The sequence below is a fragment of the Dendrobates tinctorius genome, unplaced genomic scaffold (genome assembly GCF_039654945.1).
Source record: "Dendrobates tinctorius isolate UK_male_01 unplaced genomic scaffold, ASM3965494v1 ptg000305l, whole genome shotgun sequence".
Lineage (NCBI taxonomy): Eukaryota > Metazoa > Chordata > Amphibia > Anura > Dendrobatidae > Dendrobates > Dendrobates tinctorius.
Genome location: NW_027361972.1, coordinates 635,532 through 779,710, shown reverse-complemented (window position 1 = coordinate 779,710; position 144,179 = coordinate 635,532). Strand labels below are relative to the sequence as shown.

General features: G+C 46.2%; 2 protein-coding genes across 2 annotated transcripts; one reads left to right on the top strand and one right to left on the bottom strand.

The window, feature by feature from the left end:
- Positions 1-31,173: 31,173 nt before the first annotated feature.
- On the bottom strand, positions 31,174-97,268 carry LOC141073526 (uncharacterized). Its single transcript, XM_073560791.1, has 7 exons — positions 97,170-97,268; positions 69,974-70,123; positions 69,665-69,844; positions 69,458-69,581; positions 69,277-69,374; positions 68,988-69,078; positions 31,174-36,368 (listed from the first exon to the last, which is right to left on the bottom strand). Exons 2-7 carry the CDS (start codon positions 70,049-70,051, stop codon positions 35,011-35,013), a joined length of 1,929 nt encoding a protein of 642 aa, XP_073416892.1. The 5' UTR covers positions 70,052-70,123; positions 97,170-97,268; the 3' UTR covers positions 31,174-35,010.
- Positions 97,269-127,094: 29,826 nt separating this feature from the next.
- LOC141073539 (oocyte zinc finger protein XlCOF29-like) lies at positions 127,095-138,259 on the top strand. The gene is made up of 3 exons (XM_073560807.1): positions 127,095-128,342; positions 137,756-137,905; positions 138,035-138,259. The coding sequence occupies exons 1-3, from the start codon at positions 128,328-128,330 to the stop codon at positions 138,257-138,259; spliced, it is 390 nt and encodes a 129-aa protein (XP_073416908.1). The 5' UTR covers positions 127,095-128,327.
- The last annotated feature ends 5,920 nt before the right edge of the window (positions 138,260-144,179 follow it).

Here is a 144,179-nt window from a genome sequence, read left to right as displayed (position 1 = left end):
TTCTCACCTTGAATTTATTCTATAAAACTCCCATATAATATTCTCACCTTGAATTTATCCTATAAAACTCCCATATAATATTCTCACCTTGAATGTATCCTATAAAACTCCCATATAATATTCTCACCTTGAATTCATCCTACAAAACTCCCATATAATACTCTCACCTTGAATTTATCCTATAAAACTTCCATATAATATTCTCACCTTGAATTTATTCTATAAAACTCCCATATAATATTCTCACCTTGAATTCATCCTATAAAACTTCCATATAATATTCTCACCTTGAATTTATTCTATAAAACTCCCGTATAATATTCTCACCTTGAATTCATCCTATAAAACTCCCATATAATATTCTCACCTTGAATTTATTCTATAAAACTCCCATATAATACTCTCACCTTGAATTTATCCTATAAAACTCCCATATAATATTCTCACCTAGAATTTATCCTATAATACTTCCATATAATATTCTCACCTTGAATTTATCCTATAAAACTCCCGTATAATATTCTCACCTTGAATTTATCCTATAAAACTCCCATATAATATTCTCACCTTGAATTTATCCTATAAAACTCCTATATAATATTCTCACCTTGAATTTATCATATAAAACTCCCATATAATATTCTCACCTTGAATTTATCCTATAAAACTCCCATATAATATTCTCACCTTGAATTTATTCTATAAAACTCCCATATAATATTCTCACCTAGAATTTATCCTATAAAACTCCCATATAATATTCTCACCTTGAATTTATTCTATAAAGCTCCCATATAATATTCTCACCTTGAATTCATCCTATAAAACTCCCATATAATATTCTCACCTTGAATTTATTCTATAAAACTCCCATATAATATTCTCACCTTGAATTTATTCTATAAAACTGCCATATAATATTCTCACCTTGAATTTAATCTATAAAACTCCCATATAATATTCTCACCTTGAATTTATCCTATAAAACTCCCATATAATACTCTCACCTTGAATTTATCCTATAAAACTTCTATATAATATTCTCACCTTGAATTTATTCTATAAAACTCCCATATAATATTCTCACCTTGAATTTATCCTATAAAACTCCCATATAATATTCTCACCTTGAATTTATTCTATAAAACTCCCATATAATATTCTCACCTTGAATTCATCCTATAAAACTCCCATATAATATTCTCACCTTGAATTCATCCTATAAAACTCCCATATAATATTCTCACCTTGAATTTATTCTATAAAACTCCCATATAATATTCTCACGTTGAATTTATCCTATAAAACTCCCATATAATACTCTCACCTTGAATTTATCCTATAAAACTTCCATATAATATTCTCACCTTGAATTTATTCTATAAAACTCCCATATAATATTCTCACCTTGAATTCATCCTATAAAACTCCCATATAATATTCTCACATTGAATTTATTCTATAAAACTCCCATATAATACTCTCACCTTGAATTTATCCTATAAAACTCCTATATAATATTCTCACCTTGAATTTATCATATAAAACTTCCATATAATATTCTCACCTAGAATTTATCCTATAAAACTTCCATATAATATTCTCACCTTGAATTTATCCTATAAAACTCCTATATAATATTCTCACCTTGAATTTATCATATAAAACTCCCATATAATATTCTCACCTAGAATTTATTCTATAAAACTCCCATATAATATTCTCACCTTGAATTTATCCTATAAAACTCCCATATAATATTCTCACCTAGAATTTATTCTATAAAACTCCCATATAATACTCTCACCTTGAATTTATCCTATAAAACTCCTATATAATATTCTCACCTTGAATTTATCATATAAAACTTCCATATAATATTCTCACCTAGAATTTATCCTATAAAACTTCCATATAATATTCTCACCTTGAATTTATCCTATAAAACTCCTATATAATATTCTCACCTTGAATTTATCATATAAAACTCCCATATAATATTCTCACCTAGAATTTATTCTATAAAACTCCCATATAATATTCTCACCTTGAATTTATCCTATAAAACTCCTATATAATATTCTCACCTTGAATTTATCATATAAAACTCCCATATAATATTCTCACCTTGAATTTATCCTATAAAACTCCTATATAATATTCTCACCTTGAATTCATCCTATAAAACTCCCATATAATATTCTCACCTAGAATTTATCCTATAAAACTTCCATATAATATTCTCACCTTGAATTTATCCTATAAAACTCCTATATAATATTCTCACCTTGAATTCATCCTATAAAACTCCCATATAATATTCTCACCTAGAATTTATTCTATAAAACTCCCATATAATATTCTCACCTTGAATTTATCCTATAAAACTCCTATATAATATTCTCACCTTGAATTTATCATATAAAACTCCCATATAATATTCTCACCTTGAATTTATCCTATAAAACTCCTATATAATATTCTCACCTTGAATTCATCCTATAAAACTCCCATATAATATTCTCACCTAGAATTTATCCTATAAAACTTCCATATAATATTCTCACCTTGAATTTATCCTATAAAACTCCCATATAATATTCTCACCTTGAATTTATCCTATAAAACTCCCATATAATATTCTCACCATGAATTTATCCTATAAAACTCCCATATAATATTCTCACCTTGAATTTATTCTATAAAACTCCCATATAATACTCTCACCTTGAATTTATCCTATAAAACTCCTATATAATATTCTCACCTTGAATTTATCATATAAAACTCCCATATAATATTCTCACCTAGAATTTATCCTATAAAACTTCCATATAATATTCTCACCTTGAATTTATCCTATAAAACTCCTATATAATATTCTCACCTTGAATTTATCATATAAAACTCCCATATAATATTCTCACCTTGAATTTATTCTATAAAACTCCCATATATTATTCTCACCTTGAATTTATCCTATAAAACTCCTATATAATATTCTCACCTTGAATTTATCCTATAAAACTCCCATATAATATTCTCACCTTGAATTTATCCTATAAAACTCCCATATAATATTCTCACCTTGAATTTATTCTATAAAACTCCCATATAATACTCTCACCTTGAATTTATCCTATAAAACTCCTATATAAGATTCTCACCTTGAGTTTATCATATAAAACTCCCATATAATATTCTCACCTAGAATTTATCCTATAAAACTTCCATATAATATTCTCACCTTGAATTTATCCTATAAAACTCCTATATAATATTCTCACCTTGAATTTATCATATAAAACTCCCATATAATATTCTCACCTTGAATTTATTCTATAAAACTCCCATATAATATTCTCACCTTGAATTTATCCTATAAAACTCCTATATAATATTCTCACCTTGAATTTATCATATAAAACTCCCATATAATATTCTCACCTTGAATTTATTCTATAAAACTCCCATATAATATTCTCACCTTGAATTTATCCTATAAAACTGCCATATAATATTCTCACCTTGAATTTATTCTATAAAGCTCCCATATAATATTCACACCTTGAATTCATCCTATAAAACTCCCATATAATATTCTCACCTTGAATTTATTCTATAAAACTCCCATATAATATTCTCACCTTGAATTTATCCTATAAAACTGCCATATAATATTCTCACCTTGAATTTATTCTTTAAAACTCCCATATAATATTCTCACCTTGAATTTATCCTATAAAACTCCCATATAATACTCTCACCTTGAATTTATCCTATAAAACTTCCATATAATATTCTCACCTTGAATTTATTCTATAAAACTCGCATATAATATTCTCACCTTGAATTTATCCTATAAAACTGCCATATAATATTCTCACCTTGAATTTATCCTATAAAACTCCTATATAATATTCTCACCTTGAATTTATTCTATAAAACTCCCATATAATATTCTCACCTTGAATTCATCCTATAAAACTCCCATATAATATTCTCACCTTGAATTCATCCTATAAAACTCCCATATAATATTCTCACCTTGAATTTATCCTATAAAACTTCCATATAATATTCTCACCTAGAATTTATCCTATAAAACTCCCATATAATACTCTCACCTTGAATTTATCCTATAAAACTGCCATATAATATTCTCACCTTGAATTTATCCTATAAAACTCCCATATAATATTCTCACCTTGAATTCATCCTATAAAACTCCCATATAATATTCTCACCTTGAATTTATTCTATAAAACTACCAAATAATATTCTCACCTTGAATTTATTCTATAAAACTCCCATATAATACTCTCACCTTGAATTTATTCTATAAAACTCCCATATAATATTCTCACCTTGAATTCATCCTATAAAACTCCCATATAATTATCTCACCTTGAATTTATTCTATAAAACTCCCATATAATATTCTCACCTTGAATTCATCCTATAAAACTCCCATATAATATTCTCACCTTGAATTTATCCTATAAAACTCCCATATAATATGCTCACCTTGAATTTATTCTATAAAACTCCCATATAATATTCTCACCTTGAATTTATCCTATAAAACTGCCATATAATATTCTCACCTTGAATTTATCCTATAAAACTCCCATATAATATTCTCACCTTGAATTTATTCTATAAAACTCCCATATAATATTCTCACCTTGAATTCATCCTATAAAACTCCCATATAATATTCTCACCTTGAATTTATCCTATAAAACTCCCATATATTACTCTCACCTTGAATTTATCCTATAAAACTTCCATATAATATTCTCACCTTGAATTTATTCTATAAAACTCCCATATAATATTCTCACCTTGAATTCATCCTATAAAACTCCCATATAATATTCTCACCTTGAATTTATCCTATAAAACTCCCATATAATACTCTCACCTTGAATTTATCCTATAAAACTTCCATATAATATTCTCACCTTGAATTTATCCTATAAAACTGCCTTATAATATTCTCACCTTGAATGTATCCTATAAAACTCCCATATAATATTCTCACCTTGAATTTATTCTATAAAACTCCCATATAATATTCTCACCTTGAATTCATCCTATAAAACTCCCATATAATATTCTCACCTTGAATTTATCCTATAAAACTCCCATATAATACTCTCACCTTGAATTTATCCTATAAAACTTCCATATAATATTCTCACCTTGAATTTATTCTATAAAACTTCCATATAATATTCTCACCTTGAATTTATTCTATAAAACTCCCATATAATATTCTCACCTTGAATTCATCCTATAAAACTTCCATATAATATTCTCACCTTGAATTTATCCTATAAAACTCCCATATAATATTCTCACCTTGAATTTATTCTATAAAACTCCCATATAATACTCTCACCTTGAATTTATCCTATAAAACTCCTATATAATATTCTCACCTAGAATTTATCCTATTAAACTTCCATATAATATTCTCACCTTGAATTTATCCTATAAAACTCCTATATAATATTCTCACCTAGAATTTATCCTATAAAACTTCCATATAATATTCTCACCTTGAATTTATCCTACAAAACTCCCATATAATATTCTCACCTTGAATTTATCCTATAAAGCTCCCATATAATATTCTCACCTTGAATTCATCCTATAAAACTCCCATATAATATTCTCACCTTGAATTTATTCTATAAAACTCCCATATAATATTCTCACCTTGAATTTATTCTATAAAACTCCCATATAATATTCTCACCTTGAATTTATTCTATAAAACTCCCATATAATATTCTCACCTTGAATTTATCCTATAAAACTCCCATATAATATTCTCACCTTGAATTTATCCTATAAAACTCCCATATAATATTCTCACCTTGAATTTATTCTATAAAGCTCCCATATAATATTCTCACCTTGAATTCATCCTATAAAACTCCCATATAATATTCTCACCTTGAATTTATTCTATAAAACTCCCATATAATATTCTCACCTTGAATTTATTCTATAAAACTCCCATATAATATTCTCACCTTGAATTTATTCTATAAAACTCCCATATAATATTCTCACCTTGAATTTATTCTATAGAATCATAGAATCATAGAATCGTAGAGTTGGAAGGGACCTCCTGGGCCATCTGGTCCAACCCCCTGCTCAAAGCAGGATTCGCTAAATCATCCCAGTCAGATGTCTGTCTAGCCTCTGTTTGAAGACTTCCATTGAAGGAGAACTCACCACTTCTCGTGGCAGCCTGTTCCACTCATTGATCACTCTAACTGTCAAAAAGTTTTTTCTAATATCTAATCTGTGTCTCCTCCCATTCAGCTTCATCCCATTGCTTCTAGTCTTTCCTTGTGCAAATGAGAATAAAGTTGATCCTTCTACAATGTGACATCCCTTTAGATATTTGTAGACAGCTATTAAGTCTCCTCTCAGTCTTCTCTTTTGCAAACTAAACATTCCCAAATCCTGCAACCTTTCCTCATAAGACAGGGTTTGCAGACCGGTCACCATTCTGGTCGCTCTTTTCTGAACTTGCTCCAGTTTGTTGATGTCTTTTTTAAAATGTGGTGCCCAAAACTGGACACAATATTCCAGATGAGGTCTGACCAAAGAGTAGTAGAGGGAAATAATGACTTCACGTGATCTAGACTGTATGCTTCTGTTAATACATCCTAGAATTGCATTTGCCTTTTTTGCTGCTGCATCACACTGTTGACTCATATTCAGTCTGTGATCTATTAGTATACCCAAGTCTTTTTCACATGTGCTGTCACTTAGCCCTATTCCTTTCATTCTATATATGCTTTTTTCATTTTTATTGCCCAGATGTAGTACTTTGCATTTCTCCCTGTTAAAAACCATTCTGTTAGTTGCTGCCCACTTCTCCAGTTTATTTAAATCTTTTTGAATCCTCTCTCTCTCTTCTCTAGTATTAGCTATCCCTCCTAGCTTTGTGTCATCAGCAAATTTAATCAGTTTACCCTCAATTCCTTCATCTAAATCGTTGATAAAGATGTTGAACAATACAGGGCCCAGGACAGAGCCCTGTGGTACCCCACTTGAGACATTCTTCCAACTGGATGTGCAGCCATTTACGACCACTCTTTGGGTCCGATCACTAAGCCAGTTATGAATCCACCTAACAGTTGCCTTGTCCATTTCATACTTAGTCATTTTTTCAATAAGGATTGTATGAGAGACTTTGTCAAATGCTTTGCTGAAGTCAAGATATACTATATCTACAGCATTTCCTTGATCCACCCAATCAGTGATACCGTCATAGAAGGAAATTAAGTTAGTCTGACATGACTTATTAGTTACAAACCCATGCTGACTCTGTTTAATCACTTCATTCTTATCCAGGTATTGACATACATGTTGTTTAATAATTTGTTCAAAGATCTTTCCTGGTATAGAAGTCAGACTCACCGGCCTATAGTTGCCTGGGTCCACCTTCTTCCCCTTTTTGAAGATAGGAACAACATTTGCTCTTCTCCAGTCTTCTGGCACTTCTCCTGTTCTCCAAGAATTTTCAAAGATTATGGAGAGGGGTTCAAAAATTTCTTCTGCTATCTCCTTCAGTACTCTGGGGTGTAATTCATCTGGACCTGGAGACTTGAATTCATTTAGGTTAGCTAAGTGTTTCCTCACTATCTTTCTGTTTATAGATATCCTGGATTCTTCTATTCCCTTAATAGGACAGTGAATAACAGTTGATGTTGCATTTCCTTTCTGAGAGAAAACAGATGCAAAATAGGAATTTAAAAGTTCAGCCTTCTCAACATCCTGTCTTACCATTTCATCATTTTCATCCTGTAAAAATCCTATAGCATCTTTGACTTTTCTTTTACTTTTGACATATCCCCAAAATCCTTTATTATTGCTTTTGACATCTCTTGCAAGCCTCAGTTCATTTTCAGCTTTAGCTAATCTGATTTGTGCCCTGCAGGTTCTGCAGACAGCATTATATTCTTCTTTAGATATGCCTCCCTCTTTCCATTTTATAAACATTTTTTTCTTCCTTTTTAGCATGTGCTTAAGTTCTGTGTTCATCCATCCTGGTTTCCTTAAATGCTTCCTATTCTTCCCTCTTTTCGGAATTGTTAACAACTGTGCTTTGAGAATTTCATTTTTCAAGATTTCCCATCCTTCCTGGACATTTTTGTCTTTAAGGATATCCAGCCATTGGATCCCTCCAATTCTCTTTCTGAATCCCTTAAAATCTGCCTTTCTGAAATCTAACCTTGACGTCTGAGTCTTCACAGGTCTTCCACCTCTAGTAATCCAAAATTCTAAAATAGCATGGTCGCTACCTCCTAGGGTCCCAGCCACTTTTACCTCCTCAACCATTTCCTCCCTGTTTATAAGGATTAGATCCAAGGTAGCAGTTCCCCTTGTTTTCTCCCTTACCTTTTGGAAGATAAAGTTGTCAGCAAGAGAGGATAAGAATTTCCTTGACCTGTTAGTTTTGCCTGAGAGAGATTCCCAACAAATGTCTGGATAGTTGAAATCTCCCATGACAACTATGTCATATTTTTTGGAGAACTTGGCCATCTGATGCATAAAGAGTTCATCTATATCTTCGACTTGCACAGGCGGCCTGTAGTAAATGCCTACAATGGTGTCCTTTCCATTGTTCTGTCCTTGTATTCTTACCCAAACAGTTTCCACAGAACTCCCAGTCTCTGAAGCTTCAATCTCTGTGCAGATATACGCGTTTCTAACATACAATGCGACACCCTCTCCTCGTTTATCAAGCCTGTTTCTTGCAAATAAGTTGTATCCTTCTAGTCTTGTATTCCAATCATGTGTATTGTCCCACCAAGTTTCAGTGATTCCAATGACATCATATTTCTTTTCCTGTGTTAGTAGTTCCAATTCTCCTTGTTTGTTGCCCATGCTTTGTGCATTAGTATAGAAACATTTTAGTTTGTGATTGGTTTCTCTTTCTCCATTATTTTTATTAATTAGATTCTTTTGTCTTTGTTCTTCCTTTCCACTTCTAATAGCAGAGTTCTCAATAGCATTTGTCAGGTGTATGGCTTTTTCTGGTCTTTTGCTTCCCTTCCCATGTTGTTCTAGTTTAAAGCTCTCCTTACAAGTGTAGCAAGGCGACTTCCAAATACATGCTTTCCAGTCTTCGTAAGGTGCACCCCATCTCTAGCAAGTAGTCCATCGTATAAGTAGTTCACTCCGTGATCCAGAAATCCAAATCGTTGCTGACGGCACCATCGACGTAGCCAGTTGTTCACCTGCAGAATCTTATTCCACCTCCTTATTCCAACTCCCATATAATACTCTCACCTTGAATTTATCCTATAAAACTCCCATATAATACTCTCACCTTGAATTTATCCTATAAAACTTCCATATAATATTCTCACCTTGAATTTATTCTATAAAACTCCCATATAATATTCTCACCTTGGATTTATCCTATAAAACTGCCATATAATATTCTCACCTTGAATTTATCCTATAAAACTCCCATATAATATTCTCACCTTGAATTTATTCTATAAAACTCCCATATAATATTCTCACCTTGAATTCATCCTATAAAACTCCCATATAATATTCTCACCTTGAATTTATCCTATAAAACTCCCATATAATACTCTCACCTTGAATTTATCCTATAAAACTTCCATATAATATTCTCACCTTTAATTTATTCTATAAAACTCCCATATAATATTCTCACCTTGAATTCATCCTATAAAACTCCCATATAATATTATCACCTTGAATTTATCCTATAAAACTCCCATATAATACTCTCACCTTGAATTTATCCTATAAAACTTCCATATAATATTCTCACCTTGAATTTATTCTATAAAACTCCCATATAATATTCTCACCTTGAATTCATCCTATAAAACTTCCATATAATATTGTCACCTTGAATTTATTCTATAAAACTCCCGTATAATATTCTCACCTTGAATTCATCCTATAAAACTCCCATATAATATTCTCACCTTGAATTTATTCTATAAAACTCCCATATAATACTCTCACCTTGAATTTATCCTATAAAACTCCCATATAATATTCTCACCTAGAATTTATCCTATAAAACTTCCATATAATATTCTCACCTTGAATTTATCCTATAAAACTCCCGTATAATATTCTCACCTTTTATTTATCCTATAAAACTCCCGTATAATATTCTCACCTTGAATTTATCCTATAAAACTCCCATATAATATTCTCACCTTGAATTTATCCTATAAAACTCCTATATAATATTCTCACCTTGAATTTATTATATAAAACTCCCATATAATATTCTCACCTTGAATTTATCCTATAAAACTCCCATATAATATTCTCACCTTGAATTTATTCTATAAAACTCCCATATAATATTCTCACCTAGAATTTATCCTATAAAACTCCCATATAATATTCTCACCTTGAATTTATTCTATAAAGCTCCCATATAATATTCTCACCTTGAATTCATCCTATAAAACTCCCATATAATATTCTCACCTTGAATTTATTCTATAAAACTCCCATGTAATATTCTCACCTTGAATTTATTCTATAAAACTGCCATATAATATTCTCACCTTGAATTTATTCTATAAAACTCCCATATAATATTCTCACCTTGAATTTATCCTATAAAACTCCCATATAATACTCTCACCTTGAATTTATCCTATAAAACTTCCATATAATATTCTCACCTTGAATTTATTCTATAAAACTCCCATATAATATTCTCACCTTGAAGTTATCCTATAAAACTCCCATATAATATTCTCACCTTGAATTTATTCTATAAAACTCCCATATAATATTCTCACCTTGAATTTATCCTATAAAACTCCCATATAATACTCTCACCTTGAATTTATCCTATAAAAGTTCCATATAATATTCTCACCTTGAATTTATTCTATAAAACTCCCATATAATATTCTCACCTTGAATTTATCCTATAAAACTCCCATATAATATTCTCACCTTGAATTTATCCTATAAAACTCCCATATAATATTCTCACCTTGAATTTATTCTATAAAACTCCCATATAATATTCTCACCTTGAATTTATCCTATAAAACTCCCATATAATACTCTCACCTTGAATTTATCCTATAAAACTTCCATATAATATTCTCACCTTGAATTTATTCTATAAAACTCCCATATAATATTCTCACCTTGAATTTATTCTATAAAACTCCCATATAATACTCTCACCTTGAATTTATCCTATAAAACTCCTATATAATATTCTCACCTAGAATTTATCCTATAAAACTTCCATATAATATTCTCACCTTGAATTTATCCTATAAAACTCCTATATAATATTCTCACCTTGAATTTATCATATAAAACTCCCATATAATATTCTCACCTTGAATTTATTCTATAAAACTCCCATATAATATTCTCACCTTGAATTCATCCTATAAAACTTCCATATAATATTCTCACCTTGAATTTATCCTATAAAACTCCCATGTAATATTCTCACCTTGAATTTATTCTATAAAACTCCCATATAATATTCTCACCTTGAATTTATCCTATAAAACTCCTATATAATATTCTCACCTAGAATTTATCCTAGAAAACTTACATATAATATTCTCACCTTGAATTTATCCTATAAAACTCCCATATAATATTCTCACCTTGAATTTATTCTATAAAACTCCCATATAATATTCTCACCTAGAATTTATCCTATAAAACTCCCATATAATATTCTCACCTTGAATTTATTCTATAAAGCTCCCATATAATATTCTCACCTTGAATTCATCCTATAAAACTCCCATATAATATTCTCACCTTGAATTTATTCTATAAAACTCCCATATAATATTCTCACCTTGAATTTATTCTATAAAACTCCCATATAATATTCTCACCTTGAATTTATCCTATAAAACTCCCATATAATATTCTCACCTTGAATTTATTCTATAAAACTCCCATATAATATTCTCACCTTGAATTTATCCTATAAAACTCCCATATAATACTCTCACCTTGAATTTATCCTATAAAACTTCCATATAATATTCTCACCTTGAATTTATTCTATAAAACTCCCATATAATATTCTCACCTTGAATTTATCCTATAAAACTGCCATATAATATTCTCACCTTGAATTTATCCTATAAAACTGCCATATAATATTCTCACCTTGAATTTATCCTATAAAACTCCCATATAATACTCTCACCTTGAATTTATCCTATAAAACTTCCATATAATATTCTCACCTTGAATTTATTCTATAAAACTCCCATATAATATTCTCACCTTGAATTTATCCTATAAAACTCCCATATAATATTCTCACCTTGAATGTATCCTATAAAACTCCCATATAATATTCTCACCTTGAATTCATCCTACAAAACTCCCATATAATACTCTCACCTTGAATTTATCCTATAAAACTTCCATATAATATTCTCACCTTGAATTTATTCTATAAAACTCCCATATAATATTCTCACCTTGAATTCATCCTATAAAACTTCCATATAATATTCTCACCTTGAATTTATTCTATAAAACTCCCGTATAATATTCTCACCTTGAATTCATCCTATAAAACTCCCATATAATATTCTCACCTTGAATTTATTCTATAAAACTACCATTTAATACTCTCACCTTGAATTTATCCTATAAAACTCCCATATAATATTCTCACCTAGAATTTATCCTATAATACTTCCATATAATATTCTCACCTTGAATTTATCCTATAAAACTCCCGTATAATATTCTCACCTTGAATTTATCCTATAAAACTCCCATATAATATTCTCACCTTGAATTTATCCTATAAAACTCCTATATAATATTCTCACCTTGAATTTATCATATAAAACTCCCATATAATATTCTCACCTTGAATTTATCCTATAAAACTCCCATATAATATTCTCACCTTGAATTTATTCTATAAAACTCCCATATAATATTCTCACCTAGAATTTATCCTATAAAACTCCCATATAATATTCTCACCTTGAATTTATTCTATAAAGCTCCCATATAATATTCTCACCTTGAATTCATCCTATAAAACTCCCATATAATATTCTCACCTTGAATTTATTCTATAAAACTCCCATATAATATTCTCACCTTGAATTTATTCTATAAAACTGCCATATAATATTCTCACCTTGAATTTATTCTATAAAACTCCCATATAATATTCTCACCTTGAATTTATCCTATAAAACTCCCATATAATACTCTCACCTTGAATTTATCCTATAAAACTTCTATATAATATTCTCACCTTGAATTTATTCTATAAAACTCCCATATAATATTCTCACCTTGTATTTATCCTATAAAACTCCCATATAATATTCTCACCTTGAATTTATTCTATAAAACTCCCATATAATATTCTCACCTTGAATTCATCCTATAAAACTCCCATATAATATTCTCACCTTGAATTCATCCTATAAAACTCCCATATAATATTCTCACCTTGAATTTATTCTATAAAACTCCCATATAATATTCTCACGTTGAATTTATCCTATAAAACTCCCATATAATACTCTCACCTTGAATTTATCCTATAAAACTTCCATATAATATTCTCACCTTGAATTTATTCTATAAAACTCCCATATAATATTCTCACCTTGAATTCATCCTATAAAACTCCCATATAATATTCTCACATTGAATTTATTCTATAAAACTCCCATATAATACTCTCACCTTGAATTTATCCTATAAAACTCCTATATAATATTCTCACCTTGAATTTATCATATAAAACTTCCATATAATATTCTCACCTAGAATTTATCCTATAAAACTTCCATATAATATTCTCACCTTGAATTTATCCTATAAAACTCCTATATAATATTCTCACCTTGAATTTATCATATAAAACTCCCATATAATATTCTCACCTAGAATTTATTCTATAAAACTCCCATATAATATTCTCACCTTGAATTTATCCTATAAAACTCCCATATAATATTCTCACCTTGAATTTATTCTATAAAACTCCCATATAATACTCTCACCTTGAATTTATCCTATAAAACTCCTATATAATATTCTCACCTTGAATTTATCATATAAAACTTCCATATAATATTCTCACCTAGAATTTATCCTATAAAACTTCCATATAATATTCTCACCTTGAATTTATCCTATAAAACTCCTATATAATATTCTCACCTTGAATTTATCATATAAAACTCCCATATAATATTCTCACCTAGAATTTATTCTATAAAACTCCCATATAATATTCTCACCTTGAATTTATCCTATAAAACTCCTATATAATATTCTCACCTTGAATTTATCATATAAAACTCCCATATAATATTCTCACCTTGAATTTATCCTATAAAACTCCTATATAATATTCTCACCTTGAATTCATCCTATAAAACTCCCATATAATATTCTCACCTAGAATTTATCCTATAAAACTTCCATATAATATTCTCACCTTGAATTTATCCTATAAAACTCCTATATAATATTCTCACCTTGAATTCATCCTATAAAACTCCCATATAATATTCTCACCTAGAATTTATTCTATAAAACTCCCATATAATATTCTCACCTTGAATTTATCCTATAAAACTCCTATATAATATTCTCACCTTGAATTTATCATATAAAACTCCCATATAATATTCTCACCTTGAATTTATCCTATAAAACTCCTATATAATATTCTCACCTTGAATTCATCCTATAAAACTCCCATATAATATTCTCACCTAGAATTTATCCTATAAAACTTCCATATAATATTCTCACCTTGAATTTATCCTATAAAACTCCCATATAATATTCTCACCTTGAATTTATCCTATAAAACTCCCATATAATATTCTCACCATGAATTTATCCTATAAAACTCCCATATAATATTCTCACCTTGAATTTATTCTATAAAACTCCCATATAATACTCTCACCTTGAATTTATCCTATAAAACTCCTATATAATATTCTCACCTTGAATTTATCATATAAAACTCCCATATAATATTCTCACCTAGAATTTATCCTATAAAACTTCCATATAATATTCTCACCTTGAATTTATCCTATAAAACTCCTATATAATATTCTCACCTTGAATTTATCATATAAAACTCCCATATAATATTCTCACCTTGAATTTATTCTATAAAACTCCCATATATTATTCTCACCTTGAATTTATCCTATAAAACTCCTATATAATATTCTCACCTTGAATTTATCCTATAAAACTCCCATATAATATTCTCACCTTGAATTTATCCTATAAAACTCCCATATAATATTCTCACCTTGAATTTATTCTATAAAACTCCCATATAATACTCTCACCTTGAATTTATCCTATAAAACTCCTATATAAGATTCTCACCTTGAGTTTATCATATAAAACTCCCATATAATATTCTCACCTAGAATTTATCCTATAAAACTTCCATATAATATTCTCACCTTGAATTTATCCTATAAAACTCCTATATAATATTCTCACCTTGAATTTATCATATAAAACTCCCATATAATATTCTCACCTTGAATTTATTCTATAAAACTCCCATATAATATTCTCACCTTGAATTTATCCTATAAAACTCCTATATAATATTCTCACCTTGAATTTATCATATAAAACTCCCATATAATATTCTCACCTTGAATTTATTCTATAAAACTCCCATATAATATTCTCACCTTGAATTTATCCTATAAAACTCCTATATAATATTCTCACCTTGAATTTATCCTATTAAACTCCCATATAATATTCTCACCTTGAATTTATCCTATAAAACTCCCATATAATATTCTCACCTTGAATTTATCCTATAAAACTTCCATATAATATTCTCACCTTGAATTTATCCTATAAAACTCCCATATAATACTCTCACCTTGAATTTATCCTATAAAACTTCCATATAATATTCTCACCTTGAATTTATTCTATAAAACTCCCATATAATATTCTCACCTTGAATTTATTCTATAAAACTCCCATATAATATTCTCACCTTGAATTTATCCTATAAAACTCCCATATAATATTCTCACCTTGAATTTATCCTATAAAACTCCCATATAATACTCTCACCTTGAATTTATCCTATAAAACTTCCATATAATATTCTCACCTTGAATTTATCCTATAAAACTCCCATATAATATTCTCACCTTGAATTTATCCTATAAAACTCCCATATAATATTCTCACCTTGAATTTATTCTATAAAACTCCCATATAATTCTCTCACCTTGAATTTATCCTATAAAACTCCTATATAATATTCTCACCTTGAGTTTATCATATAAAACTCCCATATAATATTCTCACCTAGAATTTATCCTATAAAACTTCCATATAATATTCTCACCTTGAATTTATCCTATAAAACTCCTATATAATATTCTCACCTTGAATTTATCATATAAAACTCCCATATAATATTCTCACCTTGAATTTATTCTATAAAACTCCCATATAATATTCTCACCTTGAATTTATCCTATAAAACTCCCATATAATATTCTCACCTTGAATTTATTCTATAAAACTTCCATATAATATTCTCACCTTGAATTTATCCTATAAAACTCCCATATAATATTCTCACCTTGAATTTATTCTATAAAACTCCCATATAATATTCTCACCTTGAATTTATCATATAAAACTCCCATATAATATTCTCACCTTGAATTTATTCTATAAAACTCCCATATAATATTCTCACCTTGAATTTATCCTATAAAACTCCTATATAATATTCTCACCTTGAATTTATCCTATTAAACTCCCATATAATATTCTCACCTTGAATTTATCCTATAAAACTCCCATATAATATTCTCACCTTGAATTTATCCTATAAAACTTCCATATAATATTCTCACCTTGAATTTATCCTATAAAACTCCCATATAATACTCTCACCTTGAATTTATCCTATAAAACTTCCATATAATATTCTCACCTTGAATTTATTCTATAAAACTCCCATATAATATTCTCACCTTGAATTTATTCTATAAAACTCCCATATAATATTCTCACCTTGAATTTATCCTATAAAACTCCCATATAATATTCTCACCTTGAATTTATCCTATAAAACTCCCATATAATACTCTCACCTTGAATTTATCCTATAAAACTTCCATATAATATTCTCACCTTGAATTTATTCTATAAAACTCCCATATAATATTCTCACCTTGAATTTATTCTATAAAACTCCCATATAATATTCTCACCTTGAATTTATCCTATAAAACTTCCATATAATATTCTCACCTAGAATTTATCCTATAAAACTTCCATATAATATTCTCACCTTGAATTTATCCTATAAAACTCCTATATAATATTCTCACCTTGAATTTATTCTATAAAACTCCCATATAATATTCTCACCTTGAATTTATCCTATAAAACTCCCATATAATATTCTCACCTTGAATTTATCCTATAAATCTCCCATATAATATTCCATCCTTGAATTTATCCTATAAAACTCCCATATAATATTCTCACCTTGAATTTATCCTATAAAACACCCATATAATATTCTCACCTTGAATTTATTCTATAAAACTCCCATATAATATTCCATCCTTGAACGCACGCCGCGTGCATCATGTTTTTGTACAATTTGTTAATAATATATATAGGTTTTCCTCGTCTGAGTTATTTTTGATGGTCAACAAAATACGATTTTCCTGTCATTCATTTCTCACACTCTCGGTATAATAATGACTTTTCTCTGTGTGGGATTTTTGATAAAAAGGTTGACAACTAGTTGGACAACCCCTTCTCATTCCTCATGTTTGGTCCTGTTAAAATAAAAACACTTATACAAACCTCCCATGCTGGCATCATCTCAGTGGTGTCGGCACGTGAGTTCTTGGGGCTCTTTTGAGGTTTTTACGTCATGTGAGTCCTGTGCCCAATCAGCGCTGACGTCACTGTCCCCACCTTCGGACAAATCAAGTATCATGAGGCCGTCAGAGAGCAGCCGCAGCCCTGGCTTCCTGTTGAATCATAGAATGGTAGAGTTGGAAGGGACCTCCTGGGCCATCTGGTCCAACCCCCTGCTCAAAGCAGGATTTGCTAAATCATCCCAGACAGATGTCTGTCCAGCCTCTGTTTGAAGACTTCTATTGAAGGAGAACTCACCACTTCTCGTGGCAGCCTGTTCCATTCATTGATCACTCTGTCAAAAAGTTTTTTCTAATATCTAATCTGTGTCTCCTCCCATTCAGTTTCATCCCATTGCTTCTAGTCTTTCCTTGTGCAAATGAGAATAAAGTTGATCCTTCTACAATGTGACAGCCCTTTAGATATTTGTAGAAAGCTATTAAGTCTCCTCTCAGTCTTCTCTTCTGCAAACTAAACATTCCCAAATCCTGCAACCTTTCCTCATAAGACAGGGTTTGCAGACCGGTCACCATTCTGGTCACACTTCTCTGAACTTGCTCCAGTTTGTTGATGTCTTTTTTAAAATGTGGCGCCCAAAACTGGACACAATATTCCAGATGAGGTCTGACCAAAGAGGAGTAGAGGGAAATAATGACTTCACGTGATCTACCAGAGAATATGGGAAGCAAGATGTGCCACAGTCCGCGCTGCTGAATCCACAGCGGATTGTGGATTCAGCAGCGCGGACTGTGGCACATCTTGCTTCCCATATTCTCTGGCAGTTTTTCCACTTTGGAGTGGTCGGTGGAGGTCCTGCAGCAGCTGATACTGTGTTATGTCTTCAAGCCAGTTGTGGGTCACACAACTGGAATAGGTGAGTGGAACTGCATTACACCACTCACATCGTAGTGTCACTAGTGATAGGGCACTATTGCGCCTCTTGTTCCCCCACCCTTTTTGTATTGATTCACGTGATCTAGACTGTATGCTTCTGCTATTACATCCTAGAATTGCATTTGCCTTTTTTGCTGCTGCATCACACTGTTGACTCATATTCAGTCTGTGATCTATTAGTATACCCAGGTCTTTTTCACATGTGCTGTCACTTAGCCCTATTCCTCCCATTCTATATATGCTTTTTTCATTTTTATTGCCCAGATGTAGTACTTTGCATTTTTCCCTGTTAAAAACCATTCTGTTAGTTGCTGCCCACTTCTCCAGTTTATTTATATCTTTTTGAATCCTCTCTCTCTCTCTCTTCTCTAGTATTAGCTATCCTTCCTAGCTTTGTGTCATCAGCAAATTTTATCAGTTTACCCTCAATTCCTTCATCTAAATCGTTGATAAAGATGTTGAACAATACAGGGCCCAGGACAGAGCCCTGTGGTACCCCACTTGAGACATTCTTCCAACTGGATGTGCAGCCATTTACGACCACTCTTTGGGTCCGATCACTAAGCCAGTTATGAATCCACCTAACAGTTGCCTTGTCCATTCCATACTTAGTCATTTTTTCAATAAGGATTGTATGAGAGACTTTGTCAAATGCTTTGCTGAAGTCAAGATATACTATATCTACAGCATTTCCCTGATCCACCCAATCAGTGATTCTGTCATAGAAGGAAATTAAGTTAGTCTGACATGACTTATTAGTTACAAACCCATGCTGACTCTGTTTAATCACTTGATTCTTATCCAGGTACTGACATACATGTCGTTTAATAATTTGCTCAAAGATCTTTCCTGGTATAGAAGTCAGACTCACCGGTCTATAGTTGCCTGGGTCCTCTTTGGTCAGACCTCATCTGGAATATTGTGTCCAGTTTTGGGCGCCACATTTTAAAAAAGACATCAACAAACTGGAGCAAGTTCAGAAAAGAGCGGCCAGAATGGTGACCGGTCTGCAAACCCTGTCTTATGAGGAAAGGTTGCAGGATTTGGGAATGTTTAGTTTGCAAAAGAGAAGACGGAGAGGAGACTTAATAGCGGTCTACAAATATCTAAAGGGCTGTCACATTGTAGAAGGATCAACTTTATTCTCATTTGCACAAGGAAAGACTAGAAGCAATGGGATGAAACTGAATGGGAGGAGACACAGATTAGATATTAGAAAAAACTTTTTGACAGTTAGAGTGATCAATGAGTGGAACAAGCTGCCACGAGAAGTGGTGAGTTCTCCTTCAATGGATGTCTTCAAACAGAGGCTGGACAGACATCTGACTGGGATGATTTAGCAAATCCTGCTTTGAGCAGGGGGTTGGACCAGATGGCCCAGGAGGTCCCTTCCAACTCTGCGATTCTAAGATTCTTCCCCTTTTTGAAGATAGGAACAACATTTTCTCTTCTCCAGTCTTCTGGGACTTCTGTTCTCCAAGAATTTTCAAAGATTATGGAGAGGGGTTCGAAAATTTCTTCTGCTATCTCCTTCAGAACTCTGGGGTGTAATTCATCTGGACCTGGACACTTGAATTCATTTAGGTTAGCTAAGTGTTTCCTCACTATATTTCTGTTTATAGATATCCTGGATTCTTCTATTCCCTTAATAGGACAGTGAAGAACAATTGATGATACATTTCCTTTCTGAGAGAAAACAGATGCAAAATAGGAATTTAAAAGTTCGGCCTTCTCAACATCCTGTCTTACCATTTCATCATTTTCATCCTGTAAAAATCCTATAGCATCTTTGACTTTTCTTTTGCTTTTGACACATCCCCGAAATCCTTTATTATTGCTTTTGATGTCTCTTGTAAGCCTCAATTCATTGTCAGCTTTAGATAATCTGATTTGTGCCCTGCAGGTTCTGCAGACAGCATTATATTCTTCTTTAGATATGCCTCCCTCTTTCCATTTTATAAACATTTTTTTCTTCCTTTTTAGCATGTGCTTAAGTTCTGTGTTCATCCATCCTGGATTCCTTAAATGCTTCCTATTCTTCCCTCTTTTCGGAATTGTTAACAATTGTGCTTTGAGAATTTCATTTTTCATGATTTCCCATCCTTCCTGGACATTTTTGTCCTTAAGGATATCCAGCCATTGGATCCCTCCAATTCTCTTTCTGAATCCCTTAAAATCTGCCTTTCTGAAATCTAACCTTGACGTCTGAGTCTTCACAGGTCTTCCGCCTCTAGTTATCCAAAATTCTAAAATAGCATGGTCGCTACCTCCTAGGGTCCCAGCCACTTGTACCTCCTCAACCATTTCCTCCCTGTTTATAAGGATTAGATCCAAGGTAGCAGTTCCCCTTGTTTTCTCCCCTATCTTTTGGAAGATAAAGTTGTCAGCAAGAGAGGATAAGAATTTCCTTGACCTGTTAGTTTTGCCTGAGAGAGATTCCCAACAAATGTCTGGATAGTTTGAATCTCCCATGACAACTATGTCATTTTTTGGAGAACTTGGCCATTTGATGCATAAAGAGTTCATCCATATCTTCAGCTTGCATAGGCGGCCTGTAGTAAATGCCTACAATGGTGTCCTTTCCATTGTTCTGTCCTTGTATTCTTACCCAAACAGTTTCCACAGAACTCCCAGTCTCTGAAGCTTCAATCTCTGTGCAGATATACGCGTTTCTAACATACAATGCGACACCTCCTCCTCGTTTATCAAGTCTGTTTCTTGCAAATAAGTTGTATCCTTCTAGTCTTGTATTCCAATCATGTGTATTGTCCCACCAAGTCTCAGTGATTCCAATGACATCATATTTCTTCTCCTGTGTTAGTAGTTCCAATTCTCCTTGTTTGTTGCCCATGCTTTGTGCATTAGTATAGAAACATTTTAGTTTGTGATTGGTTTCTCTTTCTCCAATATTTTTATTATTTAGACTTTTTTGTCTTTGTTCTTTTCTTCCACTTCTAATAGCAGAGTTCTCAATAGCATTTGTCAGGTGTATGGCTTTTTCTGGCCTTTTTCTGTTGATGTTCAATACGTCCGGAGGAAGGAACAGTGAAGCTGCCGCTGATTGGGCGCAGGGCTTGTGTGATGTGACAACCTCACATAAGCCCTGGAACAGTGAGTCTCTACACCGCTGATGTGGAGCCGGCTCGCCAGCGGAGTTTGAGTGTTTTCATTTTAATGAGGCCAAACATGAGGAATGAGTTCACTGAGGAAAAAAAAAGAGATATATATATACCGTATTTTTTGGACTATAAGACGCACATAGGTTTTAGAGGAGGAAATTAGAGAAAAAATTAAAGCAAAAAATATGGTCAATTCTGTACTTAATAGCCCCTATCCTGGTATATATGGTCCCCTCACCCTATCCTGATACACAAAGCCCCCTCATCCCTACCCTGGTATACATGGATCCCTCATCCCTATCCTGGCAGGAATGATAGCCCTCATCCTGGTATGCATAGCCCCATCCTAATCCTGGTATGCCTCGTATGCAGGGCCCCACCGCTATTCTGGTATGATTGGCCCCCATCCCAGTCCTGGTATGCATGGCCCCATCAGAAAACATAAAGAAAAAAAAAATTACACTTACCTACCCGGCACTCCTTCACAGCGTCCTGCTCCGATGCCAGAAACTGTTTTATGCTTGTAAGCAGCACATGGTTAGGGACATCATGCGTTGCTCACAAGCAGAGCTCAGTTGCCGGAGTGCTCACCATGACTGTTCATCGGAGATTGCGGTGAGTATTCATTCCTCTTCAGTAGCGCGCAGTGTCAGCCACCGGCTTTCTGCTGCTGCCGGCGGTCACGTGTGCCGCTACTTAAGAGAAATGAATATTCATTTCAGCAAAGCATTTGACAAAGTATCTCACACAATCCTTATTGAAAAAATGACTAAGTATGGAATGGACAAGGCAACTGTTAGGTGGATTCATAACTGGCTTAGTGATCGGACCCAAAGAGTGGTCGTAAATGGCTGCACATCCAGTTGGAAGAATGTCTCAAGTGGGGTACCACAGGGCTCTGTCCTGGGCCCTGTATTGTTCAACATCTTTATCAACGATTTAGATGAAGGAATTGAGGGTAAACTGATTAAATTTGCTGATGACACAAAGCTAGGAGGGATAGCTAATACTAGAGAAGAGAGAGAGAGGATTCAAAAAGATATAAATAAACTGGAGAAGTGGGCAGCAACTAACAGAATGGTTTTTAACAGGGAAAAATGCAAAGTACTACATCTGGGCAATAAAAATGAAAAAAGCATATACAGAATGGGAGGAATAGGGCTAAGTGACAGCACATGTGAAAAAGACTTGGGTATACTAATAGATCACAGACTGAATATGAGTCAACAGTGTGATGCAGCAGCAAAAAAGGCAAATGCAATTCTAGGATGTATTAACAGAAGCATGCAGTCTAGAGCACGTGAAGTCATTATTTCCCTCTACTCCTCTTTGGTCAGACCTCATCTGGAATACTGTGTCCAGTTTTCGGCGCCACATTTTAAAAAGACATCAACAAACTGGAGCAAGTTCAGAAAAGAGGTACCACAATGGTGACCGGTCTGCAAACTCTGTCTTATGAGGAAAGGTGGCAGGATTTGGGAATGTTTAGCTTGCAGAAGAGAAGACTGAGAGGAGACTTAATAGCTGTCTACAAATATCTCAAGGGCTGTCACATTATAGAAGGATCAACTTTATTCTCATTTGCACAAGGAAAGACTAGAAGCAATGGGATGAAACTGAATGGGAGGAGACACAGATTAGATATTAGAAAAAACTTGACAGTTAGAGTGATCAATGAGTGGAACAGGCTGCCACGAGAAGTGGTGAGCTCTCCTTCAATAATAATTATAATTTTTATTTATATAGCGCCAACATATTCCACAGCACTTTACAATTAAGCGGGGACATGTACAGACAATAAATTCAATACAAGTTAAGACAATTTACACAGTGACATTAGGAGTGAGGTCCCTGCTCGCAAGCTTACAATCTACAAGGAAATGGGGGGACACAGTAGGTGAAAAGTGCTTATTTCAGGTCTGGCAATTATAATAGATAGGGATTTTCATATAAAGCTGCATGATCCGGTCATCAGCCCGTTTGTTTAAGTGCAATAGTCAAGTATCAAGTGCAGTTATCGTGTGCATGGAGGGTGTGGAGACAGATGAATAGTAGGGTGCAGATTCAGAATAATATTTGGAAGGAGGGAACAGGGCAAAGTTAGTTTACCGAGTAGTTGATATGGTAGGCTTGTTTGAAGAGATGGGCTTTCAAAGCGCGCTTGAATAGGTCAGGGCTAGGTATCAGACTGATCGTCTGGGGAAGTACATTCCAGACACCTGGCGAAGCACGAGAGAAGTCTTGGAGACGGAGGTGCGAGGTTCGGATTATGGGGGATGTTAGTCTTAGGTCATTTGTAGAATGGAGGGCACGTGTAGGGCGATAGACAGAAATGAGAGAGGAGATATAAGGCGGTGCAGAACAGTGGAGAGCTTTGTGGGTGAGAGAGATGAGTTTATACTAGACCCTGTAGCGAATAGATAGCCAGTGTAATGACTGGCACAAGATGGAGGCATCGGTGAAGCGACTGGTCAGAAATATGACCCTGGCTGCCGCATTCAAGATGGATTGGAGAGGAGAAAGTTTGGTAAGAGGGAGACCGATCAGAAGAGAGTTGCAGTAGTCCAGACGAGAATGAATAAGAGCGACAGTAAGAGTCTTAGCAGTTTCAAAGGTGAGAAAAGCTTGGATTCTGAAGATGTTTTTAAGATGCAGGTGACAAGAGCGAGTGAGTGATCGGATATAGGGAGTAAAGGAAAGTTTGGTGTCGAATATGACCCCCAAGACAGCGGGCATGCTGCTTGGGAGTTATGGTTGAACCCTCCAGGGTTATTTCGATGTTAGATAGAGTGAGGTTAGTAGAGGGGAGAAACACAAGAAGTTCAGTTTTGGAGAGATTTAGTTTCAGATAGAGGGAGGACATGATGTTAGAGACAGCAGATAGACAATCCCTGGTATTTTGAATTAGGGTAGGGGTGATATCAGGGGAAGAAGTGTACAGTCATGGCCAAAAGTTTTGAGAATGACACAAATATTAATTTTTACAAAGTCTACTGCTTCATTTTTTCTAATGGCAATTTGCATATACTCCACAATGTTATAAAGAGTGATCAGCTTAACATCAATTACTTGCAAAGTCAATATTTGCCTAGAAAATGAGCTTTATCCCCCAAAACACATTTCAACATCATTGCAGCCCTGCCTTAAAAGGACCAGCTAACATCGTTTCAGTGATTGCTCCATTAACACAGGTGTGGGTGTTCATGAGGACAGGGCTGGAGATCAATCTGTCATGATTAAGTAAGAATGACACCACTGGACACTTTAAAAGGAGGCTGGTGCTTGGCATCATTGTTTCTCTTCTGTTAACTATGGTTATCTCTAAAGAAACACGTGCAGTCATCATTGCACTGCACAAAAATGTCCTAACAGGGAAGAGTATCGCAGCTAGAAAGATTGCACCTCAGTCAACAATCTATCGCATCATCAAGAACTTCGAGGAGAGAGGTTCCCTTGTTGCCAAAAAGGCTCCAGGGCGCCCAAGAAAGACCAGCAAGCGCCAGGACCGTCTCTTAAAAGTGTTTCAGCTGCGGGATCGGGCTACCAGCAGTGCAGAGCTTGCTCAGGAATGGCAGCAGGCAGGTGTGAATGCATCTGCACGCACTGTGAGGCGGAGACTCTTGGAGCAAGGCCTGGTCTCAAGGAGGGCAGCAAAGAAGCCACTTCTCTCCAGGAAAAACATCATGGACAGACTGATATTCTGCAAGAGGTACAGGGAGTGGACTGCTGAGGACTGGGGAAAGTCATTTTCTCTGATGAATCCCCTTTTGGATTGTTTGGGACATCTGGGAAACGGCTTATTCGGAGAAGACCAGGTGAGTGCTACCACCAGTCTTGTCTCATGCCAACTGTCAAGCATCCTGAAACTATTCGTGTGGGGATGCTTCTCAGCCAAGGGAATGGGCTCTCTCTCAGTCTTGCCTAAAAACACAGCCACGAATAAAGAATGGTACCAGAATGTCCTCCAAGAGCAACTTCTCCCAACCGTCCAAGAGCAGTTTGGCAATCAACAATGCCTTTTTCAACATGATGGAGCACCTTGCCATAAAGCAAAGGTGATAACTAAATGGCTCAGGGAACAAAACATAGAGATTTTGGGACCATGGCCTGGAAACTCCCCAGATCTTAATCCCATTGAGAACTTGTGGTCAATCATCAAGAGACGGGTGGACAAACAAAAACCTTCAAATTCAGACAAAATAAAAGCATTGATTTTGCAAGAATGGACTGCTATCAGTCAGGATTTGATCCAGAAGTTGATTGAAAGCATGCCAGGGAGAATTGCTGAGGTCCTGAAGAAGAAGGGTCAACGCTGCAAATATTGACTTGCTGCATTAACTCATTCTAACTGTCAATATAACCTTTTGCTTCTCATAATATGATTGCAATTATATTTCTGTATGTGATAAAAACATCTGACAAACAAACATAAAAACCAGAGGGCAGCAGATCATGTGAAAATATAATATTTGTGTCATTCTCAAAACTTTTGGCCATGACTGTATAATTGGGTGTCATCAGCATAGAGAAAATACTGGAACCCAAATCTGCTGATTGCTTGTCCAATAGGGGCAGTGTATAGAGAGAAGAGGAGGGGGCCTAGGACTGAGCCCTGCGGGACCCCGATAGTAAGGGGACGAGGAGAGGAAGAGGAGCCGGCAAAAGATACAGTGAAGGAGCGGTCAGAGAGGTAAGAGAACCAGGAGAGGGCTGTGTCCTTGAGGCCTATAGAGCGGAGCATAGTGAGGAGGATCTGGTGATCCACAGTGTCAAATGCGGCAGATAGATCTAGGAGAATAAGCAGGGAGCAACGACCTTTTGATTTAGCTGTTATTAGATCATTAGAGACTTTAGTGAGGGCAGTTTCAGTGGAGTGTAAAGAGCGGAAACCGGATTGGAGAGGGTCGAGAAGAGAGTTATCAAAGAGATGGCGGATAAGACGGGAGTGGACCAAGCGTTCCAGGAGTTTAGAGATGAAGGAAAGGTTAGAGACAGGTCTGTAGTTAGCAGTGCAGTTCTGGTCCAGGGATGGCTTTTTAAGTAAAGGGGTTAAGATGGCATGTTTAAATGAGGAGGTAAATATACCTGAAGAGAGGTTAAATATTTTAGTCAGGTGAGTGGTGACCACTGGTGAGAGAGACTGCAGGAGATGTGAAGGAATGGGGTTATTCTGCCTTCAGGCACGCTGACACGATGTGCAATCCAGCATACAGCATAAAGCACAGCTGTCTTCCAAAATAAGCAGACTGTTCTCTGTAGTCTAACTTGTTTATTTGTGAAGAGTATAGAACATGCGCGGTAAAACTACAAGGAATACAAATAACATGCATAAGTATTGGGCAGATGATACACACAGTTAACACAGATACAGGAAGCATTTAGTGTGATGCAATTTACATAGAGAAAAAAACCACAGGTGTCCAATTACGTCTACTGAGCACTGACTACTATGCAACTAATAGACTCTCTGCACACACTGCATTGTAAGAAAGATTAAGCTTACCAGATATGCCTTAACCGGATAACGAATTCAAGTTGGAGAATTAAGATGGAGGACAGGTAAACACGTGCATCCTATGATGTACACAGAAGCAAAATGGCCCTTCTTCATCCCAGAATACATTGCTTCCTTCCCACAAAGCACTGCTTCAATCCCATGTGCATTGCTTCTGTTAAAGGCACAGACTATATAATGCTATCAAAGACACTGCTATAAATTCAGCCACCACTAGATGGCGATATAATTAACCCAGCACATAATACAAACATATTGTTTTATTCAGAGCACATAACACAAACAGACTGCCCTATATCAGAAGGCAGAACAGGGGTCACTATTGCAGGTTATAGGCCGAGCAGAGGCGAGGAGCTGGGAAACGTCTTCTTCTGAAACAGGCTCAAAGATGTCTAGTGAGCTCGAGGTGCGGCAGGGAAGGGGATCCAGGCATGGGGGAGATTGGGCTGAGATATCGTGATGGATGTGGTTGAATTTTTCTAGGAAATACGTGGCCAGATTCAATAGAAGCCTTAAAACAGAGGCTGGACAGACATCTGTCTGGGATGATTTAGCGAATCCTGCTTTGAGCATGGGGTTGGACCAGATGGCCCAGGAGGTCCCTTCCAACTCTACGATTCTATGATTCTATTGGATTCATTCATTCATTCGGAGACTATTTAATATTGACCTATATTCAAGTGAGACTAGACAAAAAAAAACTAAAATCATGTATCATGTTATCCGAAACAGTCAGAAAACTAGCCCCATATTGGCAGATCCCAGACCTCAAACTATATACTTCTGAAGTTTATAAGCCCCTCCAGTGTCAGGAATAGATAGTATGTGACCAGTGGCGGATTAAGTGGACTATGGGCCCGGGGCTGTTCATAAAACCTGGGCCCCTGTACCCCCCTTCCCACCTGAGCGCTGCGGTCCCCGTGCGGGAATTGACAGCCGTACGGACCGCAGCACTTGGTTTGCTGCGGGTCCATACGGAAAACCCGCCACCATTCCACCACGTGTGGACATGGCCTAAAAAGACGTTGCACATAAGCTGTAGGCCTACGGCCAATACGCACAAAATCGCCCAACGTGATCCTGGCCATAGGGGATCCACTTTAATGTCCCCACTTTAATTTGAAGTCCCCTTACTTCATCCATTGCAGTCCCCTATCACCCACTCACTTCATCTGCAGTGCTGCTTCATCATTTTCAGCCCCTTATCCCCCCCTTCCATTTCATCATGTGCAGTCCCCTTCCCCCCATCATGTGCAGTTAATTTTACCCCCACATCATGTGCAGTCCCCCTTACCCCCACTTCATGTGCAGTGCCCCTTACCCCCACTTCATCATGTGCAGTCCCCCTTACCCCCAATTCATCATGTGCAGTCCCTCTTACCCCCAATTCATCATGTTCAGTCCCACTTACCCCCACTTCATCATGTGCAGTCCCCCTTACCCCCAATTCATCATGTGCAGTCCCCCTTATCCCCCACTTCATCATGTGCAGTCCCCCTTATCCCCCACTTCATCATGTGCAGCCCCACTTACCCCTTATTTCATCATGTGCAGCCCCACTTACCCAATTCATCATGTGCAGTCCCACTTACCCCTTAATTCATCATGTGCAGTCCCTCTTACCTCTTAATTCATCATGTGCAGTCCCACTTACCCCTTAATTCATCATGTGCAGTCCCACTTACCCCTTAATTCATCATGTGCAGTCCCCCTTATCCCCCACTTCATCATGTGCAGCCCCACTTATCCCCCACTTCATCATGTTCAGCCCCACTCACCCCCCCTTCATCATATGCAGCCCCACTCACCCCCCCTTCATCATGTGCAGCCCCACTCACCCCTCTTCATCATGTGAAGCCCCCACTCATCCCCCCTTCATCCTGTGAAGCCCCCACTCACCCCCTTCATCCTGTACAACCCGTCACCCCCCTTCATCATATACAGCCCCCAGTCACCCCCCTTCATCATATACAGCCCCCAGTCACCCCCCTTCATCATATACAGCCCCCAGTCACCCCCCTTCATCATATACAGCCCCCAGTCACCCCCCTTCATCATATACAGGCCCCAATCACCCCCCTTCATCATATACAGCCCCCAGTCACCCCCCTTCATCATATACAGGCCCCAGTCACCCCCTTCATCATATACAGGCCCCAGTCACCCCCCTTCATCATATACAGGCCCCAGTCACCCCCTTCATCATATACAGGCCCCAGTCACCCCCCTTCATTGTGTACAGCCCCCAGTCACCCCCCCTTCATCATATACAGGCCCCAGTCACCCCCCCTTCATCATGTACAGCCCCAGTCACCCCCCTTCATTGTGTACAGCCCCCAGTCACCCCCCCATCATCATATACAGGCCCCAGTCACCCCCCTTCATCATGTACAGCCCCAGTCACCCCCCCTTCATTGTGTACAGCCCCCACTCACCCCATCCCCCATTTAATTCATTTTATAAATAAAAAAAAATAAAAAAGTTCCCCATACTTACCTCACAGCCGGCTCGCTCCCCAGCAGCGCCTCTGCTTTCAGCATCCTCCGGGACATGTCGGCGCGTGCACGATGACGTCATCGCGCACGCCCGACATCTGACCCGGAAGTACAGCCGGAGGGAGCCGGAGCTGAGCAGCCGTCAAGGTGACGGCCCCTCATAGAATGTGACGCGGGCGGCTGTCTGCTGCCGGCGGCGTCACAGCACAGGACACGGCTGGCCCTGTACAGGTGCTGGGGGAGCGGTCCGGGGGGCATTTGCCTCTCTGCCACCCGGCCCAGCCCGCCCCTGCCCCCCCAAAAAACCTTGGGCCCGGGGCGACCGCCCCAATTAAGATCCGCCATTGTATGTGACAATACAGTATATACCGCTCAGGGAACACTTACCTTTCAGAGATAATTTCCATATTCATACTAAATAATGGCACAGATCCCCCAGACATTATGATTGCACATATCCCTAGTCTTTATAACAATATTGCACTCATTCCCTGACAGACCGCAGCATGGCCATTAGTTAGAAGCTGCTAATGATCTTTGGAGCAGGTAAGTTTTCCCTGAGTGGTACATATTGGGCCGTCTGAAGACTGAGTTTAGTCTAGGACCATTTGTCTGCACTACTAATTAACCCCTTCATGACCCAGCCTATTTTGACCTTAATGACCGGGCCATTTTTTGCAATTTTGGCCAGTGTCCCTTTATGAGGTAATAACTCAGGAACACTTCAACGGATCCTAGCGATTCTGATAATGTTTTTTGTGACATATTTGGCTTCATGTTAGTGGTAAATTTAGGTCAATAATTTTTGCGTTTATTTGTGGAAAAATTGCAAATTTAGCGAAAATTTTGAAAATTTCGGAATTTTCAAATTTTGAATTTTTATTCTGATAAACCAGAGAGTTATGTGACACAAAATAGTTACTAAATAACATTTCCCACATGTCTACTTTACATCAGCACAATTTTGGAAACAACATTTTTTTTGTTAGGAAGTTGTAAGGGTTAAAAGTTGACCAGCGATTTCTCATTTTTACAACAAAATTTACAAAAACATTTCTTTTAGGGACCACCTCACATTTGAAGTCAGTTTGAGGGGTCTATATGACTGAAAATACCCAAAAGTGACAATTCTAAAAACTACACCCCTCAAGGTGCTCAAAAACCATATTCAAGAAGTTTATTAACCCTTCAGGTGTTTCACAACAGAAGCAACATGGAAGGAAAAAATGAACATTTAACTTTTTAGTCACAAAAATGATCTTTTAGCAATAATTTTTTTATTTTTCCAAGGGTAAAAGGAGAAAGTGGACCCCAAAAGCTGTTCTCCAATTTGTCCTGAGTACGCTGATACCCCATATGTGGGGGGAACCACTGTTTGGGCACACGGCAGGGCTCAGAAGGGAAGGAGCGCCATTTGACTTTTTAAAAGGAAAATAAGCTCCAATCGTCAACGGACACCATGCCGTGTTTTTTGGAGAGCCCCTGTGTGCCTAAACTTTGGAGCTCCCCCACAAATGACCCCATTTTGGAAACTAGACCCCCTAAGGAACTTATCTAGATGCATAGTGAGCACTTTGAACCCCCAGGTCCTTCACAAATTGATCCGTAAAAATGAAAAAGTACTTTTTTTCACCAAATTTTTTTTTTTAGCCTCAATTTTTTTAATTTTCACATGGGCAGCAGGATAAAATGAAACCTAAAATTTGTTGGACACAGGGCTCAGAAGGGAAGGCGCACCATCTGACTTTTTAAATGGAAAATTAGCTCCAATCGTTAGCGGACACCATGTCGCGTATGGAGAGCCCCTGATGTGCCTAAACATTGGAGCTCCCCCACAAGTGACCTCATTTTGGAAACTAGACCCCCCAAGGAACTTATCTAGATGTGTGGTGAGCACTTTGTACCCCCAAGTGCTTCACAGAAGTTTATAACGTAGAGCTGTAAAAATAAAAAATCTTTTTTTTTTTCACAAAAAAGCTCTTTTTCCCCATTTTTTTATTTTACCAAGGGTAGCAAGAGGAATTGGACCCCAAAAGTTGTGCAATTTGTCCTGAGTATGCTGATACCCCATATGTGTGGGGAGAACTTTTGTTTGGGTGCACGGTAGAGCTCTGAAGGGAAAGAGCGCCGTTTGACTTTTTCCACGCAGAATTGGCTGGAATTGAGATAGGACACCATGTTGCATTTGAAGAGCCCCTGATGTGCCTAAACAGTGGAAACCCCCGACAAGTGACACCATTTTGGAAACTAGACCCCCTAAGGAACTCATATAGATGTCTGGTGAGCACTTTGAACCCCCAAGTGCTTCACAAAAGTTTATAATGCAGAGCCGTGAAAATAAAAAATAAATTTTTTTTTCCACAAAAATAATTTTTTAGCCAATTTTTATTTTCCCAAGAATAACAGGAGACATTAGACCCCCAAAGCTGTTGTGCAATTTTTCCTGAGTACGCTGATACCCCTTATGTTGGGGTAAACCACTGTTTGGGCACACGTCAGGGCTCGGAAGGGAGGGAGCACTGTTTGACTTTTTGAACGCAAAATTGTCTGTACTCAATGGTGGCGCCATGTCGCGTTTGGAGACCCCCCGATGTGCCTAAATAGTGTAAACCCCCTCAATTCTAACTCAACCCTAACCTCAACACACCCCTAACCCTAATCCCAACCCTAACCATAACCCTAACCACAAGCCTAACCCTGATCCTAACCCCAACACACCCCTAATTCGAACCATACCTTTAACGGAAAAATAAAAATACCGTATACACTCGCGTATAAGCCAAGATTTTCTGCCCATTTTTTGGGCTGAAAGTCCCCCTCTTGGTTTATACGCGAGTCATATATCGGGGGGTAGGCGGGGGAGGGGGAGTGGGGGTGTCAGAGATCATACTCACCACGTCCTGGCATGTCTCTGCAGCACCCCGCTTCTCCGTAGGTCTACTGCTTCTGTGTTCAGGGTTACGTGGTATCGCTCATTAAACTCATGAATATGAGCATATTCATGAGTTTAATGAGCGGTACCACGTGACCGCTAAACGCAGGAAGACCGAGGGAGAAGCAGGGGCTGCAGAGAAGACTGTGCACCAGGAGGGGGTGAGTATGACGGGGGCAGGACAATATTCACCTGTCTTCGTTCCATCACCATGCATCGCTGTGTCTCCGGGTCCTCCTGCTGTGATGTTCAGCAGAGGGCGAGATGACGTAGTCAGTGCGCGCCCTATGCTGAACGTCATTGCAGAGACCCGGGAGACGGCCATGGAGCGCGGACCAGTAAATATCGCCAGTGCCGGGGGCCTGTGCAAGCGGCGGGCGACACCAGCACCTGGAGGTATGTCATTTTTTTTAATTGCAGCAGCGGCAATATATGGGGGGGGGATTTATGGAGCATCTTATGGGGCAGCATTAACCCTTGTGCAGCATTTTATGGGGGGGGGAAATTATCTATGGAGCATCTTCTTGGACCACCATTAACCCTTGTGCAGCACCACCCTCGGCTTATACATGAGTCAATAAGTTTTCCCAGTTTTTTGTGGCAAAATTAGGGGGGGGTCGGCTTATATGCGGGTCGGCTTAGACACGAATATATATGGTAAATATATTTTCTTTATTTTATTATATTTCCCTACATATGGGGGTGATAAACGGGGGGGTTTATTTACTTTTTTTTATTTTTATCACTGTGATAGAGTTTATCACAGTGATCAAACTGTACCTGGAATGAATGAATCTGCCAGCCGGCAGATTCGACAGGCGCACTGCGCATGCACCCGCCATTTTGGAAGATGGCGGAGCCCATGGGAGGAAGACGGAGGTACACTGGGAGGTACCGGAACTCAGGAGGTACCGGGACTCAGGAGGTACCCGGGGGGCGAGGGGGGATCGGAAGGCAGGTTGGACCGAAAGGCAGGGGAGGGGGGCAAATACTGACGGAGGCGGCAGATCGCTCCCGTCAGTCGGTGTGGTGGGGGGGTCAGCTCTCGGTCTCCAGCCATGGCCGATGCTATTGCAGCATCGGCCATGGCTGGATTGTAATATTTCACCAGATTTCATTTGTGAAATATTACAATCGCTCTGATTGGGTTTCACTTTCAACAGCCAATCAGAGCGATCGTAGCCGGGGGGGGGGGGGCAAAGCCACTCCCCTGGGGTGAAGCACAAAGCCCCCTGTACTTGGGGGTCGGGTGACTTTTCATTGACCCCAGTCACCAGACCCGCAGGAGGCTGATCAATTCATGACGCCACTTAGGTGTCATTGTTCGGATTGGCACCGACTTTCATGACGCCTACGTGGCGTCAATGGTCAGGAAGGGGTTAACAGCTGTTACAATACAAAACTAAGGCAGTCCCTATAGAAGAAAAAAAACACAAGAATTATACTGGATTTTCACATACTATCTATTCCTGACACTGGAGGGGCTTATAAACTTACACAGTATATAGTTTGAGGTCTGGGATCTGCCAATATGGGGCTAGTTTTCTGACTGTTTCGGATAACATGATTTTAGTTTTTTTTTGTCTAGTCTCACTTGAATATAGGTCAATATTAAATAGTCTCCTGATGAATCGCCTTTGGTGAGGACAATGAAACCCATAGAAATGAGAGGCTTGGAGAGTGAGTGTGTATACGTCACCTCACCCTATATACTGAGATGTGGGGTATATGTTTTTTCTATTAGTCACCTACTGACTAACCTTCAGGGGGTGAATTATGGGTATAGTTTTACATTTGGAATTAATAAAGTTTAGTTTTATCCTTTTGTCAGCAAACATGAGGAATGACATAAGACAACCCATTTAAGAAGATTCAATTTTGGTTAAAACTATTCCAACACTATGAACATAAAAAAGGCTTCTCCCCTATGTGACGTCTTTGATGTTTAACAATAGTTGATTTCAAAGTAAAACATTTCCCCCATTAAGAAAATGAAAAAGGCTTCTCCTCTGTGTGACTGCTCTGATGGCGATCAAGAGGCGCTTTCTGGTTAAAATATTTCCCACATTAACAGGAAAAAGGCTTCTCCCCTGTGTGAGTTCTCTGGTGCTTAACACAACTGGATTTCTTGCTGAAACATTTCCCACATTCTAAACATGAATATGGCTTCTCTGTTGTGTGAATTCTCTGGTGCTTAACACAATCTGATTTATTGTTAAAACATTTCCCACATTCTGAACATGAAAAAGGCTTCTCCCCTGTGTGGATTCTCTGGTGATTAACACAAGCTGATTTATTGTTAAAACATTTCCCACATTCTGAACAGGAAAAAGGCTTCTCCCCTGTGTGAGTTCTTTGATGGCTATCAAGACTTATTTTCCATTTAAAACATTTCCCACATTCTGAACATGAATATAGCTTCTCTTCTGTGTGAGTTCTCTGGTGCTTAACACAATCTGATTTACTGTTAAAACATTTCCCACATTCTGAACATGTAAAAGGCTTCTCTCCTGTGTGGATTCTCTGGTGAATAACACAGTCTGACTTATTGTTAAAACATTTCCCACATTCTGAACATGAAAAAGGCTTCTCTCCTGTGTGGATTCTCTGGTGCTTAACACAAGCTGATTTAATGTTAAAACATTTCCCACATTCTGAACAGGAAAATGGTTTCTCCCCTGTGTGGGTTCTTTGATGGCTATCAAGACTTATTTTGCATTTAAAACATTTCCCACATTCTGAACATGAATATGGCTTCTCCCCTGTGTGAGTTCTATGGTGAATAACCAAATCTGATTTCCAGTTAAAACATTTCCCACATTCTGAACATGAATATAGCTTCTCTGCTGTGTGAGTTCTCTGGTGCTTAACACAATCTGATTTATTTTTAAAACTTTTCCCACATTCTGAACATGAAAAAGGTTTCTCCCCTGTGTGAATTCTCTGGTGAATTAAACAATCTGATTTATTGTTAAAACATTTCCCACATTCTGAACATGAAAAGGGCTTCTCTCCTGTGTGGATTCTCTGGTGAATAACACAAGCTGATTTAATGTTAAAACATTTCCCACATTCTGAACAGGAAAAAGGCTTCTCCCCTGTGTGCGTTCTCTGGTGAGTAACAAAATGAGATTTCTTGTTAAAACATTTCCCACATTCTGAACATGAAAATGACTTCTTTGCTTTAGGAGCAGTGTGTTTTTTATTGCCTCTTTTGTGACTTTGATTTTCCTTAGTAGTCAGTAATGAATCAGAAGATGGGACCTGTTTCATAGGATCAGATGACAGATCTTTGCTGTGAATGGATGATGGTATATCTGGAGTAATAGCAATCACTTCAGTTGTATCTTGTAGGATCTCAAGATCATCAGATTTAAAAATTGAAGATGTCAGCTGTCCCTCTGATCTCCTGGTACAGTCATCTGCTAAGATAAAAAAAACAATTTTTTTAATAAAATATCCTTGAGTTTTATATTTTTGAACATTTCTACTTAAACTGTCCATAAAAATGGCAAGCTATGTAAAGAACTTTATTTATTTACCAAGACAATGACAGTTCACAGTCTAATAGAAAACCTTGTTGGATGAGCCAGTAGTGTGCGGTGTTCAACTGTTTGTTCATTCTGCCTCCCAAATATCAAGTATAAAGAAACCAATCAATGTTATGTAGGCGAAAATAATACCAATTCTCATCTCACAAAAAACAAGTCCCCACTCAGGTCCATCATTTGTCAATAGAAAAACAGATAAAGCAGGTTACATTTAATGCTAGTTAGGGTTAGTGTTGGGGTCAAAGTAATGGTTACTGTTAGGCTAAATTTTGGGTTAGGGTTTATTCTAAAGTTAGGGTTAGGCTAAAGAATTAGGCTTTTCTCAATTGCCTCCCCAATAATTTGGTCACATCAGTCTTGTCAAGAGTTTTCTATTTCCAGGGAAAAAAAATAAAAACGAATAAAATGACCCGTCAGTATTATAGTGCAGAGGAGGCTTATGCACTTTTATGTTCGGACAGTGAAGAAAGTGCAGTGTCAGATGGGGATGTGGATTTCGAGGGCTTTAGTAGCAGCGACAGTGATAGCTCAGAAATGAGCAGTGATTCTGGTCCATCCTCACACACAAGGACCAGTACAACAAGAAGGACAAATAGCGCTTCTGGAGAAATGTCTCCAACTCAGGGAACAATGCCCAGTACTAGCGCTGTCCCTAGTGCTCGTGAATTGGTGCACACCAATGTCTAAGAAGCTTTGCCTCTTGATGTAGCATTTCCCAGATGGGAGGCTTCGGATTCGGCTACTCCATTCATCCCTAATTTTAATGCCATTCCTGGTATAAATGTGGAGGTGGAAAATTTTGGACCAATTATTTTTTTTAATTTGTTTATGACAGATAGATTGCTAGAGCATATTGTCCTACAAATTTATATATTTATGTCGCTCCTCACCCAACCGCCTACAAGACTTCTCCTGAATAGCCCCAATACTCTGGAATTCTTTGCCCCAATATGTCCAACTATCAACCACATTCGGATCCTTCAGACGGAACCTGAAAACCAACGTCTTCAAGAAAGCTTACAGCCTGCAATGACTCCGCTACCTCCTCACCACTACCGGAGATATCGCCTCAACCAACACCGGAGGTGCTGCAACCCACCAACCTACTGTCTCCTTCCCCACCATCCTGTAGTATGTAAGCTTGAAAGAGCAGGGTCCTCTCCAAACTGTATCAGTCTGTCATTCTTAGTTTGTTTACTGTAAGTGATATCTGTAATTTGTATGTAACCCCTTCTCATGTACAGCACCATGGAATCAATGGTGCTATATAAATAAATAATAATATGCGTCCCAATTCATCTCCCAGAATCAACGATCCTATTATGCTAGGTCAAATTTATGGAACCAACTAATGTCCTAGAATGGAAAACATTTTTAGGACTTGCATTCGCTATGGGGCTTGTTAAAAAAACGAGCATTCGGTCCTATTGATCCAACCGCCCTGTTCAAGCCACCCCTATGTTTTCTGCCGTTCTTCCTAGGACCCGTTATGAGATGCTCATGAGATTTTGGCATTTTAACGACAATAGTCAATGCCTGCCCAGAACTGCCCCAGAACATGACAGACTATTCAAAATCAGACCCATCCTGGAAGACTTGACAGAAAAGTTCTTAAAGCTCTACACCCCAACAGAAAACATTTCCATTGATGAGTCCCTTGTAAAATCCAAAGGAAGACTGCACCTCAAGCAATTTATTCCTTCTAAGCGGGCAAGGTTCGGAATAAAGCTCTATAAAATGTGCGAGAGATAAACCGGATACACATCAGCTTTTGGCATATATGAGGGGAAAGACAGACAACTAAACCCACCAGGAGGCCCTACTTATCTGGGGACATCTGGAAAAATGGTTTGGGAGCTGATAACTCCATTTTTACAATAAGGCTACAATCTGTATGTTGACAACTACTACACCAGCATACCTCTATTTAAAAGTCTGGTTGAACATAGCATAGGGGCTTGTGGGACCATTCACAAAAACCGTCAGGGGTTTCCACAATCACTGGTCAACAAAAAGTTCTGAAAGGGGCAGTCAGGGGCTTTACACAATGGAGAGCTGCTTGTCCTTAAGTATAAGGATAAAAAAGATATTTTTATCCTGAGCTCGATCCCCACAGATGCCACAAGGGCCACTGCAGACCAACAGGGATCCACTACTCCAAAACCTTTGTCTGTCACTGACTACAACAAATATATGGGGGTGTGGACCTTGCAGATCAGGATCTACAGCCATACCAGGTATCAAGAAAATCATATATCTGGTATAATAAGTTAGTCATGTATTTGTTGAAGGTGGCCACATATAATTCTTTTGTGTTATACAAAAAAGCCGGAAATGCAGATACTTTCCTTGATTATCAGGAAAAAGTCACTGAAAATCTTGTTTTTGATAATTTTGTCCCCACCAATCCTTTAGAATGTGAAGATGTTAGAAGACTCACTGAGCGACATTTTATTGCACTCATCCCAGTAACTGAACCAAGAAAGAACCCCCATAGAAGATGTCGTGTATGTTCCTAGAGAGGAATGAGGCATGATCCCCGCTATTATTACCCACAATGCCCATCACTGCCAGCCTTATGCCTCCATGACGGCTTTACAATCTTCCACACAGAACCACGGTTTTCAACTGTTTTGACATTCAAGCATTTGGATTATTTAGTGACAGACACATTTGAGTAGAGCTGACTTACCAATTTCCGGGGGTAGGTGGGGAGGTCTCCAGAGACACAAGCTGGGCACAATATATTGGGCACTACAATGACATTTTTGCAATTTTTGCTCAAACTTCCACTGCGAGTTTCTGGAAATCATCCATGTAGAGAAAATGATCACTATATTCATAGATGAATTCCCAGAGGGGAGTCATTTCCAAAATGGGGTCACATCAGGAGGGATGCTGTTGTTCTGGCACTTAGCGGCTCTCCAAAGTGTCATAACAGCAGAATCCCCCCTGAAGTGACCCCATTATGGAAATGACACCCCTCTGGGAATTGGAAATGACCCCCCCTCTGTGAATTCATCTCTGGGTGTAGTGACCATTTACCTATCTACCTATTTTCCAATGTAAAATCTGGGGTTAAAACAACATTTTAGTGGTAAAAATGTAATTATTTTTTCTTCACTGCCCAATGGTATAATTTTCTATGGAGCAGCGGTGGTGTCAGTATGCTCACTGCACCACTAGAAGAATTCATTCAGGGAAGTATTTAGTAAAATGCAGTCACTCTTGGGGGCTTATGCAGTTCTGGCACCTCAGGGGCTCTGACAATGTGACATGTCACCCACAAACAATTCCAGCAAAATCTGCTCTCCAATACGGCGAGCCTTCCCTTCCAAGCTCTGCCATGCGCCCAAACAGTGAATTACCCCCACATATGGGGTGTCAGAATACTCAGGACAAATTGCAAAACAACTTTTGGGGTCCAATTTCTCCTGTTACCCTTTGGAAAGAAACATTTGAGGGCGAAAAGTTCATTTTTTGTTTAAAAAATATTTTTTAACTTTCATGGCTCTATGTAATTAACTTCTGTGAAGCATTTGTGGGGTTCAAAGTGCCCACCACATATCTAGATAAGTTCTTTGGGAGGGGGGGATTAGTTTCTAAAATGGGGTCACTTGTTGGTGGGGGGGGTCTCCACTGTTTAGACACGTCATTGTCTCTGACAATGTGACATGTCACCAACAAACAATCCCAGCACAATCTGCTCTCCAATACGGCGCTCCTTCCCTTCCATGCTCTGCCATGTGCCCAAACAGTAGTTATTCTCCCACATATGGGGTATCGGCGTGCTCAGGAGAAATTGCACAACAAATTGTATGGAGAAATTTCTCCTGTTACCCTTATGAAAATGCAAAATATTGAGCTAAAAAGATTTGGGAAAAATTGTATTTTTTTTTTATTTCCACGGCTCTACATTATAAACTTCTGTGAAGCACCTGTGGGTTCAATGTGCTCAATAGACATCTATATAAGTTCCCTTAGGGGGTCTAGTGTTATGAATGAGTCACCGGAGGAGGAGAAAACAAAAATACAAGCTAAGTCCAGAAAACTGGAGAGGTTGGTAGCTATCGGATTGTAGACCCCTGATCCTACTCACCACAACTAACAGTAGCCGTGGGGGGTTCCTACGGTGCCCTAGACCCCTCGTCACAGCCGGAGAACTACATAAGCCTAAAGAAGGAAAGGGGAATCTAAACTGCCCCAGAGCAGACCCCAAAGCAATAGACAGCCCCCAACATGTACTGTCGGTGAAAACCAGATGAAAACACAAACACAGACAGAAAGACAGGCTGAGCAAACGATGGGGCCCAACTAACTAGATAGGACAGGACAGAAAAGATGCTGGCTGCAATCCGCAAAAAACCCCACAAAAATGTCCCAACCATCTGATAGGAAAAAAGGCCCTGAAGTCGCTAGACTTCAAAATCACTATATCAGCACTCAGGTATATTCTGAAAACAGAGCAAAGAGATCAACTGATCAGAGACAAAAATGGAATTCAGCCAGTCCCAACCAGGACTGGCTGAATACAAACACTAAGGAAACCAGACAAAATCTCATGGAATAATAGCAGGGCAAAAACTTAGCTTTTAGTAGACAGGAACTAACACTGGATGCCAGAGCTCAGAGCAGAAAGGATCATCAGCAAACCCTGCAGGGCGTCGGCTGCCTTATATCCACTCAGAAATTCCAGATGTCCAATCACACTCCGCCTGTTCAGATAACAGGTTCTTCCCATCCCAATCAATTTCACTACCTCTCTTCACCAGCAGAGGGAGTTCATCAGACATCAAAGGTGAAGGGGAAAATGAACTCACGACAGTCTAGTTTCTAAAATGGGGTCACTTGTTGGGGGGTTTCACTGTTTAGGCACATCAGGGGCTCTCCAAATGCAACATGGTGTCCGCTATCGATTACTGCCAATTTTGCATTCCAAAAGTCAAATGGCGCGCCTTCCCTTTCGAGCCCTGCCGAGGGTCGAAACAGTAGTACTCTCCCACATATGGGGTATCTACGTGCTCAGGAGAAATTGCACAGAGCAATTTCTCCTGTTACCCTTTTGAAAATGCAAAATATGGAGCTAAAAAGATTTGGGAAAAATTGTATTTTTTTTTTATTTCCATGGCTCTACCTTATAAACTTCTGTGAAGCACCTGTGGGTTCAAGGTGCTCAATACACATCTGGATAAGTTCCTTGGGGGGTCTAGTTTCCAAAATGGTGTCACTTGTTGGTGGTTTCCACTGTTTAGGCACATCAGGGGCTCTAAAAACGTGACATGGCAACTGCTAATTATTCCAGCAAATTTTACATTCAAAAAGTCAAATGGCGCGCCTTCCCTTCCAAGCCCTGCCGTGTACCCAAACAGTAGATTTCCCCAAATATGGGGTATAGGCATGCTCAGGAGAAATTGCAAAACAAAATTTATAGTCCATTTTCTCCTGTTACCCTTGAGAAAGTAAAAAAAAATTGGTCTAAAGGAAAACAATTCCTTTAACCGTCAATGAGACTTCTGCACCTCTCGACAGGTATTTTGGCCACTCTCAAGAGCAACTGCTCCAGTTGTCTCGTGTGTTAAGGTTGCCTTTTCCAGACAACATGTTTCACCTCTTTTCAAAGATGCTCAATAGGATTTAGGTCAGGGCTCATAGAAGGCCACTTCAGAATAGTCCAAAGTTTTCCTCTTAGCCATTCTTGGGTGTTTTTACCTGTGTGTTTTGGGTCATTATCCTTTTGTAAGTCCCATGACATGCGACTGAGACCAAGCTTTCTGACATTGGGCAGCACATTTCTCTCTAGAATTCCTTGATAGTCTTGAGATTTTACTGTACCCTGCACAGATTCTAGGCACCCTGTGCCAGATGCAGCAAAGCAGCCCCAGAACATAACAGAGCCTCCTCCATGTTTCACAGTAGGGACAGTGTTCTTTTCTTGCTATGCTTCCTTTTTCTCTCTGTGAACATAGAGCTGATGTGCCTTGCCAAAAAGTTCCATTGTTGTCTCATCTGTCCATAGGACATTCTCCCAGCAGCTTTGTGGCTTGTCAACATGTTGTTTGGCAAATTCCAGTCTGGCTTTTTTTTTAAATTCATTTATTGAACAAAAAGGAGAACAACATACATATTGGCATATCATAGCCCTTACAAGTATACAAAAAACAGCCGGTTATACATTGTGAAGCATGTATATCAGATGATTTTCACAGGCTTTTATCATACTGTTCATGCAGATAATAAAGAACATTAGCCTTTCAAGTATACAGAAGACAGCCAACCGGTTAAACATTGTGAAGCATGCATATCAGTTGACTTTCACCAGCTGTTATCATATTATTCATTCAGATAATAAAGAACATTCCTAAACTACAACTATATCAACTGGTGTCTACTACTGCGCAGCCTAATATCTTATATCATGTTATCTCACATATGATGTCTCAATTTTGCAAAGTTTTGCAAAGTAAGGTGAGAGGAATTCCACCTCTCCCAGATTTTCTCCAACTTGCACGGGCATCCCCTATTTTGATAAAGCGTACGTTCGTATGGAACAATCGAGTTCACCAGATCAATCCACATTCTAAGTGAGTGACATGAACCCCCCCATCCACCGTAGTGCCAACACCTTCCGTGCCATAGTGTTTCACGCAGAAAAATCCCGTCATAATGACCCCAATTCTCCTCATCCCATACCCCAAACAAGCAGGCCAGTGGTACAAGAGGAACCGGGGCCTGCATCAAGGATGACAAAAGCAGGGTCACCTCTTTCCAGTAATGTAAAATAATGGGACATTGCCATATCATATCAACAAAATCCGCATCTGGTGAATGACATCGCAAACATTCTGATGATTGAAGTCAACCCATCCTGAAAAGTCGTGTCGGAGTTAAGTATGATTGATTATATACAGCTGCATCATTCTATTATTAATAGATGGTGATACTCTGATCGGAGATTCCAGGATCTCCTCCCACTCTTCTCCCTGAGCATCAGGGATGAGTCTGTCCCGTTTCCTTTTAACAGAGCTTATAGCAGATTCTGTTCCCACCGACAGCATGTACGTGTATGAAGAGGAGATGAGACCCTGGGGACCCTGCGAATTAAGGATTCCTATCAGAGGCAGAGATGAGATAGTACGGTCCACACCCCCACATCTCATATGTGATTGAAGAGCCGATCTCAGCTGTAAATAACGAAAAAAATGGGATCTCGGAATAACATGTGCGACCTGTAATAGCTCAAAAGGCACCAAGGTCCCCCTGGCCATACAAGTCTCCCGTCGAGGAAACAGGTTGCATCCAAAAAACAGTGGATGGGTGGCTCAGTAATTCTGGGAAATAATCATTATTCCACAGGGGCATTTCAGCTATAAAATCTTTAAACCCGGGGGTGTGGTATGGCGAGCGAGGATTGAGGACGCACTTGAGAGAGCTCCCGCTCCCACACTGGTGACCGACCCGAACAGAGCCCGAAATACATACCCCATATACAGATGTCGGCTAGGAGGACCAGGGGGAGCACGTCCGCAGGCCCTTCTGCACCCGATAGAGCTCCCAAAGGCATTTCCCGCTACTTTACAGGAGCGGGAAGAGGGAAGGCCGCGGGCGCCATAACAGGCGCGGAGATCGGAGCGCAGCAGGCCCCGCCGCCACCAGGAAGTAAGGTGCAGGCGGGGGGAGAACGGTCCGGAGAGACAGCAGACCGTAGGGGACCCTCTGGGAGAACTGGTGGCACGTCCGCAGGAGCCCCGCAGACAGTGAGGCGCTCTCCTCCGAATAAATCCACCGGGCCCCGGGAGACCCGTCGTTCACAGGGGAGAACCGCGGACGGACCCGCGCAACCGCAGGTCGGTGGGTCGAGCGGGAACCCCGGGGAGACGAATGCAGAACCCCCCACACCACAGGGAGGCGGCAGTGTCCCCCCAGACGCCGACATGACTACTATAGATGACTCTACAGCAATAAGGGCAGCAGACCCCATGATGAAAGATACCACAGTATCCCCTGCTCCTCAATCAGGTCTGCCATATAATACAGCTCATCGACCAGATGCACCCCTGTCACCGCAACATGGGAAGTCACCCTCTTTTGTGACAGGGCACTCCGCAGCACCCATGGGAGATGTTTTCAATCTATTATATAATAAGATAAAAGATATCCCGACGAAGCAGGATATGAAGCAGTACATTGCCAGTTTGGAATCCTCCTACAAGGCTGAACTTTCCATACTAAGAGATGATACTCAACAATGTGGTGAGAAAGTGGAATCTCATGACCAGCTTTTAGCCTCTTTGACCGAAAGAGTGGAGGCTCAGGAATCTGCCACAGCCGCACAAGCTAGACAGTTGCAAACTCTAGCAGAAATGCTGGATGATTCTAAGAACAGGGGACGCAGAAATAATATAAGAGTAAGAGGATTGCCTGAATCTATACCCCCCCAGGAGTTGAACACCACTTTGAGAGGCATTTTTAACTCGGTACTAGATAGGCCTCAGGACGCTCCACTGGAAGTGGATCGCGCCCATAGGTCCTTGGGCCCACATCCTGGCGAGCAAGACCCGCCGAGAGATGTGATATGCCGGGTTCACAAGTACCAACTTAAAGATGCGGTCATGGGAGCAGCCAGGAGAGTAAAAACCATAAACCATTCGGGATCTCGTATACGGCTCTTCGCAGACCTGTCCAGATGGACCCTACAGAGACGCAGAGCTCTTCGCCCCCTCTTGGACGAACTACGACGACACGGCCTTCCTTATACTTGGGGATTTCCATTTTGTCTTCGAGTTCGGAGGGGAGGTAGAGTGCATTGTCTGAGCCATCCTGGTTGAGTTCCGGCATTCTCGGCTGCCTTGGATATAACAGAAGTGGATATTCCTGCCATTCTTACCATCATTTTATACACTTGAGGATCTCCAAAGAGGCCAGAACCCTCAGCAGCAGCGTCGTCGTCGCAGGGGTCGGCCCAATGGTCCGGGGCACATGCATCTGGCAGAGGAAGAGGCTGACTAACATGCTTTGTCCTGAATTGCAGAATGTTCTGTGGGGTCATGTTTTGAGGGATAACTTGCTGTTTAAAAGATTATACTGGTTCTGAGTTTCAGTATGGGGTACTCATAATACTATCAGTGTTGTTGATACCGAAAATGGTTAAGAAACGGGGTATGTTTCACTCGCTTATAATTAGATAAAATATATATATTCTCTATCTGTTAAGTTCTCGATATAAAGGGAATACGATTGTTAGGTCATTACGGGGTTGGGAACTGGGGGAGACAGTGTCTCCAACTCCTCTTTTTGCTGTACACTTAACCCCTGGAGGCGCTGTTTTGCCACTGAGGCACGCAGCTGTTATAGTTTACCTCCAACAGGTTCTATTAGAGTGTGCTTACTTACATTCGCATTGTTAAAATTTCCTATACCTTTGTCTTTTTTTAACTTTTTATCTACTTTCTTTGTCTATACCCACTTCCCTTGTTAGCTTCCCCTCCCTCTTCAACAGCAGGCGTTGGACTCCGAAGCCGATCCATCTTTGTAGCCGTAACTTGCATCCTCGACCTCGCGCTACAGATACAATGTCGGGTAAGACCACTGCACAAAAGATAACACTGGGCTCTTTGAATACTAGACGCTTTAATACCCTGCAGAAGCGGTCACATATTTTATATGGCATGCACAAGAAAAGAGTAAACGTATTAATCTTACAAGAGACACATTTTAAAGTTGGACATATCCCTAATATTCACGACCGATACTACACAACCTGGTTACATAGTGCTAACCCGAACTCACAATCCCGTGGGGTATCTATAGCGCTCCATAAATCCCTCCAGCATAACATATTGGACACATTGGTTGATGCGGAAGGCAGATACGTGCTCTTGAAAATTCAGATTTTTTCAACCACATATACTATAGCGGGTTGGTACGCCCCCGGCCGAGACCAAATACGGGCTGCTAGATCTTTCTTGAAGATCGTGGCTGAATTTGCTGAGGGGGTGGTCATACTAGGAGGTGACTTCAACATGACTCTTAACCCGATTCTAGACTCCATGGCAGCAAAGTCTTACTTATCTCTTCGTCAGCTGTCCTCATTGAAAAGGGACCTCCAAGATTTACGGCTCACCGACGTCTGGAGACTTTATAGCCCCAATGAGAAAAACTATACGTTCTTTTCCACACCACATAACTCATATGGTAGGATAGATTTATTTCTCCTTAGTCACTGTGCATTGGCCTGGAACCCGAGACCTTCTATCGGGAGTTTTCTGTGGTCGGATCATGCCCCAGTGTTTCTGGACATTAGTCCTCCTGACTCAGGGTTGCGGCAGTGGACGTGGAGATTGAACGATAATCTTTTAAAAGATAATATTTGTGTGGCCGACATTAAGTCTACCATAGCAGACTTTCTACAAGACCATGATACTACTGCCATTCCTATTAAATGGGAGGCCCTTAAATGCATCCTTAGAGGGGTTCTCATTAAACATGGATCTCGCTTGAAACGAATAAAAAGTAAAGAGATTATAGACTTGACAGAAAAGATATTGACGTTAGAGATGAAGCATAAGACGAACAAGGAGGTGGAAACGTTGACTGACCTGATTAAATGCAGAGACGATCTGAAGTCCCTACTAAATGAAAAATACCGACACCACAGAAACCGCTTCAAAAGTATATTATACGGTCAAGCTAACAAATGTGGACGTCTGTTGGCTAGATTTTTGCATCCAGGTAATCAGACTACATACATTTCATCTCTCCAGCAAAACGGGGGTCGAACGACGTCAAACCCGACAGAAATTTTGGATATAATGCGGCGTTACTATCATACACTATATAACATCGGCGGAGATTGTCCCCCTCAGTCGCCCTTGGATCCTCAACCATACATAGAATCTTATATTCATGACACTGCCCTTCCTACACTGGCCACGGATTTAACTATCCTGTTAGACTCGGACTTTATGACGGAGGAGATTGTTGAAGCCATCCAAAATACTCCGGCTGGTAAAAGCCCGGGACCGGATGGGTTTTCCCCTCATTTTTATAAGATGTTTCGAGAACAACTTAGCCCCATTATGACATGGGTGTTTAACTCCATCACAGCTGAGTCTCCACAGTCTTTAGAGGCTTTTATTACAGTGATACCGAAGCCGGGGAGGGACCCTAAATTAGTAACAAACTACCGCCCAATATCTCTCATCAATGTTGACGTAAAATTATACGCAAAAATTCTAGCGAATCGACTGGCTCCTCTCTTGCCCTCAGTAATACACTCAGACCAGGTGGGGTTTGTGCGGGGAAGGGAGGCGAGAGACGGCATAAGCAAGACCCTCAACTTGACTGCATATGCTAAATCGAAATGTAAACCGTCGGTTGTGCTGTCGATGGATGCGGAGAAAGCCTTTGACCGTGTACACTGGGGCTTCATGTTCTCGGCCCTACGACAGATGGGCCTGGGAAACCGCTTTTTGCATAGGGTTGCTGCCCTATACTCTGGCCCGTCGGCAAGGGTAAAGGTAAATGGAGCAATGTCGGACTCTATGACCATTAGGAACGGGACCAGGCAAGGGTGCCCTTTGTCGCCCCTTTTATATGCGATAGTTATGGAACATTTGGCGGTGGCGATCAGGAAGAACCCCAGTGTGCACGGTCTATGGGTAGACAATGTTCATTATAAGGTCTCTCTTTATGCGGACGACCTCCTACTGTATATATCCCAGCCACATATTACCCTCCCATCATTGATGGAAGAGTTCCAAAAATACGGAGCAGTCAGTAATTTTAAGATTAACTTTCAGAAAACTGAAGCCCTTAACATATCCCTAGGACAATCAAAAAGATTTAAATAAACTGGAGAAGTGGGCAGCAACAAACAGAATGGTTTTTAACAGGGAGAAATGCAAAGTACTACATCTGGGCAATAAAAATGGAAAAAGCATATATAGAATGGGAGGAATAGGGCTAAGTGACAGCACATGTGAAAAAGACTTGGGTATACTAATAGATCACAGACTGAATATGAGTCAACAGTGTGATGCAGCAGCAAAAAAGGCAAATGCAATTCTAGGATGTATTAACAGAAGCATACAGTCTAGATCACGTGAAGTCATTATTTCCCTCTACTCCTCTTTGGTCAGACCTCATCTGGAATATTGTGTCCAGTTTTGGGCACCACATTTTAAAAAAGACATCAACAAACTGGAGCAAGTTCAGAAAAGAGCGACCAGAATGGTGACCGGTCTGCAAACCCTGTCTTATGAGGAAAGGTTGCAGGATTTGGGAATGTTTAGTTTGCAAAAGAGAAGACTGAGAGGAGACTTAATAGCTGTCTACAAATATCTAAAGGGCTGTCACATTGTAGAAGGATCAACTTTATTCTCATTTGCACAAGGAAAGACTAGAAGCAATGGGATGAAGCTGAATGGGAGGAGACACAGATTAGATATTAGAAAAAACTTTTTGACAGTTAGAGTGATCAATGAGTGGAACAGGCTGCCACGAGAAGTGGTGAGTTCTCCTTCAATGGAAGTCTTCAAACAGAGGCTGGACAGACATCTGACTGGGATGATTTAGCGAATCCTGCTTTGAGCAGGGGGTTGGACCAGATGGCCCAGGAGGTCCCTTCCAACTCTACGATTCTATGATTCTATGATTCTATGACAGACAGAACTCACAAGACTTATGGGAAATTTCCCCTTTCGGTGGAAGACTGGGGCCATTCAATATTTAGGCATTCAAATCCCTACTGACACGACTGACCTATATAAATTAAATTATGTGCCCCTGTTGGAGTCAACTCTGAAACGGTTGAGGGAATACGGACGGAAGAATATCTCATGGTTTGGCAGGATGAATTAATTTAAAATGGACATTCTTCCCAGGTTCTTATACCTATTCCAGGCGGTCCCGATTGTGCCGCCGAAGACATTCTTTCAGACCATTAGATCTGCGTTAATCCGCTTTATCTAGCAGACATCTAAAACTCGTCTTAAATATTCTATTCTAACCGCCCCGAAACCCAGAGGTGGTGCGGGCCTTCCCGACCTGGAACTCTATCATAGAGCTTCCCTACTTGCACGTCTGTTTGACTGGCAGTTCGGCCACCGTTCTAAACAATGGGTTCAATTGGAACAGACGTCTTTTGGTGTCCCATTGCGCCATCTTCCGTGGATCAGATGTACTGAACAGGTCGCAAATGACTTTAAGGGACCAACAGGTTTCTTGACTCGAGAAGTTTTACAGACCTGGAATCGAGTTAAACATAAAAAGAAACTGATCAGCACTCTGAATCCACTGTCACCAATATTTGGTAACCCGGACTTTCCTCCAGGATGTCACAGAGACCAATTTTTAGGTTGGCATAGAAGTTCTGACTTACGACTGGGACAGATACTAGTGGACGGAAATTTTCCGACGTGGGATGCTTTACGGGAAAAGTTTCCCAATAGGTCACTCTCCTGGATGGAATATAATCAGTTGAGATCGTTTATACGGGGACGTTTGGTCGACCGTACTTCTCGCCCTCCCACGACGCGGTTGGAGGCTTTCTTACAACTGTAGGACCCTCCCTCTCATCCGATTTCCTTTTTATATAAGGAACTTTATTCAGGAGACTTGGAAGTGGCTCCAAGTTACATCCGTGCATGGGAGGAGGAGATGGGTTGTAAATTTGCGGCGGAAGACCTTGACAAAGCATTTCTCTTTACACAAAATGTCTCCGGCTGGGGGCGCACAGGAGAAAAATTTTAAGATACTGACTAGGTGGTATCTGTCCCCTGTTAGATTGAAGTCCATCTTTCCGATAGTGGATGATACATGCTGGCGCTGTACAATGGAGGCACGCTATACCATATATGGTGGCAATGCCCTGCTGTACGACCCTTCTGGGAGGGGGTGTTTCGGGCCTACCAAGAGATCTCTGGAAAATTTGTCCCTCCCTCCCCACAAATTGCCATCCTATCAATTCTCCCGGGTTCCATATCCACTCAAAAGAAGAGCCTTCTCCGGTTTTGTATTACTGCGGCACGGATGGTGATCCCACGCCACTGGCGTACGACGACAAAGCCAATTGTGACAGAGTGGTTATCAGAGTTTACAGACATTTTTCGTATGGAGGAGTTGATGGCTGAATTGGAGGGAGATAACTCCCGTTTGATTCGAATATGGCAGCCTTGGATCGTGTTCAGGGAAACGCCTGGACTACTTCGATTGGTCGAAAACGCTTCTTAGAGGCCGGCTCGGAAGTCTGAAACCCGTCTCCTTTTCCCCTCCCCCCCCCTTTTCCCTTCACCCTTCTCCCCTTTCTCTCTGTACTTCCTGTGAGTCTTCTTTCTCTTTCTAATTTCTTTCTCCCTTTGGTATTTGCAATACACCTCCACAGGTTACGGGCAAACTGTTGTTGAATACGAACCATTGTTGCTGTGATCTAGTACGGCTTGGTGTATAATTGTGTATAATCTTGATTCTTATGTCTTGTATGTTATATGTCAAATTCTTTTCAATAAAACAGATTCAACATAAAATCTTTAAACCCAATCGCTTTCTTAATCTGTCTCCATACTAATCGCACCAGTCGGAGCAAGGGTAGTAGACGAGGGACATTAGTCCTCTCCAACTCAAGGAAACCTAGTGGGCAGTCAGTTCGCGCAGCATGGAGTAGGTGGCTTTCCGAATTGGGGAGGCAATTACCCGGCATCCATTTATTTAAAGCTTTAGCTTGCCCAGTCAAATAGTATAAGAAAAAATACTCTACGATTCTAAAATCTGGTAGCGCCGCCCCACCTCCCTTGGTCTCTGCAGGGTGGTCAATTTATGTTTGGGCCTAGTTTTCCCCAAGATGAAAGATATGATCTGGGAATTGAGATTTACCAAGAAGGACTTGGGTACTATTACAGCACTATGCTGAGGGGAGTAGCTGAGCTGGGGGAGTAATATTTTAATTAGGATTATACGTCCGGCCACACACAGCGGGAGTTGGCTCCAAGTTGTGAATTTCATTTTATTTAACTAGTTCCAGCAGTGGGTGAATATTGAGTTGTGAGTCAAGCGTACTATTTTAGGATAGATATATTTAACCCCTTACCTACAATTGACGTAATATTCCGTCCATGTGACCATGGACCTAATTACCATGGACGGAATATTACGTCATCGCGATCAGCGGCGCCCACGTGGTGAGCGCCGCTGATCGCGGCCGAGTGTCAGCTAATTATCATAGCTGACACCCGGCACAATGTGTCAGGGGCGGTCACGGACCGCCCCCGACACGTTAGCCCCTTGCACACCGCGATCAAACGCGATCGCGGTGTACCGGGGGTTAAAGGGAAGCATCGGCAGGGAGGGGGCTCCCTCCGTGCTTCCCTGAGCCCCCCACGGCAGCGCAATGTGCAGCGCTGCTGCGGGGGGGTCTTTCCCTACAGGCCCCCGGATCCAAGATGGCGACGGGGGCCTGCAGGGAGCTGACTTCCTCACTGCCTGCAAAGCGCAGGCATGAGGAAGTCTGCAGTAGTGCCTGTGACAGATCGCTGATCTGTCAGTGATCTGTGATGTGACAGATCAGCGATCTGTCACAGGACAGTGATGTCCCACCTGGGACAAGGTAATAAAGTAAAAAAAAAAAAAAAAAAAAAAGTGTTAAAAATAATTTTAAAAAAAATCGCTAAATAAATTAGTAAAAAAAAAAAAAAAATATTCCCCAATAAATCCATTTTTTCAAAATAAAAAAAAACAAAAACAATAAAAGTACACATATTTGGTATCGCCGCGTCCGTAATGACCTGCCCTATAAAACTGTCCCATTAGTTAACCCCTTTAGCGAACCCCTTAAAAAATAAAAATAAAAAACGAAGCAAAAAATAAGGATTTATTATCATACCACCGAACAAAAAGTGCAATAACGCGCGATCAAAAAGACGCATATAAATATCCATGGTACCGCTGAAAACGTCATCTTGTCCCGCAAAAAACGAGCCGCCATACAGCATCATCCGCAAAAAAATAAAAAAGTTATAGCTCGCAGAATAAAGCGATACAAAAATAATTATTTTTTATATAAAATTGTTTTCATTGCAAAAAACCTACAAAACATAAAAAAACGACCTAAATGAGGTATCGCTGTAACCGTACTGACCCGTAGAATAAAACCGCTTTATCAATTTTACCGCACGCGGAACGGTGTAAACGCACCCCCCAAAAGAAATTCATGAAACGCTGGTTTTTGTTCATTCTGCGTCCCAAAAATCGGAATAAAAAGCGATCAAAAAATGTCACATGCCCGAAAATGGTACCAATGAAAACGTCAACTAGTCCCGCAAAAAATAAGACCTCACATGACTCGGTGGGTCAAAATACGGAAAAATTATAGCTCACAATATGTGGTGATGCAAAAACTATTTTTACAATAAAAAGCGTCTTTTAGCGTGTGACAGCCGCCAAAAATAAAAACCCGCCATAAATAGTAAATCAAACCCCCCGTTATCACCCCCTTAGTTAGGGAAAAATAATAAAACTAAAAGAAAATGTATTTATTTCCATTTTCCCGCTAGGGTTAGGGCTAGGGTTAGGGCTAGTGCTCAGATTAGGGTTAGGGGTGTGTTGGGGTTCGGGTTGGAGTTATAATTGGGGGTTTCCACTGTTTGGGCACATCAGGTGCTCTCCAAAGGCAACATGGCGTCTGATCTCAATTCCAGCCAATTCTGCGTTGAAAAAGTCAAATGGTGCTCCTTCCCTTCCAAGCTCTGCCATGCGCCCAAACAGTGTTTTACCCCCACATGTAGGGTATCAGCCTACTCAGGACAAATTACAAAACAACTTTTGGGGTCCAATTTCTCCTGTTACCCTTAGGAAAATAAAAAATTGGGGGCAAAAATATAATTTTGCGGAAAAAAATGTTTTTTTTATTTTCACGCCCGGGCGTTATAAACTTCTGTGAAGCACTTGGGGGTTCAAAGTGCTCTCCACACATCTAGATATGCTCCGTGGGGGGTCTAGTTTCCAAAATGGGGTCACTTGTGGGGAGTTTCAATAGTTTAGGTACATCAGGGGCTCTCCAAACGCACATGACACCCGCATACCAATCCATCAAAGTCTGCATTCCAAAACGTCACTACTTCCCTTCCGAGCCCCGACGTGTGCCCATACAGTAGTTTTCTCCCACATATGAGGTATCAGCGTACTCAGGACAAATTGGACAACAACTTTTGGGGTCCAATTTCTCCTGTTACCCTTGGGAAAATAAAAAAAATGGGGACTAAAAGATGATGTTTGTTGAAAAAATACGATATTTTTATTTTCACGCCCGGACGTTATAAACTTCTGTGAAGCACTGGGGGGTTCAAAGTGCTCACCTCACATCTAGATAAGTTCATTAGGGGGTCTAGTTTCCAAAATGGGGTCACTTGTGGGGGGTTTCCACTGTTTAGGTACATCAGGGGCTCTCCAAACGCACATGACACCCGCAGACCAATCCATCAAAGTCTGAATTCCAAAACGTCACTACTTCCCTTCCGAGCCCCGACGTGTGCCCATACAGTAGTTTTCTCCCACATATGAGGTATCAGCGTACTCAGGACAAATTGGACAACTTTTGGGGTCCAATTTCTCCTGTTACCCTTGGGAAAATAAAAAAATGGGGACTAAAAGATGATGTTTGCGAAAAAATACGATTTTTTTATTTTCACGCCCGGACGTTATAAACTTCAGTGAAGCACTGGGGGGTTCAAAGTGCTCACCACACATCTAGATAAGTTCCTTGGGGGGTCTAGTTTCCAAAATGGTGTCATTTGTGGGGGGGTTTCTACTGTTTTGGTACATCAGGGGCTTTCCTAACGCGACATGGTGTCCGATCTCAATTCCAGCCAAAAACGTCAAATGGCGCTGCTTCCCTTCCGAGCTCTGCCATGCGCCCAAATAGTGGTTTACACCCACATGTGGGGTATCAGCGTACTCAGGATAAATTGCACAATATCTTTTAGGGTCCTGTTACTTTTGGAAAAATAAGAATTGAGGGTGAAAAGATCATTTTTGTGGAAAAAATATGATTTTTTAATTGTACTGCTGTACGTTATAAACTTCTGTGAAGCCCTTGGGGGTTCAATGTTCTCACCACACATCTAGATAAGTTCCTTGGGGGGGGTCTAGATTCCAAAATGGTGTCATTTGTGGGGGGTTTCCACTGTTTTGGTACATCAGGGGTTTTCCAATCGCGACATGGTGTCCGATCTCAATTCTAGCCAAAAACGTCAAATGGCGCTGCTTCCCTTCCGAGCTCTGCTATGCGCCCAAATAGTCATTTACACCCACATATGGGGTATCAGCGTACTCAGGACAAATTGCACAATAACTTTTAGGGTCCTGTTACCCTTGGAAAAATAAAAATTGGGGGTGAAAAGATCATTTTTGTGGAAAAAATATGATTTTTTAATTGTACCGCTGTACGTTATAAACTTCTGTGAAGCCCTTGTGGGTTCAAAGTTCTCACCACATATCTAGATAAGTTCCTTGGGGGGGTCTAGTTTCCAAAATGGGGTCACTTGGGGGGTTTCCACTGTTTAGGTACATCAGGGGCTCTCCAAACGCGACATGGCGTCCGATCTGAATTCCAGCCAATTTTGCATTGAAAAAGTCAAACGGCGCTCTTTCCCTACTGAGGTCTGCCATGCGCCGAAACAGTGGTTCCCCCCCACATATCAGGTATCAGCGTACTCAGGACAAATTGCACAATAACTTTTGCAGTCCAATTTCTCCTGTTACCCTTGGTAAAATAAAGAAAATGTTCATTTTTTTTTTAATATTCAAAAAATTCCTGTGACTCACCTAAAGGGTTAATAAACTTCTTGAATGTGGTTTTAAGCACCTTAAGGGGTGCAGTTTTTAGAATGGTGTCACTTTTGGGTATTTTCTATCATATAGACCCCTCAAAGTGGCTTCAAATGTGAAGTGGTCCCTAAAAATAAAATGGTGTTGCAAAAATGAGAAATCGCTGGTCAATTTTTAACCCTTATAACTTCCTAACAAAAAAAAATTTTGGTTCCAAAATTGTGCTGATGTAAAGTAAACATGTGGGAAATGTTATGTATTAAGTTTTTTGTGTGCCGTATCGCTGTGATTTAAGGGCATAAAAATTCAAAGTTGGAAAATTGCGAAATTTTCAAAATTTTCGCCAAATTTCCGTTTTTTTCACAAATAAACGCAAGTTATTTGAATGCAATTTTACCACTAACATGAAGTACAATATGTCACGAGAAAACAATGTCAGAATCACCGGGATCCATGAAAGCGTTCCAGAGTTATGACCTCATAAAGGTACAGTGGTCAGAATTGTAAAAATTGGCCCGGGTGTTAACGTGCAAACCACCCTTGGTTGTGAAGGGGTTAAAACTAGATACAATAGGCAGCAAGGAGAGAGCTTCTAACTGGGGCATTGGGGCGTGAGAAAGGGGTAGCAGAGCGGACTTCTCCCAATTTATACAGTGGGGCAAAAAAGTATTTAGTCAGTCAGCAATAGTGCAAGTTCCACCACTTAAAAAGATGAGAGGCGTCTGTAATTTACATCATAGGTAGACCTCAACTATGGGAGACAAACTGAGAAAAAAAAATCCAGAAAATCACATTGTCTGTTTTTTTTTCCTTTTATTTGCATATTATGGTGAAAAATAAGTATTTGGTCAGAAACAAGCAATCAAGATTTCTGGCTCTCACAGACCTGTAACTTCTTCTTTAAGAGTCTCCTCTTTCCTCCACTCATTACCTGTAGTAATGGCACCTGTTTAAACTTGTTATCAGTATAAAAAGACACCTGTGCACACCCTCAAACAGTCTGACTCCAAACTCCACTATGGTGAAGACCAAAGAGCTGTCAAAGGACACCAGAAACAAAATTGTAGCCCTGCACCAGGCTGGGAAGACTGAATCTGCAATAGCCAACCAGCTTGGAGTGAAGAAATCAACTGTGGGAGCAATGATTAGAAAATGGAAGACATACAAGACCACTGATAATCTCCCTCGATCTGGTGCTCCACGCAAAATCCCACCCCGTGGGGTCAGAATGATCACAAGAACGGTGAGCAAAAATCCCAGAACCACGTGGGGGGACCTAGTGAATGAACTGCAGAGAGCTGGGACCAATGTAACAAGGCCTACCATAAGTAACACACTACGCCACCATGGACTCAGATCCTGCAGTGCCAGACGTGTCCCACTGCTTAAGCCTGTACATGTCCGGGCCCGTCTGAAGTTTGCTAGAGAGCATTTGGATGATCCAGAGGAGTTTTGGGAGAATGTCCTATGGTCTGATGAAACCAAACTGGAACTGTTTGGTAGAAACACAACTTGTCGTGTTTGGAGGAAAAAGAATACTGAGTTGCATCCATCAAACATCATACCTACTGTAAAGCATGGTGGTGGAAACATCATGCTTTAGGGCTGTTTCTCTGCAAAGGGGCCAGGACGACTGATCCGGGTACATGAAAGAATGAATGGGGCCATGTATCGTGAGATTTTGAGTGCAAACCTCCTTCCATCAGCAAGGGCATTGATGATGAAACGTGGCTGGGTCTTTCAACATGACAATGATCCAAAGCACACCGCCAGGGCAACGAAGGAGTGGCTTCGTAAGAAGCATTTCAAGGTCCTGGAGTGGCCTAGCCAGTCTCCAGATCTCAACCCTATAGAAAACCTTTGGAGGGAGTTGAAAGTCCGTGTTGCCAAGCGAAAAGCCAAAAACATCACTGCTCTAGAGGAGATCTGCATGGAGGAATGGGCCAACATACCAACAACAGTGTGTGGCAACCTTGTGAAGACTTACAGAAAACGTTTGACCTCTGTCATTGCCAACAAAGGATATATCACAAAGTATTGAGATGAAATTTTGTTTCTGACCAAATACTTATTTTCCACCATAATATGCAAATAAAATGAAAAAAAAACAGACAATGTGATTTTCTGGATTTTTTTTTCTCAGTTTGTCTCCCATAGTTGAGGTCTACCTATGATGTAAATTACAGACGCCTCTCATCTTTTTAAGTGGTGGAACTTGCACTATTGCTGACTGACTAAATACTTTTTTGCCCCACTGTATATAGACCTGAGTATTTACTGAATCCATCTATAATGGCAATTACTTGTGGTAGAGTGTCCTCCGCTTCATCCATGAATATCACCATATCATCAGCATATAGACCAATGGTATTCACTTGACCCGCTATATGTATACCTTTAATATCAGGGGAAGATCTAATACGTATTGCCAATGCCTCAATCGCAAGGGCAAATAGGGCCGGGGAGAGGGGGCACCCTTGACGAGTCCCCCTATGCAATGGAAAGGACTCAGGCACGTAGTGTTCACTATAATACGGGCCTTGTGCTTCATATATAGTATTTTGATCCATTTTATAAATTTATCCCCAAAGCCATATCTTTGTAAGCACGCGGAGAGGAAAGGCCACTCAAGAGAGTCAAAAGCTTTAGCAGCATCTAGCAATGCCAGAGCCCACTTGTTGTCTGGCATTAGAGAGCTACATTGGGCTATTGACTGGACCCGTCTGATGTTAATGGAAGTGCTCTTACCAGGCATAGAACCTGTTTGATCAGAATGTATAAGGCTCAATATAATCAAATTCAGTCTGGTAGCTAGAATCTTAGTTAAAATTTTATAGTCCACATTTACTAACGAGATAGGGTGGTAGGATCCATATTCCAAAGGGTCCTTCCCCTCCTTCTTAAGCACGATATTAGGACGTAAAAGGATTCAGGCATAGATTTCCCTTCCCAAATTCCCCGAAATACTTTAACCAAAAGTGGCGTTAATATATCCCTATATTTCCTGTACAATTCAATAGGGAATCCATCCGGCCCTGGGGCCTTCCCGGAGGCCGTGTCTGTTATGGTATTTTATATCTCCTCCGCAGTAAATCCAGCGTCCATAAGGGCCCGTTGTTCAGGATCTAGTGTAGGGAATATCACATCTGACAGTCTAAACACCCCAAGCTGTCACAGTCACTTTTAGATTCATATAATGACCTGTAATAATCATAAAAACAGCCAAGTATTTCTTCGGTTGAAGATACCAATGAATCATCCGGCTTACGAATCTGTAGGATTGTATTTGAGGTGTTATGTTGGCGCACCAAATAGGCTAAGAGTTTGCTTGCCTGGTTTCCCAGCTCAAAATACGACTGTCGAGTAAAGAATAGTTTACGCTTGGACTTAGTGTCCGTATGCTGAGCATATAACCTCTGAGCAGCCAACCACTCAGTCCTGTTACCGCTAGTTTGGTTAGATATATATGCAGCCTCTGAATCTTTCAATCGCCGCTCCATCTCATCATCCTCCCTTGAGGTTACCCTTTAATATAAGAAATCGTGGAAGATAAGCAACCCCTCAGATATGCCTTAAGGACATCCCAAAAAAATTGATATCTCGAGGCTCTGGGTGGGACGAGATGAAGCAATGCAACTGATCGATCGTTCTATCTGGAGTCGCCATTAACTTTAACCAAAAAGGATTCTGCTTCCAGAACATCCTATTATTTGGCTGCCCATATTTAAGTTTAAGAATGACCGGACTATGGTCTGAAATGCCCCTACTGCCATGTTCTATGTTGTCTACCCACATCGCCAGACCGCTGGATCCGAATATATAATCTATGCGCGATAGAGATCGCTTAGTGGATGAGTGGCAGGTATACTCCCTTGATTCACGGTGACGCATTCTCCATAAATCTATCCACCCGCTACCTTCCATAAATAATGACAGTTGGGTCACATTCAGCGAAGAGACTCTACCAAGCTGGGGTACCTCTTTCAGTAACACCCCGTGTTTTCGGAGGTCCGCTCTGCGTTGGCTGGAGTTTGAATGAATGACGCTGGCTGGAATTCCTTGGTTACATGGGCGCATATAAAAGATCACTGCTTCTCCATGTATTTCCAGTCTGACAACACTTTACTCACAGGACACAGAATACAGTCATATGTAAAAGTTTGGGCACCCCTATTAATGTTAACCTTTTTTCTTTATAACAATTTTGGTTTTTGCAACAGGTATTTCAGTTTCATATATCTAATAACTGATGGACTCAGTTATATTTCTGGATTCAAATGAGGTTTATTGTACTAACAGAAAATGTGCAATCTGCATTTAAACAAAATTTCACCGGTGCAAAAGTATGGGCACCCTTATCATTTTCTTGATTTGAACACTCCTAACTACTTTTTACTGACTTCCTGAAGCACTAAATTGGTTTCGTAACCTCATTGAGCTTTGATCTTCATAGCCAGGTGTATCAAATCATGAGAAAAGGTATTTAAAGTGGCCACTTGCAAGTAGTTCTCCTATTTGATGCTCCTATGAAGAGTGGCATCATGGGCTCCTCAAAACAACTCTCAAATGATCTGAAAACAAAGATTATTCAACATAGCTTTTCAGGGGAAGGATACAAAAAGTTGTCTCAGAGATCTAACCTGTCAGTTTCCACTGTGAGGAACATAGTAAGGAAATGGAAGAACACAGGTACAGTTCTTGTTAAGCCCAGAAGTGGCAGGCCAAGAAAAATATCAGAAAGGCAGAGAAGAAGAATGGTGAGAACAGTCAAGGACAATCCACAGACCACCTCCAAAGACCGGCAGCATCATCTTGCTGCAGATGGTGTCACTGTGCATCGGTCAACAATACAGCGCACTTTGCACAAGGAGAAGCTGTATGGGAGAGTGATGCGAAAGAAGCCGTTTCTGCAAGCACGCCACAAACAGAGTCGCCTGAGGTCTGCAAAAGCACATTTGGACAAGCCAGTTACATTTTGGAAGAAGGTCCTGTGGACTGATGAAACAAAGATTGAGTTGTTTGGTCATACAAAAAGGCGTTATGCATGCGCTGTATTGTTGACCGATGCACAGTGACACCATCTGCAGCAAGATGAGGCTGCCGGTCTTTGGAGGTGGTCTGTGGATTGTCCTTGACTGTTCTCACCATTCTTCTTCTCTGCCTTTCTGATATTTTTCTTGGCCTGCCACTTCTGGGCTTAACAAGAACTGTACCTGTGTTCTTCCATTTCCTTACTATGTTCCTCACAGTGGAAACTGACAGGTTAAATCTCTGAGACAACTTTTTGTATCCTTCCCCTGAAAAGCTATGTTGAATAATCTTTGTTTTCAGATCATTTGAGAGTTGTTTTGAGGAGCCCATGATGCCACTCTTCATAGGAGAATCAAATAGGAGAACTACTTGCAAGTGGCCACTTTAAATACCTTTTCTCATGATTTGATACACCTGGCTATGAAGTTCAAAGCTCAATGAGGTTACAAAACCAATTTAGTGCTTCAGGAAGTCAGTAAAAAGTAGTTAGGAGTGTTCAAATCAAGAAAATGATAAGGGTGCCCATACTTTTGCACCGGTCAAATTTTGTTTAAATGCAGATTGCACATTTTCTGTTAGTACAATAAACCTCATTTGAATCCAGAAATATAACTGAGTCCATCAGTTATTAGATATATGAAACTGAAATAGCTGTTGCAAAAACCAAAATTGTTATAAAGAAAAAAGGTTAACATTAATAGGGGTGCCCAAACTTTTACATATGACTGTATATCACACAGATACAGAGGGCCGGCCAATAGAAAAGCGGCAGGCCAGACATACATTACAAAAGCCGCAGGTGGCCGGAGCCTGCCGATGTTTACTGTGGGAATTTCAAAGGTGGGGGGAGGGCGGACAAAAGGAGAATATCGTGTTCCCTCTGCCCAGGGGCGCAGCCTGTGGGCTGATGCATTAGGGACATGCATCTCACATAGAACCTATTATCCATACATATAACTGCACAACATATTCTGGGTGCTGAGTGGTTCTGTAGCACGGCTCCCCCTTTTCAGCGACGCGATCGGCATACACAGTCTGATCCTCAACGGATCGGTTTGGGGATGACCGAAGTTTATGGGCTTGGTACAAGTTCCGTTTGTCGACTTAGTCCATCGGCGTCACCGTTTTGTTTGCCGGGTCTGTGGTGGATGGTGAAGTCTAGAGGTTGTAGGGCTAAACTCCACCGCAGCAATCTGGTGTTGTCTCCGGAGACCCGATTAAGCCAGACTAGGGGATTATGGTCCGTTAGGAGGGAAAACTGTCGTCCATACAAATATGGTTGCAACTTCTTGAGTGCCCATACTACCGCCAGGCACTCCTTCTCGATGGCCGCATAGCTTACTTCACGGGGCAGTAGTTTCCGACTCAGGTAAGCTACCGGGTGCTCTTGGCCGTCCGGCCCGACACGGCTCAGTACTGCCCCCAATCCAAACATAGAAGCGTCTGTGTGAACAAGGAAACGTTTAGTTGGATCGGGTGCGGCCAATACAGGGGTATTGGTGAGGGCATCCTTTAGCTGGCGGAAGGCTTCCTCACACTCTGAGGTCCAGGTTACCTGGCAGGGTTGGTTCTTACGGGTCAGATCAGTGCGGGGCTTGGCTACGCTGCTGTAATTGGGAACGAATTTCCTGTAATACCCCGCTGTCCCTAGAAATGCCATGACCTGGGTTTTAGTGCGTGGGATGGGCCACTTGGCTATGGCCTCAATCTTGGCTGGTCCTGGTCGCTGTTTCCCACTTCCCACCCAATGCCCTAAATACTGAACCTCTGCTTTTCCCAAGTGACACTTGTTAAGGTTCAGGGTGATTCCGGCCTGGTGGATACTGTCCAATACTGTCTCTAGGTGATTTAGATGCTCTTCCCATGTCGCACTGTAGATGGTGAGATCGTCCAGGTAGGCACAAGCATAGTCCTGGAGACCATCCAGAAGCCAGTCAGCCAGCCTTTGGAAGGTCGCCGGGGCATTCTTCATCCCGAATGGCATAACTCGAAACTGGAATAAGCCGAACAGGGTGACAAATGCCGACTTGGGAATAGCATCAGGACTAAGGGGAATCTGCCAGTAGCCTTTGCATAGATCGATGGTGGTCAAATACTTTGCCCCCGCCAGCCGGTCTAACAACTCATCCACACGCGGCATGGGGTATGAATCCGTCATTGTTTTCTCATTGAGCCTACGATAGACTACACAAAACAGTGTAGTCCCATCCTTCTTGGGCACTAACACTACGGGGGATGCCCAGGGACTGACTCTTCAATGACCCCTAAACGCAGCATCTCTTGTCGCATCCCCTCTCGTACAGACTCAGGGACGCGGAAGGGGTTTTGTCGCAGGGGGGTCTGATCCTGGGTCTCAACCTTGTGTTGTGCCAGGCGAGTGTACCCTGGTCTCCCCGAAAACATCCTCTGTCGCTGCCTCAACAACTCCTCCGCCTGCTGTCTCTCCCGGGGGCCTAGGTCTTCACCCAAGTGTACCTGGTCCCATGTTTTTGACTGAGTCCTTTCCCCTAAGACATCCGGCAAGGGAAGTCCGGCTAAATCCTCTGCTTCAGGTGCACAGATGGCCACTACCTCTTCAGGGCGCTCCCGGAAGGGCTTCAGCATATTCACGTGGACCATGCGGATAACCCTGGGGTCGTCACAATCGGCGACATTATAGGTTGTGTCGGCTATTTTCCCCACTACCTGGTAGGGCCCCTGCCATGCAGCTTGGAACTCGTTCTGCTTAGTGGGCTCTAACACCAGGACCTTCTGTCCTATTTCCAAAGTGCGCTCTCTGGCCCTCCGATCGTACCATATGCGCTGGCGCCGCTGGGTCGCCTGCATGTTCTCACGTACAGCCTGAGTCAGCTCCTGTAGGCGGTCCCGGAATTCCAGCACATAGGGTACAATAGGTACCCCTTCTATGAGGCCCTCCCCTTCCCAGTGTTCCAGCACTAAGTCTAGGGGTCCCCTTACCAATCTCCCGTATACCAGCTCGAACGGGGAGAACCCCGTGGATTCTTGGGGCACCTCCCAATAGGTAAACAGGAGGTGTAGCAAGAATTTCTCTCAGTCCCTGTAGGTCCTGGTAAGAGTCCCAATGAGCTGTTTTAATGTCCCATTAAAGCGTTCACACAACCCATTGGTTTGCGGGTGGTACGGGGCGCTTCTAATGGACTTTACGCCGCACAGCTTCCACAGTTGGTTGGTCACCTCTGCTGTAAACTGGGTACCCTGGTCCGAGATAATCTCCCGGGGAAATCCAACCCGTGAGAAAACCTGGAGCAGGGCGACCGCCACTGCCTCTGCCAGTATGTTAGGTAACGCAACCGCCTCTGGATACCGTGTGGCATAATCTACCACTGTCAATATATACTTTTTTCCCTGACGGACTGCGTTTGGCTAACGGCAATGAGAAAAAACTTTGTCCAGCTCCACGATGTAGTGAAAAATATTCTTTATTCACTCAATAGAAATGAGGTTTAAAAGCCAGCATGAGTTACAAGGCATGCGATCGATCGCATGCCTTGTAACTCATGCTGGCTTTTAAACCTCATTTCTATTGAGTGAATAAAGAATATTTTTCACTACATCGTGGAGCTGGACAAAGTTTTTTCTCATTGCCTTGGATTGTGCGCTTTGACACAGCGGTCTCGTGCTCCGATGTTGGAATGCTATGTCTGGTGAACTGGATTTGTATCCTGATTTTTGGCTAACAGCCCTATCAGATCGACCGCTACTCGGCTAAATGGTTCCTCCACAATGGGGAGGGGGCGTAATTTGGCCTTGCATCGATCCCCCCTCTTGCCAATGCGCTGGCAACTGTCACAGGTCTGGCAGTACTGACGAACATCATAGGTTACCCCCGGCCAATAGAAGTTTTGTGTCAGACGATGCCTGGTGCGACTGACGCCGAAGTTCCCGGCTAAGGGTATGTCATGAGAGATTCGCAGTAGCTCCTGCCTATACTTCTTGGGAACTACCAGCTGTCGTTTTATAGTGGGGCTCGTCCCTGTGTGGTGCTGCTCTGTGATCCGGTAGAGGAGTCCCTGCTTCCATACAAACTGTTCCCCTTCCAGTACTCCTCTCCCCTCCTATGCCTTCCCACGATATCCCTCTAATGAAGGATCCTCAAGTAACTCCCTCTTAAATTCATCTGGGGTGGCCCAAGAAATGTGTCTGGCTATGGGAATACGTGTAGGGCTGGGATGTCTTACCTGGGCCTCCTCTGAGTGTGATTCCGTCTCCGCAGCTCGAGCTTGTCTCCGGGTGGTCACAGGATATGTCTCAGCCAGAGGGGCCACCGAGAATGCAGACAACATGGGCCCCAAGTCATTTCCCAGCAAGACGTCTGCAGGCAAATCCTCCATCAAGCCGACCTCAACAAGGCCATCCCCGACTCCCCAGTTCAGGTGAACCCTGGCAGTGGGGAGTCGATGTATGGCTCCCCCTGCTACACGGACTGCCACTGTCCGGTCCGTCTTCTCTTGGTCCCGGACGAGATGAGGCTTCACAAGGGTCAAAGTTGCTCCGGAATCTCTTAGTCCCTGCATACGCTTCCCATTAACCCACACGACCTGTCGATGCTGTTGTCGATTATCTGCCCGGGCTGCCTGCACAGGGTCTACTTCATGCAGCACTTCCTCCATCTCTTCCACCCCTTGGTTAGTCATAGCCCCCAATGCCGGGTCAGCTTCGCCTTGGTAGCAGTGTACAGCAGCAGCCCGGCTGAAGGTAGCTGTTCCCGCCTTTGGCCACTGGGTATGCTGAGCCCGGTTGGGACATTGTCTTTGCAGGTGGCCCAGCTGACGGCAGGTGTGGCATCGCGCCCCAGGGGGACTGTGGTAGGCCGGGTTTCTAGCTGGTCCCCCTACAATGTTCGGTGGTTTGGGGCCCTCCAGGTCCATGAGCGGGCCCCTAGTGACCATCTTTGATCCGGACAACTGCGGCCTCCTGGCATCATGATGTTCATCGGCCAGACGAGCGGCTTCCTCAAGAGTCGTTGGCCGCCTGTCCCGAAGCCATTCCTGTGTCTCGGGGTTTAGTCCATTACAGAATCGTTCTAACAAGAAGAGCTGGAGGACATCCTCCTTAGTGGTTGCTTGGCTCCCTTGTACCCACTGTAGGAGTGACCGCCGTAATTTACAGGCCCATTCAGCGTGGGTATTGGTTACGCGTTTTATAAGTCCGCGGAACTTTTGGCGGTAGGCCTCTGGTGTCAGCGCATACCGGGCCAAGATCACTTCTTTGATCCGCTCACAGTCCATACAGTCCTTATCAGGTACCGTGCGATAGGCGTCCGCTGCCCGGCCTGTCAGCTTGCTGGCCAGAATCTGAACCCTTTCCTCCGGCTTCACTTGATGAAGGGCACACTGCCGCTCAAAGTCCTGCAGAAAGCCATCAATGTCTACCTCTGCCTCCCCCAACTGTCGGAAGGCATTATACTGGATCTTTTTGTGGCTTACTGTTGAAGGTACCTGGCCGAAGGCCAGAGCTCCCCCTGCTCGCTGGCTCTCCTCCCTCCGCTCTGCCATCTCCATCTTGGCCAGCTCTATCCTGGTCCGCTCGGCCATCTTTTCCTTCAGATCAGTACGCACATCAGCCATCACCTCTTGTATGATCTCTACCGCAGGGTTTGGGCCATAGAACGCCAATCTGTTCTTTACCTCCCTCTGGAATTCGGTCTCCTCCACGTTCACATTGGGGGGCGCTGCACTGTCGTGTTCCATGATGGCTGTTATCAAATCCGCTTTTGTTTTGTTGCTGGCGATCAACCCTCGGGCTTCCAACAGATCTTTTAATGTAGTCCTCTTTAACTTCTGGTAGTTATTTTCCATTCATTCCTTTCCTCCTGTAGAAGGGTATCAAATCCCACCGCTGCCACCAGTGTAACGGGTCTACCAAGCTGGGGTACCTCTTTCAGTACCACCCTGTGTTTTCTGAGGTCCGCTCTGCGTGGGTGGAGTCTGAATGAATGAATGAATGAATGACGCTGGCTGGAATTCCTTGGTTACATGGGCGCATATAAAAGATCACTGCTTCTCCATGTATTTCCAGTCTGACAACACTTTACTCACAGGACACAGAATATATCACACAGATACAGAGGGCCGGCCAATAGAAAAGCGGCAGGCCAGAGAATATCGTCTCCCCTCTGCCCAGGGGCGCAGCCTGTGAACTGATGCATCAGGGACATGCATCTCACATGGAACCTATTATACATACATATTACTGCACAACATATTCTGGGTGCTGAGTGGTTCTGTAACACGTAACAGATACCATCACTGGTCTCAGTGTCCGGTATAGCTGGTAAGCTGGGTACCTGCTAGGAGAGCCCCCATTAGACCATTAAAAAAGAATTTAGGTTAGTAGTAAGTATATTAGGGTTCCTTTGCAGGGCATCTCATTTGAGACCGCAGCCACTCAGTCGCCTCCACTGGATCCGTAAAAAACACAGAGGAGCCCCCATGTACGACCCGGAGCCGGGCCGGGTAGATCATTGAGTATATAACATTTCTCTCTTTGAGCCGCTTCTTTACATCGATGAATTGTGTCCTCTGTTTCAGAAGTTCCATGGAAAAGTCCGGGAAAATCGAGATCACGGCATTGTTGAACTTGATGGGACTCTTTTGTCGTGCAAGGCGCAGAATAGTGTCTCTTACTTTACAGTTGAGGAGACGTGCCAGGAAAGGTCTAGGTGGGGCTCCTGGAGGAAGGGGTTTTGTAGGGACCCTGTGAGCCCTTTCGACGGAAAACATTGGAGAGAATTCATCTCCCAAAGAAGCCTTAAAGCCAACCTTCCAGAAATTGCTCAGGATATTGACCTTCTGAGCGTTCCGGCAGACCAATGACACGAAAATTGTTCTGACGCATTCTATTCTCCAGGTCGTCCGCTTTCTGCCTCCAGGCGTTCACAGAACCTGCCGCTTTCGTTAACTTGGCCTCCATAGGCGCGATGGTGTCCTCCACCTGGGACACTCTTGTGTCCACTGCTGTAATGCGTCCCCTCATGGTTTGCATGTCCTGTCGAAGTCGTCCCACCTCAGTATATACGTCCTCTATTTTCTCAGTCAGGGAAGTCCTAGTCAATGAGATGGCCTGCATCAACTGTGTGGACGCCTGTTTGACCAGTTTGGCTTTTTAATGATTTTTTCAACAATGTTGTCCTCCTTGGTCATCTCCCATGAAGTCCACTTTGGCTCATACAATGACGGATGGTGCGATCTGACATTGATGTTCCTTGAGCTTGAAGTTCACCTTTAATCTGTTTAGAAGTTTTTCTGGGCTCTTTTGTTGCCATTCGTATGATCTGTCTCTTTGATTTGTCATCAATTTTCCTCCTGCGGCCATGTCCAGGGAGGTCGGCTATAGTCCCATGGAGCTTAAGTTTCTGAATAATATGTGCAACTGTAGTCACAGGAACATGAAGCTGCTTGGAGATGGTCTTATAACTTTTACCTGTAACAAGTTTGTCTATAATTTTCTTTCTAATCTCCTGAGACATCTCTTTCCTTCGCTTCCTCTGGTCCATGTTGAGTGTGATACACACCATGTCACCACACAGCACAGTGAGTATCTGTAGCCTCTATACAGGCCACTCAGTGATTCCAGGATTGTAGACACCTGTGATGCTAATTAGTGGACACATCGCGATTTCACATGTCCCTTTCGTCACATTATTTTCAGGGGTTCCATCATTTCTGTCCAGGCCTATTTCATGAGTTTCATTTTTTTAAATTCTGTGGAAGCATGGCTGAAAAGCAATGTCTGACTTTCATTTGTTCATTTTCATAGATTTTTTATTTATTATTACTTTTGTCAGATTCAAGTTATTTCTGTGACCATTGTGGGTTTTTCTGTCATTAAACGAGGGGTACCAACAATTTTGACCCCGTGTGTATAGATTATAACCCTCAGTGAATTAATTTATAAAATGGAATCACTTTATGGGGATTTCGACTATTCTGGTTTTCTGGCATTTAGTTATATTAGGGCTTCTGCATATGGTGTGTCCAATCTCATCTGGGATCTGTTCCTGCTGTCCAGCTGGAGTAATCTGCTCCCTACTTCAGCCAATTGGAAAGTACCACACCCTACTAAAGCGCAAAGCACATGGCCGGAATCTGCCAGATACAGCGCTGTTCTCCTCTGGTTCAGTCCTCTGTGCTCAGCTTGCGGCTTGTGTATTTGTTTCCTGCTGTGACCGTGGCCCGTTTACTGACTACTCTTGTGTCTTCTGATTCTGTCCTTCTGGTTCTGACCCAGATACCTGACTACTTTACTCCACTTCTTTGCTCTGTCAATTGTCTCCACATCTACTCTGGGTGGACAGGGCTTCCACTTCACATGTTTGTGTGTCAGCTTGGTTACTGAGGAACAAGCCTAATACCTAAAACCAGGAAATCTTTTTCAGCTAATTCCCGGCTAACACTGCTACAATTAACGCTCTAGTGTCCTACAACTGTGTCCATTTTCACTAACTGCACTGTCCCTAACAATGCCCAATGTCATTTGAACAGTTTTGAGTGGAGGAGAATGTTGTGGTCTAGAGGCAAAATGGTGATCATGGTAATACGGCCGGACTACACCACCGATAAAGCAGCCACAGCCGGTGACTGAGAGGAATCTGTGACTTCTCTGCATTCAGTGGTCACTACTCACCTGGGTAGTCATATGTGGGAATCTCCTCTTTACACCGCTCATCACCCCTCACATATGTCTCTGTAGTGTTAATATGGGTCAGATCTTCACCCTGAAACAAATATTGTAAAGGTCACAGACAGATGGAGAAGTCCCATCTATGATCAGCTCTAATCCTGCCATCTCCACCGTTCTCATTACACAAGTATAAAACATATAATACTGGTGGATAAAACAAGACTGAGCACAAGACCTTCACAGCCGTCTACACATCATAGGGGAGATCTACTGACACCTTCTCTCCATCTACCTGATGATCCTGAGGAGCACTGGGATCTTCTTGGTTACAGTCCGGTGGAAGAAGAGGACGGGGACATCTCTCTGGTGTTGTCCTCTTACTGGATAGATCTAGAGGAAACACATACAGGGACTGAATTCATTCTCTACATACAGATAATTATAGGCCGTGTGTATTTAGTCCTGTCTATTACCTGGAGATGTGAGGGGCTGGGGAACCTCCATTATGACGTTCTTGTACAGATCTCTGTGTCCTTCTAAATACTCCCACTCCTCCATGGAGAAATAGACAGCGACATCCTGACACCTTATAGGAACCTGACACATACAATGATACCGTCATCCCCCCGATCCCTTCATAGTGTTACTGTATAATGTCCCAGCATTCCCAGCAGTGTCACCTCTCCAGTCAGCAGCTCAATCATCTTGTAGATGAGTTCTAGGATCTTCTGGTCATTGATGTCCTCATGGATCAGGGGGTGAGGTGGAGGCCCCGTGATTGGGCTCAGGGGTCTTCCCCATCCCTCAGACACAGGGTCCTGACAGCGATCACTAGAGGTCTTCTTCACCACTGTGTAATCCTGGTTATGGAGAGACACATTAATAAATATCACTATAGACATTTCCAGAGTCCTCACCTCTCCAGTTCTGTCCATCTGTTATTCCCATAGATAAGAATGATGTAATGTGACGTCATCAGAATCTCTCACCTCTCCAGTGAGACGGAAGAGGATCTCTAGGGTGAGGTGTAGTATCCTCTCCGCCATCTTGTCTCTGTCCATATCCATCCTTGATGGGTAAATCAGGAAAATGTTCTTATGTAGAAGATCTTCACTGAGAGGATCCGATATTGTAGAGACCTGAATGAGAAGAAGATGATCCGATGTAACACCATAAGAATCCTGTGTAATAATACAATTACTGGAGATAATGAGGGAAACATATGAGGAGATTTATTATCTTACAGGGTTTAGTTTTCTTCCCTGACATCTACTAATAAAACCTATATATTTAGGCCACAGACAACAAGCAGTTTCCTCCTCGGAGTCGGCAGCTGAACACGTTCCTCATAGACTCATCTTCCATAACGCTAATTCTCGTCTCATTACCGACACTGGAATCGGCATTAGCAATACTGCAGGAGAGATTCATTACACGCGACATGAGAAATAACTCCTTCATGATGAGGACGACATCTTCATCTCCTACTGCGGCTCTAGAGACAGATGTGGCCAGAGTCGGTCACTGCCTCCATCCCCACCGGCCGTCTATATGAAGGTTTCCCGTCTTCCCTGCACTGGAAGCTTCTATCACGTTAGATCTCAGCTCTGAGTCACACACAGACGTTTGAGACTTTTAGAAAAGATTTTTTGTTTCCACAAACACAACGGACAGAAATGATCTGATCCCAAAGTCTCCATGTACAGTGATTTATGGGGATTATTTCTGGCCTTAGGCTTTCCTACATGACAAGAAAAACTCCAGAAAAAGCCGATATTAAAATGTTTCTAAGGAAAATTGGCTCCAACAATTCTTGTAAGAAGAAAAAAAACAAGAAAAAAAGCAGAAGACATTTTATAATTTTTAACATGTTAAACATTTATTAAAAAGAAAGTACCGTATATACTTGTGTATAAGCCGACCCGTGTATAAGCCGACACCCCTAATTTTGCCATAAAAAACAGGGATAACTTATTGACTCGCGTATAAGCCTAGGGTGGAAAATGCAGCAGCTACTGGTAAATGTCAAAAATAAAAACCGATACCAATAAAAGTAAAATTAATTGAGACATCAGTAGGTTAAATGTTTTTGAATATCCATATTGAATCAGGAGCCCCATATAATGCTTCATACAGTTTATGATGGGCCCCATAAGATGCTCCATACAAAATACACCCCATACAATGCTGCACAAAGGTTAATAATGGCTCCATATCAAATCAAAACCTAATCAAAACCTAAAAATAATATCTAGTCAAAACCTGCGGGCACCAGCTGAGTGAGATCATTACATATCTGTTCAATATGAGCCTGAGAATGGGTATAGTACCACAACTGTGGAAATTATCGTGTGTGGTACCGGTTCTGAAGAAACCTTATCCGAAAGACCTTAATGACTATAGACCTGTAGCATTGACATCACACCTGATGAAGGTATTAGAGAGATTGGTTCTCACACGTCTCTGTCCTCTAGTGAGCTCGGATATGGACCCTCTCCAGTTTGCCTACAGGCCGGGCATTGGTGTGGATGATGCCATTATCCACCTTCTAGATAGGACTCTCTCTCACCTGGAGAAACCTGGGAACACTGTGAGAATAATGTTTTTCGATTTCTCTAGTGCCTTTAACACCATACAGCCAGGTCTACTGAGAGACAAGCTGGGCCTTGTTGGTGTGGACCTCCAACTCTCCACCTGGATCCTTAACTACCTCACGAACCGACCTCAGTTTGTAAAGGTTCGGGACAGTGTGTCAGACACGGTGATCTGCAATACAGGGGCACCTCAAGGTACAGTTCTTGCCCCTTTTCTCTTCACACTGTACACTGCGGATTTTAGGTGCAACTCATCTAGCTGCTACTTGCAGAAGTATTCTGATGACTCTGCAATAGTAGGCCTCATCACAGGAGGTGATGAAAGAGAGTACAGAGACACTAACCAAGCTTTTGTGGAGTGGTGTCAGAGGAACCACCTTAGGATTAATTCCAGGAAGACCAAGGACTTGGTGGTGGACTGTTGCAAGGGCAAAAATCCACCAGTAGTGGTGAACATTCAGGGAAATGACATTGAGATAGTCGATACCTATAAGTACCTTGGTGTGATCCTCAATAATAAGCTTGACTGGGCCCATCACTTGGATGCAGTGTACAGGAAGAGCCAAAGCAGGCTTTATCTGCTCAGAAGGCTGAGAGCCTTCGGAGTTAGGGGGGCACTCCTTGCATCCTTCTTCAGCTCAGTTGTGGCATCAGTCATCTTCTTTGGTGTGGCGTGCTGGGGTAGTGGCATATCAACCAGGGACAGGAATAGGCTGGACAAACTGACTAGAAGGGCCAGCTCTGTCCTGGGATGCCCCCTTGATCCAGTTCAGGAAGTAGGCGACAGGAGGATAATGGCCAAGGCGAGCTACATGGTGCAGAATGATTCCCATTCCATGCATGAGACCGTGACAAAGATGTGCAGTACTGTCAGTGACCGGCTACTTCATCCTAAATGTGAGAGGGAGCGCTATCGAAAGTCCTTCCTTCCTGCTGCAGTTAGGCTGTATAACCAGCACTGTCCAAAACGGAGAACGACCCAAACAGAGAACTGATAGATCCAAAGTTGTGACAGTCAGGTTACATTTTTTTTTTTTTCGCATATGTACCTACCTACTGTCAATGTAATGCCTTTATGCATCTGTATCTGTACTTGTTCCTGCCTTGCTGCTGTAATGCTCTGAATTTCCCCATGGTGGGACGATTAAAGGATGATCTTATCTTATATGCTGCTCCATAAAGGTTATGGCCCCATAAAATGCTATAATATAAAGCAGTAGGTGAAATATAAAATGTAACCTTTAATCAGTCAATTAAAAGTACTAATCATGTGTCACCCAGTGAAAATAAAAGGCAGCATACAGCTGCTTATCAAGCGTATAGACCTTCACTTGAAAAAGAGAAAAAGCCAAACCTGAATATGAGAATATAGATGGTCACCCAGAAATTTCTATATGGGTGAACAAAAGCATCTATAGGGTACAGCAATTGAGATCACTTTTCCCATAAATGCCATAAACCATTTGCATATATATATATATATATATATATATATATATAGGAATCATGCAATTTTAGCCAAAAAGGTCACAAAGGACCAAAAAATTGACAGTCAGGTGAGAATAATTAGAAAAAAAGGAACAATCTCACCAAATAGATAGATGGGTCAAGAGTCCGGGAGGATCCTCTGTTCAATCCAACTGGAGGATGCAATAGGGGGAGACCATACCCTGTCACATCCCTAACACCTGATATCGGCTAAACCCCAGACTCCTGCCCTAACAAGGGCAGTCCACAGCTGACCCTAACAACACATGCCCTGCACTTTCCCTAAGGCGATCGCCTCCTCTCTGGCCTCGTGGCTTGTGTATTGACCCTCACACAGCCCCCTGGATGCCTCAATAACATTTATTCACATGGTCTCCCCACCTCTGTGTACCCCATACCTCCTCACACAGCCCCCTGGATGCCTCAATAACATTTATTCACATGGTCTCCCCACCTCTGTGTACCCCATACCTCCTCACACAGCCCCCTGGATGCCTCAATAACATTTATTCACATGGTCTCCCCACCTCTGTGCACCCCATACCTCCTCACACAGCCCCCTGGATGCCTCAATAACATTTATTCACATGGTCTCCCCACCTCTGTGTACCCCATACCTCCTCACACAGCCCCCTGGATGCCACAATAACATTTATTCACATGGTCTCCCCACCTCTGTGCACCCCATACCTCCTCACACAGCCCCCTGGATGCCTCAATAACAATTATTCACATGGTCTCCCCACCTCTGTGTACCCCATACCTCCTCACACAGCCCCCTGGATGCCTCAATAACATTTATTCACATGGTCTCCCCACCTCTGTGTACCCCATACCTCCTCACACAGCCCCCTGGATGCCTCAATAACATTTATTCACATGGTCTCCCCACCTCTGTGTACCCCATACCTCCTCACACAGCCCCCTGGATGCCTCAATAACATTTATTCACATGGTCTCCCCACCTCTGTGTACCCCATACCTCCTCACACAGCCCCCTGGATGCCTCAATAACATTTATTCACATGGTCTCCCCACCTCTGTGTACCCCATACCTCCTCACACAGCCCCCTGGATGCCTCAATAACATTTATTCACATGGTCTCCCCACCTCTGTGTACCCCATACCTCCTCACACAGCCCCCTGGATGCCTCAATAACATTTATTCACATGGTCTCCCCACCTCTGTGTACCCCATACCTCCTCACACAGCCCCCTGCATGCCTCAATAACATTTATTCACATGGTCTCCCCACCTCTGTGTACCCCATACCTCCTCACACAGCCCCCTGGATGCCTCAATAACATTTATTCACATGGTCTCCCCACCTCTGTGCACCCCATACCTCCTCACACAGCCCCCTGGATGCCACAATAACATTTATTCACATGGTGTCCCCACCTCTGTGTACCCCATACCTCCTAACACAGCCCCCTGGATGCCTCAATAACATTTATTCACATGGTCTCCCCACCTCTGTGTACCCCATACCTCCTCACACAGCCCCCTGGATGCCTCAATAACATTTATTCACATGGTCTCCCCACCTCTGTGTACCCCATACCTCCTCACACAGCCCCCTGGATGCCTCAATAACATTTATTCACATGGTCTCCCCACCTCTGTGTACCCCATACCTCCTCACACAGCCCCCTGGATGCCACAATAACATTTATTCACATGGTCTCCCCACCTCTGTGTACCCCATACCTCCTCACACAGCCCCCTGGATGCCTCAATAACATTTATTCACATGGTCTCCCCACCTCTGTGTACCCCATACCTCCTCACACAGCCCCCTGGATGCCTCAATAACATTTATTCACATGGTCTCCTCACCTCTGTGTACCCCATACCTCCTCACACAGCCCCCTGGATGCCTCAATAACATTTATTCACATGGTCTCCCCACCTCTGTGTACCCCATACCTCCTCACACAGCCCCCTGGATGCCTCAATAACATTTATTCACATGGTCTCCCCACCTCTGTGTACCCCATACCTCCTCACACAGCCCCCTGGATGCCTCAATAACATTTATTCACATGGTCTCCCCACCTCTGTGTACCCCATACCTCCTCACACAGCCCCCTGGATGCCACAATAACATTTATTCACATGGTCTCCCCACCTCTGTGTACCCCATACCTCCTCACACAGCCCCCTGGATGCCTCAATAACATTTATTCACATGGTCTCCCCACCTCTGTGTACCCCATACCTCCTCACACAGCCCCCTGGATGCCTCAATAACATTTATTCACATGGTCTCCCCACCTCTGTGTACCCCATACCTCCTCACACAGCCCCCTGGATGCCTCAATAACATTTATTCACATGGTCTCCCCACCTCTGTGTTCCCCATACCTCCTCACACAGCCCCCTGGATGCCTCAATAACATTTATTCACATGGTCTCCCCACCTCTGTGTACCCCATACCTCCTCACACAGCCCCCTGGATGCCACAATAACATTTATTCACATGGTCTCCCCACCTCTGTGTACCCCATACCTCCTCACACAGCCCCCTGGATGCCTCAATAACATTTATTCACATGGTCTCCCCACCTCTGTGTACCCCATACCTCCTCACACAGCCCCCTGGATGCCTCAATAACATTTATTCACATGGTCTCCCCACCTCTGTGTACCCCATACCTCCTCACACAGCCCCCTGGATGCCTCAATAACATTTATTCACATGGTCTCCCCACCTCTGTGTACCCCATACCTCCTCACACAGCCCCCTGGATGCCTCAATAACATTTATTCACATGGTCTCCCCACCTCTGTGTACCCCATACCTCCTCACACAGCCCCCTGGATGCCTCAATAACATTTATTCACATGGTCTCCCCACCTCTGTGTACCCCATACCTCCTCACACAGCCCCCTGGATGCCTCAATAACATTTATTCACATGGTCTCCCCACCTCTGTGTACCCCATACCTCCTCACACAGCCCCCTGGATGCCTCAATAACATTTATTCACATGGTCTCCCCACCTCTGTGTACCCCATACCTCCTCACACAGCCCCCTGGATGCCTCAATAACATTTATTCACATGGTCTCCCCACCTCTGTGTACCCCATACCTCCTCACACAGCCCCCTGGATGCCTCAATAACATTTATTCACATGGTCTCCCCACCTCTGTGTACCCCATACCTCCTCACACAGCCCCCTGGATGCCTCAATAACATTTATTCACATGGTCTCCCCACCTCTGTGTACCCCATACCTCCTCACACAGCCCCCTGGATGCCTCAATAACATTTATTCACATGGTCTCCCCACCTCTGTGTACCCCATACCTCCTCACACAGCCCCCTGGATTCCTCAATAACATTTATTCACATGGTCTCCCCACCTCTGTGTACCCCATACCTCCTCACACAGCCCACTGGATGCCTCAATAACATTTATTCACATGGTCTCCCCACCTCTGTGTACCCCATACCTCCTCACACAGCCCCCTGGATGCCTCAATAACATTTATTCACATGGTCTCCCCACCTCTGTGTACCCCATACCTCCTCACACAGCCCCCTGGATTCCTCAATAACATTTATTCACATGGTCTCCCCACCTCTGTGTACCCCATACCTCCTCACACAGCCCCCTGGATGCCTCAATAACATTTATTCACATGGTCTCCCCACCTCTGTGTACCCCATACCTCCTCACACAGCCCCCTGGATGCCTCAATAACATTTATTCACATGGTCTCCCCACCTCTGTGTACCCCATACCTCCTCACACAGCCCCCTGGATGCCTCAATAACATTTATTCACATGGTCTCCCCACCTCTGTGTACCCCATACCTCCTCACACAGCCCCCTGGATGCCTCAATAACATTTATTCACATGGTCTCCCCACCTCTGTGTACCCCATACCTCCTCACACAGCCCCCTGGATGCCTCAATAACATTTATTCACATAGTCTCCCCACCTCTGTGTACCCCATACCTCCTCACACAGCCCCCTGGATGCCTCAATAACATTTATTCACATGGTCTCCCCACCTCTGTGTACCCCATACCTCCTCACACAGCCCCCTTGATGCCTCAATAACAATTATTCACATGGTCTCCCCACCTCTGTGTACCCCATACCTCCTCACACAGCCACCTGGATGCCTCAATAACATTTATTCACATGGTGTCCCCACCTCTGTGTACCCCATACCTCCTCACACAGCCCCCTGGATGCCTCAATAACATTTATTCACATGGTCTCCCCACCTCTGTGTACCCCATACCTCCTCACACAGCCACCTGGATGCCTCAATAACATTTATTCACATGGTCTCCTCACCTCTGTGTACCCCATACCTCATCACACAGCCCCCTGGATGCCTCAATAACATTTATTCACATGGTCTCCCCACCTCTGTGTACCCCATACCTCATCACACAGCCCCCTGGATGCCTCAATAACATTTATTCACATGGTCTCCCCACCTCTGTGTACCCCATACCTCATCACACAGCCCCCTGGATGCCACAATAACATTTATTCACATGGTCTCCCCACCTCTGTGTACCCCATACCTCCTCACACAGCCCCCTGGATGCCTCAATAACATTTATTCACATAGTCTCCCCACCTCTGTGTACCCCATACCTCATCACACAGCCCCCTGGATGCCTCAATAACATTTATTCACATGGTCTCCCCACCTCTGTGTACCCCATACCTCCTCACACAGCCCCCTGGATGCCTCAATAACATTTATTCACATGGTCTCCCCACCTCTGTGTACCCCATACCTCCTCACACAGCCCCCTGGATGCCTCAATAACATTTATTCACATGGTCTCCCCACCTCTGTGTACCCCATACCTCCTCACACAGCCCCCTGGATGCCACAATAACAATTATTCACATGGTCTCCCCACATCTGTGTACCCCATACCTCCTCACACAGCCCCCTGGATGCCACAATAACATTTATTCACATGGTCTCCCCACCTCTGTGTACCCCATACCTCCTCACACAGCCCCCTGGATGCCACAATAACATTTATTCACATGGTCTCCCCACCTCTGTGTACCCCATACCTCCTCACACAGCCCCCTGGATGCCACAATAACATTTATTCACATGGTCTCCCCACCTCTGTGTACCCCATACCTCCTCACACAGCCCCCTGGATGCCACAATAACATTTATTCACATGGTCTCCCCACCTCTGTGTACCCCATACCTCCTCACACAGCCCCCTGGATGCCTCAATAACATTTATTCACATGGTCTCCCCACCTCTGTGTACCCCATACCTCCTCACACAGCCCCCTGGATGCCTCAATAACATTTATTCACATGGTCTCCCCACCTCTGTGTACCCCATACCTCCTCACACAGCCCCCTGGATGCCTCAATAACATTTATTCACATGGTCTCCCCACCTCTGTGTACCCCATACCTCCTCACACAGCCCCCTGGATGCCTCAATAACATTTATTCAGATGGTCTCCCCACCTCTGTGTACCCCATACCTCCTCACACAGCCCCCTGGATGCCTCAATAACATTTATTCAGATGGTCTCCCCACCTCTGTGTACCCCATACCTCCTCACACAGCCCCCTGGATGCCTCAATAACATTTATTCAGATGGTCTCCCCACCTCTGTGTACCCCATACCTCCTCACACAGCCCCCTGGATGCCTCAATAACATTTATTCACATGGTCTCCCCACCTCTGTGTACCCCATACCTCCTCACACAGCCCCCTGGATGCCTCAATAACATTTATTCAGATGGTCTCCCCACCTCTGTGTACCCCATACCTCCTCACACAGCCCCCTGGATGCCAAAATAACATTTATTCACATGGTCTCCCCACCTCTGTGTACCCCATACCTCCTCACACAGCCCCCTGGATGCCACAATAACATTTATTCACATGGTCTCCCCACCTCTGTGTACCCCATACCTCCTCACACAGCCCCCTGGATGCCTCAATAACATTTATTCACATGGTCTCCCCACCTCTGTGTACCCCATACCTCCTCACACAGCCCCCTGGATGCCACAATAACATTTATTCACATGGTCTCCCCACCTCTGTGTACCCCATACCTCCTCACACAGCCCCCTGGATGCCACAATAACATTTATTCACATGGTCTCCCCACCTCTGTGTACCCCATACCTCCTCACACAGCCCCCTGGATGCCTCAATAACATTTATTCACATGGTCTCCCCACCTCTGTGTACCCCATACCTCCTCACACAGCCCCCTGGATGCCTCAATAACATTTATTCACATGGTCTCCCCACCTCTGTGTACCCCATACCTCCTCACACAGCCCCCTGGATGCCACAATAACATTTATTCACATGGTCTCCCCACCTCTGTGTACCCCATACCTCCTCACACAGCCCCCTGGATGCCTCAATAACAATTATTCACATGGTCTCCCCACCTCTGTGTACCCCATACCTCTTCACACAGCCCCCTGGATGCCTCAATAACAATTATTCACATGTTCTCCCCACCTCTGTGTACCCCATACCTCTTCACACAGCCCCCTGGATGCCTCAATAACAATTATTCACATGGTCTCCCCACCTCTGTGTACCCCATACCTCCTCACACAGCCCCCTGGATGCCTCAATAACATTTATTCACATGGTCTCCCCACCTCTGTGTACCCCATACCTCCTCACACAGCCCCCTGGATGCCTCAATAACATTTATTCACATGGTCTCCCCACCTCTGTGTACCCTATACCTCCTCACACAGCCCCCTGGATGCCTCAATAACATTTATTCACATGGTCTCCCCACCTCTGTGTACCCCATACCTCCTCACACAGCCCCCTGGATGCCTCAATAACAATTATTCACATGGTCTCCCCACCTCTGTGTACCCCATACCTCCTCACACAGCCCCCTGGATGCCTCAATAACATTTATTCACATGGTCTCCCCACCTCTGTGTACCCCATACCTCCTCACACAGCCCCCTGGATGCCTCAATAACATTTATTCACATGGTCTCCCCACCTCTGTGTACCCCATACCTCCTCACACAGCCCCCTGGATGCCTCAATAACATTTATTCACATGGTCTCCCCACCTCTGTGTACCCCATACCTCCTCACACAGCCCCCTGGATGCCTCAATAACATTTATTCACATGGTCTCCCCACCTCTGTGTACCCCATACCTCCTCACACAGCCCCCTGGATGCCACAATAACATTTATTCACATGGTCCCCCCACCTCTGTGTACCCCATACCTCCTCACACAGCCCCCTGGATGCCTCAATAACATTTATTCACATGGTCTCCCCACCTCTGTGTACCCCATACCTCCTCACACAGCCCCCTGGATGCCTCAATAACATTTATTCACATGGTCTCCCCACCTCTGTGTACCCCATACCTCCTCACACAGCCCCCTGGATGCCTCAATAACATTTATTCACATGGTCTCCCCACCTCTGTGTACCCCATACCTCCTCACACAGCCCCCTGGATGCCACAATAACATTTATTCACATGGTCTCCCCACCTCTGTGTACCCCATACCTCCTCACACAGCCCCCTGGATGCCTCAATAACATTTATTCACATGGTCTCCCCACCTCTGTGTACCCCATACCTCCTCACACAGCCCCCTGGATGCCTCAATAACATTTATTCACATGGTCTCCTCACCTCTGTGTACCCCATACCTCCTCACACAGCCCCCTGGATGCCACAATAACATTTATTCACATGGTCTCCCCACCTCTGTGTACCCCATACCTCCTCACACAGCCCCCTGGATGCCTCAATAACATTTATTCACATGGTCTCCCCACCTCTGTGTACCCCATACCTCCTCACACAGCCCCCTGGATGCCTCAATAACGTTTATTCACATGGTCTCCCCACCTCTGTGTACCCCATACCTCCTCACAAAGCCCCCTGGATGCCTCAATAACATTTATTCACATGGTCTCCCCACCTCTGTGTACCCCATACCTCCTCACACAGCCCCCTGGATGCCTCAATAACATTTATTCACATGGTCTCCCCACCTCTGTGTACCCCATACCTCCTCACACAGCCCCCTGGATGCCTCAATAACATTTATTCACATGGTCTCCCCACCTCTGTGTACCCCATACCTCCTCACACAGCCCCCTGGATGCCTCAATAACATTTATTCACATGGTCTCCCCACCTCGGTGTACCCCATACCTCCTCACACAGCCCCCTGGATGCCTCAATAACATTTATTCACATGGTCTCCCCACCTCTGTGTACCCCATACCTCCTCACACAGCCCCCTGGATGCCTCAATAACATTTATTCACATGGTCTCCCCACCTCTGTGTACCCCATACCTCCTCACACAGCCCCCTGGATGCCACAATAACATTTATTCACATGGTCGCCCCACCTCTGTGTACCCCATACCTCCTCACACAGCCCCCTGGATGCCACAATAACATTTATTCACATGGTCTCCCCACCTCTGTGTACCCCATACCTCCTCACACAGCCCCCTGGATGCCACAATAACATTTATTCACATGGTCTCCCCACCTCTGTGTACCCCATACCTCCTAACACAGCCCCCTGGATGCCTCAATAACATTTATTCACATGGTCTCCCCACCTCTGTGTACCCCATACCTCCTCACACAGCCCCCTGGATGCCTCAATAACATTTATTCACATGGTCTCCCCACCTCTGTGTACCCCATACCTCCTCACACAGCCCCCTGGATGCCTCAATAACATTTATTCACATGGTCTCCCCACCTCTGTGTACCCCATACCTCCTCACACAGCCCCCTGGATGCCTCAATAACATTTATTCACATGGTCTCCTCACCTCTGTGTACCCCATACCTCCTCACACAGCCCCCTGTATGCCACAATAACATTTATTCACATGGTCTCCCCACCTCTGTGTACCCCATACCTCCTCACACAGCCCCCTGGATGCCTCAATAACATTTATTCACATGGTCTCCCCACCTCTGTGTACCCCATACCTCCTCACACAGCCCCCTGGATGCCTCAATAACATTTATTCACATGGTCTCCCCACCTCTGTGTACCCCATACCTCCTCACACAGCCCCCTGGATGCCTCAATAACATTTATTCACATGGTCTCCCCACCTCTGTGTACCCCATACCTCCTCACACAGCCCCCTGGATGCCTCAATAACATTTATTCACATGGTCTCCCCACCTCTGTGTACCCCATACCTCCTCACACAGCCCCCTGGATGCCTCAATAACATTTATTCACACGGTCTCCTCACCTCTGTGTACCCCATACCTCCTCACACAGCCCCCTGGATGCCTCAATAACAATTATTCACATGGTCTCCCCACCTCTGTGTACCCCATACCTCCTCACACAGCCCCCTGGATGCCTCAATAACAATTATTCACATGGTCTCCCCACCTCTGTGTACCCCATACCTCCTCACACAGCCCCCTGGATGCCTCAATAACATTTATTCACATGGTCTCCCCACCTCTGTGTACCCCATACCTCCTCACACAGCCCCCTGGATGCCTCAATAACATTTATTCACATGGTCTCCTCACCTCTGTGTACCCCATACCTCATCACACAGCCCCCTGGATGCCTCAATAACATTTATTCACATGGTCTCCCCACCTCTGTGTACCCCATACCTCCTCACACAGCCCCCTGGATGCCACAATAACATTTATTCACATGGTGTCCCCACCTCTGTATACCCCATACCTCCTCACACAGCCCCCTGGATGCCTCAATAACATTTATTCACATGGTCTCCCCACCTCTGTGTACCCCATACCTCCTCACACAGCCCCCTGGATGCCTCAATAACATTTATTCACATGGTCTCCCCACCTCTGTGTACCCCATACCTCCTCACACAGCCCCCTGGATGCCTCAATAACATTTATTCACATGGTCTCCCCACCTCTGTGTACCCCATACCTCCTCACACAGCCCCCTGGATGCCACAATAACATTTATTCACATGGTGTCCCCACCTCTGTATACCCCATACCTCCTCACACAGCCCCCTGGATGCCTCAATAACATATATTCACATGGTCTCCCCACCTCTGTGTACCCCATACCTCCTCACACAGCCACCTGGATGCCTCAATAACATTTATTCACATGGTCTCCCCACCTCTGTGTACCCCATACCTCCTCACACAGCCCCCTGGATGCCTCAATAACATTTATTCACATGGTCTCCCCACCTCTGTGTACCCCATACCTCCTCACACAGCCCCCTGGATGCCTCAATAACATTTATTCACATGGTCTCCCCACCTCTGTGTACCCCATACCTCCTCACACAGCCCCCTGGATGCCACAATAACATTTATTCACATGGTGTCCCCACCTCTGTATACCCCATACCTCCTCACACAGCCCCCTGGATGCCTCAATAACATATATTCACATGGTCTCCCCACCTCTGTGTACCCCATACCTCCTCACACAGCCACCTGGATGCCTCAATAACATTTATTCACATGGTCTCCCCACCTCTGTGTACCCCATACCTCCTCACACAGCCCCCTGGATGCCACAATAACATTTATTCACATGGTGTCCCCACCTCTGTGTACCCCATACCTCCTCACACAGCCCCCTGGATGCCTCAATAACATTTATTCACATGGTCTCCCCACCTCTGTGTACCCCATACCTCCTCACACAGCCCCCTGGATGCCTCAATAACATATATTCACATGGTCTCCCCACCTCTGTGTACCCCATACCTCCTCACACAGCCACCTGGATGCCTCAATAACATTTATTCACATGGTCTCCCCACCTCTGTGTACCCCATACCTCCTCACACAGCCCCCTGGATGCCACAATAACATTTATTCACATGGTCTCCCCACCTCTGTGTACCCCATACCTCCTCACACAGCCCCCTGGATGCCTCAATAACATTTATTCACATGGTCTCCCCACCTCTGTGTACCCCATACCTCCTTACACAGCCCCCTGGATGCCTCAATAACATTTATTCACATGGTCTCCCCACCTCTGTGTACCCCATACCTCCTCACACAGCCCCCTGGATGCCTCAATAACATTTATTCACATGGTCTCCCCACCTCTGTGTACCCCATACCTCCTCACACAGCCCCCTGGATGCCTCAATAACATTTATTCACATGGTCTCCCCACCTCTGTGTACCCCATACCTCCTCACACAGCCCCCTGGATGCCTCAATAACAATTATTCACATGGTCTCCCCACCTCTGTGTACCCCATACCTCCTCACACAGCCCCCTGGATGCCACAATAACATTTATTCACATGGTCTCCCCACCTCTGTGTACCCCATACCTCCTCACACAGCCCCCTGGATGCCTCAATAACATTTATTCACATGGTCTCCCCACCTCTGTGTACCCCATACCTCCTCACACAGCCCCCTGGATGCCACAATAACATTTATTCACATGGTCTCCCCACCTCTGTGTACCCCATACCTCCTCACACAGCCCCCTGGATGCCTCAATAACATTTATTCACATGGTCTCCACACCTCTGTGTACCCCATACCTCCTCACACAGCCCCCTGGATGCCACAATAACATTTATTCACATGGTCTCCCCACCTCTGTGTACCCCATACCTCCTCACACAGCCCCCTGGATGCCTCAATAACATTTATTCACATGGTCTCCTCACCTCTGTGTACCCCATACCTCCTCACACAGCCCCCTGGATGCCTCAATAACAATTATTCACATGGTCTCCCCACCTCTGTGTACCCCATACCTCCTCACACAGCCCCCTGGATGCCTCAATAACATTTATTCACATGGTCTCCCCACATCTGTGTACACCATACCTCCTCACACAGCCCCCTGGATGCCTCAATAACATTTATTCACATGGTCTCCTCACCTCTGTGTACCCCATACCTCCTCACACAGCCCCCTGGATGCCTCAATAACAATTATTCACATGGTCTCCCCACCTCTGTGTACCCCATACCTCCTCACACAGCCCCCTGGATGCCACAATAACATTTATTCACATGGTCTCCCCACCTCTGTGTACCCCATACCTCCTCACACAGCCCCCTGGATGCCTCAATAACATTTATTCACATGGTCTCCCCACCTCTGTGTACCCCATACCTCCTCACACAGCCCCCTGGATGCCACAATAACATTTATTCACATGGTCTCCCCACCTCTGTGTACCCCATACCTCCTCACACAGCCCCCTGGATGCCTCAATAACATTTATTCACATGGTCTGCACACCTCTGTGTACCCCATACCTCCTCACACAGCCCCCTGGATGCCTCAATAACATTTATTCACATGGTCTCCTCACCTCTGTGTACCCCATACCTCCTCACACAGCCCCCTGGATGCCTCAATAACAATTATTCACATGGTCTCCCCACCTCTGTGTACCCCATACCTCCTCACACAGCCCCCTGGATGCCTCAATAACATTTATTCACATGGTCTCCACACCTCTGTGTACCCCATACCTCCTCACACAGCCCCCTGGATGCCTCAATAACATTTATTCACATGGTCTCCCCACCTCTGTGTACCCCATACCTCCTCACACAGCCCCCTGGATGCCTCAATAACATTTATTCACATGGTCTCCACACCTCTGTGTACCCCATACCTCCTCACACAGCCCCCTGGATGCCTCAATAACAATTATTCACATGGTCTCCCCACCTCTGTGTACCCCATACCTCCTCACACAGCCCCCTGGATGCCTCAATAACATTTATTCACATGGTCTCCCCACCTCTGTGTACCCCATACCTCCTCACACAGCCCCCTGGATGCCTCAATAACATTTATTCACATGGTCTCCACACCTCTGTGTACCCCATACCTCCTCACACAGCCCCCTGGATGCCTCAATAACATTTATTCACATGGTCTCCACACCTCTGTGTACCCCATACCTCCTCACACAGCCCCCTGGATGCCTCAATAACATTTATTCACATGGTCTCCACACCTCTGTGTACCCCATACCTCCTCACACAGCCCCCTGGATGCCTCAATAACAATTATTCACATGGTCTCCCCACCTCTGTGTACCCCATACCTCCTCACACAGCCCCCTGGATGCCTCAATAACATTTATTCACATGGTCTCCCCACCTCTGTGTACCCCATACCTCCTCACACAGCCCCCTGGATGCCACAATAACATTTATTCACATGGTCTCCCCACCTCTGTGTACCCCATACCTCCTCACACAGCCCCCTGGATGCCTCAATAACATTTATTCACATGGTCTCCCCACCTCTGTGTACCCCATACCTCCTCACACAGCCCCCTGGATGCCTCAATAACATTTATTCACATGGTCTCCTCACCTCTGTGTACCCCATACCTCCTCACACAGCCCCCTGGATGCCACAATAACATTTATTCACATGGTCTCCCCACCTCTGTGTACCCCATACCTCCTCACACAGCCCCCTGGATGCCTCAATAACATTTATTCACATGGTCTCCCCACCTCTGTGTACCCCATACCTCCTCACACAGCCCCCTGTATGCCACAATAACATTTATTCACATGGTCTCCCCACCTCTGTGTACCCCATACCTCCTCACACAGCCCCCAGGATGCCTCAATAACATTTATTCACATGGTCTCCCCACCTCTGTGTACCCCATACCTCCTCACACAGCCCCCTGGATGCCTCAATAACATTTATTCACATGGTCTCCCCACCTCTGTGTACCCCATACCTCCTCACACAGCCCCCTGGATGCCTCAATAACATTTATTCACATGGTCTCCTCACCTCTGTGTACCCCATACCTCCTCACACAGCCCCCTGGATGCCTCAATAACATTTATTCACATGGTCTCCCCACCTCTGTGTACCCCATACCTCCTCACACAGCCCCCTGGATGCCTCAATAACATTTATTCACATGGTCTCCCCACCTCTGTGTACCCCATACCTCCTCACACAGCCCCCTGGATGCCTCAATAACATTTATTCACATGGTCTCCCCACCTCTGTGTACCCCATACCTCTTCACACAGCCCCCTGGATGCCACAATAACATTTATTCACATGGTCTCCCCACCTCTGTGTACCCCATACCTCCTCACACAGCCCCCTGGATGCCTCAATAACATTTATTCACATGGTCTCCCCACCTCTGTGTACCCCATACCTCCTCACACAGCCCCCTGGATGCCTCAATAACATTTATTCACATGGTCTCCCCACCTCTGTGTACCCCATACCTCCTCACACAGCCCCCTGTATGCCACAATAACATTTATTCACATGGTCTCCCCACCTCTGTGTACCCCATACCTCCTCACACAGCCCCCTGGATGCCACAATAACATTTATTCACATGGTCTCCCCACCTCTGTGTACCCCATACCTCCTCACACAGCCCCCTGGATGCCTCAATAACATTTATTCACATGGTCTCCCCACCTCTGTGTACCCCATACCTCCTCACACAGCCCCCTGGATGCCTCAATAACATTTATTCACATGGTCTCCCCACCTCTGTGTACCCCATACCTCCTCACACAGCCCCCTGGATGCCTCAATAACATTTATTCACATGGTCTCCCCACCTCTGTGTACCCCATACCTCCTCACACAGCCCCCTGTATGCCACAATAACATTTATTCACATGGTCTCCCCACCTCTGTGTACCCCATACCTCCTCACACAGCCCCCTGGATGCCACAATAACATTTATTCACATGGTCTCCCCACCTCTGTGTACCCCATACCTCCTCACACAGCCCCCTGGATGCCTCAATAACATTTATTCACATGGTCTCCCCACCTCTGTGTACCCCATACCTCCTCACACAGCCCCCTGGATGCCTCAATAACATTTATTCACATGGTCTCCCCACCTCTGTGTACCCCATACCTCCTCACACAGCCCCCTGGATGCCACAATAACATTTATTCACATGGTCTCCCCACCTCTGTGTACCCCATACCTCCTCACACAGCCCCCTGGATGCCTCAATAACATTTATTCACATGGTCTCCCCACCTCTGTGTACCCCATACCTCCTCACACAGCCCCCTGGATGCCTCAATAACAATTATTCACATGGTCTCCCCACCTCTGTGTACCCCATACCTCCTCACACAGCCCCCTGGATGCCACAATAACATTTATTCACATGGTCTCCCCACCTCTGTGTACCCCATACCTCCTCACACAGCCCCCTGGATGCCTCAATAACATTTATTCACATGGTCTCCCCACCTCTGTGTACCCCATACCTCCTCACACAGCCCCCTGGATGCCTCAATAACAATTATTCACATGGTGTCCCCACCTCTGTGTACCCCATACCTCTTCACACAGCCCCCTGGATGCCTCAATAACATTTATTCACATGGTCTCCCCACCTCTGTGTACCCCATACCTCCTCACACAGCCCCCTGGATGCCACAATAACATTTATTCACATGGTCTCCCCACCTCTGTGTACCCCATACCTCCTCACACAGCCCCCTGGATGCCTCAATAACATTTATTCACATGGTCTCCCCACCTCTGTGTACCCCATACCTCCTCACACATCCCCTGTATGCCACAATAACATTTATTCACATGGTCTCCCCACCTCTGTGTACCCCATACCTCCTCACACAGCCCCCTGGATGCCTCAATAACATTTATTCACATGGTCTCCCCACCTCTGTGTACCCCATACCTCCTCACACAGCCCCCTGGATGCCTCAAAAACATTTATTCACATGGTCTCCCCACCTCTGTGTACCCCATACCTCCTCACACAGCCCCCTGGATGCCACAATAACATTTATTCACATGGTCTCCCCACCTCTGTGTACCCCATACCTCCTCACACAGCCCCCTGGATGCCTCAATAACATTTATTCACATGGTCTCCCCACCTCTGTGTACCCCATACCTCCTCACACAGCCCCCTGGATGCCACAATAAAATTTATTCACATGGTCTCCCCACCTCTGTGTACCCCATACCTCCTCACACAGCCCCCTGGATGCCTCAATAACATTTATTCACATGGTCTCCCCACCTCTGTGTACCCCATACCTCCTCACACAGCCCCCTGGATGCCTCAATAACAATTATTCACATGGTCTCCCCACCTCTGTGTACCCCATACCTCCTCACACAGCCCCCTGGATGCCTCAATAACATTTATTCACATGGTCTCCCCACCTCTGTGTACCCCATACCTCCTCACACAGCCCCCTGGATGCCACAATAACATTTATTCACATGGTCTCCCCACCTCTGTGTACCCCATACCTCATCACACAGCCCCCTGGATGCCTCAATAACATTTATTCACATAGTCTCCCCACCTCTGTGTACCCCATACCTCCTCACACAGCCCCCTGTATGCCACAATAACATTTATTCACATGGTCTCCCCACCTCTGTGTACCCCATACCTCCTCACACAGCCCCCTGGATGCCTCAATAACATTTATTCACATGGTCTCCCCACCTCTGTGTACCCCATACCTCCTCACACAGCCCCCTGGATGCCTCAATAACATTTATTCACATGGTCTCCCCACCTCTGTGTACCCCATACCTCCTCACACAGCCCCCTGGATGCCACAATAACATTTATTCACATGGTCTCCCCACCTCTGTGTACCCCATACCTCCTCACACAGCCCCCTGGATGCCTCAATAACATTTATTCACATGGTCTCCCCACCTCTGTGTACCCCATACCTCCTCACACAGCCCCCTGGATGCCTCAATAACATTTATTCACATGGTCTCCCCACCTCTGTGTACCCCATACCTCCTCACACAGCCCCCTGGATGCCTCAATAACATTTATTCACATGGTCTCCCCACCTCTGTGTACCCCATACCTCCTCACACAGCCCCCTGGATGCCTCAATAACATTTATTCACACGGTCTCCTCACCTCTGTGTACCCCATACCTCCTCACACAGCCCCCTGGATGCCTCAATAACAATTATTCACATGGTCTCCCCACCTCTGTGTACCCCATACCTCCTCACACAGCCCCCTGGATGCCTCAATAACAATTATTCACATGGTCTCCCCACCTCTGTGTACCCCATACCTCCTCACACAGCCCCCTGGATGCCTCAATAACATTTATTCACATGGTCTCCCCACCTCTGTGTACCCCATACCTCCTCACACAGCCCCCTGGATGCCTCAATAACATTTATTCACATGGTCTCCCCACCTCTGTGTACCCCATACCTCCTCACACAGCCCCCTGGATGCCTCAATAACATTTATTCACATGGTCTCCCCACCTCTGTGTACCCCATACCTCCTCACACAGCCCCTGGATGCCACAATAACATTTATTCACATGGTGTCCCCACCTCTGTATACCCCATACCTCCTCACACAGCCCCCTGGATGCCTCAATAACATATATTCACATGGTCTCCCCACCTCTGTGTACCCCATACCTCCTCACACAGCCCCCTGGATGCCTCAATAACATTTATTCACATGGTCTCCACACCTCTGTGTACCCCATACCTCCTCACACAGCCCCCTGGATGCCTCAATAACAATTATTCACATGGTCTCCCCACCTCTGTGTACCCCATACCTCCTCACACAGCCCCCTGGATGCCTCAATAACATTTATTCACATGGTCTCCCCACCTCTGTGTACCCCATACCTCCTCACACAGCCCCCTGGATGCCTCAATAACATTTATTCACATGGTCTCCACACCTCTGTGTACCCCATACCTCCTCACACAGCCCCCTGGATGCCTCAATAACATTTATTCACATGGTCTCCACACCTCTGTGTACCCCATACCTCCTCACACAGCCCCCTGGATGCCTCAATAACATTTATTCACATGGTCTCCACACCTCTGTGTACCCCATACCTCCTCACACAGCCCCCTGGATGCCTCAATAACAATTATTCACATGGTCTCCCCACCTCTGTGTACCCCATACCTCCTCACACAGCCCCCTGGATGCCTCAATAACATTTATTCACATGGTCTCCCCACCTCTGTGTACCCCATACCTCCTCACACAGCCCCCTGGATGCCACAATAACATTTATTCACATGGTCTCCCCACCTCTGTGTACCCCATACCTCCTCACACAGCCCCCTGGATGCCTCAATAACATTTATTCACATGGTCTCCCCACCTCTGTGTACCCCATACCTCCTCACACAGCCCCCTGGATGCCTCAATAACATTTATTCACATGGTCTCCTCACCTCTGTGTACCCCATACCTCCTCACACAGCCCCCTGGATGCCACAATAACATTTATTCACATGGTCTCCCCACCTCTGTGTACCCCATACCTCCTCACACAGCCCCCTGGATGCCTCAATAACATTTATTCACATGGTCTCCCCACCTCTGTGTACCCCATACCTCCTCACACAGCCCCCTGTATGCCACAATAACATTTATTCACATGGTCTCCCCACCTCTGTGTACCCCATACCTCCTCACACAGCCCCCAGGATGCCTCAATAACATTTATTCACATGGTCTCCCCACCTCTGTGTACCCCATACCTCCTCACACAGCCCCCTGGATGCCTCAATAACATTTATTCACATGGTCTCCCCACCTCTGTGTACCCCATACCTCCTCACACAGCCCCCTGGATGCCTCAATAACATTTATTCACATGGTCTCCTCACCTCTGTGTACCCCATACCTCCTCACACAGCCCCCTGGATGCCTCAATAACATTTATTCACATGGTCTCCCCACCTCTGTGTACCCCATACCTCCTCACACAGCCCCCTGGATGCCTCAATAACATTTATTCACATGGTCTCCCCACCTCTGTGTACCCCATACCTCCTCACACAGCCCCCTGGATGCCTCAATAACATTTATTCACATGGTCTCCCCACCTCTGTGTACCCCATACCTCTTCACACAGCCCCCTGGATGCCACAATAACATTTATTCACATGGTCTCCCCACCTCTGTGTACCCCATACCTCCTCACACAGCCCCCTGGATGCCTCAATAACATTTATTCACATGGTCTCCCCACCTCTGTGTACCCCATACCTCCTCACACAGCCCCCTGGATGCCTCAATAACATTTATTCACATGGTCTCCCCACCTCTGTGTACCCCATACCTCCTCACACAGCCCCCTGTATGCCACAATAACATTTATTCACATGGTCTCCCCACCTCTGTGTACCCCATACCTCCTCACACAGCCCCCTGGATGCCACAATAACATTTATTCACATGGTCTCCCCACCTCTGTGTACCCCATACCTCCTCACACAGCCCCCTGGATGCCTCAATAACATTTATTCACATGGTCTCCCCACCTCTGTGTACCCCATACCTCCTCACACAGCCCCCTGGATGCCTCAATAACATTTATTCACATGGTCTCCCCACCTCTGTGTACCCCATACCTCCTCACACAGCCCCCTGGATGCCTCAATAACATTTATTCACATGGTCTCCCCACCTCTGTGTACCCCATACCTCCTCACACAGCCCCCTGTATGCCACAATAACATTTATTCACATGGTCTCCCCACCTCTGTGTACCCCATACCTCCTCACACAGCCCCCTGGATGCCACAATAACATTTATTCACATGGTCTCCCCACCTCTGTGTACCCCATACCTCCTCACACAGCCCCCTGGATGCCTCAATAACATTTATTCACATGGTCTCCCCACCTCTGTGTACCCCATACCTCCTCACACAGCCCCCTGGATGCCTCAATAACATTTATTCACATGGTCTCCCCACCTCTGTGTACCCCATACCTCCTCACACAGCCCCCTGGATGCCACAATAACATTTATTCACATGGTCTCCCCACCTCTGTGTACCCCATACCTCCTCACACAGCCCCTGGATGCCTCAATAACATTTATTCACATGGTCTCCCCACCTCTGTGTACCCCATACCTCCTCACACAGCCCCCTGGATGCCTCAATAACAATTATTCACATGGTCTCCCCACCTCTGTGTACCCCATACCTCCTCACACAGCCCCCTGGATGCCACAATAACATTTATTCACATGGTCTCCCCACCTCTGTGTACCCCATACCTCCTCACACAGCCCCCTGGATGCCTCAATAACATTTATTCACATGGTCTCCCCACCTCTGTGTACCCCATACCTCCTCACACAGCCCCCTGGATGCCTCAATAACAATTATTCACATGGTGTCCCCACCTCTGTGTACCCCATACCTCTTCACACAGCCCCCTGGATGCCTCAATAACATTTATTCACATGGTCTCCCCACCTCTGTGTACCCCATACCTCCTCACACAGCCCCCTGGATGCCACAATAACATTTATTCACATGGTCTCCCCACCTCTGTGTACCCCATACCTCCTCACACAGCCCCCTGGATGCCACAATAACATTTATTCACATGGTCTCCCCACCTCTGTGTACCCCATACCTCCTCACACAGCCCCCTGTATGCCACAATAACATTTATTCACATGGTCTCCCCACCTCTGTGTACCCCATACCTCCTCACACAGCCCCCTGGATGCCTCAATAACATTTATTCACATGGTCTCCCCACCTCTGTGTACCCCATACCTCCTCACACAGCCCCCTGGATGCCTCAATAACATTTATTCACATGGTCTCCCCACCTCTGTGTACCCCATACCTCCTCACACAGCCCCCTGGATGCCACAATAACATTTATTCACATGGTCTCCCCACCTCTGTGTACCCCATACCTCCTCACACAGCCCCCTGGATGCCTCAATAACATTTATTCACATGGTCTCCCCACCTCTGTGTACCCCATACCTCCTCACACAGCCCCCTGGATGCCACAATAAAATTTATTCACATGGTCTCCCCACCTCTGTGTACCCCATACCTCCTCACACAGCCCCCTGGATGCCTCAATAACATTTATTCACATGGTCTCCCCACCTCTGTGTACCCCATACCTCCTCACACAGCCCCCTGGATGCCTCAATAACAATTATTCACATGGTCTCCCCACCTCTGTGTACCCCATACCTCCTCACACAGCCCCCTGGATGCCTCAATAACATTTATTCACATGGTCTCCCCACCTCTGTGTACCCCATACCTCCTCACACAGCCCCCTGGATGCCACAATAACATTTATTCACATGGTCTCCCCACCTCTGTGTACCCCATACCTCATCACACAGCCCCCTGGATGCCTCAATAACATTTATTCACATAGTCTCCCCACCTCTGTGTACCCCATACCTCCTCACACAGCCCCCTGTATGCCACAATAACATTTATTCACATGGTCTCCCCACCTCTGTGTACCCCATACCTCCTCACACAGCCCCCTGGATGCCTCAATAACATTTATTCACATGGTCTCCCCACCTCTGTGTACCCCATACCTCCTCACACAGCCCCCTGGATGCCTCAATAACATTTATTCACATGGTCTCCCCACCTCTGTGTACCCCATACCTCCTCACACAGCCCCCTGGATGCCTCAATAACATTTATTCACATGGTCTCCCCACCTCTGTGTACCCCATACCTCCTCACACAGCCCCCTGGATGCCACAATAACATTTATTCACATGGTCTCCCCACCTCTGTGTACCCCATACCTCCTCACACAGCCCCCTGGATGCCTCAATAACATTTATTCACATGGTCTCCCCACCTCTGTGTACCCCATACCTCCTCACACAGCCCCCTGGATGCCTCAATAACATTTATTCACATGGTCTCCTCACCTCTGTGTACCCCATACCTCCTCACACAGCCCCCTGGATGCCTCAATAACATTTATTCACATGGTCTCCCCACCTCTGTGTACCCCATACCTCCTCACACAGCCCCCTGGATGCCTCAATAACATTTATTCACATGGTCTCCCCACCTCTGTGTACCCCATACCTCCTCACACAGCCCCCTGGATGCCACAATAACATTTATTCACATGGTCTCCCCACCTCTGTGTACCCCATACCTCCTCACACAGCCCCCTGGATGCCTCAATAACATTTATTCACATGGTCTCCCCACCTCTGTGTACCCCATACCTCCTCACACAGCCCCCTGGATGCCTCAATAACATTTATTCACATGGTCTCCCCACCTCTGTGTACCCCATACCTCCTCACACAGCCCCCTGGATGCCTCAATAACATTTATTCACATGGTCTCCCCACCTCTGTGTACCCCATACCTCCTCACACAGCCCCCTGGATGCCACAATAACATTTATTCACATGGTCTCCCCACCTCTGTGTACCCCATACCTCCTCACACAGCCCCCTGGATGCCACAATAAAATTTATTCACATGGTCTCCCCACCTCTGTGTACCCCATACCTCCTCACACAGCCCCCTGGATGCCTCAATAACATTTATTCACATGGTCTCCCCACCTCTGTGTACCCCATACCTCCTCACACAGCCCCCTGGATGCCTCAATAACATTTATTCACATGGTCTCCTCACCTCTGTGTACCCCATACCTCCTCACACAGCCCCCTGGATGCCACAATAACATTTATTCACATGGTCTCCCCACCTCTGTGTACCCCATACCTCCTCACACAGCCCCCTGGATGCCACAATAAAATTTATTCACATGGTCTCCCCACCTCTGTGTACCCCATACCTCCTCACACAGCCCCCTGGATGCCTCAATAACATTTATTCACATGGTCTCCCCACCTCTGTGTACCCCATACCTCCTCACACAGCCCCCTGGATGCCTCAATAACAATTATTCACATGGTCTCCCCACCTCTGTGTACCCCATACCTCCTCACACAGCCCCCTGGATGCCTCAATAACATTTATTCACATGGTCTCCCCACCTCTGTGTACCCCATACCTCCTCACACAGCCCCCTGGATGCCACAATAACATTTATTCACATGGTCTCCCCACCTCTGTGTACCCCATACCTCATCACACAGCCCCCTGGATGCCTCAATAACATTTATTCACATGGTCTCCCCACCTCTGTGTACCCCATACCTCCTCACACAGCCCCCTGGATGCCACAATAACATTTATTCACATGGTCTCCCCACCTCTGTGTACCCCATACCTCATCACACAGCCCCCTGGATGCCTCAATAACATTTATTCACATGGTCTCCCCACCTCTGTGTACCCCATACCTCCTCACACAGCCCCCTGGATGCCTCAATAACATTTATTCACATGGTCTCCCCACCTCTGTGTACCCCATACCTCCTCACACAGCCCCCTGGATGCCTCAATAACATTTATTCACATGGTCTCCCCACCTCTGTGTACCCCATACCTCCTCACACAGCCCCCTGGATGCCTCAATAACATTTATTCACATGGTCTCCCCACCTCTGTGTACCCCATACCTCCTCACACAGCCCCCTGGATGCCACAATAACATTTATTCACATGGTCTCCCCACCTCTGTGTACCCCATACCTCATCACACAGCCCCCTGGATGCCTCAATAACATTTATTCACATGGTCTCCCCACCTCTGTGTACCCCATACCTCCTCACACAGCCCCCTGGATGCCTCAATAACATTTATTCACATGGTCTCCCCACCTCTGTGTACCCCATACCTCCTCACACAGCCCCCTGGATGCCTCAATAACATTTATTCACATGGTCTCCCCACCTCTGTGTACCCCATACCTCCTCACACAGCCCCCTGGATGCCTCAATAACATTTATTCACATGGTCTCCCCACCTCTGTGTACCCCATACCTCCTCACAAAGCCCCCTGGATGCCACAATAACATTTATTCACATGGTCTCCCCACCTCTGTGTACCCCATACCTCATCACACAGCCCCCTGGATGCCTCAATAACATTTATTCACACGGTCTCCCCACCTCTGTGTACCCCATACCTCCTCACACAGCCCCCTGGATGCCACAATAACATTTATTCACATGGTCTCCCCACCTCTGTGTACCCCATACCTCATCACACAGCCCCCTGGATGCCTCAATAACATTTATTCACATGGTCTCCCCACCTCTGTGTACCCCATACCTCCTCACACAGCCCCCTGGATGCCACAATAACATTTATTCACACGGTCTCCTCACCTCTGTGCAGTGAGCCCAGGATCAGCATCAGTCCTCCTGTCCCGCCCCTTCCGGTGACGTCATGAGGTAAAAAAAAAAATAACTCCTCCCCCCCACAAGAATTCAACTCTAAACTTGACGCCACCATTAAAAGCCGGAGACCGGGAACTGCAGAGACGACACTGAGGTATTTTGGGGCACAGATGAGTGGATGTTCCTGCAGGGGGCGCTGCATGTGTGAGAGTCCCACAGGGAACAGGGGGAGGTTGTATTTGGAGGGGACTGGAGTCTGAGGAGGAGGGAGCGCTGTTATATGTATGGGACGGGAGTCTGGGGAGGAGGGAGTGCTGTTATATGTATGGACTGGAGTCTGGGGAGGAGGGAGCGCTGTTATATGTATGGACTGGAGTCTGGGGAGGAGGGAGTGCTGTTATATGTATGGACTGGAGTCTGGGGAGGAGGGAGCGCTGTTATATGTATGGACTGGAGTCTGGGGAGGAGGGAGTGCTGTTATATGTATGGACTGGAGTCTGGGGAGGAGGGAGCGCTGTTATATGTATGGACTGGAGTCTGGGGAGGAGGGAGCGCTGTTATATGTATGGACTGGAGTCTGGGGAGGAGGGAGTGCTGTTATATGTATGGACTGGAGTCTAGGGAGGAGGGAGTGCTGTTATATGTATGGACTGGAGTCTGTCTGGGGAGGAGGGAGTGCTGTTATATGTATGGGACTGGAGTCTGTCTGGGGAGGAGGGAGTGCTGTTATATGTATGGACTGGAGTCTTCCTGGGAAGGAGGGAGTGCTGTTATATGTATGGACTGGTGTCTGTCTGGGGAGGAGGGAGTGCTGTTATATGTATGGACTGGAGTCTGGGGAGGGGGGAGCGCTGTTATATGTATGGACTGGAGTCTGTCTGGGGAGGAGGGAGTGCTGTTATATGTATGGGACTGGAGTCTGTCTGGGGAGGAGGGAGCGCTGTTATATGTATGGACTGGAGTCTGCCTGGGGAGGGGGGAGTGCTGTTATATGTATGGACTGGAGTCTGTCTGGGGAGGAGGGAGTGCTATTATATGTATGGACTGGAGTCTGGGGAGGGGGGAGCGCTGTTATATGTATGGACTGGAGTCTGTCTGGGGAGGAGGGAGTGCTGTTATATGTATGGGACTGGAGTCTGTCTGGGGAGGAGGGAGCGCTGTTATATGTATGGACTGGAGTCTTCCTGGGAAGGAGGGAGTGCTGTTATATGTATGGACTGGAGTCTGTCTGGGGAGGAGGGAGTGCTATTATATGTATGGACTGGAGTCTGCCTGGGGAGGAGGGAGTGCTGTTATATGTATGGACTGGAGTCTGGGGAGGAGAGAGTGCTGTTATATGTATGGACTGGATTCTGGGGAGGAGGGAGTGCTGTTATATGTATGGACTGGAGTCTGCCTGGGGAGGAGGGAGTGCTGTTATATGTATGGACTGGAGTCTGGGGAGGAGAGAGTGCTGTTATATGTATGGACTGGAGTCTGGGGAGGAGGGAGTGCTGTTATATGTATGGACTGGAGTCTGCCTGGGGAGGAGGGAGTGCTGTTATATGTATGGACTGGAGTCTGGGGAGGAGGGAGTGCTGTTATATGTATGGGACTGGATTCTGGGGAGGAGGGAGTGCTGTTATATGTATGGACTGGAGTCTGGGGAGGAGGGAGTGCTGTTATATGTATGGACTGGAGTCTGGGGAGGAGGGAGTGCTGTTATATGTATGGACTGGAGTCTGGGGAGGAGGGAGTGCTGTTATATGTATGGGCTGGAGTATGCCTGGGGAGGAGGGAGTGCTGTTATATGTATGGGACTGGATTCTGGGGAGGAGGGAGCGCTGTTATATGTATGGACTGGAGTCTGGGGAGGAGGGAGCGCTGTTATATGTATGGACTGGAGTCTGGGGAGGAGGGAGTGCTGTTATATGTATGGACTGGAGTCTGCCTGGGGAGGAGGGAGTGCTGTTATATGTATGGGACTGGAGTCTGCCTGGGGAGGAGGGAGTGCTGTTATATGTATGGGACTGGAGTCTGCCTGGGGAGGAGGGAGTGCTGTTATATGTATGGACTGGAGTCTGGGGAGGAGGGAGTGCTGTTATATGTATGGACTGGAGTCTGGGGAGGAGGGAGTGCTGTTATATGTATGGACTGGAGTCTGGGGAGGAGGGAGTGCTGTTATATGTATGGGCTGGAGTATGCCTGGGGAGGAGGGAGTGCTGTTATATGTATGGACTGGAGTATGCCTGGGGAGGAGGGAGCGCTGTTATATGTATGGACTGGAGTATGCCTGGGGAGGAGGGAGCGCTGTTATATGTATGGGACTGGAGTCTGGGGAGGAGGGAGTGCTGTTATATGTATGGGACTGGAGTCTGGGGAGGAGGGAGTGCTGTTATATGTATGGGCTGGAGTATGCCTGGGGAGGAGGGAGTGCTGTTATATGTATGGACTGGAGTATGCCTGGGGAGGAGGGAGTGCTGTTATATGTATGGACTGGAGTATGCCTGGGGAGGAGGGAGCGCTGTTATATGTATGGACTGGAGTATGCCTGGGGAGGAGGGAGCGCTGTTATATGTGTGGACTGGAGTCTGGGGAGGAGGGAGTGCTGTTATATGTATGGGCTGGAGTATGCCTGGGGAGGAGGGAGTGCTGTTATATGTATGGACTGGAGTATGCCTGGGGAGGAGGGAGTGCTGTTATATGTATGGACTGGAGTATGCCTGGGGAGGAGGGAGTGCTGTTATATGTATGGGACTGGAGTCTGCCTGGGGAGGAGGGAGTGCTGTTATATGTATGGACTGGAGTCTGGGGAGGAGGGAGTGCTGTTATATGTATGGACTGGAGTCTGGGGAGGAGGGAGTGCTGTTATATGTATGGACTGGAGTCTGGGGAGGAGGGAGTGCTGTTATATGTATGGGACTGGAGTCTGCCTGGGGAGGAGGGAGTGCTGTTATATGTATGGACTGGAGTCTGCCTGGGGAGGAGGGAGTGCTGTTATATGTATGGACTGGATTCTGGGGAGGAGGGAGTGCTGTTATATGTATGGACTGGAGTCTGCCTGGGGAGGAGGGAGCGCTGTTATATGTATGGACTGGATTCTGGGGAGGAGGGAGTGCTGTTATATGTATGGACTGGAGTCTGCCTGGGGAGGGGGGAGTGCTGTTATATGTATGGACTGGATTCTGGGGAGGAGGGAGTGCTGTTATATGTATGGACTGGAGTCTGCCTGGGGAGGAGGGAGTGCTGTTATATGTATGGACTGGAGTCTGGGGAGGAGGGAGTGCTGTTATATGTATGGGACTGGAGTCTTCCTGGGGAGGGGGGAGTGCTGTTATATGTATGGACTGGATTCTGGGGAGGAGGGAGTGCTGTTATATGTATGGACTGGAGTCTGCCTGGGGAGGAGGGAGCGCTGTTATATGTATGGACTGGATTCTGGGGAGGAGGGAGTGCTGTTATATGTATGGACTGGAGTCTGCCTGGGGAGGGGGGAGTGCTGTTATATGTATGGACTGGATTCTGGGGAGGAGGGAGTGCTGTTATATGTATGGACTGGAGTCTGCCTGGGGAGGAGGGAGTGCTGTTATATGTATGGACTGGAGTTTGGGAAGGAGGGAGTGCTGTTATATGTATGGGACTGGAGTCTGCCTGGGGAGGGGGGAGTGCTGTTATATGTATGGACTGGATTCTGGGGAGGAGGGAGTGCTGTTATATGTATGGACTGGAGTCTGCCTGGGGAGGAGGGAGTGCTGTTATATGTATGGACTGGAGTCTGCCTGGGGAGGGGGGAGTGCTGTTATATGTATGGACTGGATTCTGGGGAGGAGGGAGTGCTGTTATATGTATGGACTGGAGTCTGCCTGGGAAGGAGGGAGTGCTGTTATATGTATGGGACTGGATTCTGGGGAGGAGGGAGTGCTGTTATATGTATGGACTGGATTCTGGGGAGGAGGGAGTGCTGTTATATGTATGGACTGGAGTCTGGGGAGGAGGGAGTGCTGTTATATGTATGGACTGGAGTCTGCCTGGGGAGGGGGGAGTGCTGTTATATGTATGGACTGGATTCTGGGGAGGAGGGAGCGCTGTTATATGTATGGGACTGGAGTCTGGGAAGGAGGGAGTGCTGTTATATGTATGGACTGGAGTCTGCCTGGGGAGGAGGGAGCGCTGTTATATGTATGGGACTGGAGTCTGGGAAGGAGGGAGTGCTGTTATATGTATGGACTGGAGTCTGGGGAGGAGGGAGTGCTGTTATATGTATGGACTGGATTCTGGGGAGGAGGGAGTGCTGTTATATGTATGGACTGGAGTCTGGGGAGGAGGGAGTGCTGTTATATGTATGGACTGTAGTCTGGGGAGGAGGGAGTGCTGTTATATGTATGGACTGGAGTCTGCCTGGGGAGGAGGGAGTGCTGTTATATGTATGGACTGGAGTCTGCCTGGGGAGGAGGGAGTGCTGTTATATGTATGGACTGGAGTCTGCCTGGGGAGGAGGGAGTGCTGTTATATGTATGGACTGGAGTCTGCCTGGGGAGGAGGGAGTGCTGTTATATGTATGGACTGGAGTCTGGGGAGGAGGGAGTGCTGTTATATGTATGGACTGGAGTCTGGGGAGGAGGGAGCGCTGTTATATGTATGGACTGGAGTCTGCCTGGGGAGGAGGGAGTGCTGTTATATGTATGGGACTGGAGTCTGGGAAGGAGGGAGCGCTGTTATATGTATGGACTGGAGTCTGCCTGGGGAGGAGGGAGTGCTGTTATATGTATGGGACTGGAGTCTGGGAAGGAGGGAGCGCTGTTATATGTATGGACTGGAGTCTGCCTGGGGAGGAGGGAGTGCTGTTATATGTATGGACTGGAGTCTGCCTGGGGAGGGGGGAGCGCTGTTTTATGTATGGACTGGAGTCTGTCTGGGGAGGAGGGAGCGCTGTTATATGTATGGACTGGAGTCTGCCTGGGGAGGAGGGAGCGCTGTTATATGTATGGACTGGAGTCTACTTGGGGAGGAGGGAGTGCTGTTATATGTATGGGACTGGAGTCTGGGGAGGAGGGAGTGCTGTTATATGTATGGACTGGAGTCTACCTGGGGAGGGGGGAGTGCTGTTATATGTATGGGACTGGAGTCTGGGGAGGAGGGAGTGCTGTTATATGTATGGACTGGAGTCTGCCTGGGGAGGAGGGAGTGCTGTTATATGTATGGACTGGAGTCTACCTGGGGAGGGGGGAGTGCTGTTATATGTATGGGACTGGAGTCTGGGGAGGAGGGAGTGCTGTTATATGTATGGACTGGAGTCTGCCTGGGGAGGAGGGAGCGCTGTTATATGTATGGACTGGAGTCTACCTGGGGAGGGGGGAGTGCTGTTATATGTATGGGACTGGAGTCTGGGAAGGAGGGAGTGCTGTTATATGTATGGACTGGAGTCTGGGAAGGAGGGAGTGCTGTTATATGTATGGGACTGGAGTCTGCCTGGGGAGGAGGGAGTGCTGTTATATGTATGGACTGGAGTCTACCTGGGGAGGGGGGAGTGCTGTTATATGTATGGGACTGGAGTCTGGGAAGGAGGGAGTGCTGTTATATGTGTGGGACTGGAGTCTGCCTGGGGAGGAGGGAGTGCTGTTATATGTATGGACTGGAGTCTGCCTGGGGAGGAGGGAGCGCTGTTATATGTATGGACTGGAGTCTACCTGGGGAGGGGGGAGTGCTGTTATATGTATGGGACTGGAGTCTGGGAAGGAGGGAGTGCTGTTATATGTATGGACTGGAGTCTGGGAAGGAGGGAGTGCTGTTATATGTATGGGACTGGAGTCTGCCTGGGGAGGAGGGAGTGCTGTTATATGTATGGACTGGAGTCTACCTGGGGAGGGGGGAGTGCTGTTATATGTATGGGACTGGAGTCTGGGAAGGAGGGAGTGCTGTTATATGTATGGGACTGGAGTCTGGGAAGGAGGGAGTGCTGTTATATGTATGGACTGGAGTCTGCCTGGGGAGGAGGGAGTGCTGTTATATGTATGGGACTGGAGTCTGCCTGGGGAGGAGGGAGTGCTGTTATATGTATGGGACTGGAGTCTGCCTGGGGAGGAGGGAGTGCTGTTATATGTATGGACTGGAGTCTGCCTGGGGAGGGGGGAGTGCTGTTATATGTATGGGACTGGAGTCTGCCTGGGGAGGAGGGAGTGCTGTTTAATGTATGGACTGGTGTCTGCCTGGGGAGGAGGAAGTGCTGTTATATGTATGGGACTGGAGTCTGCCTGGGGAGGAGGGAGTGCTGTTATATGTATGGGACTGGAGTCTGTCTGGGGAGGAGGGAGTGCTGTTATATGTATGGACTGGAGTCTGCCTGGGGAGGAGGGAGTGCTGTTATATGTATGGACTGGAGTCTGTCTGGGGAGGAGGGAGTGCTGTTATATGTATGGGACTGGAGTCTGCCTGGGGAGGAGGGAGTGCTGTTATATGTATGGACTGGTGTCTGCCTGGGGAGGAGGGAGTGCTGTTATATGTATGGGACTGGAGTCTGTCTGGGGAGGAGGGAGTGCTGTTATATGTATGGGACTGGAGTCTGCCTGGGGAGGAGGGAGTGCTGTTATATGTATGGGACTGGAGTCTGTCTGGGGAGGAGGGAGTGCTGTTATATGTATGGACTGGAGTCTGCCTGGGGAGGAGGGAGTGCTGTTATATGTATGGACTGGAGTCTGTCTGGGGAGGAGGGAGTGCTGTTATATGTATGGGACTGGAGTCTGCCTGGGGAGGAGGGAGTGCTGTTATATGTATGGACTGGTGTCTGCCTGGGGAGGAGGGAGTGCTGTTATATGTATGGACTGGAGTCTGTCTGGGGAGGAGGGAGTGCTGTTATATGTATGGGACTGGAGTCTGCCTGGGGAGGAGGGAGTGCTGTTATATGTATGGACTGGTGTCTGCCTGGGGAGGAGGGAGTGCTGTTATATGTATGGGACTGGAGTCTGCCTGGGGAGGAGGGAGTGCTGTTATATGTTGTGATACAAATGGGATATGCATGAGTGAGAGACTGGTATAGATAGGCATCCAGTCAATAAGGTAGTGATTGCAGTACATTGAAACATTCATTTGGATACTATGGATTGTGACCGGAATCTGAACTTTTCCTACCATGAGGAGAGCACACACTCAGGAATGTGAGAAGCAACCACCTGCTCAGGCATTGTTGTGGGAGTTGGAAGGGAGGAATGTGAGAACCAAACCAACTCAGATAAAGGAGGAATGTGAAAAAAAACAAGTTACTGCGCATGTCAGTGCGTGATCATTCCAATTAATATTATAAAAAGTACTGACCTCCTCAGCGGGTAGGGACTTTCCAGACGATTCAAGTGGACGCACTTAGTCTGTGATGCTGACCGAGGAAAACCCCTTCCCGCTGATCGAGGTCCCCCGATGCGAAGGGTGATGCTACAATAACTCGGTAATTATTATTGATGCTGAAATCTTTCATGTCATAACTGTCATTTTTTTTTAAATCTTGAGACTATTCATGTGCTATGTAAAACAAAATGATTGCTTGCTGAAATAAAAGATTGTCAATAATCTTTGCCTGGTTGGGATGTCAGTGAGCGCTACGTAAGTTAAGGTAAATAACCTAATTTGGGAGAAAATTTAGCAAGACATAAATATGGACTGGAGTCTACCTGGGGAGGAGGGAGTGCTGTTATATGTATGGGACTGGAGGTCTGTCTGGTGAGGAGGGAGCGCTGTTATATGTATGGGACTGGAGGTCTGTCTGGGGAGGAGGGAGTGCTGTTATATGTATGGACTGGAGTCTGCCTGGGGAGGAGGGAGTGCTGTTATATGTATGGACTGGAGTCTGCCTGGGGAGGAGGGAGTGCTGTTATATGTATGGACTGGAGGTCTGTCTGGTGAGGAGGGAGCGCTGTTATATGTATGGGACTGGAGTCTGCCTGGGGAGGAGGGAGTGCTGTTATATGTATGGACTGGAGTCTGTCTGGGGAGGAGGGAGTGCTGTTATATGTATGGACTGGAGTCTGGGGAGGGGGGAGCGCTGTTATATGTATGGACTGGAGTCTGGGGAGGAGGGAGTGCTGTTATATGTATGGACTGGAGTCTGGGGAGGAGGGAGTGCTGTTATATGTATGGGACTGGAGGTCTGTCTGGGGAGGAGGGAGTGCTGTTATATGTATGGACTGGAGGTCTGTCTGGTGAGGAGGGAGTGCTGTTATATGTATGGGACTGGAGTCTGTCTGGGGAGGAGGGAGTGCTGTTATATGTATGGACTGGAGGTCTGTCTGGGGAGGAGGGAGTGCTGTTATATGTATGGACTGGAGTCTGCCTGGGGAGGAGGGAGTGCTGTTATATGTTTGGACTGGATTCTGGGGAGGAGGGAGTGCTGTTATATGTATGGGACTGGAGTCTGCCTGGGGAGGAGGGAGTGCTGTTATATGTATGGGACTGGAGGTCTGTCTGGGGAGGAGGGAGTGCTGTTATATGTATGGACTGGAGTCTGCCTGGGGAGGAGGGAGTGCTGTTATATGTTTGGACTGGATTCTGGGGAGGAGGGAGTGCTGTTATATGTATGGGACTGGAGTCTGCCTGGGGAGGAGGGAGTGCTGTTATATGTATGGGACTGGAGTCTGGGGAGGAGGGAGTGCTGTTATATGTATGGGACTGGAGTCTGCCTGGGGAGGAGGGAGTGCTGTTATATGTATGGGACTGGAGTCTGCCTGGGGAGGAGGGAGTGCTGTTATATGTATGGGACTGGAGTCTGCCTGGGGAGGAGGGAGTGCTGTTATATGTATGGACTGGAGTCTGTCTGGGGAGGAGGGAGTGCTGTTATATGTATGGACTGGAGTCTGCCTGGGGAGGAGGGAGTGCTGTTATATGTTTGGACTGGATTCTGGGGAGGAGGGAGTGCTGTTATATGTATGGGACTGGAGTCTGCCTGGGGAGGAGGGAGTGCTGTTATATGTATGGGACTGGAGTCTGGGGAGGAGGGAGTGCTGTTATATGTATGGGACTGGAGTCTGCCTGGGGAGGAGGGAGTGCTGTTATATGTATGGACTGGAGTCTGGGGAGGAGGGAGTGCTGTTATATGTATGGACTGGAGTCTGCCTGGGGAGGAGGGAGCGCTGTTTTATGTATGGGACTGGAGTCTGCCTGGGGAAGAGGGAGTGCTGTTATATGTATGGGACTGGAGTCTGCCTGGGGAGGAGGGAGTGCTGTTATATGTATGGGACTGGAGTCAGTCTGGGGACGAGGGAGCGCTGTTATATGTATGGACTGGAGTCTGCCTGGGGAGGAGGGAGTGCTGTTATATGTATGGACTGGAGTCTCTGGGGAGGAGGGAGTGCTGTTATATGTATGGACTGGAGTCTAGGGAGGAGGGAGTGCTGTTATATGTATTGGACTGGAGTCTGCCTGGGGAGGAGGGAGTGCTGTTATATGTATGGGACTGGAGTCTGCCTGGGGAGGAGGGAGTGCTGTTATATGTAGGGGACTGGAGTCTGCCTGGGGAGGAGGGAGTGCTGTTATATGTATGGACTGGAGTCTGTCTGGGGAGGAGGGAGTGCTGTTATATGTATGGACTGGAGTCTAGGGAGGAGGGAGTGCTGTTATATGTATGGACTGGAGTCTGCCTGGGGAGGAGGGAGTGCTGTTATATGTATGGACTGGAGTCTGTCTGGGGAGGAGGGAGTGCTGTTATATGTATGGACTGGAGTCTAGGGAGGAGGGAGTGCTGTTATATGTAGGGGACTGGAGTCTGCCTGGGGAGGAGGGAGTGCTGTTATATGTATGGACTGGAGTCTGTCTGGGGAGGAGGGAGTGCTGTTATATGTATGGACTGGAGTCTAGGGAGGAGGGAGTGCTGTTATATGTATGGGACTGGAGTCTGCCTGGGGAGGAGGTAGTGCTGTTATATGTATGGACTGGAGTCTGCCTGGGGAGGAGGGAGTGCTGTTATATGTATGGGACTGGAGTCTGGGAAGGAGGGAGTGCTGTTATATGTATGGACTGGAGTCTGCCTGGGGAGGAGGGAGTGCTGTTATATGTATGGGACTGGAGTCTGGGAAGGAGGGAGTGCTGTTATATGTAGGGGACTGGAGTCTGCCTGGGGAGGAGGGAGTGCTGTTATATGTATGGACTGGAGTCTGTCTGAGGAGGAGGGAGTGCTGTTATATGTATGGACTGGAGTCTGCCTGGGGAGGAGGGAGTGCTGTTATATGTATGGGACTGGAGTCTGGGAAGGAGGGAGTGCTGTTATATGTAGGGGACTGGAGTCTGCCTGGGGAGGAGGGAGTGCTGTTATATGTATGGACTGGAGTCTGTCTGAGGAGGAGGGAGTGCTGTTATATGTATGGACTGGAGTCTGCCTGGGGAGGAGGGAGTGCTGTTATATGTATGGGGCTGGAGCCTCCCTGGGGAGGAGGGAGTGCTGTTATATGTATGCACTCGAGTCTGCCTGGGGAGGAGGGAGCGCTGTTATATGTATGGGACTGGAGTCTGGGGAGGAGGGAGTGCTGTTATATGTATGGACTGGAGTCTGGGGAGGAGGGAGCGCTGTTATATGTATGGGACTGGAGTCTGCCTGGGGAGGACGAAGCGCTGTTATATGTATGGGACAGGAGTCTGCCTGAGTAGGAGGGAGTGCTGTTATATGTATGGGTCTGGAGTCTGGGGAGGAGGGAGTGCTGTGATATATATGGATTGGAGTCTGCCTGGGGAGGAGGGAGTGCTGTTATATGTATGGACTGGAGTCTGGGAAGGAGGGAGTGCTGTTATATGTATGGACTGGAGTCTGCCTGGGGAGGGGGGAGTGCTGTTATATGTATGGACTGGAGTCTGCCTGGGGAGGAAGGAGTGCTGTTATATGTATGGACTGGAGTTTGGGGAGGAGGGAGCGCTGTTATATGTATGGACTGGAGTCTGCCTGGGGAGGAGGGAGTGCTGTTATATGTATGGACTGGAGTCTGCCTGGGGAGGAGGGAGCGCTGTTATATGTATGGGACTGGAGTCTGCCTGGGGAGGAGGGAGTGCTGTTATATGTATGGACTGGAGTCTGGGGAGGAGAGAGTGCTGTTATGTGTATGGACTGGAGTCTGCCTGGGGAGGAGGGAGTGCTGTTATATGTATGGACTGGAGTCTGGGGAGGAGAGAGTGCTGTTATGTGTATGGACTGGAGTCTGCCTGGGGAGGGGGGAGTGCTGTTATATGTATGGACTGGAGTCTGCCTGGGGAGGAGGGAGCGCTGTTATATGTATGGACTGGAGTCTGGGGAGGAGGGAGCGCTGTTATATGTATGGACTGGAGTCTGCCTGGGGAGGAGGGAGCGCTGTTATATGTATGGGACTGGAGTCTGCCTGGGGAGGAGGGAGCGCTGTTATATGTATGGACTGGAGTCTGGGGAGGAGGGAGTGCTGTTATATGTAAGGACTGGAGTCTGGGGAGGAGAGAGTGCTGTTATGTGTATGGACTGGAGTCTGCCTGGGGAGGGGGGAGTGCTGTTATATGTATGGACTGGAGTCTGCCTGGGGAGGAGGGAGCGCTGTTATATGTATGGACTGGAGTCTGGGGAGGAGGGAGTGCTGTTATATGTATGGGACTGGAGTCTGCCTGGGGAGGAGGGAGCGCTGTTATATGTATGGGACTGGAGTCTGGGGAGGAGGGAGTGCTGTTATATGTATGGGACTGGAGTCTGCCTGGGGAGGAGGGAGTGCTGTTATATGTATGGACTGGAGTCTGCCTGGGGAGGAGGGAGTGCTGTTATATGTATGGGACTGGAGTCTGCCTGAGGAGGAGAGAGTGCTGTTATATGTATGGACTGGAGTCTGCCTGGGGAGGAGGGAGTGCTGTTATATGTATGGACTGGAGTCTGCCTGGGGAGGAGGGAGTGCTGTTATATGTATGGGACTGGAGTCTGCCTTAGGAGGAGGGAGTGCTGTTATATGTTTGGACTGGAGTCTGCCTGGGGAGGAGGGAGTGCTGTTATATGTATGGACTGGAGTCTGCCTGGGGAGGAGGGAGTGCTGTTATATGTATGGGACTGGAGTCTGCCTGGGGAGGAGGGAGTGCTGTTATATGTATGGACTGGAGTCTGCCTGGGGAGGAGGGAGTGCTATTATAAGTATGGGACTGGAGTCTGCCTGGGGAGGAGGGAGTGCTGTTATATGTATGGACTGGAGTCTACCTGGGGAGGAGGGAGCGCTGTTATATGTATGGGACTGGAGTCTGCCTGGGGAGGAGGGAGTGCTGTTATATGTATGGGACTGGAGTCTGCCTGAGGAGGAGGGAGTGCTGTTATATGTATGGGACTGGAGTCTGTCTGGGGAGGAGGGAGCGCTGTTATATGTATGGGACTGGAGTCTGCCTGGGGAGGAGGGAGTGCTGTTATATGTATGGGACTGGAGTCTGCCTGGGGAGGAGGGAGTGCTGTTATATGTATGGACTGGAGTCTGGGGAGGAGGGAGTGCTGTTATATGTATGGACTGGAGTCTGGGGAGGAGAGAGTGCTGTTATGTGTATGGACTGGAGTCTGCCTGGGGAGGGGGGAGTGCTGTTATATGTATGGACTGGAGTCTGCCTGGGGAGGAGGGAGCGCTGTTATATGTATGGACTGTAGTCTGGGGAGGAGGGAGTGCTGTTATATGTATGGGACTGGAGTCTGCCTGGGGAGGAGGGAGTGCTGTTATATGTATGGGACTGGAGTCTGGGGAGGAGGGAGTGCTGTTATATGTATGGGACTGGAGTCTGCCTGGGGAGGAGGGAGCGCTGTTATATGTATGGACTGGAGTCTGCCTGGGGAGGGGGGAGTGCTGTTATATGTATGGACTGGAGTCTACCTGGGGAGGAGGGAGCGCTGTTATATGTATGGACTGGAGTCTACCTGGGGAGGAGGGAGTGCTGTTATATGTATGGACTGGAGTCTGCCTGGGGAGGAAGGAGTGCTGTTATATGTATGGGACTGGAGTCTGCCTGGGGAGGGAAGAGTGCTGTTATATGTTTGGACTGGAGTCTGCCTGGGGAGGAGGGAGCGCTGTTATATGTATGGGACTGGAGTCTGGGGAGGAGGGAGTGCTGTTATATGTATGGACTGGAGTCTGGGGAGGAGGGAGTGCTGTTATATGTATGGACTGGAGTCTGCCTGGGGAGGAGGGAGTGCTGTTATATGTATGGACTTGAGTCTGCCTGGGGAGGAGGGAGTGCTGTTATATGTATGGACTGGAGTCTGGGGAGGAGGGAGTGCTGTTATATGTATGGACTGGAGTCTGCCTGGGGAGGAGGGAGTGCTGTTATATGTATGGACTGGAGTCTGCCTGGGGAGGAGGGAGTGCTGTTATATGTATGGACTGGAGTCTGCCTGGGGAGGGGGGAGTGCTGTTATATGTATGGACTGGAGTCTGCCTGGGGAGGAGGGAGTGCTGTTATATGTATGGACTGGAGTCTGGGGAGGAGGGAGCGCTGTTATATGTATGGACTGGAGTCTGCCTGGGGAGGAGGGAGCGCTGTTATATGTATGGGACTGGAGTCTACCTGGGGAGGAGGGAGTGCTGTTATATGTATGGACTGGAGTCTGGGGAGGAGGGAGTGCTGTTATATGTATGGACTGGAGTCTGCCTGGGGAGGAGGGAGTGCTGTTATATGTATGGGACTGGAGTCTGCCTGGGGAGGAGGGAGTGCTGTTATATGTATGGACTGGAGTCTGCCTGGGGAGGAGGGAGTGCTGTTATATGTATGGACTGGAGTCTGTCTGGGGAGGAGGGAGTGCTGTTATATTTATGGGACTGGAGTCTGCCTGGGGAGGAGGGAGTGCTGTTATATGTATGGACTGGAGTCTGCCTGGGGAGGAGGGAGTGCTGTTATATGTATGGACTGGAGTCTGTCTGGGGAGGAGGGAGTGCTGTTATATTTATGGGACTGGAGTCTGCCTGGGGAGGAGGGAGTGCTGTTATATGTATGGACTGGAGTCTGCCTGGGGAGGAGGGAGTGCTGTTATATGTAGGGGACTGGAGTCTGCCTGGGGAGGAGGGAGTGCTGTTATATGTATGGACTGGAGTCTGTCTGGGGAGGAGGGAGTGCTGTTATATTTATGGGACTGGAGTCTGCCTGGGGAGGAGGGAGTGCTGTTATATGTATGGACTGGAGTCTGTCTGGGGAGGAGGGAGTGCTGTTATATGTAGGGGACTGGAGTCTGCCTGGGGAGGAGGGAGTGCTGTTATATGTATGGACTGGAGTCTGTCTGGGGAGGAGGGAGTGCTGTTATATTTATGGGACTGGAGTCTGCCTGGGGAGGAGGGAGTGCTGTTATATGTATGGACTGGAGTCTGCCTGGGGAGGAGGGAGTGCTGTTATATGTATGGGACTGGAGTCTGCCTGGGGAGGAGGGAGCGTTGTTATATGTATGGACTGGAGTCTGCCTGGGGAGGAGGGAGCGCTGTTATATGTATGGACTGGAGTCTGCCTGGGGAGGAGGGAGTGCTGTTATATGTATGGGAGTGGACTCTGCCTGGGGAGGAGGGAGTGCTGTTATATGTATGGACTGGATTCTGCCTGGGGAGGAGGGAGCACTGTTATATGTATGGACTGGAGTCTGCCTGGGGAGGAGGGAGTGCTGTTATATGTATGGACTGGAGTCTGCCTGGGGAGGATGGAGTGCTGTTATATGTATGGACTGGAGTCTGCCTGGGGAGGAGGGAGTGCTGTTATATGTATGGACTTGAGTCTGCCTGGGGAGGAGGGAGTGCTGTTATATGTATGGGACTGGAGTCTGCCTGGGGAGGAGGGAGTGCTGTTATATGTATGCACTGGAGTCTGGGGAGGAGGGAGTGCTGTTATATGTATGGACTGGAGTCTGCCTGGGGAGGAGGGAGTGCTGTTATATGTATGGACTGGAGTCTGCCTGGGGAGGAGGGAGTGCTGTTATATGTATGGACTGGAGTCTGGGGAGGAGGGAGTGCTGTTATATGTATGGACTGGAGTCTGCCTGGGGAGGAGGGAGTGCTGTTATATGTATGGACTGGAGTCTGCCTGGGGAGGAGGGAGTGCTGTTATATGTATGGACTGGAGTCTGCCTGGGGAGGGGGGAGTGCTGTTATATGTATGGACTGGAGTCTGCCTGGGGAGGAGGGAGTGCTGTTATATGTATGGACTGGAGTCTGGGGAGGAGGGAGCGCTGTTATATGTATGGACTGGAGTCTGCCTGGGGAGGAGGGAGCGCTGTTATATGTATGGGACTGGAGTCTACCTGGGGAGGAGGGAGTGCTGTTATATGTATGGACTGGAGTCTGGGGAGGAGGGAGCGCTGTTATATGTATGGACTGGAGTCTGCCTGGGGAGGAGGGAGCGCTGTTATATGTATGGGACTGGAGTCTGCCTGGGGAGGAGGGAGCGCTGTTATATGTATGGACTGGAGTCTGGGGAGGAGGGAGTGCTGTTATATGTATGGACTGGAGTCTGGGGAGGAGAGAGTGCTGTTATGTGTATGGACTGGAGTCTGCCTGGGGAGGGGGGAGTGCTGTTATATGTATGGACTGGAGTCTGCCTGGGGAGGAGGGAGCGCTGTTATATGTATGGACTGGAGTCTGGGGAGGAGGGAGTGCTGTTATATGTATGGGACTGGAGTCTGCCTGGGGAGGAGGGAGTGCTGTTATATGTATGGGACTGGAGTCTGGGGAGGAGGGAGTGCTGTTATATGTATGGGACTGGAGTCTGCCTGGGGAGGAGGGAGCGCTGTTATATGTATGGACTGGAGTCTGCCTGGGGAGGGGGGAGTGCTGTTATATGTATGGACTGGAGTCTACCTGGGGAGGAGGGAGCGCTGTTATATGTATGGACTGGAGTCTACCTGGGGAGGAGGGAGTGCTGTTATATGTATGGGACTGGAGTCTGCCTGGGGAGGGAAGAGTGCTGTTATATGTATGGACTGGAGTCTGCCTGGGGAGGAGGGAGCGCTGTTATATGTATGGGACTGGAGTCTGCCTGGGGAGGGAAGAGTGCTGTAATATGTATGGACTGGAGTCTGCCTGGGGAGGAGGGAGTGCTGTTATATGTATGGGACTGGAGTCTGTCTGGGGAGGAGGGAGTGCTGTTATATGTATGGACTGGAGTCTGCCTGGGGAGGAGGGAGTGCTGTTATATGTATGGACTGGAGTCTGGGGAGGAGGGAGTGCTGTTATATGTATGGACTGGAGTCTGGGGAGGAGGGAGTGCTGTTATATGTATGGACTGGAGTCTGTCTGGGGAGGAGGGAGTGCTGTTATATGTATGGGACTGGAGTCTGCCTGGGGAGGAGGGAGTGCTGTTATATGTATGGACTGGAGTCTGTCTGGGGAGGAGGGAGTGCTGTTATATGTATGGGACTGGAGTCTGCCTGGGGAGGAGGGAGTGCTGTTATATGTATGGGACTGGAGTCTGTCTGGGGAGGAGGGAGCGCTGTTATATGTATGCACTGGAGTCTGGGGAGGAGGGAGCGCTGTTATATGTATGGACTGGAGTCTGGGGAGGAGGGAGCGCTGTTATATGTATGGACTGGAGTCTGCCTGGGGAGGAGGGAGCGCTGTTATATGTATGGACTGGAGTCTGGGGAGGAGGGAGTGCTGTTATATGCATGGACTGGAGTCTGCCTGTGGAGGAGGGAGCGCTGTTATATGTATGGACTGGAGTCTGCCTGGGGAGGAGGGAGTGCTGTTATATGTATGGACTGGAGTCTGCCTGGGGAGGAGGGAGTGCTATTATATGTATGGACTGGAGTCTGCCTGGGGAGGAGGGAGCGCTGTTATATGTATGGACTGGAGTCTGCCTGGGGAGGAGGGAGCGCTGTTATATGTATGGACTGGAGTCTGCCTGGGGAGGAGGGAGTGCTGTTATATGTATGGACTGGAGTCTGCCTGGGGAGGAGGGAGTGCTATTATATGTATGGACTGGAGTCTGCCTGGGGAGGAGGGAGTGCTGTTATATTTATGGACTGGAGTCTGCCTGGGGAGGAGGGAGCGCTGTTATATGTATGGACTGGAGTCTGCCTGGGGAGGAGGGAGTGCTGTTATATGTATGGACTGGAGTCTGCCTGGGGAGCAGGGAGTGCTGTTATATGTATGGACTGGAGTCTGCCTGGGGAGGAGGGAGTGCTGTTATATGTATGGACTGGAGTCTGCTTGGGGAGGAGGGAGCGCTGTTATATGTATGGACTGGAGTCTGTCTGGGAAGGAGGGAGCGCTGTTATATGTATGGGACTGGAGTCTGCCTGGGGAGCAGGGAGTGCTGTTATATGTATGGGACTGGAGTCTGGGGAGGAGGGAGTGCTGTTATATGTATGGACTGGAGTCTGGGGAGGAGGGAGTGCTGTTATATGTATGGACTGGAGTCTGTCTGGGAAGGAGGGAGTGCTGTTATATGTATGGGACTGGAGTCTGCCTGGGGAGGGGGGAGCGCTGTTATATGTATGGACTGGAGTCTGGGGAGGAGGGAGCGCTGTTATATGTATGGACTGGAGTCTGCCTCCTGGGGAGGAGGGAGTGCTGTTATATGTATGGACTGGAGTCTGTCTGGGAAGGAGGGAGTGCTGTTATATGTATGGACTGGAGTCTGGGGAGGAGGGAGCGCTGTCATATGTATGGGACTGGAGTCTGCCTGGGGAGGGGGGAGCGCTGTTATATGTATGGACTGAAGTCTGGGGAGGAGGGAGCGCTGTTATATGTATGGACTGGAGTCTGCCTCCTGGGGAGGAGGGAGTGCTGTTATATGTATGGACTGGAGTCTGCCTGGGGAGGAGGGAGCGCTGTTATATGTATGGACTGGAGTCTGCCTGGGGAGGGGGGAGTGCTGTTATATGTATGGACTGGAGTCTGCCTGGGGAGGAGGGAGTGCTGTTATATGTATGGACAGGAGTCTGTCTGGGGAGAAGGGAGTGCTGTTATATGTATGGACTGGAGTCTGTCTGGGAAGGAGGGAGTGCTGTTATATGTATGTACTGGAGTCTGCCTGGGGAGGGAAGAGTGCTGTTATATGTATGGACAGGAGTCTGTCTGGGGAGGAGGGAGTGCTGTTATATGTATGGACTGGAGTCTGTCTGGGAAGGAGGGAGTGCTGTTATATGTATGGACTGGAGTCTGCCTGGGGAGGGAAGAGTGCTGTTATATGTATGGACTGGAATCTGCCTGGGGAGGAGGGAGCGCTGTTATATGTATGGGACTGGAGTCTGGGGAGGAGGGAGTGCTGTTATATGTATAGACTGGAGTCTGGGGAGGAGGGAGTGCTGTTATATGTATGGACTGGAGTCTGCCTGGGGAGGAGGGAGTGCTGTTATATGTATGGACTGGAGTCTGTCTGGGAAGGAGGGAGTGCTGTTATATGTATGGACTGGAGTCTGCCTGGGGAGGGGGGAGTGCTGTTATATGTATGGACTGGAGTCTACCTGGGGAGGAGGGAGCGCTGTTATATGTATGGACTGGAGTCTACCTGGGGAGGAGGGAGTGCTGTTATATGTATGGGACTGGACTCTGCCTGGGGAGGTAAGAGTGCTGTTATATGTATGGACTGGAGTCTGCCTGGGGAGGAGGGAGCGCTGTTATATGTATGGGACTGGAGTCTGCCTGGGGAGGGAAGAGTGCTGTTATATGTATGGACTGGAGTCTGCCTGGGGAGGAGGGAGCGCTGTTATATGTATGGGACTGGAGTCTGGGGAGGAGGGAGTGCTGTTATATGTATGGACTGGAGTCTGCCTGGGGAGGAGGGAGCGCTGTTATATGTATGGGACTGGAGTCTGGGGAGGAGGGAGTGCTGTTATATGTATCGACTGGAGTCTGCCTGGGGAGGAGGGAGTGCTGTTATATGTATGGACTGGAGTATGGGGAGGAGGGAGTGCTGTTATATGTATGGACTGGAGTCTGGGGAGGAGGGAGTGCTGTTATATGTATGGACTGGAGTCTGCCTGGGGAGGAGGGAGTGCTGTTATATGTATGGACTGGAGTCTGCCTGGGGAGGAGGGAGTGCTGTTATATGTATGGACTGGAGTCTGGGGAGGAGGGAGTGCTTTTATATGTATGGACTGGAGTCTGCCTGGGTAGGGGGGAGTGCTGTTATATGTATGGACTGGAGTCTGCCTGGGGAGGAGGGAGTGCTGTTATATGTATGGACTGGAGTCTGGGGAGGAGGGAGCGCTGTTATATGTATGGACTGGAGTCTACCTGGGGAGGAGGGAGCGCTGTTATATGTATGGGACTGGAGTCTGGGGAGGAGGGAGTGCTGTTATATGTATGGACTTGAGTCTGCCTGGGGAGGAGGGAGTGCTGTTATATGTATGGACTGGAGTATGGGGAGGAGGGAGTGCTGTTATATGTATGGACTGGAGTCTGGGGAGGAGGGAGTGCTGTTATATGTATGGACTGGAGTCTGCCTGGGGAGGAGGGAGTGCTGTTATATGTATGGACTGGAGTCTGCCTGGGGAGGAGGGAGTGCTGTTATATGTATGGACTGGAGTCTGGGGAGGAGGGAGTGCTTTTATATGTATGGACTGGAGTCTGCCTGGGTAGGGGGGAGTGCTGTTATATGTATGGACTGGAGTCTGCCTGGGGTGGAGGGAGTGCTGTTATATGTATGGACTGGAGTCTGGGGAGGAGGGAGCGCTGTTATATGTATGGACTGGAGTCTGCCTGGGGAGGAGGGAGCGCTGTTATATGTATGGGACTGGAGTCTGCCTGGGGAGGAGGGAGCGCTGTTATATGTATGGACTGGAGTCTGGGGAGGAGGGAGTGCTGTTATATGTATGGACTGGAGTCTGGGGAGGAGAGAGTGCTGTTATGTGTATGGACTGGAGTCTGCCTGGGGAGGGGGGAGTGCTGTTATATGTATGGACTGGAGTCTGCCTGGGGAGGAGGGAGCGCTGTTATATGTATGGACTGGAGTCTGGGGAGGAGGGAGTGCTGTTATATGTATGGGACTGGAGTCTGCCTGGGGAGGAGGGAGTGCTGTTATATGTATGGGACTGGAGTCTGGGGAGGAGGGAGTGCTGTTATATGTATGGGACTGGAGTCTGCCTGGGGAGGAGGGAGCGCTGTTATATGTATGGACTGGAGTCTGCCTGGGGAGGGGGGAGTGCTGTTATATGTATGGACTGGAGTCTACCTGGGGAGGAGGGAGCGCTGTTATATGTATGGACTGGAGTCTACCTGGGGAGGAGGGAGTGCTGTTATATGTATGGGACTGGAGTCTGCCTGGGGAGGGAAGAGTGCTGTTATATGTATGGACTGGAGTCTGCCTGGGGAGGAGGGAGCGCTGTTATATGTATGGGACTGGAGTCTGCCTGGGGAGGGAAGAGTGCTGTTATATGTATGGACTGGAGTCTGCCTGGGGAGGAGGGAGCGCTGTTATATGTATGGGACTGGAGTCTGGGGAGGAGGGAGTGCTGTTATATGTATGGACTGGAGTCTGGGGAGGAGGGAGTGCTGTTATATGTATGGACTGGAGTCTGCCTGGGGAGGGGGGAGTGCTGTTATATGTATGGACTGGAGTCTGCCTGGGGAGGAGGGAGTGCTGTTATATGTATGGACTGGAGTCTTGGGAGGAGGGAGCGCTGTTATATGTATGGACTGGAGTCTGCCTGGGGAGGAGGGAGCGCTGTTATATGTATGGGACTGGAGTCTACCTGGGGAGGAGGGAGTGCTGTTATATGTATGGACTGGAGTCTGGGGAGGAGGGAGCGCTGTTATATGTATGGACTGGAGTCTGCCTGGGGAGGAGGGAGCGCTGTTATATGTATGGGACTGGAGTCTGCCTGGGGAGGAGGGAGCGCTGTTATATATATGGACTGGAGTCTGGGGAGGAGGGAGTGCTGTTATATGTATGGACTGGAGTCTGGGGAGGAGGGAGTGCTGTTATATGTATGGACTGGAGTCTGGGGAGGAGAGAGTGCTGTTATGTGTATGGAGTGGAGTCTGCCTGGGGAGGGGGGAGTGCTGTTATATGTATGGACTGGAGTCTGCCTGGGGAGGAGGAAGCACTGTTATATGTATGGACTGGAGTCTGGGGAGGAGGGAGTGCTGTTATATGTATGGGACTGGAGTCTGCCTGGGGAGGAGGGAGCGCTGTTATATGTATGGGACTGGAGTCTGGGGAGGAGGGAGTGCTGTTATATGTATGGGACTGGAGTCTGCCTGGGGAGGAGGGAGTGCTGTTATATGTATGGACTGGAGTCTGCCTGGGGAGGAGGGAGTGCTGTTATATGTATGGGACTGAAGTCTGCCTGAGGAGGAGGGAGTGCTGTTATATGTATGGACTGGAGTCTGCCTGTGGAGGAGGGAGTGCTGTTATATGTATGGACTTGAGTCTGCCTGGGGAGGAGGGAGTGCTGTTATATGTATGGGACTGGAGTCTGCCTTAGGAGGAGGGAGTGCTGTTATATGTTTGGACTGGAGTCTGCCTGGGGAGGAGGGAGTGCTGTAATATGTATGGACTGGAGTCTGCCTCCTGGGGAGGAGGGAGTGCTGTTATATGTATGGGACTGGAGTCTGCCTGGGGAGGAGGGAGTGCTGTTATATGTATGGACTGGAGTCTGCCTGGGGAGGAGGGAGTGCTATTATAAGTATGGGACTGGAGTCTGCCTGGGGAGGAGGGAGTGCTGTTATATGTATGGACTGGAGTCTACCTGGGGAGGAGGGAGCGCTGTTATATGTATGGGACTGGAGTCTGCCTGGGGAGGAGGGAGTGCTGTTATATGTATGGGACTGGAGTCTGCCTGAGGAGGAGGGAGTGCTGTTATATGTATGGGACTGGAGTCTGTCTGGGGAGGAGGGAGCGCTGTTATATGTATGGGACTGGAGTCTGCCTGGGGAGGAGGGAGTGCTGTTATATGTATGGGACTGGAGTCTACCTGGGGAGGAGGGAGTGCTGTTATATGTATGGACTGGAGTCTGCCTGGGGAGGAGGGAGTGCTGTTATATGTATGGACTGGAGTCTGCCTGGGGAGGAGGGAGTGCTGTTATATGTATGGACTGGAGTCTGCCTGGGGAGGAGGGAGTGCTGTTATATGTATGGGACTGGAGTCTGCCTGAGGAGGAGGGAGTGCTGTTATATGTATGGACTGGAGTCTGCCTGTGGAGGAGGGAGTGCTGTTATATGTATGGACTGGAGTCTGCCTGGGGAGGAGGGAGTGCTGTTATATGTATGGGACTGGAGTCTGCCTTAGGAGGAGGGAGTGCTGTTATATGTTTGGACTGGAGTCTGCCTGGGGAGGAGGGAGTGCTGTTATATGTATGGACTGGAGTCTGCCTGGGGAGGAGGGAGTGCTGTTATATGTATGGGACTGGAGTCTGCCTGGGGAGGAGGGAGTGCTGCTATATGTATGGACTGGAGTCTGCCTGGGGAGGAGGGAGTGCTATTATAAGTATGGGACTGGAGTCTGCCTGGGGAGGAGGGAGTGCTGTTATATGTATGGACTGGAGTCTACCTGGGGAGGAGGGAGCGCTGTTATATGTATGGGACTGGAGTCTGCCTGGGGAGGAGGGAGTGCTGTTATATGTATGGGACTGGAGTCTGCCTGAGGAGGAGGGAGTGCTGTTATATGTATGGGACTGGAGTCTGTCTGGGGAGGAGGGAGCGCTGTTATATGTATGGGACTGGAGTCTGCCTGGGGAGGAGGGAGTGCTGTTATATGTATGGGACTGGAGTCTACCTGGGGAGGAGGGAGTGCTGTTATATGTATGGACTGGAGTCTGCCTGGGGAGGAGGGAGTGCTGTTATATGTATGGACTGGAGTCTGTCTGGGGAGGAGGGAGTGCTGTTATATGTATGGACTGGAGTCTACCTGGGGAGGAGGGAGTGCTGTTATATGTATGGGACTGGAGTCTGCCTGGGGAGGAGGGAGTGCTGTTATATGTATGGGACTGGAGTCTGCCTGAGGAGGAGGGAGTGCTGTTATATGTATGGGACTGGAGTCTGTCTGGGGAGGAGGGAGCGCTGTTATATGTATGGGACTGGAGTCTGCCTGGGGAGGAGGGAGTGCTGTTATATGTATGGGACTGGAGTCTACCTGGGGAGGAGGGAGTGCTGTTATATGTATGGACTGGAGTCTGCCTGGGGAGGAGGGAGTGCTGTTATATGTATGGACTGGAGTCTGTCTGGGGAGGAGGGAGTGCTGTTATATGTATGGACTGGAGTCTGTCTGGGGAGGAGGGAGTGCTGTTATATGTATGGGACTGGAGTCTACCTGGGGAGGATGGAGTGCTGTTATATGTATGGACTGGAGTATGCCTGGGGAGGAGGGAGTGCTGTTATATGTATGGGACTGGAGTCTGCCTGGGGAGGAGGGAGTGCTGTTAAATGTATGGACTGGTGTCTGCCTGGGGAGGAGGTAGTGCTGTTATATGTATGGGACTGGAGTCTGCCTGGGGAGGAGGGAGTGCTGTTATATGTATGGACTGGAGTCTGTCTGGGGAGGAGGGAGTGCTGTTAAATGTATGGACTGGTGTCTGCCTGGGGAGGAGGGAGTGCTGTTATATGTATGGGACTGGAGTCTGCCTGGGGAGGAGGGAGTGCTGTTATATGTATGGGACTGGAGTCTGCCTGGGGAGGAGGGAGTGCTGTTATATGTTGTGATACAAATGGGATATGCATGAGTGAGAGACTGGTATAGATAGGCATCCAGTCAATAAGGTAGTGATTGCAGTACATTGAAACATTCATTTGGATACTATGGATTGTGACCGGAATCTGAACTTTTCCTACCATGAGGAGAGCACACACTCAGGAATGTGAAAAGCAACCACCTGCTCAGGCATTGTTGTGGGAGTTGGAAGGGAGGAATGTGAGAACCAAACCAACTCAGATAAAGGAGGAATGTGAAAAAAAACAAGTTACTGCGCATGTCAGTGCGTGATCATTCCAATTAATATTATAAAAAGTACTGACCTCCTCAGCGGGTAGGGACTTTCCAGACGATTCAAGTGGACGCACTTAGTCTGTGATGCTGACCGAGGAAAACCCCTTCCCGCTGATCGAGGTCCCCCGATGCGAAGGGTGATGCTACAATAACTCGGTAATTATTATTGATGCTGAAATCTTTCATGTCATAACTGTCATTTTTTTTTAAATCTTGAGACTATTCATGTGCTATGTAAAACAAAATGATTGCTTGCTGAAATAAAAGATTGTCAATAATCTTTGCCTGGCTGGGATGTCAGTGAGCGCTACGTAAGTTAAGGTAAATAACCTAATTTGGGAGAAAATTTAGCAAGACATAAATATGGACTGGAGTCTACCTGGGGAGGAGGGAGCGCTGTTATATGTATGGGACTGGAGGTCTGTCTGGGGAGGAGGGAGTGCTGTTATATGTATGGACTGGAGTCTGCCTGGGGAGGAGGGAGTGCTGTTATATGTATGGACTGGAGGTCTGTCTGGTGAGGAGGGAGCGCTGTTATATGTATGGACTGGAGTCTGGGGAGGAGGGAGTGCTGTTATATGTATGGACTGGAGTCTGGGGAGGAGGGAGTGCTGTTATATGTATGGGACTGGAGGTCTGTCTGGTGAGGAGGGAGTGCTGTTATATGTATGGGACTGGAGTCTGTCTGGGGAGGAGGGAGCGCTGTTATATGTATGGGACTGGAGGTCTGTCTGGTGAGGAGGGAGTGCTGATATATGTATGGACTGGAGGTCTGTCTGGGGAGGAGGGAGTGCTGTTATATGTATGGGACTGGAGTCTGCCTGAGGAGGAGGGAGTGCTGTTATATGTATGGGACTGGAGTCTGTCTGGTGAGGAGGGAGTGCTGTTATATGTATGGACTGGAGTCTGGGGAGGAGGGAGTGCTGTTATATGTATGGACTGGAGTATGCCTGGGGAGGAGGGAGTGCTGTTATATGTATGGACTGGAGTCTGCCTGGGGAGGAGGGAGTGCTGATATATGTATGGGACTGGAGTCTGTCTGGGGAGGAGGGAGCGCTGTTATATGTATGGGACTGGAGGTCTGTCTGGTGAGGAGGGAGCGCTGTTATATGTATGGACTGGAGTCTGGGGAGGAGGGAGTGCTGTTATATGTATGGACTGGAGTATGCCTGGGGAGGAGGGAGTGCTGTTATATGTATGGACTGGAGTCTGCCTGGGGAGGAGGGAGTGCTGATATATGTATGGGACTGGAGTCTGTCTGGGGAGGAGGGAGCGCTGTTATATGTATGGGACTGGAGGTCTGTCTGGTGAGGAGGGAGTGCTGTTATATGTATGGACTGGAGTCTGGGGAGGAGGTAGTGCTGTTATATGTATGGACTGGAGTATGCCTGGGGAGGAGGGAGTGCTGTTATATGTATGGACTGGAGTATGCCTGGGGAGGAGGGAGTGCTGATATATGTATGGACTGGAGTCTACCTGGGGAGGAGGGAGCGCTGTTATATGTATGGGACTGGAGGTCTGTCTGGTGAGGAGGGAGTGCTGTTATATGTATGGGACTGGAGTCTGTCTGGTGAGGAGGGAGTGCTGTTGTATGTATGGACTGGAGTATGCCTGGGGAGGAGGGAGTGCTGTTATATGTATGGACTGGAGTCTGTCTGGTGAGGAGGGAGTGCTGTTATATGTATGGACTGGAGTCTGCCTGGGGAGGAGGGAGTGCTGTTATATGTATGGGACTGGAGTCTGCCTGAGGAGGAGGGAGTGCTGTTATATGTATGGGACTGGAGTCTGTCTGGTGAGGAGGGAGTGCTGTTATATGTATGGACTGGAGTATGCCTGGGGAGGAGGGAGTGCTGTTATATGTATGGACTGGAGTCTGCCTGGGGAGGAGGGAGTGCTGATATATGTATGGACTGGAGTATGCCTGGGGAGGAGGGAGTGCTGATATATGTATGGACTGGAGTCTACCTGGGGAGGAGGGAGCGCTGTTATATGTATGGGACTGGAGGTCTGTCTGGTGAGGAGGGAGTGCTGTTATATGTATGGGACTGGAGTCTGTCTGGTGAGGAGGGAGTGCTGTTATATGTATGGACTGGAGTATGCCTGGGGAGGAGGGAGTGCTGTTATATGTATGGACTGGAGTCTGTCTGGTGAGGAGGGAGTGCTGTTATATGTATGGACTGGAGTATGCCTGGGGAGGAGGGAGTGCTGATATATGTATGGACTGGAGTATGCCTGGGGAGGAGGGAGTGCTGATATATGTATGGACTGGAGTCTGCCTGCGGAGGAGGGAGTGCTGTTATATGTATGGACTGGAGTCTGGGGAGGAGGGAGTGCTGTTATATGTATGGACTGGAGTCTGCCTGGGGAGGAGGGAGTGCTGTTATATGTATGGACTGGAGTCTGTCTGGGGAGGAGGGAGTGCTGTTATATGTATGGGACTGGAGTCTGGGGAGGAGGGAGTGCTGTTATATGTATGGACTGGAGTCTGCCTGGGGAGGAGGGAGTGCTGTTATATGTATGGACTGGAGTCTGGGGAGGAGGGAGTGCTGTTATATGTATGGACTGGAGTCTGCCTGGGGAGGAGGGAGTGCTGTTATATGTATGGACTGGAGTATGCCTGGGGACGAGGGAGTGCTGTTATATGTATGGACTTGAGTCTGCCTGGGGAGGAGGGAGCGCTGTTATATGTATGGGACTGGAGTCTGGGGAGGAGGGAGCGCTGTTATATGTATGGGACTGGAGTCTGCCTGGGGAGGAGGGAGTGCTGTTATATGTAGGGGACTGGAGTCTGGGGAGGAGGGAGCGCTGTTATATGTATGGGACTGGAGTCTGGGGAGGAGGGAGTGCTGTTATATGTATGGACTGGAGTGTGCCTGGGGAGGAGGGAGTGTTGTTATTTGTATGGGATTGGAGTCTGGGGAGGAAGGAGTGCTGTTATATGTATGGACTGGAGTCTGCCTGGGGAGGAGGGAGTGCTGTTATATGTATGGGACTGGAGTCTGCCTGGGGAGGAGGAAGAGCTGTTATATGTATGGGACTGGAGTCTGCCTGAGGAGTAGGGAGTGCTGTTATATGTATGGACTGGAGTCTGCCTGGGGAGGAGGGAGCGCTGTTATATGTAGGGGACTGGAGTCTGCCTGGGGAGGAGGGAGTGCTGTTATATGTATGGGACTGGAGTCTGCCTGGGGAGGAGGGAGTGCTGTTATATGTATGGACTGGAGTCTTCCTGGTGAGGAGGGAGTGCTGTTATATGTAGGGGACTGGAGTCTGCCTGGGGAGGAGGGAGTGCGGTTATATGTATGGACTGGAGTCTGCCTGGGGAGGTGGGAGTGCTGTTATATGTAGGGGACTGGAGTCTGCCTGAGGAGGAGGGAGTGCTGTTATATGTAGGGGACTGGAGTCTGCCTGAGGAGGAGGGAGTGCTGTTATATGTATGGGACTGGAGTCTGCCTGGGGAGGAGGGAGCACTGTTATATGTATGGGACTGGAGTCTGCCTGGGGAGGAGGGAGTGCTGTTATATGTAGGGGACTGGAGTCTGCCTGAGGAGGAGGGAGTGCTGTTATATGTATGAGACTGGAGTCTGCCTGGGGAGGAGGGAGCGCTGTTATATGTATGGGACTGGAGTCTTCCTGGGAAGGAGGGAGTGCTGTTATATGTATGGACTGGAGTCTGCCGGGGGAGGAGGGAGTGCTGTTATATGTATGGACTGGAGTCTGCCTGGGGAGGAGGGAGTGCTGTTATATGTAGGGGACTGGAGTCTGCCTGGGGAGGAGGGATCGCTGTTATATGTATGGGACTGGAGTCTGCCTGAGGAGGAGGGAGCGCTGCTATATGTAGGGGACTGGAGTCTGCCTGTTGAGGAGGGAGCGCTGTTATATGTATGGGACTGGAGTCTGCCTTGGGAGGAGGGATCGCTGTTATATGTATGGGACTGGAGTCTGCCTGAGGAGGAGGGAGCGCTGTTATATGTTGGGGACTGGAGTCTGCCTGGGGAGGAGGGAGCGCTGTTATATGTATGGGACTGGAGTCTGCCTGGGGAGGAGGGAGTGCTGTTATATGTATGGGACTGGAGTCTGCCTGGGGAGGAGGGAGTGCTGTTATATGTATGGACTGGAGTCTGCCTGGGGAGGAGGGAGTGCTGTTATATGTAGGGGACTGGAGTCTGCCTGGGGAGGAGGGAGCTCTGTTATATGTAGGGGACTGGAGTCTGCCTGGGGAGGAGGGAGCGCTGTTATATGTATGGGACTGGAGTCTGCCTTGGGAGGAGGGATCGCTGTTATATGTATGGGACTGGAGTCTGCCTGAGGAGGAGGGAGCGCTGTTATATGTTGGGGACTGGAGTCTGCCTGGGGAGGAGTGAGCGCTGTTATATGTATGGACTGGAGTCTGGCTGGGGGGGAGGGAGTGCTTTTATATGTATGGACTGGAGTCTGCCTGGGGAGGAGGGAGTGCTGTTATATGTAGGGGACTGGAGTCTGCCTGGGGAGGAGGGAGCGCTGTTATTTTTATGGGACTGGAGTCTGCCTGAGGAGGAGGGAGCGCTGTTATATGTAGGGGACTGGAGTCTGCCTGGGGAGGAGGGAGCGCTGTTATATGTATGGGACTGGAGTCTGCCTGGGGAGGAGGGAGTTCTGTTATATGTATGGACTGGAGTCTGCCTGGGAAGGAGGGAGTGCTGTTATATGTAGGGGACTGGAGTCTGCCTGGGGAGGAGGGAGCGCTGTTATATTTATGGACTGGAGTCTGCCTGGGGAGGAGGGAGTGCTGTTATATGTATGGGACTGGAGTCTGCCTGGGGAGGAGGGAGTGCTGTTATATGTATGGTACTGGAGTCTGCCTGGGAAGGAGGGAGTTCTGTTATATGTATGGACTGGAGTCTGCCTGGGGAGGAGGGAGCGCTGTTATATGTATGGACTGGAGTCTGCCTGGGAAGGAGGGAGCGCTGTTATATGTAGGGGACTGGAGTCTGCCTGGGGAGGAGGGAGTGCTGTTATATGTATGGACTGGAGTCTGCCTGGTGTGATACTTATGTGATATGTGATACTTATGTGATTCAGCTAAAGCTGAAAATGAATTGAGGCTTGCAAGAGATGTCAAAAGCAATAATAAAGGATTTTGGGGATATGTCAAAAGTAAATGAAAAGTCAAAGATGCTATAGGATTTTTACAGGATGAAAATGATGAAATGTTAAGACAGGATGTTGAGAAGGCTGAACTTTTAAATTCCTATTTTGCATCTGTTTTCTCTCAGAAAGGAAATGTAACATCAACTGTTATTCACTGCCCTATTAAGGGAATAGAAGAATCCAGGATATCTATAAACAGAAAGATAGTGAGGAAACACTTAGCTAACCTAAATGAATTCAAGTCTCCAGGTCCAGATGAATTACACCCCAGAGTACTGAAGGAGATAGCAGAAGAAATTTTTGAACCCCTCTCCATAATCTTTGAAAATTCTTGGAGAACAGGAGAAGTGCCAGAAGACTGGAGAAGAGCAAATGTTGTTCCTATCTTCAAAAAGGGGAAGAAGGTGGACCCAGGCAACTATAGGCCGGTGAGTCTGACTTCTATACCAGGAAAGATCTTTGAACAAATTATTAAACAACATGTATGTCAATACCTGGATAAGAATGAAGTGATTAAACAGAGTCAGCATGGGTTTGTAACTAATAAGTCATGTCAGACTAATTTAATTTCCTTCTATGACGGTATTACTGATTGGGTGGATCAAGGAAATGCTGTAGATATAGTATATCTTGACTTCAGCAAAGCATTTGACAAAGTCTCTCATACAATCCTTATTGAAAAAATGACTAAGTATGGAATGGACAAGGCAACTGTTAGGTGGATTCATAACTGGCTTAGTGATCGGACCCAAAGAGTGGTCGTAAATGGCTGCACATCCAGTTGGAAGAATGTCTCAAGTGGGGTACCACAGGGCTCTGTCCTGGGCCCTGTATTGTTCAACATCTTTATCAACGATTTAGATGAAGGAATTGAGGGTAAACTGATTAAATTTGCTGATGACACAAAGCTAGGAGGGATAGCTAATACTAGAGAAGAGAGAGAGAGGATTCAAAAAGATTTAAATAAACTGGAGAAGTGGGCAGCAACTAACAGAATGGTTTTTAACAGGGAGAAATGCAAAGTACTACATCTGGGCAATAAAAATGAAAAAAGCATATATAGAATGGGATGAATAGGGCTAAGTAACAGCACATGTGAAAAAGACTTGGGTATACTAATAGATCACAGACTGAATATAAGTCAACAGTGTGATGCAGCAGCAAAAAAGGAAAATGCAATTCAAGGATGTATTAACAGAAGCATACAGTCTAGATCACGTGAAGTAATTATTTCCCTCTACTCCTCTTTGGTCAGACCTCATCTGGAATATTGTGTCCAATTTTGGGCACCACATTTTAAAAAAGACATCAACAAACTGGAGCAAGTTCAGAAAAGAGCGACCAGAATGGTGACCGGTCTGCAAACCCTGTCTTATGAGGAAAGGTTGCAGGATTTGGGAATGTTTAGTTTGCAAGAGAGAAGACTGAGAGGAGACTTAATAGCTGTCTACAAATATCTAAAGGGCTGTCACATTGTAGAAGGATCAACTTTATTCTCATTTGCACAAGGAAAGACTAGAAGCAATGGGATGAAGCTGAATGGGAGGAGACACAGATTAGATTTTAGAAAAATCTTTTTGACAGTTAGAGTGATCAATGAGTGGAACAGGCTGCCACAAGAAGTGGTGAGTTCTCCTTCAATGGAAGTCTTCAAACAGAGGCTGGACAGACATCTAACTGGGATGATTTAGCGAATCCTGCTTTGAGCAGGGGGTTGGACCAGATGGCCCAGGAGGTCCCTTCCAACTCTACGATTCTATGATTCTATGTATGATTGATATTAGAAAATGTATCCAGATGGTAGGTACGTGATCACAGGTCTTAATATTCCTTTTCAAAAGTATTCAGTACAACATTACCAGAGACTGGGGATTTGACCGCTGAATGACCTCTCTGAGTACATGATTACAACATGCAGAAGGAATGTGAAAACAACCATACAGCGCTTGCGTAACACGAGCAGAGCACGAGTTGGAATGTTCACTGCGCAGCTGTACAGCTTGTGTAAACATTACTTGTAGAAGTTGTAGTGCGCAGGACTGGATTCATGTCTAGGAACAGTTTGTATATAACCGAGGGAATTTCCACTTGCGAGTAGGGACGTTCCAGGAGACTTATGGACGCATATCTTCTGTGATGGAGTTTTACGGGATATTTCCTCCTCGCCAATCGAGTCCCCCGATAGAGGAGTGATGCTACAATATCCGGTAATATATTGATGCTTACTTTCTCTATGAACAGATGATGTATTGATCATGTAATGTTAGACTAGTGCTGCTAAAATTCATGTGCAAATTTATATGTTACTTCATTAATATCTCTGATTTTAATAGAATAAAATACTATTGTTTTACTGAGCACAGACTTCTTGTCTCTTGCCTAATTAGTATATTAGTGAGCGCTACGTATGTAAGGACCATAAGTCCATCATATTGACTCGGTAAGACACCTGGGGAGGAGGGAGTGCTGTTATATGTATGGGACTGGAGTCTGCCTGAGGAGGAGGGAGTTCTGTTATATGTATGGGACTGGAGTCTGCCTGGGGAGGAGGGAGTGCTGTTATATGTACGGGACTGGAGTCTGCCTGAGGAGGAGGGAGCGCTGTTATATGTATGGGACTGGAGTCTGCCTGGGGAGGAGGGATTGATGTTATATGTATGGGACTGGAGTCTGCCTGGGGAGGAGGGAGCGCTGTTATATGTATGGGACTGGAGTCTGCCTGGGGAGGAGGGAGCGCTGTTATATGTATGGGACTGGAGTCTGCCTGGGGAGGAGGGAGTGCTGTTATATGTATGGGACTGGAGTCTGCTTGGGGAGGAGTGAGCGCTGTTATATGTATGGACTGGAGTCTGCCTGGGGAGGAGGGAGCGCTGTTATATGTATGGACTGGAGTCTGCCTGGAGAGGAGGGAGTGCTGTTATATGTATGGGACTGGACTCTGCCTGGGGAGGAGGGAGCGCTGTTATATGTACAGGACTGGAGTCTGTCTGGGGAGGAGGGAGCGCTGTTATATGTAGGGGACTGGAGTCTGCCTGAGGAGGAGGGAGTGCTGTTATATGTATGGACTGGAGTCTGCCTGAGGAGGAGGGAGCGCTGTTATATGTATGGGACTGGAGTCTGCCTGGGGAGGAGGGATTGCTGTTATATGGATGGGACTGGAGTCTGCCTGGGGAGGAGGGAGTGCTGTTATATGTACGGGTCTGGAGTCTGCCTGAGGAGGAGGGAGTGCTGTTATACGTACAGGACTGGAGTCTGCCTGGGGAGGAGGGAGCGCTGTTATACGTATAGGACTGAAGTGTGCCTGGGGAGGAGGGAGTGCTGTCATATGTATGGCACTGGAGTCTGCATCATTACTCATCAAGGCATTAGCAGGTAACACATTCAGTTTCCCATCATCATCACCATCATCAGGGTTAACGTTACCCTTATTGTCAGTTTGGGGAGGGGTGTCAGGGACGTAGTATGCAACCATCTGCCCCAAGTCAGTCCCCAATAAAACATCAGTGGGCAAATTTTCAGACACTCCCACCTCCCTCAACCCGCTCCCGGCACCCCAGTCAAGAAAAACTCGTGCCACTGGCAAGGGACAACGGGTGCCTCCAATGCCAGTGACAGTCAGGGTTTTCCCCTCAACAAACTCTTCAGGGGCAGCCAGTCCAGGACGGATGAGGGTTCGTTCAGCCCCGGTGTCCTTGAGGCCTGTAGCAAGACGGGCCCCCACCTGAACAGGTTGAACGTTGTCGTCAGCCCTCCCACCAAAAGAACAGAGGCGTTGGGCCCAGAGGCCTTGGCTGGGGAACTCTTCGGCTTTTCCGGACAGGCGTGACGGAAGTTACCAGTCCGATTGCAGGTGAAACACAGGCGACTGTCAGTAGCCGGCCTGCTGTTGGCAACAGGGACAGGGCCTCCCGAGAGACGGCTAGCTGGGGCACTGGGGTCGGTTGCAGGCTTACCCCCTTTCCAGCTGGTGGTGACTGGCCTCCGCGTCTCTGGCCTCCGGTTGGCCTCGTAGTTGTCGGCGATCTGAGTCGCATTCGGTGGTTCGCGGTCCAGGATGAACTGTCGGACCTCAGCTGGGCAGAGATGCAGGAACTGGTCTTTGATCATCAGGTCCCATAGCTGCTCAAAGGATTCAACGGACAGTCCATGGATCCACTGGTCAAAGTGGGTCCTGAGTCCTTGCACCACATCACTGTAGCTATCGTGTGGGCCACGTCGGAGGTGCCGGAACTTCTTTCGGTATATCTCAGGTGTCAGCCGGTATTTGGCGATCAGCGCCTGCTTTATGGCGTCATAGGCATCATCATGCGCTTGCGGAAGAGAAGCAAACGCCTCCAGGGCTTTGCCTTTTAGCCCTGGGGTCAAGTACTTGGCCCATTGGCCTTCGGGCAGTCGGTACTGTCTGCAGGCTTTCTCAAAGGCTCGCAGAAACGTGTCCAAGTCCCCATCCTTTTCTATCACGGGAAAATGCTCTGGCCGGGGTTTAGGAATCTGGATGCTGCTGGGCTCACTGCTTCGAGCTGTGGGGGCATTCCACCCCCGCTGGAGCATCTGCAGTTCATGGGCTCTCTCAACTTCTCTTTGGCGCTCAGCTCTCTCCTGAGCTTGCTGAATCAGCTGCAGACGTCCCACATGGTCTTCGGCAGGGAGTTGCTGTAGGGCCAATTGCAGATAGGGATCCAGGACTTCCCGGCTGGCGGTCTGCAACATCTGGACCCCTGCGGCTGCACCATCGGCACTGGCACTCCTCCTGCGCCCTGGCTCTCATCCCATTGCACTAGAGCCGTGACCAACTGGGCTTTGGTCTTGTCGGCGATGTCAATCTGCTTTGACGTGCACAGGGACCACAGGGTGTCCTTATTGAGCTGCTTATAATAAGATTCTCCCTGCGTAGCCATGGTTGCCAAATAAAAGATAGAAAAAAAAACGGAGAAATGGGAGGGGATACTCGCACGTACACAAAAAATGTCTCAGGAATAATAACCACTGAGTCTGTTCTCTAAAACCTATGATGCAGGATTCCCGCAGGAACCGTGCAGGTTTTTAGTGAGAGGAATGATTGCTCAAACCAAATCACTAATGCTCTAGGATTATCCCACCGCTCTGCCACCAAATATGTGATGACCGGGGGGTTGTTATCCCACCGCTGCCACCAATATGTGATGACCGGGGGGTTGTTATCCCACCGCTGCCACCAATATGTGACGAACAGGCCACTGCTGTTCGCCCAATACGGCGACTAACAGGGGTCCCGCTGCCACCAAAACGCAACTGACAGTGGACCCTGTGTCACCACTATGTCACAATCCCACCACTGACACAGGTGTATCAGCGGACGGAGGGACGTGACACACGGCTATCACAGGCGCATCTCGCTCTACAATTTGATGCATGGGGTATTTTGGGTGCCCCACCACTGCTATTAATCTTCTAAGTACTGCAGGGATTTATGTACATCCCACTTTCTCAGTTCCACTTTGGAACTCGCAGCTCTCCGGCGCCCCCTTACCCTCAGGTCAGTCAGGGAACTGCACCTAGGATAATTAGTCACCGGACGGGCTGCCTGTTGTGAACCGGCAATTAGGCTTCTGCAGTAAGGGAATTATCAATGCTGTGGCCGCAGCCCCTCATTCAGCAATATAAGACCCTTCTAGACTGCCAGCAAGCCGCAATCACCGTACACAACGCGCTGCGCTGCCACCAGCTTCTGGTTTCTCCGCTTGCGTTATAGGCTCAAGGGAGGGGTTCGAAGCCAACCCGACAAATTAGTAGCGATTATCTAACAAAGGTGTATAGTTCGATTCTTAGAGCATGGAGACAGAACTAAATATTAAATCATTTATTCTCCGAACAGGTAGGGCCGTGATTACAGATAAAAGTTGCTATAAAATTGAGACACAAAATATGTACAATAGACAAGTATAAAACAAAGTGGATGAAAGAAGAAAGTACACTCACATGTGGTTAGTTGGTGTTCAGGCAAGTCATGGCTGGAGAAAGAAGGCGGAGCCACACATCTCCGCTCATCTGGAGTTCTTGTCGGCACGCACTCTGCAGCTGCTCTCAACTGGTTTTGCCAAGGGAATGCCTTATAGACTCTGCGATGTGACATCACAGAAAGAGGTATTCTGGGTAGTCCCACCTCTCTCTCTTCGAGTTAGGATCTGGCTACAAACTTTAGAATAACCATAACTTTATGGTGGACTCTGGTATGGACTCATCAGTGGTATCATGTTTCCTAGCGTAATGAGCCCATCAAGAAAACATCAAACATCTATGAGATATGACCGTCCATTTGGGAGCAAACCATATCTCAGGTCCGAGGGCTTCGTAAAAACCATGGCAGCGAAGCTGGGACCGCTCTGATCACAAAAATATGTTTATTATATCTCTAGGGTATATGGTTTTTCACAGGGCAATCTCTTAAAGGTTTACTTCTTTACATGTCTTAGACAAAGGGATGACTTTTCCCTCACTTTTTTTCTTTCAGCTGAGCAGGCGGGGGGGCCAAATGGTTGTAACAGGCAGGCTAGTTAATTAACATTCCTGCCTCTCCAGAGGAAGTTGGTGGGTTAATAACACTTGGGGGGGGAGGGATAGTGTACTACTGACAGTTTACAATGTCATAGAATAGAGGAATTCTAGCACAACAGAAAACATATTTTTCCGACATTGTATATCACATAGCGCCTTTGAGTGAGGTACTCCTAGTACTGAGTTACACTGGAGTTCCTCCTGTCAGATGTTCCTATGAACTCTACTTGTACGGCAGACAGCTGTAGCCTGCTTCGGGGACGCCTTGCTACTAAGTCCCGGATCACTAATATGTTGCTGTTGTGCCCCCAAGTCTTGAGTGGGAATAAAGTGGTCACTACTTCTATTCCTCCGGTGTCTGCTGCAGGACCATTAGTATCCGTACAACCTCGGGGACCGGCCCCCGGCCTTGCGCCTAGAACTTGAAAAGGGTTCGCCTCTAACCCTGGTCCTTGCTCTCTTATTCTCCTCACGTTCCATGCTAATCCTTCTTCCCAATGGAGAATCAAGCTTCCTTTCTCTGTCTCTTTCCTGTGCCAGCAGACCCAGATCACTGTGGCCTGCTGCAGCACTTCCTTCTTCCATCCTTCTCCCAGGGATCTTCTCTGTCTCACACTCTGTCCTTCTACATCCTCACTCACTGACAGAATGAAAGACTAAACGACTGAATCAACTCTCCCCGCTCTCTTTTATGTGAACTAAACTCCACACACCTCCCATCACGTTTCGTGTTCCAAGCAGGGAACCACCAAGGGGTGCTATGCTACACTCCAAGCAGGGAGCCGCCGAAGGTGCTTTGCTACACTACTTTGTGGTGTGGGGTGTAGGTGTTGGAGTGTGGTCAAGTGTCTCCACCTTACCTGGATAGTGGGGTACCACACCTCAGGAGGAGGTGCTGTACCTCTGTGGCGACTGAACCCTCAGGGGCGCCACATGTATCCATCCTGCCCCCCCATGTGTGGCCATCCTGGTACCCCATGTGTCTCCATCCTGGTCCCCCATGTGTCTCCATCCTGGTCCCCCATGTGTCTCCATCCTGGTCCCCCATGTGTCTCCATCCTGGCCCCCATATGTATCCAGCATGACCCCCATTTGTATCCATCCTGGCCCCCCCATGTGTCGCCATTCTGGCCCCCATATGTATCCAGCCTGACCACCATGTGTATCCATCCTGGCCCTCATGTGTATCCATCCTGGCCCCACATGTGTACCCATCTTGGCCCCCCATGTGTCTCCATCCTGGTCCCCCCTGTGTCTCCATCCTAGTCCCCCCTGTGTCTCCATCCTGGTCCCCCCTGTGTCTCCATCCTGGTCCCCCATGTGTCTCCATCCTGGTCCCCCATGTGTCTCCATCCTGGCCCCCATATGTATCCATCCTGGCCCCCATATGTATCCAGCCTGACCACCATGTGTATCCATCTTGGCCCCCCATGATTAAACATCCTGACCCCCCATGTGTCTCCATCCTGGTCCCCCATGTGTCTCCATCCTGGCCCCCATATGTATCCAGCATGACCCCCATTTGTATCCATCCTGGCCCCCCCCATGTGTCGTCATTCTGGCCCCCATATATATCCAGCCTGACCACCATGTGTATCCATCCTGGCCCTCATGTGTATCCATCCTGGCTCCCCCATGTGTAGCCATCCTGCCCCCCATGTGTCTCCATCCTGGCCCCCATATGTATCCAGCCTGACCACCATGTGTATCCATCCTGGCCCCATGTGTATCCATCCTGGCCCCATGTGTATCCATCGTGGCCCCCCATGTATATCCATCGTGGCCTCCCATGTGTATCCATCCTGGCACTCCATATGTATCCATCCTGGCCCCACGTGTGTATCCATCCTGGCACTCCATATGTATCCATCCTGGCCCCACGTGTGTATCCATCCTGACCCCCCCATGTGCATCCTTCCTGGCCCCACGTGTGTATCCATCCTGACCCCACGTGTGTATCCATCCTGGCCCCCCCTGTGTATCCATCCCGGCCCCCTCATGTGTATCCATCCTGGCCCCCTATGTGTCTCCATCCTGGCCCCTCCATGTGTCTCCATCCTGGCCCCTCCATGTGTCTCCATCCTGGCCCCTCCATGTGTCTCCATCCTGGCCCCTCCATGTGTATCCTTCCTGGCCCCTCCATGTGTATCCTTCCTGGCCCCTCCATGTGTATCCTTCCTGGCCCCTCCATGTGTATCCTTCCTGGCCCCTCCATGTGTATCCATCCTGGCCCCCCCATGTGTATCCATCCTGGCCCCCCCATGTGTCTCCATCCTGGCCCCCCCATGTGTCTCCATCCTGGCCTCCCCATGTGTCTCCATCCTGGCCCCTCCATGTGTATCCATCCTGGCCCCTCCATGTGTATCCATCCTGGCCCCTCCATGTATATCCATCCTGGCCCCCCCATGTGTAGCCATCCTGCCCCCCATGTGTCTCCATCCTGGCTTCATGTACAGAGAGAGGACAAAAAAAGATCAGAGTTTTGAGCTTGTACCAGGTCAGGTTATAATTAACACATATTCTGAAGTCCACACATATCACCACTTTCATACTCTGGAAGGGATATACATCAGGGATTGTATCGCAAGATGGAGGAGACCATGGCATTAAGAGCCAAGTGTGACAAGGGTGAGTTACACTACCTTTCCCAAATCCTATGGAACTTCTAGGGACAACCTCTGTGTGTATATAATATGTTTTCATAAGGAATTATATCGTTTGCTAATTAGGAAAGCCTAAGGCCAGAAATAATCCCCATAAATCACTGTACATGGAGACTTTGCGTTCAGATCATTTCTGTCCGTTGTGATTGTGGAAACTAAAAATCTTTTCTAAAAGCCTCAAACTTCTGTGTGTGACTCAGAGCTGAGATCTAACGTGAGAGAAGATTCCAGTGCGGGGAAGACGGGAAACCTTCATATAGACGGCCGGTGGGGATGGAGTCAGTGACCGACTCTGGCCAAATCTGTCTCTAGAGCCGCAGTAGAAGATGAAGATGTCCTCCTCATCATGAAGGAGTTATTTCTCATGTCGCGTGTAATGAATATCTCCTGCAGTATTGCTAATGCCGATTCCAGTGTCGGTAATGAGACGAGAATTAGCGTTATGGAAGATGAGTCTATGAGGAACGTGTTCAGCTGCCGACTCCGAGGAGGAAACTGCTTGTTGTCTGTGGGCTAAATATATAGGTGTTACACCCCGGGCTGCGCCGCCTCGACTTACTCACCTCACTTCGGCATCCTGGCAGGTCTCTGGACGAGGGGCGTGCCACTCGGTGTCCTCGCTTCTGGTTTCACGGTCGGTCTCTGGATCCGGTGACTCATGTGCGCTCCGTCCTCTGCTTAGGCCGTGGCCGCGCTTGTCTCTGGCCTCTTATTCTAAATGAAGCTCTTGACCCGGAAGTCTTAGAATCATAGAATCGCAGAGTTGGAAGGGACCTCCTGGGCCATCTGGTCCAACCCCCTGCTCAAAGCAGGATTCGCTAAATCATCCCAGTCAGATGTCTGTCCAGCCTCTGTTTGAAGACTTCCATTGAAGGAGAACTCACCACTTCTCGTGGCAGCTTGTTCCATTCATTGATCACTCTGTCAAAAAGTTTTTTCTAATATCTAATCTGTGTCTCCTCCCATTCAGTTTCATCCCATTGCTTCTAGTCTTTCCTTGTGCAAATGAGAATAAAGTTGATCCTTCTACAATGTGACAGCCCTTTAGATATTTGTAGACCGCTATTAAGTCTCCTCTCAGTCTTCTCTTTTGCAAACTAAACATTCCCAAATCCTGCAACCTTTCCTCATAAGACAGGGTTTGCAGACCGGTCACCATTCTGGTCGCTCTTTTCTGAACTTGCTCCAGTTTGTTGATGTCTTTTTTAAAATGTGGTGCCCAAAACTGGACACAATATTCCAGATGAGGTCTGACCAAAGAGGAGTAGAGGGAAATAATGACTTCACGTGATCTAGACTGTATGCTTCTGTTAATACATCCTAGAATTGCATTTGCCTTTTTTGCTGCTGCATCACACTGTTGACTCCTATTCAGTCTGTGATCTATTAGTATACCCAAGTCTTTTTCACATGTGCTGTTGCTTAGGCCTATTCCTCCCATTCTGTATATGCTTTTTTCATTTTTATTGCCCAGATGTAGTACTTTGCATTTTTCCCTGTTAAAAACCATTCTGTTAGTTGCTGTCCACTTCTCCAGTTTATATCTTTTTGAATCCTCTCTCTCTCTTCTCTAGTATTAGCTATCCCTCCTAGCTTTGTGTCATCAGCAAATTTAATCAGTTTACCCTCAATTCCTTCATCTACATCGTTGATAAAGATGTTGAACAATACAGGGCCCAGGACAGAGCCCTGTGGTACCCCACTTGAGACATTCTTCCAACTGGATGTGCAGCCATTTACGACCACTCTTTGGGCCCGATCACTAAGCCAGTTATGAATCCACCTAACAGTTGCCTTGTCCATTCCATACTTAGTCATTTTTTCAATAAGGATTGTATGAGAGACTTTGTCAAATGCTTTGCTGACCTGCAGTAGCCACTAGTATATCAGGCTGCTTCCTACTAGGGGAGGCGCCTGATTATCACTTTGCTTCCCTGCTAGGCCAGCTAGGTTCCTACATGGTTGCCCTTTGTACTCAGGTCCCTGCGTGTACCCGGCTTGCTTCCGAGTATGCGCTCTGCACTCTCTTGTACCCTGCGTGCTTCCGAGTATGTGCTCTGCGCCCTCCTGTACCCAGCGTGCCCCTGTATTCACCCTGCTAGACACGGTCTCTCGTGCCTCCTTTGAGCTGGCCGCCTGGTACCAGCAGTCGTGGTACTTCATCCCCCTGGGTCTACCCCTGACGCTCCCTGTATACGGGGTGGTACTCACTAGGTCAGCTCACCCAGGGTGGGTTGATATCACGGCCCAGAGAGTCCACTCCAGGAGGTGTTACAATAGGTTTTATTAGTAGATATCAGGAAAGAAAACTAAACCCTGTAAGATAATAAATCTCCTCATATGTTTCCCTTATTATCTCCAGTAATTGTATTATTACACAGGATTCTTATGATGTTACATCGGATCATCTTCTTCTCATTCAGGTCTCTACAATATCGGATCCTCTCAGTGAAGATCTTCTACAAAAGAGAATTTTCCTGATTTACCCATCAAGGATGGATATGGACAGAGACAAGATGGCGGAGAGGATGTTACACCTCACCCTAGAGATCCTCTTCCATCTCACTGGAGAGGTGAGAGATTCTGATGACGTCACATTACATCATTCTTATCTATGGGAATAACAGATGGACAGAACTGGAGAGGTGAGGACTCTGGAAATGTCTGTAGTGAGATTTATTAATGTGTCTCTCCATAACCAGGATTACACAGTGGTGAAGAAGACCTCTAGTGATCGCTGTCAGGACCCTGTGTCTGAGGGATGGGGAAGACCCCTGAGCCCAATCACGGGGCCTCCACCTCACCCCCTGATCCATGAGGACATCAATGACCAGAAGATCCTAGAACTCATCTACAAGATGATTGAGCTGCTGACTGGAGAGGTGACACTGCTGGGAATGCTGGGACATTATACAGTAACACTATGAAGGGATCGGGGGATGACTGTATCATTGTATGTGTCAGGTTCCTATAAGGTGTCAGGATGTCGCCGTCTATTTCTCCATGGAGGAGTGGGAGTATTTAGAAGGACACAGAGATCTGTACAAGGACGTCATAATGGAGGTTCCCCAGCCCCTCACATCTCCAGGTAATAGACAGGACTAAATACACATGGCCTATAATTATCTGTATGTAGAGAATGAATTCAGTCCCTGTATGTGTTTCCTCCAGATCTATCCAGTAAGAGGACAACACCAGAGAGATGTCCCCGTCCTCTTCTTCCACAGGACTGTAACCAAGAAGATCCCAGTGCTCCTCAGGATCATCAGGTAGATGGAGAGAAGGTGTCAGGAGATCTCCCCTATGATGTGTAGACGGCTGTGAAGGTCTTGTGCTCAGTCTTGTTTTATCCACCAGTATTATATGTTTTATACTTGTGTAATGAGAACGGTGGAGATGGCAGGATTAGAGCTGATCATAGATGGGACTTCTCCATCTGTCGGTGACTTTTACAATATTTGTTTCAGGGTGAAGATCTGACCCATATTAATACTACAGAGACATATGTGAGGGGTGATGAGTGGTGTAAAGAGGAGATTCCCACATATGACTACCCGGGTGAGTAGTAACCACTGAATGCAGAGAAGTCACAGATTCCTCTCAGTCACCGGCTGTGGCTGCTTTATCGGTGGTGTAGTCCGGCCGTATTACCATGATCACCATTTTGCCTCTTGACCACAACATTCTCCTCCACCCAAAACTGTTCAATTGACTTTGGGCATTGAAAGCCCTTTTCTATAGAACTTACGACCTGAAGGATCCACCTACTCCCTGGTATTAGGAGACACTGACCGTTACCTGCCCAGATCTGTAAACTATAAAGCCAAATGACAGCGTACAGTTGTGGCCAAAAGTATTGACACCCCTGCAATTCTGTCAGATAATACTCCGTTTCTTCCTGAAAATGATTGCAAACACAAATTCTTTGGTATTATTATCTTCATTTAATTTGTCTTAAATGAAAAAACACAAAAAGAATTGTCCTAAAGCCAAATTGGATATAATTCCACACCAAACATAAAAAAGAGGGTGGACAAAAGTATTGGCACTGTTGGAAAAATCATGTGCTGCTTCTCTAATTTGTGTAATTAACAGCCCCTGTAACTTACCTGTGGCACCTAACAGGTGTTGGCAATAACTAAATCACACTTGCAGCCAGGTGACATGGATTAAAGTTGACTCAACCTCTGTCCTGTGTCCTTGTGTGTACCACATTGAGCATGGAGAAAAGAAAGAAGACCAAAGAACTGTCTGAGGACTTGAGAAACCAAATTGTGAGGAAGCATGAGCAATCTCAAGGCTACAAGTCCATCTCCAAAGACCTGAATGTTCCTGTGTCTACCGTGCGCAGTGTCATCAAGAAGTGTAAAGCCCATGGCACTGTGGCTAACCTCCCTAGATGTGGACGGAAAAGAAAAATTGACAAGAGATTTCAACGCAAGATTGTGCGGATGTTGCATAAAAACCTCGACTAACATCCAAACAAGTTCAAGCTGCCCTGCAGTCCGAGGGTACAACAGTGTCAACCTGTACTATCCGTCGGCGTCTGAATGAAAAGGGACTGTATGGTAGGAGACCCAGGAAGACCCCACTTCTTACCCCGAGACACAAAAAAGCCAGGCTGGAGTTTGCCAAAACTTACCTGAAAAAGCCTAAAACGTTTTGGAAGAATGTTCTCTGGTCAGATGAGACAAAAGTAGACATTTTTGGGCAAAGGCATCAACATAGAGTTTACAGGAGAAAAAAAGAGGCATTCAAAGAAAAGAACTCGGTCCCTACAGTCAAACATGGCGGAGGTTCCCTGATGTTTTGGGGTTGCTTTGCTGCCTCTGGCACTGGACTTCTTGACCATGTGCATGGCATTATGAAGTCTGAAGACTACCAACAAATTTTGCAGCATAATGTAGGGCCCAGTGTGAGAAAGCTGGGTCTCCCTCAGAGGTCATGGGTCTTCCAGCAGGACAATGACCCAAAACACACTTCAAAAAGCACTAGAAAATGGTTTGAGAGAAAGCACTGGAGACTTCTAAGGTGGCCAGCAATGAGTCCAGACCTGAATCCCATAGAACACCTGTGGAGAGATCTAAAAATGGCAGTTTGGAGAAGGCACCCTTCAAATATCAGGGACCTGGAGCAGTTTGCCAAAGAAGAATGGTCTAAAATTCCAGCAGAGCATTGTAAGAAACTCATTGATGGTTACCGGAAGCGGTTGATCGCAGTTATTTTGGCTAAAGGTTGTGCAACCAAGTATTAGGCTGAGGGTGCCAATACTTTTGTCTGGCCCATTTTTGGAGTTTTGTGTGAAATGATCAATGTTTTGCTTTTTGCTTCATTCTCTTTTGTGTTTTTTCATTTAAGACAAATTTAATGAAGATAATAATACCAAAGAATTTGTGATTGCAATCATTTTCAGGAAGAAACTGAGTATTATCTGACAGAATTGCAGGGGTGTCAATACTTTTGGCCACAACTGTACGTAGAATGTGCTGACAAGATAGAAAATCACTTGGAGAAAAATCTTATGCTGGGCATGTAAGAGAAAGTGGAGGGTAATGATGATGTTGGCTTCCTAGATCCCTGAGATCTTATCGGATGAATCTTCTCTCCCTTCTGTGCTGCTGAATGTCTCATGGTCCCTACAAGACCAGGTCCAGTCTTTCTGGCCAAACTTCCCTTTTATGATGGACAACAGTAAATGTGCAGTGAGGCCAAGTGTGAATTTCTGTACAATAACAGCAGAGTTTCCCTTTATCCTGACTTTTCAATTTGTGTTAAAGCTACCATATTTTTCGGACTATGTGACGCACTTTTTTCCTTCAAAAATATGGAGGAAAATGGGGGGTGCGTCTTATAGTCCGGATGTACCGGCTCTTGCTGTGGTGGGGAGGTGAGGGAACGGCATCGGCGGAGCAGCAGGTCACACGAGGCTGGAGCTGGTGGCTGCGGCTGACTCCTGTTCCCGCTGCTAAAGAGAAATGAATATTCACTGCATTCCACTCCCATGGGCTTGGAGGGCAATGAATATTCATTTCTCTTTAATAATAGTATCTTGATATGATTAGCCCCCAACCCCGGTCCTGGTATGCATGGCCCCATCCTTATAATTGGCTCACACCCCCATCCCCATTCCTATCCTGGTATGCATGGCCCCTTCAGAAAACATTAAAAAACAAACCATTACTCTTACCTACCCCGCACTCCCTCGCAGCGTCCTGTTCCGGTGCCAGCAACTGCTATATGCTTGTAAGCAGCGCGTGGCAGGGACGTCACGTGCTGCTCACAAGCAGAGCACAGCTGCCAGGACTATGTACACAAAGGGCAGTGAGTATTCATTGCTCTTCAGTAGCGCGCAGTGTCAGCCACCGGCTTCCTGCTGCTACCTGCGGTCACGTGTGCCGCTACTTAAGAGAAATGAATATTCATGAATACTCACTGTTATCAGCGCTGCTTACAAGCATAAAGCAGTTGCTGGCACCGAAGCAGGACGCTGCAAGGGAGCGCCGGGTAGGGAAGTGTAATGTTTTTTTTTTTTTTATGTGTTCTGTTGGGGCCATGCATGCCAGGATAGGAATATGGGTGGGGGCCACTTATAAGGATGGGCCCCTGCATACCAGGATGAGATGGGGCCATGCATACCAGGATGAGATGGGGGCCCTGCATACCAGGGTGAGATGGGGGCCCTGCATACCAGGATGAGATGGGGCTCTGCATACCAGGATGAGATGGGGCACTGCATACCAGGATGAGATGGGGCCCTGCATACCAGGATGAGATGGGGCCATGCATACCAGGATGAGATGGGGCCCTGCATACCAGGATAAGGATGGGGTCCTGCATACCAGGATGAGATGGGGCTCTGCATACCAGGATGAGATGGGGCCCTGCATACCAGGATGAAATGGGGCTCTGCATACCAGGATGAGATGGGGCCCTGCATACCAGGATGAGATGGGGGCCCTGCATACCAGGATGAGATGGGGCTCTGCATACCAGGATGAGATGGGGCACTGCATACCAGGATGAGATGGGGCCCTGCATACCAGGATGAGATGGGGCCATGCATACCAGGATGAGATGGGGCCCTGCATACCAGGATAAGGATGGGGTCCTGCATACCAGGATGAGATAGGGCTCTGCATACCAGGATGAGATGGGGCTCTGCATACCAGGATGAGATGGGGCCCTGCATACCAGGATGAGATGGGGCCATGCATACCAGGATGAGATGGGGCTCTGCATACCAGGATGAGATGGGGCCCTGCATACCAGGATGAGATGGGGGCCCTGCATACCAGGATGAGATGGGGGCCCTGCATACCAGGATGAGATGGGGGCCCTGCATACCAGGATGAGATGGGGGCCCTGCATACCAGGATGAGATGGGGGCCCTGCATACCAGGATGAGATGGGGGCCCTGCATACCAGGATGAGATGGGGGCCCTGCATACCAGGATGAGATGGGGGCCCTGCATACCAGGATGAGATGGGGGCCCTGCATACCAGGATGAGATGGGGGCCCTGCATACCAGGATGAGATGGGGGCCCTGCATACCAGGATGAGATGGGGGCCCTGCATACCAGGATGAGATGGGGGCCCTGCATACCAGGATGAGATGGGGGCCCTGCATACCAGGATGAGATGGGGGCCCTGCATACCAGGATGAGATGGGGGCCCTGCATACCAGGATGAGATGGGGGCCCTGCATACCAGGATGAGATGGGGGCCCTGCATACCAGGATGAGATGGGGGCCCTGCATACCAGGATGAGATGGGGGCCCTGCATACCAGGATGAGATGGGGGCCCTGCATACCAGGATGAGATGGGGGCCCTGCATACCAGGATGAGATGGGGGCCCTGCATACCAGGATGAGATGGGGGCCCTGCATACCAGGACGAGATGGGGGTCCTGCATACCAGGATGAGATGGGGCCCTGCATACCAGGATGAGATGGGGCCCTGCATACCAGGATGAGATGGGGCCCTGCATACCAGGATGAGATGGGGCCCTGCATACCAGGATAAGGATGGGGTCCTGCATACCAGGATAAGGATGGGGTCCTGCATACCAGGATGAGATGGGGCTCTGCATACCAGGATGAGATGGGGCTCTGCATACCAGGATGAGATGGGGCTCTGCATACCAGGATGAGATGGGGCTCTGCATACCAGGACGAGATGGGGGCCCTGCATACCAGGACGAGATGGGGGCCCTGCATACCAGGACGAGATGGGGGCCCTGAATACCAGGATAGGGATGGGACCCTGCATACCAGGATAGGGATGGGACCCTGCATACCAGGATAGGGATGATGGGACCATGCACACCAGGATAGGGATGAGACCATCCATACTAGGATGAGCTGAGGACCCTGCATACCAGGGTAGGGATGGGGCCCTGCATACCAGGACGAGATGGGGGCCCTGAATACCAGGACGAGATGGGGGCCCTGAATACCAGGATAGGGATGGGACCCTGCATACCAGGACGAGATGGGGGCCCTGAATACCAGGACGAGATGGGGGCCCTGAATACCAGGATAGGGATGGGACCCTGCATACCAGGATAGGGATGATGGGACCATGCACACCAGGATAGGGATGATGGGACCCTGCATACCAGGGTAGGGATGAGGGGGCCATGTGTATCAGAATAGGGGATATTAAGTACAGAATTGACCACATTTTTTGGTTCAATTTTTTTTTCCTAATTTTCTCTAAAACCTAGGTGCGTCTTATGGTCCAAAAAATACAGTAATTTCAAGGAGGATTGTGATAATCTCCAGGACAAACATTCCGCCTGTGCCATGATAGATCTCTAAGCCGTGCGTGGCTGATGGCTGTAATA

What these genes read in the sequence shown, in the direction of transcription:
- LOC141073539 (XM_073560807.1), top strand. An exon ending in TCTTCCATCTCACTGGAGAG is followed by an intron (nt 137,906 to 138,034) that starts GTGAGAGATTCT and finishes CTCCATAACCAG; the next exon opens with GATTACACAGTGGTGAAGAA.
- LOC141073526 (XM_073560791.1), bottom strand. Translation starts at nt 70,051, where the DNA reads ATGGATATGGACAGAGACAAGATGGCGGAGAGGATACTACACCTCACC. An exon ending in TCTTCCGTCTCACTGGAGAG is followed by an intron (nt 69,845 to 69,973) that starts GTGAGAGATTCT and finishes CTCCATAACCAG; the next exon opens with GATTACACAGTGGTGAAGAA. An exon ending in TCCCACATATGACTACCCAG is followed by an intron (nt 36,369 to 68,987) that starts GTGAGTAGTGAC and finishes TTTTTATCTTAG; the next exon opens with CAGATGACTGTACCAGGAGA.